This window comes from Notamacropus eugenii, chromosome 2 (assembly GCF_028372415.1).
Source record: "Notamacropus eugenii isolate mMacEug1 chromosome 2, mMacEug1.pri_v2, whole genome shotgun sequence".
NCBI lineage: Eukaryota > Metazoa > Chordata > Mammalia > Diprotodontia > Macropodidae > Notamacropus > Notamacropus eugenii.
This window is the reverse complement of record NC_092873.1, coordinates 181,899,317-182,043,495: the sequence shown is the minus strand read 5'-3', so window position 1 is coordinate 182,043,495 and position 144,179 is coordinate 181,899,317.

Genomic DNA, 144,179 nt, shown 5'->3' with positions numbered 1-144,179 from the left:
TAGCTTGCTTTACATATGAGGAAGCTGAGGCAAACAGTGTTAAGTGACTTGCCTAGGGTCACACAGATTGTAAGTGTCTAAGGCCATGTTGAAATTCAAGTCTTCATGATTCCAGGACTGGCTTTCTTTCTGCTGTGCCGCATAGCTGACCATTCACCCACTTGACTCACCAGTTTATTGTATCCCAGGCCACAACATCCATGATAGCATTCCCTAATATGGACACAGCTCTACCCATCCCTGACTAGCTTACAAAAGCCTGAAGTCTGAATTCATAGTACCTATTACTCATTCCCATCACTTGACTGCCTAGGGATCCAGAGAGAAGACAAATCAAATCTTGCCCACTTGATCACAAAGAACTTTTGATTTTCAGGTCCAGAGAAAGCTTGTGAAAACATACCTCTTCTCTTTATTTTCACATAGAGAGAAATAGAATATTATTACTTTATAGTGCCTCAAAAATTCATTTGTTTTCAGTTTTCAACTATCACATAAATTCCAAATTTTCTCTTCTCCCTCCTCAAAATGACATCCAGTCTTACATGGGCTGTACACATACCTTCCTATTAAATGTGTTTTCCCATTAAATGACTAAGGGCTACATAAAAATGAGATAAAATATTGTCTAGTTTACCATCATTTAATTTCTCATATGCTTCCTTAATGTGGGTCTTCAGACAGGACATTTTGTCTACCTGTGCCTAACTTTCCACTTCTATAGGCTGAGAAGTTGGAATCAATGTCTTTGAAATCCCAGTCCAATTCTAAGTTTGGGATGCTATAATCTTTTACAGTGTTAAAACACTTAGAACAAACATATTCACTCATAAGAGAGCAATCCAGGAAAACATTTTTTAAAAAGCTGCCAAAACCAAGATTTGAATGTGGAACAGTTATACACATAAATTTAGTGATAAATGATCTTTCAGTTCACCACACTCCCATTCCTACTCCACCCCACGTACATTTTCTCATCTAGTGAAAGTGCTCTCTGATCAATGGTGAAAATACTTGTCCTTCAAGAACTAGGTAAATAATAGACAAAATTATATTACCATTTATTCAAATCATTCCTACCAGATATCAGATGAATTTTTCAATATTCTATGGAAGAGAAAATGAATTAGGTTTTATAACGTAAAATATGCACTATTATATGTGTTAGTATATCAAAAATAGAATCACATATATATGTGGATTATTAATTTAATTGGCAAATAAACGTATACATATATATGTATATATGCATATATATATATACATATATATACATATATATGTATAAACCCAGTAATTTTCAATCAGTGTATCCTTTTAGTAATACTTGGAAAGCAAGTAGATATATTTTGATATTTTTGTTTACTTTGTCTTTTTCAATCATAACCTAAAAAATCAATATACAAATTCTGTGATTTATATTTTTAAGTGGGAACCATTGAAGTTTATCCAGTATAATCCATATCTGTATTTGCTTTTTTGTCCTTGTGAGGAATTTTTACTATTTTCTTTTGAACCTTTTCTTATACTTTTTCTATAACCTTTTGCAATAAAACAAAGAACATTAGCCAAAGAAATGACATTCTATAAAAAAGATAAAATCAAATCAACAGCCTACACTTTTAATTTAGTTTGTGTCTACACAGATTTCTATCTGCTATCACTTTTTTCTTATCGGGATGATGAAATAGCATTTGTGCAGAGGATATATAGAAAACTCTGGAAATAGTTATCTGTCATAGTCAGAAAATTTCCTATCTATCATCAGTGGAGAATTTATTACTTTTTAAATATTTCCTTTGCATGAAGATCCTCAACACCTCTTATCCCATATGTATATGTGTGGATATATTTATGCATATTTGAATAATATGAAATTTATTTATATATACTTATTACACACATCTTAAGGTTCAAAGTTCATTGTATTACACTTCAGGGGTAGTATGAGTAGTTCTTCCACAGGTACAGATTTCAACTATTACATGTCTTACAAGTAGGCATACATGAAAAATTCATAATTTTACAGCCAAATTTTTGTTGATGCACTTATCCAACCTTATCTAAATAAATCCTCAGTAAAACACATTCCTTCATGGAATCCTTGCTCAAATCTTTTGCATTTATTAGGAGTTGAAGTTTATGCTCCACTGGCTTTTGAGAGCTGAATTTCAAGGGTATATGACATTGAGATACTATGTGACTGAAGACATCCCAGAGGTCATCTAATCTACCTACCTTACTCTACCTATGAGACAAATGAAAGGCCAGAGAGGTTAAGTAATCATCTAATGTCAAACAAGTGGTAGCACAAGAAAAGTAGGGATTGAAACCAATTCTATTATTTCAAAATCAGTGCCCTTCCCATTTTACCATGCTGCCTTAACATCACTAGGGACATTGGCACAGAATTCTGGTGAAGAAGATTTTTATGCAATTTTATTATGTATCTAACAAAGTATAAATTTTTTATGGCATATGTTTGAAAATCTTTTTAAATTTCTACCAGTCTTTCATGTAAGTTCTATAATTTATGTTAAAAATGTAACATTAGTTGCTGAATGAAAATGGTTGTTTTGTTGAAGTTTAAATTCAGTTCAAGGCAGGTATATGGTTTATTTACTCAATAGATGACTGAACCTGTCTTCAAGAGTATCTGAGCTTAAATTCATCCTCATATACATTATTTTCTTGATCTGGTTAAGCTTCAGAGAGTGCAACTCCGATGGAATGGCCACATTGTTTGAATGCAAAACCTACACTTGTAAAAACGACTAATTTATGGAGAATTTACACAGAGCAGGCAATCACACTGTGGTCAGAAGAAGGAATATAAGATCACTCTCAAGGTGTCTCTCAAGAACTCTGGAATTGGTTGTGTAACATGGGAGATGCTGACACAGGATCACTCAGCATGGTGTGCCCACATCAGAGAAAGTGCTGTACTCTTTGAGCAAAGCAGAATTGAAATAAGTCAAAGGAAACGCAGGATATGCAAATTTAGAGTATCCACCCCAAATGTTCACATAGACTGTTTGAACCCCATCTGTAATAAAGCATTCCAAGCTTATATTGACCTGATTAGCCACAGTAAGAAACGCTGAAACTTGATTTTATCATAGTAATGTCATTTTGGTCCTCTTTGAGAATGAAGGACAACATACAACCAAGCCATTTAACCTCTGCCTACCTCATTTTAGCTGGAAATTTTGAGCATCTTCCCCTTGCAGAGTGATATTTCTGTGATGGTAAATTAGGTCATCTTTTGTTCCAGTTCTTACCTAGTCCTTTGTCATTGAATGGAGGTTGTCTTAGGTAAACTGAGAACTGGGAAATAACTTGATTTTTAAAAGCTACAGTCACCCATTGCATCACAGGCCATTGCCATCATCTTGACTTTTGTCTTACCACTGTACTTAGATGACTGTGGAGGAGGGAGTGATGGTGAGGATGTTGCTCAGCTCTGCCTCACTTAAATCTAACTCTTGGGCAAATCAAGACATCACGCACATGATGTCGCTTTCCTTCTTTGAGAATAAAAGACCAACAGTAAGAACAACCATGAGGATTAGAATGGCAACTTCCCCAGAATTATTGAGGGACAGTATTAATAAATCCATTTACAAACCCCAAAGTACTCTCTAAATGCTAACCATTATTTTTGTGTTTTACTGATTTCTGTGTTGACAATCAGATCCTTGAAATATGCTGTTCAATTTATTATCAATTAGTAATCTATCACTTTTAAGAGAAAATTGTAGGTCGTTTTCTTCTGTAATGCATTTTAAAACAGTTTTAGTCATTCTGTTTTTATAAGATGTCATTTTTGTCAATATTTTTTGTGCCTCTTTTACCAACTCATTAATATTTTTCAGTTTTCCTGAATCACTCTCATTTCTTTCCCCAATTTGTCCTCTATTGCACTTGTCTATTTCTTCAACTCTTCCAGGAATTCTTGCTGCATTAGTGCAATTAGCATTTTCTTTGAGAATTTTATAGCTGTTTTCACATTGTTTTCTTCTTTTGAGTTTATGTCTTGTCCTTGTCACCACAGTAGCTTTTAAGCTCAAATTCTTCTGGTGGTGTTGTTTCCTCATTTTTCCAGACTATTCTTTCACTGTTCAAGTTAAATTCAAGTTGGTTTCTGCTTACTTATGGGTGGGAAAGTACTGTGCCAAGCAGGCTTGTTCATTTTTCCGTTTGCATATCTAGTTCTGGAAGTCTTCCAAGGTAGTGTGACAGGTTCTGGTACTGCTTTCCTATTCTGGACTCCAATCTTTACCAAGGAAGTGTCCTGGTCCCATGTAGCCACCATCACTATCACTTTTAAAAAATTTATACATAAATATATGTATACATGTATATATTTGTATATATGTGTGTATGTGTATATATACACATACACACGTATATACATATATAATATATATATAGAGTGTGCAAACTGTTATAGTCTATACATGTATAAACATATTAAACATATTTCCACATTACTCATGTTGTAAAAAAGAATTAGAACAACAGAGAAAAAACCATGAGAAAAGAGGAATGTGTGTGTGTGTGTGTGTGTGTGTGAGAGAGAGAGAGAGAGAGAGAGAGAGAGAGAGAGAGAGAGAGAGAGAGAGAGAGAGAGAGAGAGAGAGAGAGACAATATGCATCTATCTGCATTCAGACTCCAAAGTTCTTGCTCTGGATGTGGATAACATTTTCAATCACAAGTCTTTTGGAATTTCCTTAGATAGTTGCATTGCTAAGAGTCTATCAAAGTTGATCATTGCACAATGCAACTGCTACTACATACAGTCTTCTCCTGGCCCTGTTCACTTCACTCAGCATTAGTTTATTCTAGTCTTTCCAGGTTTTTATGAAGTGTGCCTCATTGTTATGGAACAATAGTATTCCATTACATTCATATATCACCACTTGTTTAGTCATTCCCCAACTGACGGGCATACCTTTAATTTCTAATTCTTGGTCACTACAAAAAAGTGGTACTATAAATATTTTTGTATATATGGTTCCTTTTCCCATTTTTATGATTTTTTTTTTTTTGGATACAGACCTAGAAGTGGTATTGCTTAGTTAAAGGGTATGCACAGTTTTATAGCCCTTTGGGCATAGTGCCAAATTGCCCTCTAGAAAGATTACATCAGATCGCAACTCCACCAACAAGGCATTAGTGTTCCAATTTTCTCACATCTTCTCCAATATTTATCCTTTTCCTTTTTTGTCATGTTAACTGATCTGATTGCCATGTGATTTACCCCAGAGTTGTGTAAATTTTCATTTTTCTAAAGAATAGTGATTTAGAGCTTTATTAATATGACTATAGATAGCTGAAATTTCTTCATTTGAAAATTGCCTGTTCATGTCTTTTTTATCATTCAACAGTTAGGAAATGGTTTGTATTCTTATAATTTTAACTCAATTCACTATGTATTTTAGAAATGAAGCCTTAATCAGAAGCAATGACTATAAAAATTGTTTTTCCTGCTTGTGCTCCCTTTCTAATCTTGGTTGGATTGACTTTGTTCATGCAAAAGCTTTTTGATTTAATATAGTCAAAATGCATTTACCATATCATAATGTTCTCTGTCTTTTGTTTGGTCATCAGTTCTTGCCTTCTCCAGAGATCTGACAGGTAAACTATTCCTTGCTCTCCACTAATTTGTTTGAACTTTCAACCCTTATGTTGTACAAAATCATGTACCTATTTTGACCTTATCTTGGTATACAGTGCAAGATGTTCATCTATGCCTAGCTTCTGCCATTCATTTTTTCTCCTGTTTCCCCAGAAGTTTTTGTGAAATTGTCAGTTCTTATCCCAGAAGCTGGAGTCTTTGAGTTTATCAAACAGTAGATTACTATTATCATTGGCTACAATGTCTTGTGTATCTAACTAATTCAATTGAGCCATCACTCCCTTCCTTAGCCAGTAGCAAGTAGTTTTGATGATTGTTGTTTCATAATACACTTCTATATTTGGCACAGGTAGGCCACATTCCCCTGCATTTCTTTTCATTAATTCCTTTGATATTCTAGCCTTTTGTGCTTTCAGATTAATTTTGTTATTATTTTTTCTAACACAAAATATTTTTGGTAATTTTGGTATGCAACTGAATATGTAAATTAATTTTGATGAAATTGTCATTTTTATTCTATTACCTGGACCTATCCATGAGCAACTGATATTTTTATAGTTATTTAAACCTGACTATTTGTGTGAAAATTGTTTTGAAATTGTATATCTATAGTTCTGTGTTTGCCTTGATAGGAAGAGTCCCAAATATTCTATATGGTAAACAGCTATTTAAATTAAATGTTTATTTATAGCTCTTGCTCCTGAGGCATTGCTAGTAGTATACAGAAATGTCAATGATGTAGGTGGGTTTATTTTATATCCTAAAACTTTGCTAAATTTATTCATTTTTGAGTATTTTTTTTTGTTGTTTCTTTAGTATTCTCTAAGTATACTGTTATATCATCTTCAAAGAGTGATAGCTTTGTTTCATCATTATTTATTCTAATTCATTCAATTTATTTTTCTTTCTCCTTGAATGATAAATCTGGAATTTGGTTATGATATTCCTTGAAGTTGTCATTTTGGGATCTCTTTCAGGAGGTGATCAAGGAATTCTTTCAATGACTATCTTACCATCTGGTTCGAGGGTGTCAAAGCAGTTTTTTTTTTAATTTCTTGAAAGATACAGTGCATGCTATTTCTTTTATCATGGCTTCCACTATACACAATGATGTAGTGCTAGAGTTAAAAAAGAAACCACTTTTGGACAAATAATCTTGTCACTGAGCAATTACACAGCAAAGATTGAATGGATGCTTATTATTTCACCTGAGAAGCAGAATATAAGATGAGGAAGGGGAAATGGGTCACTGGTAATGTCTAAATAACTTGGTTAATTTTCTTTTCTTTTTAAATAAAATTATTGATGCTCTTTGTCTTTATACCCAGTATATTTCCCAGTACAACACTCTTCCCATTTATTTTCAGAGATCCTTTTCCTCCAAAAAGATTGTTCTGTTATCGCCATTTTAACACTCAACATCAATATCTCCTTGTCTATTTGATCATTCTCTACTGCCTACAGAAATGTCCATGTCTCCTCCATTCTAAAATCCTTCCCATGATCTTCATGATTTCATTATTATCCCAACATGATCTTTTATTTGGGGTAAAAGTCATTGAGAAGACTATCTACAAAAGTAGCCTTGATTTCTTTTCTTCTTGCTTTCTGCTAAAACACATATAATCCAAATATTTGTCATTCTACCAAAATTCCCTTTCTGAATATCACCAATGATCTAATTTTAAAAATATAATGACCTTTTCTCAATTCTTGTTTTGGACCTCTCTGTAGACCTCTACACAATCCTGTGTAACTTGATATTCTCATCACTCTGGTTTTTCACTACCTTCTTCTCTTATTTCTCTTCTTTCAATCTATTCACTCCTTCTGAGTCTCTTTTGCTGGACCCTTATTCAGGTCATTCCCAATAACTGTGAGTGATAAATAGGGTTCTGTTCTGCTGCCTCTTTTCTTCTTTGCGTATATTACTTCAGCTGGTATTTTTTCTACCACTTCTGGATTTAATTATCATTCCCACACTGATGATTCTCAAATTTAACTGTGCATCTCTTATGACTTCAAATCTTTCACCTCTAATTGTCTTTCAGTCATCTCAAACTGGATTCCAATTTACATACTAAACTCAACATGTCCAAACTTGAGTTCATTATCTTTCCACTTAAAATTCCCTTCCCTTCTAAACTGCCTCTTTACTGTCCATGATTCCACTATCCTACCATTACCCATGAATTGCAACCTAGGTGTCAACCTCAAGTGCTCACTATCTCTCATCACTCATCTTTAGTTTGTTACCAAGGCCTGTCCTGTCTGTTTCATCTTTCTATATATTTCATATATGTTCCCTTATCTCCTCAGATACTGCTACCACCCTGGTATAAGTGCTCATCACCTTACAGATGGACCATTTCAATAGCATGCTATTTGGTCCACCTGCACAAGTCTCTCTCCTCTCCAGTCCATCCTCTAATTAACCATAAAGTTATTTTTATTAAATTGTAGATATGACCTTATTACTCCTCCCCAATAAATAAAATCTAGTGGCTCAGTACCATCCCCATGACCAAGTACAAAATCCTCTGAGATTCGAAAATCAACAAAATTTATGCCATCCACATATATTTCCTGTGATTTTTATGCTTTATGACTCACTTCTCTTCCACCTTCATGCCACAGCTAATTTGCTATTCAGTGACACTAGCATGTTTTCTGGCATTTTTCTGACTCTTCCCTACATCTGGAATGTCTCTTGTACTTTTTCACTTCCTGATTTCCCTGGCACCCTTGAAGTCTTAATTAAAATCTTACCCCCTTCAAGAAACCTTCTTAATTTTAGTACCTTTGCTTCATTTCTGTTTATTTCCTATTTTCCTGGACATAGTTTTTTTTTTTTTAAACAAAAATCTGCTTTTGGTATTCCCCCAATAGACTATAAGCTCTTTGAGTTCAGGGAATGACTTTTACTTCTCTCTTCTCTCTCTCTCTCTCTCTCTCTCTCTCTCTCTCTCTCTCTCTCTCTCTGTCTCTGTCTCTGTCTGTCTCTCTGTCTCTCTGTCTCTCTCTCTCTCTGTCTCTCTCTCTCTCTCTCTCTCTCTCTCTCTCTCTCTCTCTCTCTCTCTCTCTCTCTCTCTATATATATATATATATATATATATATATATATATATATATATATTAATTTCTAGCACTTAGCATAGATCCTGGAACATGATAGCTATCTCATAAATAATTATTGACACTAACTTTATTGAATGCTTCTTAATCATAGAAAACTTAATTGTGGAATGGCAAATATTACAAATTGCAGAGTGCTTTCAAGAGAAGTTGCATTGTTTGGGGACCAATAAGATGAAAATGACAGATTTACTTTTGGAAAAATACTTGGTACAAAAAGAAAATTTAGAGGTAAGATAGTATTTGTGGGAAAATTTGCAGTCTTTCTTAACTAATCCTTAAATGACTTAAGGGTAAGCACTCTAAGTTCTATTAAAATTATTTTGGAAGCTGAAGACAGACATGATAGAATAAGATAGTAGTGCTCAAAATGGTTTCTTTTGTTGGTAAGCTCTTGGCTTCATAGTACAGGAATTGAAAACTTTTGTCATAATTCTTTCCATGGCACATGACAGAGGTGATAGAGTACAAATGCTCTTATCTGATAAGCAGACTTCCAGCAAACTGAAAAATTTAGGATATTGATATAAATTGAGCAGCAAGTGGATAAAAATCATATCTAAGGTGTCTAAATAGTTGTTTCAAAGTTTTCACAATTTATAAGAGAGATCTTGAGGTGCTTATTGAGAAACTTTATTTACATTTATTTGGTATACAATTACAATAACTTCATGTGTCAATTTCTTATAATTTATTTTAACATAAAAATATGGCTATTTAGTGACTACAATGTGCCAGGCTCTGTATTTGTCTGCAAATGGTGAACCAAAAAATGACATATTCTCTATCCTTAAGAAGTATATAATAATGATAATAATAATAATAATAAAACTACAATAATAATAAACAATAGCAACAATAACTACTTGTGTAATAGTTAACTTTTACATAGTGCTTAGTGTGTGCCAGGTACTATGCTAAACATTTTACAGTTATTTTATCATTTAACCCACTCAATAACCCCTGGAACATAGGTGCTGTTATAATCCCCATTGTAAAGATGGCAAAAATGAGGCATAAAGAGGGAAAATAACTTATTTATGGTCACACATCTTTTCAGTGTCTGAGGCCAGATATGAACTCAACTCATTCTGACTCCAGGGCCATGCTCTATCCACTGCAGTACCTGGTTACTCACATATTCCATTGAATAGCGTGTGTGTGTGTGTTTGTGTGTGTGTGTGTGTGTGTGTATAAGGGTGTCACATGTTTAGATGTACGGGGATATTTACAGATAAGTTTGATATAAAGTAGAATGTGATGGGAGGGGCAGAAGATATGATGAAACTCAGTGTTCTAGAAAAAAAACATGAGGAGGAGGAATCCCTGCAGGATGATCACAGATCAGGCAATGTTCATTGGAGTAAATAACAACTGAGCTGAACCTTAAAGTTGTATAAAAATTATTTTGTTAATTGATTTATTTTATTTGTTTTCAGGGTTCAACAATCACTTCCATATATCTTAGATTTTTTCCACTCCCTTTCCCTTATTCCCCCCTCCCTCTCTGCTCCCCCCCTGAAATGGTGTACAATCATATTACAGGTTCTACATGTACATTCCTATTAAATGCATGTTACAAGGAAAAATTAAAATGAATGGGTGAAACCATAAAAGAAAATATAACATAATGCAAAAGAAAATGGTCTGTTTCTGTCTGCGATACAATTCCATAGTTCCTTCTCTGGACACAGAAGGCATTTTGCCTCAAGAGTCTATTGGAAATTTTTTAAGTCCATGCATTTCAATGAAGCACTAAGTCGACCAGAAAAATTCCTCACATGCTGTGGTTGTTGCTGTGTACAACGTTCTCTGGGTTCTGCTCCTTTCACTCAGCATAAATTCACATAATTCTTTCCAGACTTCTCTGAAGTCTTCATGTTCATCATTTCTCATAGCATAATAGTATACCACTACATTCATATACCACAACTTGTTCAGCCATTTCCCAATTGATGTGCACGCTCTGGATTTCCAGTTTTTGACCACCACAAAGAGAGCTTCTATAAATACTTTTGTACATGTAAGACCCTTTCCCATTTCCATGATCTCTTTGGGATGGAGTCCCAGAAGCGATATTGCTGGGTCAAAGAGTATGCACATTTTTGTAGCCCTTTGGGCATAGGTCCAAATTGCTTTCCAGAATGGTTGGATCAGCTCACAGCTCTCCCAAAAATGAATTAGTGTTCAAACTCTCCCACATCTTCTTCAACGTTTATCATCTTCCTCTTTTTTCATGTTTGCCAGTCTGACAGGTGTGATTGATACCTCACAGTTGTTTTGATTTGCACCTTTCTAATCAATAGTGATTTAGTGCATTTTTCATATGATTAGAGATAACTTTCATTTCTTCTGAAAATTCTCTGTTCAGATCCTCAAAACATTTATCACTTGAGGAATGACTTGTATTCTTTGATATTTGACTCAGTTTTGTATATATTTTAGAAATGAGGCCTTTATCACAGATGATATTTGCAGCAATTCTTTCCTAGTTTTCTGCTTCCCTTCTTATCTTGGTTGCATTGGGTTTGTTTGTGCAAAATCTTTCTGATTTATCCAGTTTGCACTTCATAATGTTTTTTAAATCTTGTTAGGTCATAAATTTCCCCATTCTCCATAAATCTGACAAACACAGTTACTTGCTGCCCTAATTTGTTTACAGCATAAATCTTTATACCTAGATCATTTATACATTTGGAGTTTATTCTTGTGTACAGTGCTAGGCATTGGTCTATGTCCAGTTTCCCCCACACTGTTATCCAGTTTTCCCAGCAATTTTTGTCAGTGAGTTCTTATGCCAGAAGCTGGAGTCCTTGGGTTTATCAAACAGTAGATTGCTGTATTAATTGACTACTATGTCTTGAATACCAAACCAATTCCACTGGTCTTCTCTTCTGTTTCTTAGCTGCTACCAAGTGGTTTTGTTGATTGCTGCTTTATAATACAATTTGAGATCTGATAGGGGTAAGCCATCTGCCCTAGCATTTCATTTCATCAGTCACATTGATATTCTGTACCTTTTGTTCTTTCAGATGAATTTTAATGTTATTTTTTTCTAGTTCTCAAAAATAATTTTCTGGTAGTTTCATTGGTAAGACACTGAATAAGTAAATGAATTTAGGTAGAATTGTCATTTTTATTAAATTAATTTAGTCTATCCATGAGTAACTGATGTTTACCCACTTATTAGAGCTGACTTCATTTGTGAAAATAGTGTTTTGTAACTGTGTTCATATAGTTCCTGGGTTTGTTTTGGCAAATTGACTCCCAGATTTTTTATAGTGTCTACCACACCTTTAAACGGAATTTGTGTCTATCTCTTGCTTTTGGGCTTTGTTGGTAATGTATAGAAATGGAGATGATTTATGTGGATTTATTTTGTAACCTGCAAGTTTGCTAAAGCAGTTTATTATTTCAAGTATCTTTTTACTTGATTCTCTGGGGTTCTCTAAGGACATCATCATATCATCTGCAAAGAGGGATAACGTAGTTTCTTCTATGACTATTCTATGTACTTCAATATCTTTTTCTCCTCTTATTGATACAGGTACCATTTCTAATATCATATTCAATAACAGTGGTGATAATGGACATACTTGTTCCACCCCTGATACTATTGGAAATACATCTAACTCATCCTCATTGCATATAATGCTTTTTTTAAAAGAATTTTATTTATTTATTTTTAGATTTCAACATTCATTTCCACAAAATATTGAGTTCCAAGTTTTCTCCCCATCTCTGCCCTCCCCCTACCCTATAACACCTTGCATTCTGATTACACCTTCCCTCAATGTGCCCTCCCTTCTATCACATCCCACCCTTCCCTTATCCCCATCTTCTCTCTTTTCTTGTAGGGCAAGATAAATTTCTATACTCCATTACCTGTATTTCTTATTTCCCAGTTATATGCAATAACAATGCTCAACATTCTTTTCTAATACTTTGAATTCCAACTTCTCTCGTTCCCAATTCAGTACAAGCTATATATGTGTCGTTTTGCAAAAGACTTCCATAATCATCATGTTGTGTAATACTAACTATATTGCCTTCTGTCCTACCCTGCCTCTCCCCTTTTCTTTATTCTATTTGACCTTGTTCCTTCCCAAAAGTGTTTACTTCTAGTTACTCCCTTCTTCCATTTGCCCTCCCTTCTATCATCACTCTCACCCCACTTGTCCCCTCTTCCTCTACTTTTCTGTAGTGTAAGATATATTTTCATACCAAATTTAGTGAACATGTTACTCCCTCCTTAAGCCCTATGTGAAGACAGTAAGCCTCACTTTTCTCCTCTCACCTTCTCCCTTTTCTCCTTCATTGAACATGATTTTTCTTATCTCTTTTATGAGGGATAATCTGCCCCATTCCATTTCTCCCTTTCTCCTCCCAGTATTTTCCTTTTTAAGATAATCATCTATCTCCTTTAGATTGTGGAATTTATGGGCATACCGTTGGCCAAAGTAATTTCTCATTATTGTTTCAGTTTTCTCCTCACTGGAGATTAGTTCACACTTTTCATTTTTGATGCTGATAATTTGGTTTTCTTCCTTTTTTAAAATCAAATTGACCAAAGGTGTATCAATTTTATTGGTTTTTTCATAAAACCAACTCTTAGTATTTATTAGTTCAATAATTTTCTTAATTACAGTTTTCTTAATCTCTCCTTTGGTTTTCATTATTTCTAATTTAGCATATACTTGGAAATTTTCAGGTTGTTCTTTCTCTAAAATTTTCAGCTGCATGCCCAATTCATTGATCTCCTCTTTTTCTCTTTTATTCATGTAGGCACTCAAAGATATAAAATTTCCCGTAAGTATCGCTTTTGCAGTATCCCATAATATTCGATAGATTGTCTCAAGTTCTTCATTCTCTTGAATGAAGTTGTTTTTTTCTATAATTTGTTGTTTGACCTACTCATTCTATAGGGTTAGATGTTTTAGTTTCCAATAATTTTTTAGTTTATATTTCCATGGTCTTTGATTACATATAAGTTTTATTGCATAGTGATCTTAGAAGCATGCATTGACTATCTCTGCCTTTCTGCACTGGATTATGAAGTTTTATGGCCTAGCGCATTGTCAAATTTTATATATGTGCCATGTACTGTTTAGAAAAAGGTATATTGCTTTCTATCTGCATTCAATTTTCTCCAGAGATCTATCATATCTACCTTATCCAGAGTTCTACGTACCTCCTTATCTTATTTCTTGTTTATTTTGGGGTTAAATTCATCAAGTTCAGAAAGGGGGGGGCTGAGGTCCCACACTAGTATAGTTTTGCTGTCTATTTCTTCCTGTAACTCCCTTAATTTCTCCTCTAAGAATTTGGATGCTGTACCACTTGGAGCATATATGTTTAGTAATGACATTGTTTTGTTGCCTATGGTGCCTTTTAGCTGGATGTAGTTTCCTTCCTTATCTCTTTTGATTGGATCTATTTCTGCTTTTGCTTTGTCTGAGATTAGGATTCCTACCTCTGCTTTTTTTTTTTACATCAACTGAAACACAATAAATTTTGATCCAACCTTTTACCTTTACCCTAGGTTTGTGCCCCCATCTTACATGTGTTTCCTGTATAAAATATAGTGCTGAATTATGGTTTTTAATCCATTCTGCTACCCTTCTCCATTTTATGGGAGAGTTCATCCCATTTACATTAACAGTTATGATTACTATTTGTGTCTTTGCTCCATTCCCTTTCCCCTTGTTTATGCTTTTAGTTCTCCCTTCTACCTTCCTCTCCACAATAGAGTTTTAATTTTTGACTACTGCCTCTCTCAGTCTTCCCTCCCTTCTTTCAGCCCCACCCTTTTAATCCTCTTTTGCCTTAGTACTTCTTCCCTCCCTTTTAGACTCACCTCCCTTTTCTTTCCCCCTTCCCCTCCTATTGCATATAAATCTAATTGTATTTCAATACTTAACTGGGTTTATTATATCCTCCTTGAACCCAATCAAATGAAAGTACCTCTCAGACAACAGTCATCTCCCTCCCCTCTTTCCCTCTACTGTAATATATTTTGTGCTTCTTCCTCAGATGGAATTTATTTTTTTCTTCCTTCTCCTTTTCACATCTCCCATTATAATTCCTTCACACCCTTAAATCATATTTGATATCATCACATCAATTAATTTATACCTACTCCTTCTCTCTATGTATATCCCTTTTACATTTCATCATAAATATGCAATTCTCAAGGTTAACAAGTATCATCTTCCCTTATAGGGATAGAAATGGTTTGTCCATATTGTGTAGTATTTTTTTTCCAATCGTTACCTTTTATGCCCGTTTTGAGACCCACATTTGAAAATCAAATTTTCTATTGGGTTCAGACCTTTTCATCATGACAATCTGGAAATCCTTTATTTCTTTGAATATCCATATCCTTGCCTAAAATATTATGCTCAGCTTTTCTGGGTAATTAATCCTTGGTTGTAGTCCCAGCTCCTTTGCCTTATGGAATATCATATTCCAATTCCTTCCATCTTTTAATGTAAAAGCTGCAAGATTCTGTGTGATCCTGACAGTTGCTTCTTGATATTTGAATTGTTTCTTTCTGGCTGCCTGCTTTTTTTTTCTCCTTCACTTCATAGTTCTGGAATTTTTCAATGAAATTACTTGGTATTTATAGTTTCTGGTTCTTTCAGAAGATGAACGGTGGATTTTTTCTGTGACTATTTTGCCCTCTGGGTCTAAGACTTCGGGGCAATTTTACTTGATGATTTCTTGGATGATATTGTTCATGCCCTTTTTTTCATCATGACTTTCTTGTAGAAAAATAATTCTTAGATTTTCTCTCCTGGATCTATTTTCTAGGTCAGTTGTTTCTCCAATTAGATATTTTACTTTTTTTTTCAGTCTTTTTATTCTTTAGATTGTGTTTGACTGATTCTTGATGTCTCATGGATTCATTAGCTTCTACTTTCCCAATTCTTTTTTTTTATCAAATTGTTTTCTTCAGTTAACATTTGCATCTCCTTTACTGTCTGTCCCATTGTTCCTTTTAAGGAGTTATTTTCACCAGTTAAGTTTTGTACTTTCTTTTCCATTTGTCTAATTGTCGTTTGAAATTCTTCTGTGATTTCTTTTTTCATACTTTTAAAGTAATTGGTCAATTTTTCTTCTGTTTCTCCAATTTTGGGTTTAAAATCCTTGCTGAGCTCTTCCAAGTAGGCTGTTTGTGCTTCAGACCAGTTCATATTCCCTTCTGAAGTTTCAGATGGGACTACAGTTTCAATGCTGACCTGTCTGGTATTTGTGTTTTGGTCCTTGTCCCCATGGCAAGATTCTGTGGTCTTTTCTTTTCTGCTGTGCTTTTTACTCATGATAATTACCCTTTTCCTGAGTTTTAAAGTAGATCTCTTCATGTGGGGTACAGGGAGCTCTGTCCCACAGTTCTTGTGCCTAAACTTTGAGACTTTATGTATTGTGGCCTCTGGTTCTTTTAGCTACAAGCTAAAATGCTGTGGCTTACATGGTGCTCAGCTGGCTGGTGTTGGAAAGCTGAGGCCAGGTGTGGTCTTTTTGGGTTTCCCCGAAGTTACCCTGGAGCTAACTCAGTAAACATGGGAGAGGTGTGGTATGGACATAAGAGACCTCCTCTGCTGAGCTAGAGGATAGGCAAGCTCAGTGGTTGGTTATTCCTTCTGATCTAGTGTCTTCCTGATTCCCCTGATGTGCTGAGGTATGCCAGGGGGCCTGGTGCTAGCATTTTCTGACTTCAACCCCCTGTGCTCAGGATCTTTTACCAGTTTGTTGAGTTATGTCTGTCTGAGCCAGCTCCATTCCTGCATTTGTTTCCTTTAGCCACAGGAAGAGGAACCCTCCTTAGCAATCTTCCTTTTCTCATAGGCTAAGAGTCTTTTTACCCCTTCTGCTGTTCCTACTCTTCCAGGTTTTTCCCAGAGAGATATTCTCTGGGCTTGTCATGGTCATTAAGAGCAGGGCGATAGCAATTATTGATCACTCTGCCATCTTGGTTCCCAGAATCGGAAATTCAAAAATTCCCAATAGAGAAGAGGAATGGAAGAACGAATTAGTTCATGAGAATGCCCAAGGTAGGGAGATAGCATGTTCAAAAATGAGGAAGATGAGGTGAGTAGACTAATTTGGCTAGCATGTCACCTGAATGTATGAGGAATCAAATAAGAATATAAAAAAAAAATGAGAGTAAGGACAATTTTGGGGACTGTTTTAATTCTAAATTAAGGAATTTATGTTTTAAGCAAAAAAGCAGCAGGGATCACTGATAGTTTTTGAAGTGTACATTGAGATTATTAGAGTTTATAGTGAGGAATCGTATGAGATTATGCTAAAAATGGAACAAATTCAGATTATAATGGAATATAATTATTAAACAAAGGAATTTGGACAATAAGTTCTCAAAGTATTTAGATGGGGAATGGGTAACATATCTCTTTGGAACAGAGACCTTTTAGTTATGTTGCTGGGCCAAAAGGTATCACAGTTTCACAGGCCTTTCAGTATAATTCCAACTTAGTCTCCAGAATGGTCATATAAGTTTATTTGCCTCCAGTATTTTACATTTCTGATAGGTATGAAGTGGTACATTAGAGTTGTTGCAATTTGCATTTTCTAATCAATAATTTTCTAGAGCATTTTTATATGACTACATATAGCTTTGATTTCCTCTTCTGAAAACTGTCTGTATCCTTGACCATTTATCATTCAAGGAATGTCTTTTATTTTTATAAATTTAACTTAGTTCCTTAAAAATTTGAGTAAAGAGGCTTTTATAAGAGAAACTTGCTATTAAAATTATATCACTGCAATGTCTATGATAAGTATATCAAGATGTAGTTAGCCTGATTATGTCTTTTAATTAGGTCTGGTTTTATTTTGTCTGAGATCACGATTGCTACTCATTCCTTTTACTTCAGCTGAATCATAATAAAATCTCTTCCTGACATATATTTAACTCTGTGTGTGTCTATCTCTTTTAAATATGTCTCTTGTAAATAACACATAGTTAAATTCTGGTTTCTAATCGGTTTTGTTATCTATGTCCAGTTTGTGGGTGAGATCAAAGTTTTTAAATGATAAATTCATAATTATGTGTATTCTTGCAAACATAATCTACAAAACTTCAAAGCAGGTACAGAAGTAATTTTCCACATAATTCTGCCAATTCTGATACCATAGTAAATTACTATGTGAAAAGGTATTGAAGACTTTGTCAATAATTAACAAAGAATTTTTTTTAATTCATTTATTTATCTTTTAACATTCATTTCCACAAAATTTTGGGTTCCAAATTTTCTCCCCATTTGTCCCCTCCTCCCACCCCAAAACACCGAGCATTCTAATTGTCCCTATCACCAATATGCCCTCTCTTCTATCATCCCTCCCTTCCCTTGTCCCCATCTTCTCTTTTGTCCTGTAGGGCAAGATAACTTTCTATGCCTCATTACCTGTATTTCTTATTTCCCATTAGCAAGAACAGTACTCGACAGTTGTTCCTAAAACTTTGAGTTCCAACTTCTATGCATCCCTCCCTCCCCACCCATTCCCTTTGGGAAGGCAAGCAATTCAATATAGGCCATATCTGTGTAGTTTCACAAATGACTTCCATAATAGTCATGTTGTGTAAGACTAACTATATTTTCCTCCATCCTATCCTACCCCCCATTGCATCTATTCTCTCTTTTGATCTTGTCCCTCCCCAAGAGTGTTGACTTCAGATTGCTCCCTCCTCCCATTGCCCTTCTTTCCATCATTCCCCCCACCCTGCTTATCCCCTTCTCCCCCACTTTCCTGTATTGTAAGATAGGTTTTCATACCAAAATGAGTGTGCATTTTATTCCTTCCTTTAGTGGAATGTGATGAGAATAAATTTCATGTTTTTCTCTCACCTCCCCACCTTTTCCCTGCACTAAAAAGTTTTTTGCTTGCCTCTTTTATGAGAGATAATTTGCCCCATTCCATTTCTCTCTTTCTCCTCCCAATATATTTCTCTCTCATTGCTTAATTACGTTTTTTTAAGATATCTTCCCATCCTATTCAATTCACTCTGTGCTTTGTGTGTGTGTGTGTGTGTGTGTGTGTGTGTGTGTGTGTGTGTGTGTAATCCCACCAACTACACAGATACTGAAAAAAAGTTTCAAGAGTTACAAATATTGTCTTTCCATGTAGGAATGTAAACAGTTCAGCTTTAGTAAAGTCCCTTATGACTTCTCTTTGCTGTTTACCTTTTCATGCTTCTCTTCATTCTTGTGTTTGAAAGTCAAATTTTCTTTTCAGCTCTGTTCTTTTCATCAAGAATGCTTGAAAGTCCTTGATTTCATTGAAAGACTATTTTTCCCCTGAAATATTATACTCAGTTTTTCTGGGTAGGTGATTCTTGGTTTTAGTCCTAGTTCCTTTGACTTCTTGAATACCATATTCCACACCCTTTAATGTAGAAGCTGCTAGATCTTATGTTATCCTGATTGTATTTCCACAATACTCTAATTGTTTCTTTCTAGCTGCTTGCAATATTTTCTCCTTGACCAGGGAACTGTGGAATTTGGCCACAATGTTCCTAGGAGTTTCTCTTTTTGGATCTCTTCCAGGAGGTGATTGGTGGATACTTTCAATATTTATTTTACCCTCTGGTTCTACACTATCAGGGCAGTTTTTCTTGGTAATTTCATGAAAGATGATGTCTAGGCTCTTTTTTTGATCATGGCTTTCAGGTAGTCCCATAATTTTTAAATTGTCTCTCCTGAGTCTATTTTCCAGGTCAGTTGTTTTTCTAATGAGATGTTTCACATTATCTTCCATTTTTTCATTCTTTTGGTTTTGTTTTGTGATTTCTTGGTTTCTCATAAAGTCATTAGCCTCCATCTATTCCATTCTAATTTTGAAAGAACTATTTTCTTCAGTGAGCTTTTGAACCTCCTTTTGCATTTGACTGATTCTGCTTTTTAAGGCATTCTTCTCCTCATTGGCTTTTTGAACCTCTTTTGCCAATTGAGTTAGCCTATTTTTCAAGGTGTTATTTTCTTATGCATTTTTTGGGGTCTCCTTTAGCAAGGTGTTGACCTGCTTTTCATGCTTTTCTTGCATCTCTCTCATTTCTCTTCCCAGTTTTTCCTCCACCTCTCTAACTTGATTTTCAAAATCCTTTTTGAGTTCTTCTGTAGCCTGAGCCCATTGAATATCTATTTTGGGTTTTTGGAGTACAGAAGCCTTGATTTCTATGTTTTCCCCTGATGGTAAGCATTGTTCTTCCTTATTTGAAAGGATGGGAGGAGATATCTATTCACCAAGAAAGAAAGCTTCTATGGTCTTATTTTTCCCCCTTTTCTGAGCATTTTCCCAGCCAGCTACTGACCTCTCAGTTTTCTCTCCACACCCACCTTGCTTCCAGTTCAGCCCATCTAGTGCTTAAGGTCTGAGATTCAAATGCTGCTTCCCAGCCTCAGGGCTTTCAGTGGGGCAGGGCTGCTATTCAGTGTGAGATTAAGTTCAGGTGCTCAGGTGAGGGCAGGGCCGCCACATGGGGCTCAGTTCCCTCAGGGGGGATCATTCAACAATGGATCCGAGCTCCTGCCTGCTTTGGGAGCCCTTGTCTGCTGCTGCTTCTGCTGCTGCCTCCCGAGGAGGCCTGAGTTATGGGGACACCCAACACCCCTCTTGGCCAGCCAAAGACCCTCTCACTGACATTTGGTGTGTGTGGGTGGAGAGACCTGTGCTGCTGCTGGAGATTCTGCCTCTGCAGCCTGCTCAGATCTGCTCCTCTCAGTGCCACGTGGCCAAGGCAGGGCTGGGCTCTGCTCTGGGTCTGGTGTGTGACGGACCTTTTGTGTCAGTTTTCATGTCTCTTTGGAACAGATATCTCCTCTGCTCCGTTGTTCTGTGGCTTCTGCTGCTCCAGAATTTGTTGAGAATTCTTCTTTACAGGTATTTTGTGCACTGTGGGTTAGGAGCTAGAATATGTGTATCTTTCTACTCCGCCATCTTGGCTCCTCCCCCAATAAAGAATTTAATAACAACAGAAAAACAATATTGCAAGGGAGTATTAATAATTTATGGAAGATGACATCCAATAAGTGATCCTATTTACTTGAGTCCTTTCTTCGTGTCCCCATTGCTATGGTGACGGCATAGCATACCAAGAGGAACAAGTCTTAGGCCTGACCAGCAAGCTGCTTGTCCTCCTGTAGAGGTTGCAAGTAAAAGAATGAGGTAGGAGAGCGGGTCATGAAGCAACTCTGATTTATTCAAGCAAGCATTCTGAGTATATAGTCTCTGCCAGGCAGCCCAGTGAACCATGGTAACACACACAAACAAACCTGAAACTATAGTAATGAACACAAGCTGGGACTATAGTAACAAACACCAACTAGGGCTGGGGCCATCCCTTCCAGTGCCATCTTGTTCACCCTTCCCTGCACTCAGTTTACCTGATGTCCGTCAGTGTGGCATCCCGGATGGTGTGGTGGTCAGCGCCCCTTACAACTCCCCCTTTTTGTTTTAGACCTGATGACCTTCACGGGTTTGTACATCTCTCAACTTGAATTGATTTTCAGTAAGCATCTTCATTGTATCTTTTAGAGTTCATAGGGCATATTTGAGACATGTTTGTATAAGACATATAACAATCAAGAGAACAATACCTCCTGACAATAATGGATCTAGCCATTTAAACAGTGTGGTGGAATGACCAAACAATTGTATCATGTCCCAAACAAAATTTTCAGATATTTTTTGTCCCTTGAGTATTTATATCCAATGCCAATTTTTCCAACAGTTTCATTTCACTTGAAACTTTGGTGAGTGTTAAACCATGCAACTGAGCTCTTATTTCTTCCCAATTAAATTCAGTATCATTATATAATTTGTTCATCATGCAAAAATGATGATATCTGTAATCACATCTTAAAGCCAATTGTGTTTCTGTGGTCTGCAGTTCATCTCCAATAGCTATTGCATCATTTTATAAGATTAAATTGGTCTGATAGAATTCGTGATCCATCCTCAATTGTTCCCTAAATCCTACTGATACATATTTGTACAAACACCAAGGATAGCCCTTCACCCAGTCCTGTAAAGTTGAAATGTCTACTAATGTCCAAAGGTCCAATACTGGTCCTTGGCCTGGCTCACTGTTAGAAGTAGTAAGATGCAGCTAACTAATTTCATGGGTCAGGCGTTGTAGTTTCTTCTTCTTTCTCTGGCAGAATCCCTGTGATTTCTTCCTGGTGCTGTATGATCCGTAGTCTTTTCACTGGTACCCAGATCTCCTTGTTTCCTGTAAAGACACAAGCATAACCCTTGCCCCAAGTTAGTATGGTATGTATTCTAGTGGTCAGTCTGAGCTGACCATGTATTACATGGCAGATGTAAGACTGTACTCATCAAATTTTAAAAATTGATTGAGTAACGTGCTAACTGCAATAGATTAAAAAATTAAATGTGTATAGTGCCAGTGCGAATTTCCAAAAATTGATTGTGTGCCGTGAACCTGCGATTGTGTGCAGTGGATCTGGGTCCCGAAACTCCCCCTTTTTGTTTTTGGACATATTGTTTTATGGTGTGGTTTGCACATTCTACTATGGCTTGTCCTGTGGGCTTATAGGGGATCCCAGTCACATGACAGATTCCAAATTCTGAAAGGAATTTTTAGAAGGCCTAAGCAGTGTATGCTGGCCCTTCTGTCTTTAATAGTCATGGAATGCCATGGGCAGCAAAACATTGAAGCATATGCCTACACACAATCTTAACTGCCTCTCCAGTATGTAGCGTACTTCCTATATTTTGGGCACAGGCAGTTGATCTCCTTCTAAAAGCTAGTCTATTTCCGTGGACCTGAAATCTCTTTCTCTCCTCTGTGTTGATTCTACAATCCCTCTTGTGATGTCCTATTTGTTCACATGGAAAGTATCTCACCTTTGGTCTCGCCAGTTTCAACCTTAAGCTTGGCAATATGCTCCTTCAGGGTTCTATTCATCCTTTCTACCTGGCCTGAATTCTGGGGTCCAAGTACATGTACTCAAGCACTCCACCCTGTCTCCCTTTAAGCAGACGTGACCCAACATATTTTGGGATAAAGGATCAAGTTCTTGGCTTCTAAAACTGCTTCCTGCTGACACCGGATGTAGAGCTGACCCTGCCTCACAGGGTCCCAACATTGGAACGGTTTAGTTCTTTAACTAATATAAGGAACTTGATGATTCAGAGGGTGATAGGTGATATTACAGTTCTTGAGAAAGGTGGAGGGAGGCAACATACAAAAACTGAAGCACAATTTTTATACCCTAATGCAGAGAATCTAACTTAATTGCTCATGTGGCTTTAGAAAAGAGAGGAGATTTGAGTAACTTTTGGGTATCTTCCAAGTTTCAGCTACAGCCCACAGCACTTTCACAAAGAAAGCTGGTAGCTGGTAAGTGGGGGGGGGAGGGGGGCGGGAACCAGCTGACTGTGCACAAGCCCTGGATACTGCAGGTATCCAAGAAGAGAGACCTTATGGAAAAGAAATTTTATTTAGGCACTGTGCAAGTACTCTGCAAAGTACCATAAATCTTCTCACAAATGAATAGATGATAACAAACCAGATTCTTAGGTATTAAAGAATTCCTAAATATAAAACACCTTTGACTCTGTTTGAATTCAGATAGGAGTGAAATTTTCCAATCATAAAGCATCTGTATTATAGCCATACTCAGGAACAGTCAGGTGGGAAACATTCCTTTATAAAAGGACACAGTGGGGAAACTGACCAGGAGGATCCCATCCTAGATTGAGTCTAGAATTGTCCCCTCGGTGTTTCCTCTCCAGATACAAATTTCACCTGATAACAGTACAGGATGAAGGATCACAGTCTCTCTGAGTAACTTCTGGCACATTCTTTCAGATACTGATTTAATGCAGACAACTATACCCAAATTCAAACTTAAACAAAATTGGGGCGGAGCCAAGATGGCGGAGTGAAAGCAACGACTCACCTAAGCTCCTGGAAAAACTCTTCTGGATATATCTGGGGGGAGAGTCTGACCAGACTTTGGAGGTGTAGAATCCAGTGGGAGACGGGCTTTGACAGATTCGGAGCCCAGGCTGGACTGGAAGGTCCACGGGAGGGATCTGTTCCGCGGGGGTAAGACCCCAGCGCACAGTGCAGCGCGGTCGGCGCGGCAGGGTGGAGGCGACCCGAGGGGCCCGAGAGTGGCGGGCGAGACCAGCGGAGCAGGAGATAAGCCAGGCCGAGCCAACGATATCAGCGCAACAGCCTTTGAAATCTTCAGCCTAAAGACGGGACTTCAGTGGGTCACTACTTGAACATCCAGGAGCTGGGATGCCGGAGTGATCAGTAAGTGCTCTCCCCTCCCCCCCGATGACCGTGAGGGAGCCATAAAATTCTTCCCCAGATTGATCCTGGATCAGTGGGAGCAGCAGAAGGGGGCGGGTGGTCTCATAACACCAGAGGCTGGAGAGGTGGCAAAGGGGGATTCTTCCTACCGTGGTGGAGGCTATCTGGAGGGACAGACGACCCAGGGCAGAGAAAAATTCGCACTGAGACCCAAGCAAGCCGCAGCCCGGGAGACGAGCACCAGGAGGGGCGGGAACACGCATTAGCCTCTAGGCGTGCCCCAGCCCTCCAGGGGAAAAGGGAAGACAATAGGGAAGCTGGTATCACCATCCCCCGGACCTTGCCTTTGCCTCAGGCCAGCTGAGGAGATATCCTGAGACCAGACCACACCTCCCACACACCTATCAAGCTAAACCCAGGGTTGATCTGGGAAACAACAACAACAAAAAAAAGCCTGCTTTTAGCCTAGACAAACATCAACTCAACTTAAAAGATCTGTATCTTCTGACTGAAAGAACCAAAAGCTACAACACTCAGCCAACATCATGAATCGGAAAAAGCAGACGAAAAGTGAAAAAACCATAGAATCTTTCTATGGGGATAAGGACCAAAACACAAACACCAAAGAGGTCAGAGCTGAGACTGTACTTCCATCTGAAACCTCAGATGGGACTATGAATTTCTCGCAAGCACAACTAGATTACCTGGAACGTCTGAAGAAGGATATAAAAGAAAAACTGGCCAATGATTTTAAAACCATAAAAAAAGAATTCACTGATGAGAACATCAATCTGAAAAAGAAAATTGAAGAAATGGAAAAGGAAGTTCAAAAATTAACTGGAGAGAATAATTCCCTAAAAGGAAGAGTTAATCAAACGGAAAAGGAAACTCAAAACCTAATAGGGAAAATTGATCAGATGGAAAAGGAAACCCAAAACCTAACTGGGAAAATTGGTCGAATGGAAAAAGAAGTACAAAAATTAAATGGAGAAAATAGCTCCTTAAAGGGAAAAATTGGCCAGATGGAAAAGGAGATGAGAAAGCTAACTGAAGAAAACAATACGATCAAGATTAGAATTGGGCAAGTAGAAACTAATGACTCAATGAGGCAACAAGAATCAGTCAAACAAAATCTAAAGAATGAAAAGATAGAAGAAAATCTAAAATATTTAATTGGAAAAACAACTTACCTGGAAAATAGATCCAGGAGAGAAAATCTAAGAATTATTGGCCTGCCAGAAACCCATGATGAAGAAAAGAGTCTGGACAATATCTTCCAGGAAATCATCAAGGAAAACTGCCCAGAAGTACTAGACTCAGAGGGCAAAATAGTCATCGAAAGAATCCACCGTTCCCCACCGGAAAGGGATCCCAAACTCAAAACCCCAAGAAATATAGTTGCCAAATTCCAGAGCTATCAAGTGAAGGAGAAAATACTACAAGCAGCCAGAAAGAAACAATTTAAATATCAAGGTCACACAGTCAGGATCACACAGGACCTTGCAGCTTCTACATTAAAAGATCAAAAGAATTGGAACCCAATATTCCGTAAGGCAAAGGAGTTGGGACTCCAACCGAGGATCAACTACCCAGCAAAGTTCAGCATAACATTTCAGGCAAGGAGAAAGTCATTCAACGAAATAAGGGATTTCCAGAGCTTCCTGACCAAAACACCAGAACTCAATAGACAATTTGATCTTCAAATGCAGGTCTCCAGAGAATGGTAAAAAGGTAAACAGAGGGGAAAAAACAAAAACAAAAACTTGCAACTCAATTAGGGCAATCTGTTTACCTCCCTGTAAGGGAAGATGATACCTGTTAATCTTGAGAACTGTGCAGCTATTATGATAAAAGGGATATATGTAGAGGGAACGGGCATAAAGTAAATGATGTCATGGCAAAAATATGATTTAAGTATGAGAAGGGAATGTAATAGGAGGTGTGGAAAGGGGGAAGCAGAAAATGGCAAATTATATCACAGGAAGAAGTACAAAACCATAGTAGAGGGAAGGAGGGGAGAGAGATGAGCATTGTTTGAGAGGTACTCTCATCTGATTTGTTCAAAGGAGGGAACAATAACCTTAAGCAGACAATCCTAACTAGCTCTATAGGTAGTAGGAGGGGAAGGGGGAAGAAAGGGGAGGGTGGCTAAAAGGGAGGAAAGAAGCAATAAGAGTAAAGGGGACTAAAAGGGAGGGGGGCTAAAAGAAGGAGGGGAAGGCTGCAGGAGGAGGGGGAGAAAAGTGAATACTATTGAGGAGGGGAAGGGAGACGGGAGAGTTAAAAGCACAAATGGTGGGAAAGAGGGTGGAGGGAAATACACAGATTGTAATTATAACTGTGAATGTGAATGGGATGAACTCTCCCATAAAACGGAGACGGATAGCAGAATGGATTAAAAGCCATAATCCAACAATATGCTGCTTACAAGAAACACATTTGAAACGGGGGGATACACATAGGATAAAGGTCAAAGGATGGAGCAGAATATATTGTGCTTCAGCTCATGTAAGAAAGGCAGGAGTAGCAATCCTAATCTCAGACAAAGCAAAAGCAGAAATAGATCTAATCAAAAGGGATAAGGATGGAAACTATATCCTACTAAAGGGCACCATAGACAATGAAGCAATATCATTACTAAACATGTATGCTCCAAGTGGTATAGCATCCAGATTCTTAGAGGAGAGGTTGGGGGAGTTGAAGGAAGAAATTGATAGCAAAACTATACTAGTGGGGGACCTCAACCTCCCCCTCTCTGAACTCGATAAATCCAACCTTAAAATAAACAAGAAAGAGGTTAAGGAGGTAAATAAAACTCTGGATAAGGTAGATATGATAGATCTTTGGAGAAAATTAAATGGGAACAGAAAGGAATATACCTTTTTCTCAGCGGTACATGGAACATTTACAAAAATTGACCATGTACTAGGACATAAAAATCTCACAATCCAGTGCAGAAAGGTAGAGATAATCAATGCATCCTTTTCAGATCATAATGCATTAAAAATTACATGTAATAAAAGGCCATGGAAAGAGAAACCAAAAATCAATTGGAAACTAAATAATCTAATTCTAAAGAAGGATTGGGTTAAAGAAGAAATCATAGAAACAATCAACAACTTCATTCAAGAGAATGACAATAGTGAGACAACGTACCAAAACTTATGGGACACTGCAAAAGCAGTTATTAGGGGAAGTTTTATATCTCTGAATGCTTACATAAATAAAATAGAGAAAGAAGAGATCAATGACTTAGGCTTGCAGTTGAAAAAGCTAGAAAAAGAACAAATTGAAAATCCCCAAGTAAATACCAAATTAGAAATACTGAAAACCAAAGGAGAGATTAATAAAATTGAAATAAAGAAAACTATTGAATTAATAAATAAAACCAATAGTTGGTTTTATGAAAAAACTAATAAAATTGATAAACCTTTGGTTAATCTGATCAAAAAAAAGAAAGAAGAAAACCAAATTACTAACATTAAAAATGAAAGGGGTGAACTCACCTCCAATGAGGAGGAAATTAAAACAATAATTAGAAACTACTTTGCCCAACTTTATGCCCACAAATTCGACAATCTAAACGAGATGGATGAATATTTTAAAAAATACAAATTGCCCAGATTAACAGAAGAGGAAGTTGAATACTTAAACAACCCCATCTCAGAAAAAGAAATTGAACAAGCCATCAATGAACTCCCTAGGAAAAAATCTCCAGGGCCAGATGGATTCACAAGTGAATTCTATCAAACATTTAAAGAACAGTTAATTCCAATACTACATACACTATTCTTGAAAATTGGGGAAGAAGGAGTCCTCCCAAATTCTTTCTATGATACAAATATGGTTTTGATACCCAAACCAGGAAGAGACAAAACAGAGAAAGAAAATTATAGACCAATTTCCCTAATGAATATAGATGCAAAAATTTTAAATAAGATTTTAGCAAAACGAATACAGCATCTTATCACGAGATTAATACATTATGAGCAGGTAGGATTCATACCAGGACTACAGGGCTGGTTCAATATTAGGAAAACTATTAGCATTATCGACCACATCAACAACAAAGCTAACAAAAACCACATGATTATCTCAATAGATGCAGAAAAAGCTTTTGACAAAATACAACATCCATTCCTACTAAAAACATTGGAGAATGTAGGAATAAAGGGAACTTTCCATAAAATAATAAGCAGTATCTATCTAAAACTTTCAGCAAGCATTATATGCAATGGGGATAAGCTAGATGCATTCCCATTAAGATCAGGGGTGAAACAAGGTTGTCCATTATCAGCACTATTATTCAATATGGTACTAGAAATGTTAGCTGTAGCAATTAGACAAGATAAAGATATTCAAGGAATTAGAATAGCCAAAGAAGAAACTAAGTTATCACTCTTTGCAGATGATATGATGATTTACCTAGAGAATCCCAGAGATTCAAGTAAAAAATTACTTGAATTAATAAACAACTTTGGCAAAGTTGCAGGGTACAAAATAAACCCACACAAATCCTCTGCATTCCTATATATTAGCAACAAAGTTCAACAGCAAGAGATAGAAAGAGAAATCCCTTTTAAAGTTAGGGTAGACAGTATAAAATACTTAGGAGTCTACCTGCCAAAACAAACCCAGGGACTATATGAACACAATTACAAGACACTTTTTGCACAAATAAACTCAGATTTAAGTAAGTGGAAAAACATTAGTTGCTCATGGGTAGGCCGTGCTAATATAATAAAAATGACAATTCTACCCAAATTAATATACTTATTTAGTGCCATACCAATTAAACTATCAGACAATTACTTTCTAGAGCTGGATAAAATAATATCAAAATTCATTTGGAAAAACAAAAGGTCCAGAATATCAAAGGGACTAATGAAAAGAAATGCTTGGGAAGGTGGCCTAGCGCTACCAGACCTCAAACTGTACTATAAAGCAGCAATTATCAAAACCACTTGGTATTGGCTAAGAAACAGAGAGGTAGACAAGTGGAATAGACTTGGCACTCAAGATGCAGTAGGCAAGGAATATAGCAACCTTCTGTTTGATAAACCCAAGGACCCCAGCTTCTGGGATAAGAACCCATTGTTTGACAAAAATTGCTGGGAAAACTGGATAACAGTGTGGCGGAAATTAGGCATAGACCCATACCTGACACCGTACACAAGAATAAAGTCCAAATGGGTACATGATTTAGGTATAAAGATTGATACCATGAACAAACTGGAGAAGCAAGGAATAGTGTATTTATCAGATCTATGGAGAAGGGAAGAATTCTTTACTAAAGGAGAGATAGAATGCATTATGAAATGCAAAATGGATAACTTTGATTACATTAAACTGAGAAGGTTTTGCACAACCAAACCCAATGCAACCAAAATTCGGAGGGATGTAGTAAATTGGGAAAAAATTTTTACAGCTAAGCTCGGGGATAAAGGCCTCATTTCTAGAATATATAGAGAACTGACCCAAATGTATAATCATACAAGTCATTCCCCAATTGATAAATGGTCAAAGGATATGAACAGGCAATTTTCAGAGGAAGAAATTAAAGCTATCTATAATCATATGAAAAAATGCTCTAAATCACTATTGGTTAGAGAGATGCAAATCAAAACAACTCTGAGGTACCACATCACACCTATAAGATTGGCAAACATGACAGAACAAGAAAATGATAAATGCTGGAGAGGATGTGGGAGAGTTGGAACACTAATTCATTGTTGGTGGAGCTGTGAGCGCATCCAACCATTCTGGAGAGCAATTTGGAACTATGCCCAAAGGGCTACAAAAATGTGCATACCCTTTGACCCAGCAATATCGCTACTAGGACTATATCCCCAAGAGATCATAAAAATGGGAAAGGGTCCCACATGTACAAAAATATTTATAGCAGCACTCTATGTAGTTGCCAAAAACTGGAAGTCAAGGGGATGTCCATCAATTGGGGAATGGCTGAATAAATTATGGTATATGAATGTAATGGAGTACTATTGTGCCATAAGAAATGATGAACAAGAAGACTTCAGAGAGGCCTGGAAGGACTTATATGACCTGATGCTGAGTGAAAGGAGCAGAACCAGGAGAACTTTATGCACAGCAACAACCACAGTGTGTGAGAGTTTTTTCTGGTAGACTTAGATTTTTGTAATAACACAAGAACTTCTGAAAAAAAAAAAATCCCAATGATGGACCTCAAGGCAAAATGCCTTCCACACTCAGAGAGAGAAATATGGAAGTCACTCACATAATGTAGCAGATCATGTTTGTGTATGTGTATCTGTTTGTGTATCATGTTCTGATTTGTTATACGGATTCTTTCATTTATCTTAGTCTGACTACATAGCATGACTATAGTGAAAATATACTCAATAGGAAAGTATATGTAGAATCTATACAGAATTGTATACAGTCGTGGGGAGGGAGGGAGGTAGTGGGGGGTGGGTGGGGAGGGATAAATTCGCAATTGTATGGCAGTGATTGTTAAACATTAAAAAAATAAAAAAATTAATAAAAAAAAAAAAACTTAAACAAAATTATTTATGGTCCCAAATGCTTTTACCTCAAACAGCAAATTTCACTAATCCCAACTTAAAGCCAAATACAGTTATTTGTATTCCCATGGAGTTGAAATAAGCAATGAAGATTAACAGGACTCACATACATAAGAGATTTCATTTAAGATCCTTCCTTCTCAAGTTTAAAACTTGTCCTGATATAAAAACCAATTGTTAAAAATCCTTTCTATATATTACAACTTTTGAGCAAGTCGCATTCATTATTTATGAATTATACAAGCCAAACAATTTTCTTAGGACTGATGACCGTGTCCACATGAAAGGAGCCTTGGCAGTTTAACAAAATAAAGGGAATTGGCATGGATCCCATGTCTGCCAACCCCAAACATATAGGAGGACTGTTCTAAAGGAGCAGAACCAGTCTAAATAAATTGTTACTCCATTCATTTCTTTCCACACATAGTAATCAACTAACAATTTTAGGTTTAGCATTAAAACAGCAGCTTTTTAGCTGTAACTTTTTTAACAGGCAAAGGTGAAAATGCCTAGTTTTCAAAATAACATAACTTTTCCAACATCTTTTAGTTTCAACAAAATTCAGATTACAAATTGCTTTCTCTAACACCATTTCTGGATTATAGAGTTAAATAAAAATCTTTATGGTTCTAACTTTTACTCAAGAAAATTTCGCATCTGTGTCCACTCCTTAAAAATGTTTTTGAAAGAAAAAGTTGTGAAACTGCAAGTGGAAGCGAGAGAGATTCTGCTGCCTAGTCTCCTCCTTTCCACCTGGGAGTTTCAAAGCTTTATCTCTGAGGTGTCTTTTTTCTTTCTTCAGTAGGTTTCTCAATTTATCAGTTAGTTCTTTAACACTGTCCTGCAAATCCTGCACCATCTGTCTGTTCTTCCATCTCTCTTCTAAGTTTAGATATATGGGTGGTGGCTGCCTTTCTGGGCTATTGTCCCTTGTACTACTCTCTGACTCTGACAGGGCTGTCTGTGAGGATGTGATGAATGTTCTCATTTGCACTGCCTTGCCACTGTCTTCCTCTATGAACACATTCTTCAGCATGTTATATAGAAAGAATGTGTACTGATCCTGACTCAACTTTTGTGAGCTTTGCCCCATTTCAATTTTGCTCACAGTTACACCTCGTCTCACTCGAGCTGAATGTACATGTTTTCTCCTGCATCCACTTCTCAGATCCGCTTCCCAGAGGAACTCCGTGAGGCAGACAGGCTACGGTTTCCTGTCGCGCTCAGGTATCTGCTTTTGACCCTGTCCTGATAGCTCCTGTACACTGTCTAGGCTTCTGGAGAGCCTGACTCACTCAGGGGGTTACTTAGGGACCTGACTTCCCTCGGCTGAGTTTCTTAAGGGACCTGACTTCCCTCAGCTGAGTTTCTTAAGGGACCTGACTTCCCTTGTCTGAGCTTCCTGCTCCTTCCCCCTGCTTGTGGCCCCAGTTTGGGCATCACGTTGCTATTGGCCCCAGTTTGGGAGCCAAGTTGCTATGGTGATGGCATAGCATACCAAGAGGAACAAGTCTTATGCCTGACCAGCAGGCTGCTCGTCCTCCTGTGGAGCTCATGAGTAAAAGAATGAGGTGGGAGAGCGGGTCATGAAGCAACTCTGATTTATTTAAGCAAGCATTCTGAGTATATAGTCTCTGCCAGCCAGCCCAGTAAACCATGGTAACACACACAAACAAACCTGAAACTATAGTAATGAACACAAGCTGGAACTATAGTAACAAACACAAACCAGGGGTGGGGCTGTCCCTTTCAGCATCATCTTGTTCACCCTTCCCTGCACAGAACTCAGTTTACCTGATGTCCGTCAGTGTGGCATCCCAGATGGTGTGGCAGTCAGCGCCCCTTACACCCCATAATTTGGTACAGTTTTGTTTTGCTACCAAATAAATACTTTATAAAAATAACCACAAGCCCCTATGCACAAATCCCAAAGGTAATAATTAAACAGAAATAAGATACTACGGATTACATAACATAAATTGTAAAATTGCTTTAATTTCACCAAACTTTTCTCACTTGGAATGGCTATTTTTATACATCAATAGTTTATCAATATTTGTGTAAATCTTTGAGTCATAGGAACCCATTTTATCCAAAGATTTAGAAATGAACATCACAGAATGAACAATTCAGAGGTATAAATTGAGTAGAAATAGGCTGAATTGTATAACATCTAAGAAACTTGGAAGCACAGGGGTGAGAGGCAACCTCAAACCTGTGCATAATTGCAAAAAAAGAAGACTTGGTCATATGACAAAGACAAAAGGTCACATGTACACAGTCAAAGGGCTAAACTGATGTCCTTATTGTGATAGGAGAAAGCAAGGAAAATCTTTCAACACAGTGATGCACTTATTTAAAGATAAGTAGAAGAGTGATATTGTACATGTAGACATAAATAAAATGTGATCCATATCATTGGAATTTATGTTTGTATTAATCAATTAATAAACATTAAACATTTATTATGAGGTTGGTAGGTGGCACAATGGATAGATCATCAGTTCTGAAATCAAAAAGACTTATCTTCTGCATTTTTAAATCTGGCTTCAGACACTTACTATTTGGGTGACCTTGGACAAGTCACTTAACGCTGTTCACCTCAGTCCCACATCTGCAAAATGAGCTGGAGAAGGAAATGGCAAACCAGTCCTGTATCTTTGCAAGAAAATCCCAAATCAGTTCATGAAAACTTGGACATGACTGAAACAAATGAACAACAAACATGTAATAAGCACGTATTATTTGCCAGGTATTGTGCTGTGCAAGACAGGTAGTGCAAAAAATAAAACAAATCCCTATGAGTAATTGAACTCAATACATATTAAGTACCTTTTATGTGCCAGGCATTGAGCAAAGACTTCAAACCCTAATTAGTTTCCAGATTCAGTTCATTATTTGATTTAACTTTGATATTCATGTCAGATGTATTTGAAACTGTTTTGCTAAATGATAGGATCTGTAGGAGAAAGCTAGGCATTATTAATATGTCTCTTTGGCAGTCTAGTGAAGTCTATAGACCTTTTCAGGATATAGTTTTTAAATGCATAAGGTAAAATACATAGTAGTAAAGAATTAAAATAATTATATTGAAATATATCTGCCATTTTTAAGTTTATGGACATATCATTAATAGTTCCCAAACCTATTTTCTTAAAGAAAAACAAGACATTCTCTTTAGCTTTTCCAGCAGTCTTTGTTAAATAGGGAATTTTCCCACTAAAAGTTTACCTCCAACAGATTAATTATCCCCAAAGAAGGATACAAGTATATTTTATAATTTAAATAACATAGAATTCAATATAAATGGAGAGTAAATAAAGAAAATTATCTGAAGTTCTTTTACTCTATTATTAAAGAACTCCACCAAAATGATGATTGCTTCTAACGTCATAGACTCTGTCCTTCCCTATACCGTATAATTGTGATATTTCCTTTTAATCAGACACTTCTAAGAAGCTCTCAACCTATTTGGAAAACTGGCATTACTTTCTACCCCAACATCTTTTCAACGAAAATATATAAGTAGTATCTTTCAACCTTAGTACGTTTGCACTCTTCATCTAAGCCAAATAGATCCTGTCTTTATTTTAAATACGTAAGCTAAGAATATTCATAGTTACCCTATTCCTATAGCCTAGTTACATACTTCCTAGTTAGCCCTTTGTAGGTAATTTACCTCTCCAGATATGAAAGTAGAGTTTGTTGTTGTTGAGTAGTTTCAGTCATGTCCAGCTCTTTATGGGCCCACGTGAGATTTTCTTGGAAAAGATACTTAAGTAGTTTGCCAATTCCTTCTCCAATTTATTTTGTAGATGAAAAACTGAAGCAAATAGGGTTAAGTGACTTGCTCAGGATCCCACAGGAAGTAAATGTCTGAGGCTGGATTTGAACTCAGGAAGATGTGTCTTCCTGATTCACAGGCCAGTGTGCTCTCCAATCCACCTAACTCTCCATGATCTAAAATAATTTCTGTTTAATTTGGAGGAATTAAAACATGAACTATCTTTAAAAAAATATCGATTTCAAAGGACATCTTTAACAATTGACTCAATTAAGAAACATTCACCCTTAAAATAATATATTTTAATGGAATTTATTAAAATAAATAGAAAGGATAATTCATCAGTTTCATTTGTCTGCAAACCTACACAGAAAAATGGGTTTCAATTTTCATAACAGGACAATTTATATTGTAAGTGAATTCTCTTTACAACTCATTCTTACTATGACCACCTGCTTAGTTCTTCTTGTGTTGTGCCTAAATACCATCAAACCATGGTACTAAAACATTTCTTGAAGTATCTGAAATGTCATCTATTGAAAAATAAAGATTTTAAACCTGAAATAGGTTAATTTTCTGCTTTCTCTCAGATCCTAATCTTTTTTCTTTTAATTTACTTTATGTGAGAAAACCAAATGATCTTGAATTATTCACCACATTTCCTTCCAATGTTAACTACTTTTATTGTAATTAGACTTTTGCATTTTGTTAATGCTTTTTACTAAGAAGCAGGTTAATTGCATCATCTCTTTTCAATTAGGTCTAAAAGAATTACTATATAGCTGTAGAATCTATTTTGTGTGTCCTCATGGCAATGAAGAAATGGAGTAAAAGTTATTATTTTGTTGCTCTGATAAATTAGGCTGCATATTATGTTAGATTAACCAAATGCATGACTAATGTTCCATATAAACATGAGCTGTGGAAATGTTATTGACTGTTAATAACTTTGAATGATGACTGAATTCCTGTAGTTTTATCATAATGAATGCAAATTTTACATCCTCATCCCTATTTCTATATTTTCTTTTTCTTCTAAATGAATCCTAAAAAATAATCTCAGAGCCCCCTCAACAAACATACCAATGATTTTGGTTCTATTGAGAATATAAATAATATTTATGAAATGCCACAGCCACAATATGGACCTTTGCAACTATTCAATCAAGTTGTAGAAAGCCATTGCATGAAATACACTGCAGTCACATCTATGACCAACTTCGGCAACTGCTATTGTTTCAGTCACCAAAAAAATAATTTATCTGTCATTCACCATCAGCTTACTTAAATTCAGAGAAGCACTTTACCTGAAAACTTACTTCTAGGGGTTAAAATTTTGTCCACCAGCAATTCTTGAAGATCAACTACTAAGGAAGAGAGAGTTTGTGACCTTCATAATTATGTCAGTAATTACATTGATTCCATTCCAAATATTCCATTATTTACTTCAGTTAGTGAAGAAATGAGCTATTTAGAGACCTTTTACATTATTCATAGAACAAAAATAACTGCAACTTTTTTAAAACAAATATTTCTTATCATGAAGAAAAGGTGATCCCTCAGAATTTTTCTCTAAAAATTACCATTCCAGATATTCTTGTAGAAATATGCCATGAATACGTAACACATATTATAAAAGCAGCTGGATTGTATCAAATTTTCATGAAGGACATCTGTGCTAGAGGCTACATGCCTATATAGATTTTAAGGAATTTTTGAATAATGTTTCTGAAGGAGGTGAATAAAAACTACGTGTAAAAATCTCACACTTTATTAAAACCAAGATAAAAACTAAGCCACTAAAACTAAAACCGAAAACATATGACAGAATATCACATCTAGATTATTTCCTTTTCTATATGACATATTTATGAGGATCATCTACACTTACATTTGGGGTATCTTCAATTAGAATATTAGTAAGAATCAGGTAGACTTCACAAAGTAATATTTTACACTGAAATTCATACACATTTAAATTCAAGTTGTAGGGAGTAAAAGATACAACCTTGTTTACTCTTTGATGACTATGAAAAAAACAAAACAAAAAAAATTTCATTTGATTTTCTGCCTGCAAATATCTCTTCAATCAAATTTTCTATTATTCATACATGAAGATGATTCAAGATGTTTTGAAACATAATACAAATAATCTCATTCAACACACTTTTGATAATAAATATCCAATAAGGAAACAAGCAGGAAGATGAATGTTCACAAAAACTCTTCAAGATAGTTATAAATGAAATCTGGTAGAGTCCAAATTAAAGAATAATCTTCTGTAGATAAAGAGCTGCTTCAGTTGCTCTTGTTTCTCAGTCTGTCACTCAATAAATATTCATAAAGAACCTATCATGTGCCAGCCACTGTGCTAAGTTCTGGGCATATAAATGAAAAAAAAAAAAAGAAACATAGTGCCTCACCTTACGAAAGCTACAATCACATGGATAACACAAAATATAAAGATGAGAAGGTGAGAGAATGGGGGAGAGAGTCATCAGTGGAAGATCATGCTGGAGAAGCCAAATAAGTTCATAATTACTGCTGTTGCAAAAGTCAAAGTAAACTGGCATGTGTAATGAAATAATTTTTACCTCTCTTTTTATCCCCAACATTAAAAAAAATGGCTGGCACATATTCACTGGTTAATGAGTATTTATTGACTTGACTCCAGAACATTTTGTGAACACTCCCTAAGGTGAATATATCGAAAGATATTAACATTTAACAAGATAGCCCATTTGGGTTGTATTGGGATCTGTATCAAAGGAATTAACATCTACACTTAGAAGATCATAGATCTATTTGAGTATTTGAACTTCTAAATAATTCTGTGATAAAATTAATTGAGATTTGAGAAACAATGAAATACAAATGTATTAAATTATAATAGACACTTTACTCACTCTATGGTTAAGTTTAATTTTTTCTTTCTTGTGGAAATGAATGGGATTTGGAGAGGGATAAGAAGGGTTTTATATTATGGAAAGTATGAACACTAAACATTTGGCATACTACATGATTAACATTTAGAATACTTCAGCAATCTAGTATCAATCCCTTACAAAACTGCATTTTGGGAACAGAAGAACATAATTTGACCAAGAATAACATGAAAAAATGTACATTTAATTTTTATGTTTTTAAGCTATCAAAGACACCATGTTCTGGGGGTAAGCACTGTATTTAGAAGCACAAGATTAGAAAAAGATTGGAGCACATTTTAGGGTGAGAGATAACTTAGATTAGCCACTTAAAAATACCTGATGTCATTTTTCTCATATGTAATATAATGAAGTTGGACTGGAAAATTTTAGATTCCTTCTAGCTCCAAGTATACATTTTGATAATCTGAGTCTGAATGCTGATTTTTCATTTTAGTACTATGTGAATCTGGACAATTCACTTCATTTTGATGTCTCCATTTTTTTAAAATGAGGAAATTATATTTCCTTATAAGAATTCTACTCTTTGTTCTACCTATTAATCTATGATCTTATGATTCAAAATTAAATATGATGGATATAATACAAAATGGATTAAATGGACAACTGAGTAACATTTTTCTTCTAGGATCTATATCTTCTGCAAATTACATGAAATATTACTATAGATACTTATCATGTGATTCAAAAAAAAAAAGATGATAAAATAATTCCATTTGGTGATTTTGAGGAACCAAAAAACCTCAGGGAAAAATGAATTATGTACAAGTTATAGAATATCTGAAGTGGAATACACAAAGTAGAAGAGATACTACACTAAGAAAAAAACTCATAAAATTACATCAAGCTATTTCAATATTATCATTTCCATTCAACATGCTTTACTCCTAGTCTTTTGTAAAAAAAAAAAAAAGATTTTTGACACTATGCACAGTGATTGCAAGCAAACATACAAGACTGGGATTTGGGGTTATTCTATGAGGATAATTATCCACTCTGCCATTTGTAGTGACTTAACAAGAACCTCAGATCAATCACAAAGTGGTAGGAGATACAGATTCTGCCAAACCACACAAAAGAATAGAAGGAGGAGAAATGAAAGAACTATTTTTTGTTGACATATCAACAAAAAATGGAGAAGAGCAACATTTCTTGAAACAAAAGTTAATGGAAAGAAACAAGGATCTTTTCGAACTTTAGGTACCTCAGGGCAGAGAACTAAACCAGAATGTCTTGAACACTGTCCCTCACTTCTTCCCTCAGTGCAAGGCAGTAAAGAAAAAAATCATTTTCAGGAGTCTATATAGCAATGAAAGGAAGAGAGGCCAAAGAGGTGGGATGAAAAACTAGAAGTAGCACTGTGTCTCACATACAATTGATATTTAACAAATGTTTACTGACGAACTGACTCACTGGGAATACAAAGGAAGCCTATCAGGGACAAGTTAAAGAAAGAATGTTTGAATAGCAATTTAGTACATAGATAAAATTAGTAGAGAGTTACATAAAAAAAAAAGGAAAAATGGCTAAAATCCCATTGATTCCAAAGCATTATGAGTAGTTATATTATGGACATTTATTTTAAAATATTAGTTAATGCATGATATTTAAATGATTATATCAGTATATCAAAAATATTTCTAGGTTGGAATTATATTTGAAATGAGTGGTTGATTCAGTATTGACATTTATCTACTTAAGTGGTAATATTGAAAAAAAGCTCCTAAAGCCAAATAAATTCATTAATAACACCAAAAAATCCTTAACTAAATTCAGCTTATAATCCTGAAAAGGTATCAAAACTATGTTGCAAGAAGCCGTTTTAAAATGATTAAAAATACCTAATCCAAAATACAGCATTATTTACAATAGGAACATACTAGAAATTTCGTTCTTTGTTAGAATTTATCTATTTAAGTTTTCAACATTCATTTCCACAACATTTTGGGTTCCAAATTTTCTCCCTATTTCTCCCTTCCTCCCACCCCAAAACACTGAGCATTCTAATTACCCCTATCACCAATCTACCCTCTCTTGTATCATCCCTCCCTTCCCTTATTCCCATCTTCTCTTTTGTCCTGTAGGGCAAGATAACTTTCTATTTCCCATTACCTGTATTTCTTATTCCTTAGTTGCGAGAATGATACTCAACAGCTGTTCCTAAAACTTTGAGTTTCAACTTCTCTTCATCCCTCCCTCCCCACCCATTCCCTTTGAGAAGGCAAGCAATTCAATATAGGCCATATCTGTGAAGTTTTGCAAATGACTTCCATAATAGTCATGTTGTGTAAGACTAACTATATTTCCCTCCATCCCATCCTGCCCCCATTTCTTGTATTCTTTCTTTTTATCCTGTTCCTCCCTAAGAGTGTTGACTTCTAATTACTCCCTCCTCCCACCGCCCTCCCTTCCATCATACCCCCCACCCTGCTTAACCCCTTCTCCCCCACTTTCTTGTATTGGAAGACAGGTTTTCATATCAAAATGAGTGTATATTTTGTTCCGTCCTTTAGTCAGATGTGATGAGAGTAAGCTTCATGTTTTTTCTCTCACCTCCCCACTTTTTCCCTCCACTGAAAAGACATTTACTTGCCTCTTTTATGAGAGATAATTTGCCCTCTTCCATTTCTCCTTTTCTCCTCCCAATATATTTCTCTCACCACTTAATTTCATTTTTTTAATATATGATCCCATGCTATTCAATTCACCCTGTGCTCGCTCTCTCTCTCTCTCTCTCTCTCTCTCTCTCTCTCTCTCTCTCTGTGTGTGTGTGTGTGTGTGTGTGTGTGTGTGTGTGTGTGTAATCCCACCAACTACACAGATACTGAAAAAAGTTTCAAGAGTTACAAATATTGTCTTTCCACGTAGAAATGTAAACAGTTCAACTTATGATTTTTCTTTGCTATTTACCTTTTCATGCTTCTCTTCATTCTTGTGTTTGAAAGTCAAATTTTCTTTTCAGCTCTGGTCTTTTCATCAAGAATACTTGAAAGTCCTCTATTTCATTGAAAGACCATTTTGCCCCAAAGTGTTATACTCAGTTTTGCTGGGTAGGTGATTCTTGGTTTTATTCCTAGTTCCTTTGACTTCTGGAATATCATATTCCATGCCCTTCAATCCCTTAATGTAGAAGCTTCCATATCTGATTGTATTTCCACAATACTGAAGTTGTTTCTTTCTAGCTGTTTGCAATATCTTCTCCTTGACCAGGGAAGTCTGGAATTTGGCCACAATGTTTCTAGGAGTTTTTCTTTTTGGATCTCTTTCAGAAGTTGAGCAGTGGACTCTTTCAATATTTATTTTTCCTCCTGGTTCTAGAATATCAGGGCAGTTTTCCTTCATAATTTCATGAAATATGATGTCTAGACTCTTTTTGATCAAGGCATTCAGGTATTCCCATAATTTTTAAATTGTCTTTCCTGGATCTATTTTCCAGTTGTTTTTCTGAAGAGATATTTCATATTATCTTCCAAGTTTTCATTCTTTTCGTTTTCTTTTGTGATTTCTTGGTTTCTCATAAAGTCATTAGCCTCCATCTGTTCCATTTTAATTTTTAAAGAACTATTTTCTTCAGTGAGCTTTTGAACCTCCTTTTCCATTTGGCTAATTCTGCTTTTCAAAGAATTCTTCTCGTCATTGGCTTATTGAACCTCTTTTGCCAATTGAGTTAGCCTATTTTTAAAGGTGTTATTTTCTTCAGCATTTTTTTGGGTCTCCTTTAGACAGGTGTTGACCTGCTTTTCATGCTTTTCTTGCATCTCTCATATTTCTCTTCCCAATTTTTCCTCCATGTCTCTTACTTGATTTTCAAAATCCTTTTTGAGCTCTTCCATGGCCTGAACCCATTGAATATTTATTTTGGATGTTTGGTATACAGAAGCCTCGACCTTTATGTCTTTCCCTGATGGTAAGCATTGTTCTTCCTCATTGAAAGGATAGAAGAAGATATTTGTTCACCAAGAAAGTAACCTTCTATAGTCTTATTTTTTTCCCCTTTTTTGGGCATTTTCCCAACCAGTTACTTGACTTTTGGGTCCTTTCTCAAGAGTAGGGTATACTTTGAAAATCTGTAAGATCTCAGTTCCTACTAGGTGGCACAATCAAGCATGTGCCCTGATCTGGGAGCAGGGAGAGATTTTTGAATCTTAGCATTTATCTCCCCACAGTCTCCAGTGCCACCAAGTCAGCACTGGGCACTTCCATTCAGTGTGAGATAAAGTTCAGTTCCCTCAGTGCCTCTACACAGGGCTGAAGTAAAATTCAGCTCCTCAGTGCCCCCAGGGGTTTTTATGCTCCAACAATGAATGTGAGCAGCTGTGTAGGCTGCTGTGGGAACTGCTGCCACCTACCCATTGTAGCCTCTGTGGCTGCTGCCTAAGGCTGGCGCTATGGGAAGGCCCTTCTCTCTTGCTAGCCAGCTGAATAACCCTATCACTGACCTCTGGCGCCTTTGGGTTGAGGGATCTGTGGACCACTGCTGCTGGGACTGGGGATTTGCTGTTACTGTGACTGGAAATTCCACCCCAGAGGTGTCCTCCTGCCAAAGTCACACCACACCACATGGCCAAGGCTGGGCTGGGTTCCACTCCAGGTCTGGTACAACCGACATTTCCTGTGGGCCTTTCAGGTTGCCCTGGGCTGGAAATCTCCACTCTGTTGTTCTCCACTTCTGCTGCTCCAAAATTTGTTGAGAGTCCCTTTCTACAGGTATTTTATTGGCTGTGTGGGGAGAGCCTGTGTATGTATGCCATTCTACTTTGCCATCTTGCTTCTGCCCCTAGACATTTCTCAATAAATAAGTATGTAAGGAGAGGCAGAAAATTTCGTGTCTAGAGAGCTGACCTAAGAGTTAGGAAAGCTGAGTTCAAATCCTATCACACATATTAACTATGTAAATATGGTTAAGGTATGCAATTTCTTAATCCATTACGTAAGACTTTAAGCCAAGGAGAAGAATTCTCACCATACAAGACCTTTCTATATCAATTGCAGATATTATCCATTGAAGTAACAATAACAGTGTTGGCCCCTTTATTGATTGTTGAGTGAGATTTATAGAACTGCTCATGAAACAATAAAGCAAGGGGAAAAAATAAAGTATTAACATTGGAATAGAAGAGACAATATTTCTCTATTACATTGATAGTATGATGGTTTATGTAAATACTAAGGGGGAATCTGCAAAAAACTTCCAAAAATTAATAGCATTAATAAATTGAAAACAAAATATATTTTCAACATTTCCATTGTTTTCTAATAATATCTAATAATATCAAATAATATCTAAAAATATCAAATATCTAATAATATCTAATAATATCAAAAGAATAGAGAAAATAAAATAATGGAAAATCAAAGTAAAATGACTATCGAATTGAAAATAAAACAAACTAATATAGCATAGCACTCACTAATTATAACGCTCTTACAAAACAAAATAAAAATAAAAATTCTTGCTGTGAAATCATTGTCCATGTTTAGATTACAATAATATAGTAAATTCAGGTTGCTGCATAAACACTTCATCTTTCAGTGCTTTACAATTAAAATACTAATACTATTCCTTATGAAAATGATAAATACTTTGAAAAAATAAATTTGAAGGATGAGAAAAGCTAAAATCAAGAAATGAAAAGGATGAAAAATATTTCCATACTTAAAACATTCTTATTAAATATTCACAATCAAAACTATTTAGTAATTGCAAAAAAAAAGAAAAAAATGATAAAGGAGATGATGAGAAGGTTGAGGAGGAGAAGGAGAAAAGGAATAAAGAGGAGGAGAGGAAGGAGAAGGAAGAAGAGGAGGAGCAATGGAATAGAGCAGATAAGGGAAAATTTTTAACAATTTTCTCTAATAACAGAATATTCAATAAATATGTGAGTATAGATCACCTAGGCTAACTTTTGCTTGAATATTGATAATGTTCAATGTCTTTTAAAATTGTTTCTATGATTTCCTATTTTACTTTTATTTAAGAAATTTGATGTTTCTCTTTGAAACTACATATCATATCACTATTATTTAATATGTTTTGAACAGTTGTATTGTCATTCTTGACATTGTTGTTAATATAGATAATACTACAAGTTCTCTGTCAAAAATTCACCATAATGTGATGTCAGTCTTTTTCCACTTGACATTCTATATATTTAACCCCCCCTTTTTAGTAAAATTATATTTTTCCCAAAAGTTTTCTATTCAGGTAAATCAAAATTATTTTTTCCAGTCCATAACTTTATTTATTTTACTAAACATTTCCTAATTGCATTTAATATTTTATAGTATTCGTTTGTCCAAATTTTGAGTTTCAAATTCTCTCCCTCATTCCCAACCCTCCCACGATGTTGAGAAGGTACATCATTTGCTATCAATTATACATGTGAGACCATGTAAAGTATGTTTCTATATTAGCCATGTTGAAGAAGAAAACACATACAAAAAAGTAAAAGATATATTTCAGTCTATATTCAGAGTTCATTATCTCTCTCTCTCTCTCTCTCTCTCTCTCTCTCTCTCTCAGTGGGCAGTGTTTGAATGTTTCTTCCTTTTTCTTTTTAAAGAATTAATTTTATTTTTCTCAGTTATGTGTAAAAACAAATTTCAATATTTGTTTCTATAATTTTTAGTAACAAATTTCCTCCCCCCCTTCCTGTCCTTAAGAAGGCAACGACTTTGATATAGATTATAATGTGCAATCATGCAAAACATACTTCCATATCAACCATGTTGAAAAATAGAATAGAGATCAACAATAACAATAATATAACTGGAAAAAGTAAAGCAAATGTAAAAAGCATATATGTGGCCAAAATTACAGAGCAAGTCAGAAACTTCCCTAAGCTCTCACAAATCTTCCTGCAAATGACTTCAAAACGTGTCTCAGAATGAATTCTGGAGTAGCAGAATCAATAAAAGAATGGGATGAAATACTTTTTCAGTCCAGGAAATCTTAGATGTTTAAGAGGAAAAGTATGTTTCATTGAGGTGAGAGTGGAATACAGTCCAGCCCAGGTGGCCTAGGCAACCCAGCAAAAAGACCCCATACCCTGGTGTGAGCTAGCTGTACGGCCCCTCATCCAAAACACGCCAGCAGAGTCCCTACTCCAGCAAGCCAATGTAGGTCATAGAGGGGAACTGAATTAGCACCAGTGACTTCCAGAGCTCTTAGCTAATAGGTGGTAAAATAGACAAGATAACTGGTCAGAAGAGGAACTTTCCTGGCACTGGGTTCAAGATTATGTTGCCTTGCTCAAACAAAAGTTCAGGTCACAGTCTTAGAGTGATGAAGAACACTAGCACACTACATTGTGTGGTCACAGAGGTATGGGGATTCTGGTCACAAGTACAGGGTAGAAAAAGAGTGTTTCTTATCATTTACAGATCAGAGCACAGGCCAAGAGGGTAGTATCCACATCTCCTTAAATCATGCCACCTTGGAGGAACAATATCTAGCAGGTTCGCAGAATTAGCTCTGACAACAGTAGTGTGAAATGACAACAACAAAAACAAAATAAAACACCTGAAGCTTGATCCAGGAGCAGAGTTCAACTTTAACCTGAAGTTAAAAGTCAAGTAATAGGCTGGAAAATTAGTGATAAACAAAAGAGGAACCTGACCATAGAAAGATGCTATGGTGACTAGAAAGATCAAAGCACAAAATCATAAGAAGACAAAAATGTTAAAGTGGCTATATAAGAAGCTTCAAAGAAAAGTGTGAATTGTGTCAGAACCAAAACAACTACTGGAATAGCTGAAAAGCACTCTAAAAATAAAATACTAGGTGAATAAAAATTGGGGAAATAAATGAGAGAGATGCAAGAGAATCATGAACAAAGAACCAGCAGTTTAGAAAAAGCACAAAAAATTAAAAAAAATAAATATATGAAGAAAACAATTCCTTAAACGATAGAATTGGCCAAATGGAAATGGGGGTAAAAACCTCCCTTAAAAAAATTTGAAAAAGTAGATCTGGGCAAGTGGAAGTTAATGTCTCCATGAGACATCAGAAAACAAACAAAATCAAAAGAAACAAAAAACTAAAAAACATAATGCCTTTCACTGGAAAAATAAACTGAATTGGAAAATAAATTAAAAGCAGATAATTTATATATATATATATATATATATATATATATATATATATATATATATATATGTATGTATGTATGTATATATGTATGTATGTATGTATGTATGTATGTATGTATTGGATTACCTGAAAGCAATGGGGTAAGAAGAAATGAGAGAACAGATTTTAAGAAATTATATAGAAACACTACTCTGATATCCTAGAATCATAAAGTAAAATAGATATTGAAAAAATCCACTGACCACTTCCTGAAAGAAATCCCAAAATGAGAACTCTGAAAAATAGTATAACCAAATTCCAGAGCTCCCAGGTCAAGAAGAAAATATTACAAGGAGTCAGAAGGAAATAATTAAAATATTGTGGAGTCACAGGATTACATATCATTTGACAGCTTCTATGTTAAAGTATCAGAGGTATTGGCTTATGATATTCTGGAAGGCAAAAGAGTTGAGATAAAAATCAGCAATCATCTACCCAACAAAACAGGGTATAATCCTCCAGAGGATAAATGTAGATAATAAAATGGAAGAATTCCAAGCATTTCTAAAGAAAAGAAAAGAAGCTATCAGAAACTTTGATTTTCAAATACATAAATATAAGAAGGCAAACATTAAAAAAGAGATTCAGTAAGGATAAGCTACATTATTACATGCAAAGATGACACTTGTAACTTTAAGAACTATATCACTATTGGGACAGTTAAGAGAAATGTAGAAAGATAGATAAAAAGATATAGAAAGATAGATAGATAGATAGATAGATAGATAGATAGATAGATAGATAGATAGATAGATAGATAGATAGATAGATAGAAAGATAGAAAGAAAGGTAGGGTTGTGAATTGAATTTATGGGATGAAATCCCCCCAACAAACAGGAAACAAAATAAAGGAATGGGAAATACAAATGCATTGGGAAAGTGTATAAGAGAGAAGTAGAATGGAGTAAATAATTCCACAAAAAAGAAGTTTTAAAGAACTATTGCACTGAAGAGGAAGATAGGAGGGTGGCAGGCAATGGTTGAATCTTCCACTAGAAGACTCAGAAAGAAAATGACCATACACACTCCTTTGGGTATAGAAATCTAACTTACCCCTTAGGGAAGTTGGGGGAGGGAAGAGAGATTACAGAAAAGAAGGTGATATAATGGAGGGTAGATTGGGGGAAGTAATTGTAAGGAATAAAACAATTTTGAGGAGGGACTTGGTGAAATGGGAGAGACAAGAGTGAAGAGGTGGGAAATATGATCATGGGAAATGAAAAGTTGGTAATTATAACTGTGAATGTGAATGGGATAAAATCACCAATAAAATGGAAGTAGATAGAACAGATTAAAAAACAGAATCCTCCAATATGTTATTGATAAGAAGCACATTTGAAACACAGAGACAAACAGTGTAAAGGTAAGAGGCTTTAGCAGAATCTATTACGTTTCAGCAAAATTTTAAAAAAGCAGGGGTAGCAATCGTGAATTCAAACAAAACAAAAGCAAAAAGATAGGTCTAATTAAAGAAGGCTAAAGGTAACCACATCTTCCTAATAGGTAGCTGACACAATGAAGAAACATCATTACCAAAAATATATGTACCTAAAGGTATTAAAGCATCCAAATTTCAAAGAAGAAGTCAAAAAATAAAGGAAGAAATAATAAAACCCTTTAAGTCGAGCAACCTCTACATTTCCTGATCAGAGCTAGGTAAATTTGACCAAAAAATAAACAAAGAAGAGTCTAGGAGGTGAATATAATTTTAGAAAGGTTGAGAAGTACTTATGGAGATAACTAAATGGTGATAGAATATCTCCGTTTTTCATGGCACCACCATCACCACCACCACCAACAACAACAACAAAGACTGTATGCTAGGACATAAAACTTCACAACCAAGTGCAGAAATATCAAACGCACTATTTAAAGATCATAATGCAATTAAAATTTCATTCAATGGAAATGATCAAGGAAATATTGATGGAAATATACATGGAAAAATTGATTGGAAATAGTCAAATCCTCAAGAATGAGTGTGTCAGAGACAGTCATAGAAACAATCAATGATCTAATTAAAAAGATTGACAAAAATGAGGCAATATGCTAACATATATGGGATGCAGACAAAGCAGTATTCATGTGAAAACATATCTCTAGATACTTTCAATAAAATAGAGAAATGACAGATAAATACATTTGGTGTGCAACTGTATTATGCATATGGATATGCATATACACATGCATGTGTGTGTCTGTATACACACATATATACATATGTGGGTGTGGTTATATATGCATATGTATATATAGACATAAATACATATACATACACACATTTTCATCTATATTCATATGTATGTATACATGCATACATACACAAATATAGGTTTTAAAAAACAAAAAATCTTCCCTACTTAATCTATACTGAAATGAGGATTTAGTAATAAACCTCTAACTCTACCAATCTTCCTTTACAAATCAAGTGTTCTATCCATTGTTTCATGACAATGGCAATTTCTTATAATTTTGTTTGCCATAACACAGTTTTCCTCCATGACCAATGTGAATATCAAAAATCATGCTAAATATCATTAGCTAGTTTATTTTCCCCCCAAAAAAACCCTATACTTTTGTTTGAATTTGAAAAATACATGATGTATTTTAAATTTATATTTTCTTACCTTACAAATATGCCCCTTCCCTCTTGCTATATTAAAGTCATCAACTTGTATAAAGAATAAGAAAGAAAAAAATGAATTTATAAAATGAATAAATTGAGTCAGATTTGTATCTAGTATTCCTACATTCATAGTTCCCTCCTTTTCTAAGAAGAGAACATCATGGATTTTCTATTCTCTGTGAAAAACAAAAGAGTAGAGGTCTATTGATTGATAAATCACTAAACAAATGTTTGTATATGAATTTAATGAAGCATTACTAAACTGGAATAATTTGTTAATATAATACATGCAAAAAAGCAAATAGAGAAAGCAAAGAAATCAATGTGTAAACAATGTATATAACAATATAAAATTAAAGGTAATTGAATTCTTGATTTTGATGACATTATCCATTGAGTTGAGCTTCACTGCAGTTCTGATGGAATACTATGTATTCGTTTTATCTACACAGTGCTTTTTATTTCTCATTCATTTAGGCTATTTTCTTTTGTGCTTTTATGGAAAATAATTATTCATAGTCTTTTTTAATTTACATTCTTCAGGAGATTAGTATTTCTCCAGTTATCTGATTTTCTTCTTTCAATTAGCTCAGTTGTTTAAGTCTGTATGAATGCTAAGCCTTTTACTTCTGTATGCTTAATTTTGCTCTTGTTGATGCTTCTACATTTTCAAATTTACCACTGGTTATGTTCCTTAAAGTATCACTTATTTTTTGAAATAATGTGGCTTAGTGACAAAATATGTAGGCTTATAGTCGGGAATACCTGGCTTGAAGTTCTGTCTTTGAAATGTTTAATGCTATGAAAATTAAGCCTTTTTTTGCTTCCTTTCATGATCTTACACGATTTTAAAGGCAGGTTTTATAGCTGCCAGATTATTGTTTACATTTTTTTTTATTTGTTACATGTAAAGTTAGTTTTCAAAACTCACTGTTTTGAGGTTATGAGTTCCACTTATTTCTCCCTCCCTCACTCCCCTCACCACTCACCCCTCCCCCACATAGCAAGCAATCTTATGTAGGTTCTACATGTTCAACCATATTAAGCATATTTCCACATTATTTATGTTGTGAAAAAAGAATTCAAACAAGGCGGAAAGACCAAGTGAAAGAGAACAGCAACAACACTAACAAAGATAATAGTGTGCTTTGATCTGCCTCCAGACTCACTTGTTCTTTCTCTTAATGTGGATACCATTTTCCACCATGAGTCCTTTGGAGTAGCCTTAGATCATTGTATTGCTGAGAAGACTTAAGTCTATCAAAGTTGGTGATCACACAACGTTGTTGTTACCGTGTACAGTGTTTTCCTGGTTCTGCTCATTTCATCCAGCAACAGTTCATGTAATTCTTTCCAAGTTTTTCTGAAATCTGCCTGCTTATGATTCTTATAGAACAATAGTATTCCTTTCCGTACTCATCAGTGTTTTGCTTCTGACCATCACTTCCCTCAATCTGCCCTTCCATCTATCAGCTGCTTCCTTTTTATTTCCCCTTTTTCTCCTGACTACCTATATGGTAAGATAGATTTCTATACCCAAATGAGTGTGTGTGTAATATCCTCTTTGAGACAAGTAAGATGAAGGAAAAGTTCAAGCAACACTCTCCTCCCTTTCCTGAAATAGGTCTTTGCTCCTCTTCATGTGATGTAATTCACCCCTTTCTGCCTCCTCCTTTCCTCTTCCGTTTTTCGCCTGTTAATTGATTATATTTTTTATTATTCCATCAAAGACTTTATACCCCTACGCTATATCATCTTCCCATGGAGGGATGTGAGGAGTTTAAACTTTTTGAATAACATATTTTGTTCTTCCCTATTTACCTTTTTATGTTTCTCTTGAGTCTTGTGTTTGAAGATTGAATTTTCTGTCCAGCTCTGGTTTTTGTTTTTTTTTTTTTTCCTTCAGGAAAGTTCAGAAGTCCCCATTTTATTGAATGTACATCTCCTCCCCTGAAAGATTATGCTCAGTCTTTCTGAATAATTGATTCTTGGTTGTAACCCAAGCTTGTTTATCTTTTGTAATATATTCTAAGACCACTAATGCTTTAATTAAAAGGCTACTAGTTACTGCATAATCCTCACTGTAGTTCCACAATATTTAGATTGTTTCTTTCTGGATGCTTGCAGTACTTCTCCTTTACTGGATAATTCTGGAAATTAGCTACAATATTCCTTGGAGTTTTTGTTTTGGAATCTAATTCAGGAAGTGATCTTATAAAGATTATTTATTTTGTCTTCTTTTTCTAGGATATCAGGGTAGTTTTCTTTGATAATTTCTTGAAAAATGCTGTCCAGGTTATTTTTTATTATGGCTTTCAGACTGACCAATAATTCTTAATTTATCTCTCCCAGATATATTTTCCAGATCAGTTTTTTTTTTCCAATGAGGTATTTTATGTTTCCTTCTATTTTTTTCATTCTATTGATTTTGTAATACCTTCCACTTGATCAATTCGAATTTTTAAGAAATTGTTTTCTTCAGTTAGCTTTGGTACATACTTTTCTACATGAGCAATTCTACTTTTTAAGTTGTTTTCTTCAGTGGTTTTGTTTTTCCCCTTTTGACCAATAGTATTTTTTAAGGAATTGTTTTCTTTAGTCAGTTTTTGTCCTTCCTTTTCCAAGTTGTTGACTCTGTCTTTCAGATATCTCATTTCTTTTCTCAATATTTTCTCTACCTCACTTATTTGACTTGTAAAATTCTTGATACATTCCCAGAAGTCTTTCTGTGCTTGTGACCCATTCATATTCGCCCTTGGGATTTCAGGTGTATGTATACTGACAACGTTGTCCTCTTCTGAGTTTGTGTTTTCATCTTCCCTGTCCCTGTAGAAACTCTATATGGTCAGTGTTGTTGTTGTTGTTGTTGTTTTTGTTTTTGTTTGTTTGTTTGTTTGTTTTTGCTTTTTACTCATCATTTACCTGTTTCTTGACTTTTAAAGTTGATCTACATTTCTGGTACAAAGAGGGCATTGTCTCAAGCTTCTTGCGCTGGCAGGTAGGAGCCTGGTCACTGGCTATATGAACTGGGACCTCAGGTGCTGGCAGCTGGAGGCTGTAGGTGTCTAGCAGGTTACCTGGTGCTGAATTAGGGTCCTAGTGATGGTGTTTGGCATGTGCTAAGGTCAGGTGTGGATTTTCTATATTTCCCCACAGCTACACTAAAGCATGCAAAATTCTGGCTCCCGGAGGATGCCCACCTACCTGGGGCTACACTGGAGCATGAGGAGGTCAGACTGGTGGAGGATACTTGTCTGCTTGTGGCTGCAACAGAACACAATGGTTTCTGACTTCTGGGATATGTCTACCCAACCAGAGCTGGCTGAAGTACATGGTGGTTTTCTAAACTGAAGTCTGATGGTCCCCCTGCCCGTGCTTGGACATGTGAATGGTTCTGGTGTTGGTACTTCCATGTTCCATCACACGTGAGCTCAGGATCTCCCACAGGTTTGCTGAGATGGGGCTTGCTGCTGGCTTTCTGGGATGCTTCCTGTCTTGGAATGTGCTCTCCTATTACTCGAGTGAGATAGACCTTTCTTGCCTATCCTCCAAGTTCCCCAGGCTAAAAGAAGTCTCCACTCTGTCTTTCTGCTGCCTCTGCTGTTTCAGGGTTTTTTTGTTTGTTTGTTTGTTTTGTTTTTTTGGGTTTTTTTTGTTTTTACTGGGGTGTTATTTTCTGTTTTGTCAGATGCTAATATGAGTGAGTGACAGTGATTTGTTGCTTATCCCACTATCTTGGCTTCCAGAATTCCCAACTATGCTTTTTAAGGTTTTTTTTTTTTTCTTCAGTGAATTATTGTGCCTCTTTTACCATTTGGCCTACTCTATTTTTTCAAGGTGTTACCTTTTTCAATATTTTATGTGTGTGTCTCCTTTACCAAGGCACTGAGTCATTTTCCTTATTGTTTTGCATCTCATTTCTCTTCCCAATTTTTCCTCTACCTCTCTTACTTGATTTTCACAATCCTTTTGGAGTTCCTCCATGACCTGAGACCAATTCATATTTTTCTTGCAGTCTTTGGATGTAAAAGTTTTGACTATATTTTCCTCTTCTAAGTATGCATTTTATCTTCTTTTTTTCAGTTGTTTACTCATTTTCTCAGCCTAATGCTTGGATTTTAACTCTTCTGTTAAAGTAAACTTTTGTATCCCTGGTGGAGGGTCAACTGTCCCAAACTTCAAGGGTTTGTGTAGCTGTTTTCAGAGATATGTCTAGGGACCTGCATGTTTGCAGGTCTTCCAAGTTGGTATAGTCTATGGAGAGGTATATACTACTCTCCTGTCCTGTGCACTGTTCTGTTAGCAGCCACAAGCACTCTTTTCTGATCTGGAACTGTGAAGAGGGTCCCCACTCTACTGTGGCCATAAGTTCTGTGGTGCTATTGCTCCTTAGTGCTGCCACCCAGAACTGTGACCTGGATCCAAGTATGTGCAACCAACAGAACTCTTCCTCAGTACTAGCAAAGAGAATCCTGTAATCTCCTTCTGACAAGCTATTTAACATCCTTACCATCTTTAGGCTGAGAGTTCCAGCAGCAGCTGCTGCCACAGCTGCTAATTCAGTGGCTCCAAAAGTCTGCTTCTGTTTTGCCATACTGGGTCTGTACTGACACCATCTGTTCTGGACTACACTTCTCTATTAGCCAGGTAGGACAGACATCTCCTGCTAACTATATACATTGTCTTTGGCTAGAAAATAATTTCATCCTGTCCTTTTGTGGGTCTTGCTTCTCCAGTAATTATTTTATAGCATTATTTAAAGGTCTTTGGAAGAGAGAGTTGCTATTTTTTCTCCGCGAACTTGATCCTGTCCACTTGCTAAACATTTTTTCTTTATGCAAACATAAGCATGAGTAGATATTGGTCTTTGGAAACTTTAAAGCATCATATGCATGATGTTGATAATAATGATATTTTATATAATAGAATAATGGCTCTATTACTCTTATTACCATAGTTGAAAGATAGTCATAGATGATATGTTGTCCCATATTCTCATTTTAAGATGAGCAGATTTTCCAGATATATGTAGAAGATAACTCAGAAAACAAGCTACCAAGCTGGCAATTCTATTTCTAATGAATAATTGTTTTTTATAGAATTATATGACTGCTTCAAGGATATCTGCTTGGATACAGCTCTTATTTTATTTAAAATTTTATTTTGCTATTTTGTGCCACATGAATATCATGTCCTTGTAGATTATACCAAAGGAAAACATAGTAATGTTGTCAAGAGAATAAAGATGATCAATGATGAAATTCATGATGACAATGATTATGATGATGATTATGATTGCATCAGACACCAATGTATCATGACAAAGTAAGTGAATATCAGTGAATCAGTGAAGGTTATGTAGAGAAGAGATCTGTTTTGGGGGTGGGACTAAGATGGTTGAGTGGAAGGATGGAACTGTAGAAGCTCTCTCCCCATAGCCCATAAAATACCTGCAAAAAATGACTCTAAGCAAATGCTAGAGTAGCAGAAGGCACAAAACAACAGAGTGAAATAGATTTCCAGTACAAGACAGACTGGAAGGTCGGCAGGAAAGATCTATCGCACCAGAGCACAGCACAGCCCAGTTTTGACAAAGTGGCTCAGCAGGGATAGGACTGAAGCAGGCTTCAGGGCACAGAATCATGAGCAGTAGCTGTGCTTCTCAGATTTCTCAACCCAAAAGCACTAAAGATAGCTTTAAATGTCAGTAAGAAAGTTCTCTCACTTGCGTGAAAAAGGAGCAGGTTCTGACATTACCTCTCCAGCCCAGAGTGGTGGCAGCCACTGCAGTGGCAGCAGAGTTCATTTTTAGAGTCCTTAGTCTAAAGACCCTGGGGGAATCGAGTACCTGATGTTGGTCTCAGTGGTAAGAGGTGACCCTGGGGTGAGGAGGAGCCCTGGGTTGGTGGAGCTGGTGATGGAGCTGATGGAGGCTCTGGCGAGGGAATTCTTCTCACAGATCCTGGACAGAAAAGCTTCTGGTTGCTCCCAGACCAGAGAGCAGGTGAGGAGAGAAGTAACAACTCTCCAATGATTGTGCCACCTTGGAGGAACTGAGAACTTGCAGGTCCCTAGAGCATATCTTCTACATGACAAAAGACTGAAAAGTCAAGTAACTGGCTGGGAAAATATCTCAAAAAGGGAAAAAAGTAAGACTATAGAAGATTTACTTTCTTGGTGAACAGGTATTTTCTTCCATCCTTTCAGATAAGGAAGAACAATGCATGTCATCACAGGAAGACATAAAATTCAAAGTTTCTGGATCCGAAACCTCGAAAAAAATTGTGCAATGGTCTCAGACCTTGGAGGAGCTCAAAAAGGATTTTGAAAATCAAGTAAGAGAGGTGGAGGAAAAATTGGGAAGAGAAATGACAGCAATGTAAGAAAATCATGAAAAATGAGTCAACAGCTTGCTAAATAAAACCCCTAAAATGCTGGAAAACTGACAACTTTAAAATTGACTGGCCCAAATGTCAAAAGTGGTCAAAAAAGCCAATGAGTAGAAGAATGCTTTAAAAACAAGAATTAACCAAATGCAAAAGGAGGTTCAAAAACTCATTGAAGAAAATAGTTCTTTAAAAATTGCAATGAAGCAGTTGGAAGCTAATGGCTTTATGAGAAACCAAGAAATTACAAAACAAAATCCAAAAAATGAAAAAAAATAGAAGACAATGTGAAAAAGTTCCCTAGAAAAACTCCTGACTTGGAAAATAGATCCAGGAGAGACAATTTAAAAATTATGAGACTCCCTGAAAGCCATGAGCAAAAAAAGAGCTTAGACATAATCTGCTATGAAATTATCAAGGACAGCTGCCCGGATATTCTAGGCCCAGAGGGTAAAATAAATATTAAAAGAATGCATCAATCACCTCCTGAAGAGGTCTAAAAAGAAAAACTCCTAGGAATATTGTAGCCAAATTTCAGAGTTCCCACATCAAGGAGAAAAAACTGCAAGCAGGCAGAAACAAACAATCGAGTATTGTGGAAATACAATCAGGATAACAGAAGATCTAGCAGCTTCTATAGTAATGGATCACAGGGTCTGAAATATGATAATCCAGAAGTCAAAGAAACTAGGATTAAAACCAAGAATCATTTACCCAGAAAAACCTAGTATAATACTTCAGGGGAAATATGGTCATTCAATGAAATAGAGGACTTTCAATCATTCTTGATGAAAAGATCAGAGCTGAATAGAAAATTTGACTTCCAAAAACAAGAATCAAGAGAAGTATGAAAAGGTAAACAAGAAAGAGAAATCATAAAGGACTTATTAAAGTTTAACTTTTACATTACTACATGGAAAGATGATATTTGTAACCCTTGAAAGTTCTCAGTATTTGGGGAGTTGGAGGGATTATATACTTATATACAAAAATAGGGCACAGGATGAATTGAAGAGGAGGTGATGATATCTAAAAAAGTAAAATTAAGGGGTGAGAGAAGAATATATTAGGAGGAGACAGGGAGAAGTGGAATGGGGCAAACTATGTCTCATAAAAAGAGACAAAAAATGCTTTTCCAATGGAGGGGAAAATGGGAGAGGTGAGAAGGGAAAAATGAAGTTTACTCTCATCACATTTGACTTAAGGAGACTCAATTTGGTCTGGAAATCTATCTTACACTACATGACAGTAGGAGAGAAGGGGATAAGAAGGGTGGAGTGATTAAAGAAGAGAGAGTAACTTGGAGGATGGAGTAATTAGAAGTACACACTTTAAGGGAAGTACAAGGTCAAAAGAGAAAAACAGAATAAATGAGAGGTAGGACAGGATTGAGGGAATTATAGTCTTTCACAACATGACTATTATGGAAGTCCTTTGCATAACTACACATGTATAGCCTACATTAAATTGCTTACCTTTTCAGTGGGGATAGGGAAGGGAGAGAAGTTGGAACTCAAAGCTTTAGGAAAGAATGCTGTGAATAGTTTTTGCATGCAACTGGGAAATAAGAAAGACAGGGTATAGAAATTTACCTTGCCCTAGAGAAAAGAGAGAAGATGGGGATAAGGGAAGGGAAAGGTGTGATAGAAGGGAGGGAAGATTGGGGAAACGAGTAATTAGAATGCATGGTGTCTTGGAGTGGAGGGAGGGGAGAGAGGAGTAGATAATTTGAAACTCAAAATCTTGTGGAAATGAATGTTGAAAACTAAAAATAAATAAATAAAAAATAAATACAAAAAAAAGATATCTGTTTTTGCCCTCCAAATATTTTGATAAATGGAGATGTCTCGAAGGCACTCTGAAATGTTTGCCAATTCACTTATGGAGAAATCACCAGGACAAATAATTGTGCAGTTTCAGCGGAATTGTTCTTATGACTCTAATGAATAGATTTGCAAAACATCTCTACCTGAGCTATAATTGTCAGTTTGACATAGATGATAGTTAGAGAGGCCGTTTCATGGTCTGATACAACAAGAAAATAAGATACATTTCCATAAATCAGAAATATCAATATTTTTCATTATGGAAATACTTTAGTACATATATCTGACCTATAATTTAGGCAATCCAAGGATTCACATTGAATTGACTTAAAATTTAATATTTTCATTATACACCAATATCATACCATAAAAAAAGTGAAAAAAGACATCTTTGGTTTTGTTCAAGTACTTCACAGGGTTTATTTATCAAGCACCAAGTCACAAAAAAAAATGTTGATGCCCTGTGACAAAAAAATCACAAAACAAATACCACAATAAAAATGCTTTTTTTTTAAAAAGTGAATTTAGATGAAATCAGATAGAAAATCAATCTGATCCTGAAATCTAAAGAAAAGAAAGATCTTTGCTTAGGACAAATTCTCAACATCATAGTTAATAGCAAGACAGGTGATAAAAATAAAAACAGAGTCTCAAATATACTTTAAATTTTTTGAAATATCTAGGCCAATGATCTAAATTGCCATATTAAAATTTGAGGACATAAATGCCCCATGTATGGCAATTATCCCAAAACAAAGTGATCAAAAACCTTTTCTTTGTTATGGTAATTGATAATGAATATCTCTTACAATGTTTGGCAGAAATTAGACTGATGAATAAGCTCCACAGGATGCAAAACTAAATGAATGTTAAAATCCACCCAACAGACATTCTTCAACCCTTTTCTTTCCTGTATTGTTACATAAATTATATTACTTTGAATGATATATTTAGCTCACTCTGAAATCCTGGAATTTTATATATTTAGCAAAATGTCACCAATATTTAAGAATATCTGGAAGTAAAACCATCCACCGGGAGCCACTCTGACTTAAACTTCACAATGGATCTTCTTTATCACAAAAGCCACTGTCTTTGCTGAGCATAGTTATCCCAGTTTTATTCCTCATTTTTTTTTTTAAACGACCAGGCTATAGAACAAGGGTATATCTTTTGTTACTTCTTTCAAGGAATCCGGAATGATACTAAATGAACTAAATAGTATAGTCCTAAAGAATTTATGCATCAAAGAATAAATAATGGAAACCATATATAATATAATAAAAGAAATTACTAATGAGGCAGCTTATAAATACTTATATGGTTCAGCCCAAATAGTACTTAGGGGGAAAATATAGATGCATCTAGATCACATGTCTAACAAGACAGAGAAAAAATACTTTCTCCTTCACCTATGAACTCTTACAGAAACTTGAAGAGAGCCTTTAAAGACCACAGAATTACAGCTTTCAAGAACTGGACTAGAAACCAAGAAGTCTAAAAAAAGTAAGCATTGTCAATGTGAAGATGATAGGAAACATCTTGTTTGCCAGAACCAAGGCCAAGCAGGCAAGTCCAGCAAACAAGCCATGCCTTGGACGTGCCATGACAACAATCTTTTGCACTTATTCACTGGATGATCTCACTCTGGCAAAATATATTGCTTTGTTTAACATCAGGAGTTTACTGAGGAAATTTAGATCTTCATATTAATCAAATACTATGTAGATTTGTTGGAGCTATTTCCCAGGAGATTCTGGCCTGAGAACTTGAGCTACAGTTGATATGCTATTGCAAAAAAAGAAAAAAAGAAAAAAAAGAAAAGAAAAGAATCACATCCCCTGTCACTCTGAATAATTCCTGTTCTTGTAAGTGCTAAGTGAACAGAATCAAGTGCTGCACTCCTCTTCCCACCATGCTTACTCTGGTTCTGTAGTCTGCTGAATGATTTCAAGGCTCAAAGACCCTTAAAATTTGAGACAATCAGGACAGGTGAGTAGCACAGTGAAGAGAGCACTAGGCCTAGAGTCAAAAGGATTTAAGGTAAAATTCAGCCTCAGACACTTGACACTCACTAGCTCTGAGGTCCTGGGCAAGTAATTTAACCCCAGTTCACACACACACACACACACACACACACACACACACACACACACACACATAAACAAACAAAGCAAAACAAAACACTTTGAGACAATCAACTTAGGAACTACTTGCACAGGACTCAAGAACACATCTGTTGTTCCCAAAATGCCTGCCTGCATGGGCTTGCAGTAGGAACTGTTTAATCAAGACCTAAGAATGACTATGTTGGATCTCCCCCTTTTGTGGTTTTCATGCTTAAAAAACATCCCCCAGCTACAAAGCTCAAACTTTGCTTCTCATGAAGACTTTGGTTTGCAAACCTGTTTTTCTTACTTTGAAAGCAACTTCTGTTTTATTCTGAACTGTACTCTCTGTAGCCTGCTTTGCTTGGCTCCAGCCACCCACAGGTTAGAGACCAGTTCTGGTCTGACTTACATTAGTTAACAGTGAAGAATATGTGAAGAATGTTTAACTCTAATAGGCTCATTTAAAACTTTTCCTTAACTTGAGTGATCTTTTGTCCTCTGAGACTTAGGAATTTCTCTACTACTACAATTTCTGCAGATGCCTGCCATTCCTTCCATGGCCCAATCATTCATTTGTAAGAAGTAATAGATTTTGGTTCTTCTCAGCTACACTGCAATGGCAAAGGATTGGGGGTGGTAGAGACGGTTCAGGAGAGCAGACTCAAGCTTGGTCTGAGTTTGTCCCTAATGTAGGGTAGTATGCTGAAGAAAAAAAAAAAAACAACTGATTCTAAATCCATATCAAGACTGAAGAAATCACTGACATAGCCCTAAGAGGGAAAAAATGTAGAGAAATAGAATAGTTGACAGTTGTAATAGTGTCACAGCCCCACTGATAGTTGCCACTTTCCTCTTTCGTCATATTTGCAGTCTGATAACTGAGGTAAACCTCAAAGGTGTTTATTGTGAATGTCTCATACTGTAAGCGATATAGACTAGGTTACATATCATTCTTGATATGGGCATCTTTCTTCAAAAACTCCTGGGTATGAGGAAAAATCATAGTCTTAAATTTGAATCAATTATGTATGTGTATATATATATATATATATATATATATATATATATATATATATATATATATATATATATATATATATATATATATATATATATATATATATATATATATATGTATATATATAAAACTTAGAAATGGAACCTGTATATGAGAAACTTGTTGCAAAGATTTTTTTCCACTTAAAATTTTCTTTCTAAATATTATTACATTTGATTTAGTTGTGTAAAATATTTTAAAATTTCATATTATAAGTTATTAATTTTCATAATTGTAATCCTCTCTAAAATTTATTTAGTAATGAACTCTTCCCCTATCACTGTATCAAAAAGTTAAAAATCCTGACTTGCTCCTCCACTATTTTAACGATGTGTTCTTGATATCTAGGTGACAAATCAATTTGAAACTTATATTAGTTTAATATATAAAGATTTGATGTAAATCTGTATTCTGTCAGAACGCTGTCAAGTTTTCCAAGAATTTTTTTTTGTTAAATAATGAGTCCTTCCCCCATGAACTCTGTCTTTGGGTTTTTCAAACAACATGCTACTGTTTCTGTTTGCTTGTGTATTTTGTGTATCTACTCTGTTCCATGGACTATTCTATATTTATTTAAAGGCTGTTTATATTTCATCTATTCAGGAAAAAAATAAACAAAACAAAACTCTGTACTTTGCCACTATTGATTGGCTGCTGGCTGTTTTAAGGTTTTTATAGGTATATTGAAAAGAATTTCCTTTAAACAAAACTAGCCTTGGTTCTATTATACTATAAAAATAATGTTGCCTTTGTGTTGATTTTATCATGCTATTATACTGGAGATAGTATGAAATTAGTTAATTTTCTGATTTTCTGTGGTCTATGTAAAAAATAATACAAAGAGATGTCTTTCTTTTCTGTTTATTTTTTGTTATATTTTTCTTTTGTTCTTAATATTACATGCATTTTGACACATGGCAAATAGTCTGGAAAAGATTCAATTTTACTGTTCTGTTTTTAGTGGAAAGCATGAATTCTTTCCCTAGTGTGTAAAATGCTACCATTTGGTTTGGGGTGAATAATTTTTATTACATTTTTAAAAGTCCTGTGTCTATGCTTTATAAGCTTTTTGGGGAGAGGGAGTAGTTATATGTGCATTTTTTCAGAGAGTAATATTGAGTGGATAGTGATTTTGTTTCAAAGTCAAGATAACCTGGATTCACTAACATCCTTTTATACGTATTGGTTTATCATGAAGGATAAGTATTTTAACATCATATTGCTCTATTTAGGGAAACCTCAGTGAGGAATTCCTTATGACAGTGTATTCAGAAATATAACCCTAAATATAAAAAAAAAGTCATTATGTACAAACTGGCATTCTACTTCTTTGATAATTTTGCAATGATATTATTTAAGAGATTTATATAAATATTCATGGATAATGTTGGTTTGTAGCTCTATTTCTCTTTCCATGTGCTTCTTTTCCTTATATGGTTTATATATCAATGATATTCCTTCATGTATTACAAGAAGTGTTTGACAGTCACTTTTTGATGTGCTGTATATTTGTAAGGGTATGTAGCATCCGTATTAATTATATGATCTTTAATTTTCAATGTTTCTCTACTCCTTTTGATCTGATGAATACAATCAAACAAGGTGATTGAATGAGCGAGTAGGACTAAAATAAATTCATATTAACCAGTTTAAAACAAATAAGGGCATCATATAAAATAAATGAATAGCAATGAAGGCAAGAAAATAATCCTTATAGTGAAAACTATAAGGAAAATCAAAGACTAAAGAAATTAGTAAGCAAAAATAGATTTCCAAAATAATTATCATCATAGAAAAGGAAGTACAGGTATATATGCAGATAGAAATAAGTGTATAATATCCATAATGGCTAATGCCCTTTAGAAAATTAATTCAATGGATCAATCTTCAAATTGCTTAAGATGTAAGTTAAATAAAAGTAAAATCAAGCAAGAATCTAATACTCAGCAAAATTGTGTATAATCAGAGAAGAAGATGGATATTCAATGAAACAGAAGACTTTCAATCATTTCTAATGAATAAACCTAGTTGAACAGAAAATTTGATCTTCAAATACAAACTCAAAAGAAGCACAAAAAAGTAAACAGGAAAGAGACAGAGTAGAGTAAATTACATCAAATAAATTTGTGCAATAACCTATAATAATAAAGGGAAAGAAAAGAGTTCAGCAAGCATTCTTTGAAACTTACTCTCATTGGATTTATCTCAAAGAGGGAATAACATGCACATTCTGTTGGGTATAGAAATCTACCAAACTCTATAGGGAAAGTAGGAGGATAAAGGTGAAAAAAAGGGGAGAAGGGTATATAGAAGGGAGGGCAGAACAGAAGGCAGAATTACTAGAGGAAACAGGAAAAAAAGGGAATGGAACTGACAAAAGAGAGGGTAAATTGAGAGAGGTGATGGTCAGAAGCAGAAGACTAATGAGGAGAGAAAGTGTGAAAGCTGAGGCAAAATTATGAACAAGAGGAGGGAGATAGGATAGAGAGAAAGACATAGTAATCATAACCATAAATACGAGACAAAATTATGAACAGGAGGAGGGAGATAGGATAGAGAGAAAGACATAGTAATCATAACCATAAATACGAATGAGATTAATTCTTTCATAATATGGAAAAGATTAGCAGAGTGGCAGTAAAACCAGAATTTTACAATACATTATTTAAAAGAAACATATTAAAGCTAAGAGATACATACAGAATAAAAGTAAAAGGCTGGAGCAGAATGTATTATGCTTCAGCTGAATTAAAAGAAAAAGAAGCAGGGGTAGCAATTGTGAGTTCAGACAAACAAAAGCAGAAATAGATCTAATTAAAAGAAATAAGGAAGGAAAGTTGACCCTCCTAAAAGGTGCCGTAGATAATGAAGTAATATTATTACTAAACATATATGCACCAAGTAGTATAGAATCTAAATCCTTAGCAGAGAAGATAAGTGACAAAACAAACCCAGAGAATATATGAAAACAATTACAAACCACTTTTCAAACAATTAAAGTCAGAATTGAGTAAGTGGAAAAATATTATTTGCTTGTGGGTGTGCAGAACCAATATAATAAAAAATGACAATTCTACCTATTAATCTCTTCAGTGCCATACCAATAAAAGTATCAGATAATTATTTTGTAGAGCTAGGAAAAATACCAAAATTCATCTGGAAGAACAAAAGTTCCAGAATATAAAGGGAACTAATGAAAAAAATGCTAGGGAAGGTGGCCTAGCTCTACCAGATCTCAAATTGTATTGTAAAGCAGCAATCATCACAACCACTTGGTACTGGCTAAGAATCAGAAAGGTAGACCAGTGGAATAATCTAGGTACCAAAGACACAATAGTCAAAGAATATAGCAATCTACAATTTGATGTACCCTAGGACCCCAGTTTCTGGGATAAGAACTCACTGTTCGACAAAAATTGCTGGGAAAACTGGATAACACTATGGTGGAAATTAGGCATAGACTGATGCCTGACACTGTACACAAGAATAAAGTCCAAATGGATACATGATCTAGATATAAAGATTGATAATATAAATAAATTGGTGGAGCAAGGAAGAGTGTATGCATCAGATTTATGGAGAAGGGAAGAATTTGTGACTAAAAGAGATAGAAAACATTATTAAATGGAAAATCGATAATTTTGATTACATTAAATTGAAAAGTTTTTGCACAACTGAACCCAATGAAAGCAAGATTAGGAGGGAAGCAGAAGAGTGGAAAAGAATTTTTGCAGCTAGTGTCCGTGATAAAGGCCTCATTTCTAAAATATGTGGAGAACTGAGTCAAATTTACAAGAATACAAATCATTCCCCAATTGATAAATGGTCAAAGGATATGAATAGGACATTTTCAGAGGAAGAAATTAAAGATATCTATAGTCATATGAAAAAATGCTCTAAATCGCTATTGATTAGAGACATGCAAATGAAAACAACTCTGAGATACCACATCACATCTATCAGATTGGCTAAAATGACAAAGCAGGATGATGATAAATGTTGGAGAAGATGTGGGAGAGTTGGAACAGTATTTCATTGTTGGTGGAGCTGTAAGCTGATCCAACCATTCTGGAGAGCAATTTGCAATTATGCCCAAAGGGCTACAAAAATGTACATATCCTCTGACCCAGCAATACTGCTTCTTGGACTATATTCCCAAGAGATCATAAAAATGAGAAAGGGTCTCACATGTACGAAAATATTTATAGCAGCTCTCTTTGTGGTGACCAAAAACTGGAAATCAAGGGAATGTCCATCAATTGGGGAATGGCTCAGTAAATTTTGGTATATGAATGTAATGGAATTCGATTGTCCTATAAGAAATGATGAACAGGAAGACTTCAGAGTAGACTGGAAAGACTTATATTATCTGATGCTGAAAGAAAGGAGTAGAACAATGAGAACTTTATACAGAGCAACAACCACATTGTGTGAGGATGTTTTTTGGTAGACTTAGAACTTCTTTGCAATGCAAGGACTTAAAAAATTCCCAGTGATCTGTTAAGGCAAAATGCCTGCCACCTTCAGAGAAAGAACTATTGAATTCAATCACAGAATGTAGCAGATCATTTTCTTTTGTATTCAGTTTTGGTTTATTTTCTGATTTCTTCCATTCATTTTAATTTTTCTATGCAACATGACTAAGGTGAAAATGTATGTAATGGAAATGTATGTATAGAACCTATAAATAATTGTATGTCTTCTTAAGGAGGGAAGGGAGAGGGAGAGGAGAAGTAGGAGGGAAGGAGGAGTAGGGAGGGGAAAAATCTGAGTCTAATAGCTGTGATTTTAGAACACTGAAAACAAATAAAATAATAATATCACAAAACTTAAATGAGTTACAGGAAGAAATAGACAGCAAAAGCATACCAGTGGGGGATCTCTAGCCACTTCCTGTCAAAGACAGGTAAATCTAATCACAAAATAAACAAAAGTAAATTAAGGAGATGAAAATAATTTTAGAAAAGTTTCATAGACTAAACCTCTGGAGAAAAATGAATGCAGTTAGGAATATGCAGTTTCATCATGGCTCATGGCTCCTATACAAAGATAAATGATCATGTACTAGGACATAAATACCTCACAATCCATTGCAGAGAGGCAGAAATATTAAATTCATTCTTTTCTATCGTGATACTATAAAGATGTGTAAAAAAAGGTCAGTGGAAGTTGTATAATTATAAAAAATTATATAGAAACTTAAAATCTAATCCTAAAGAATATGTGGGTAAAAGAAAAAATCACAGAAAAAATAAAAAAAAAAACTTTATATGAAGATGGTGCAGTAGAAAGATGCATATACTCTAGCACTTCCCCCACAGCCCACAAAATATCTGTGATAAATGACTCTCAAAAAGTTCTAGAGCAGCAGAAGCCACAGAACAATAGAGTGAGAGATATTTCCAGCCAAAGGTAACATGGAAGACCAACAGGAAAGATCCATCTCACTGCTGAGTGGAGCAGAGCCCAGCCCAGATGTGCGGCACTGGGAAGAACAGGACCTGAACAGATCCCTGGGGCAGAATTCCCACCGGGAAGGGTCCCAGATCCTTCAACCCACAAGTGACAAAAAAATTTTGAAAGGTCAGTGTGGGAGAGCTTTCCCAGCTGGGCAAGAGGGGAACAGCGTTCCCATAGCACTGACCCCAGGCAGCGGAAGCAGCAGCATCAGGTGGTGGGTAGTCACACAGAAGTAACCTGGGTCCATTGTCCAGGTAGCTCAGCTTAAAGCCTCTGGTGAAACTCAGCAGCTAATCCGAACCTCAGCCCTCAATGCTGGCCTCACCTCCACCCAAAGCCCCTGGGGTAGTTGAGCAGCTGATCTGAATTTTAGCCTTGAGCTCAGTACTGGGGAGAGGAGGAGCACTAGGACCTTCCTCTTGACAAAGGATTCAGAAGTCAAGTAATTGACTGGGAACATGCCCCAGATAGGAAAAAAATAAGACCATTGAAGGTTTCTTTCTTGGTGAACAGGTGTCTCCTTCCATCCTTTCAGAGGAAGAAGTACAAGGCATACTGTCAGAGGAAGTCAAGGCCTCTGCCTGCAGTACCTCCAAAAGGAGTATGAAATGGGCTCAGACCATAGAAGAACTTGAAAAGTCTGTCAGCAGCCTACTAAAGAAGAACCAAAAACATGCTGAGGAAAATAATACCTTTAAAAAGAGGCTAACCAAATTGTAAAAATAGGTCCAAAAAGCCAATGAGAGAAGAAGGCTTTAAAAAGCAGAATTAGCCAAATGAAAAAGAAAGTTCAAAATCTTACTGAACAAAATAATTCTTTAAAAGAGAAAATCTCGGGAGGACCCAAGATGGCAGAGTAGAAAGATACACATACGCTTAGCTCTTACCCCACAGCCCCTAAAATACCTGTTGTATTAAGAAAGTTCGGATTCGCTCCTGTAAATGACGCTCTCGGACTCAATCAAAACGAAAGTAAAAAAAAAAGCTTTAATTACACAAGGCATGGCACAGACAGTTTAGGACAGCAGAAGAAGCAGAAGGCAAATATAATGATTATTAATACAAGAGCTATAACTACGATAGGCAGTGGAAGAGAATACATCACCAATTCAAGGGAACCTCCAATAACTCAATCGGCTGGGAGCCCCGTTGCAGCCAGAACAACTTGAATTGTGTAAAGATGGTCCCGCGCGAAGCATCCTCCCACGGGTGAGCTCAACAGGACTTTGTAGTCCGAGCTTTTTATAGGGTTCGCAAACAAAGAAGGCTCTCAGCCAAGGCAGTTACATACAGAGTTTTAGCACACGTCCATAGCATGTGCAGCTTGTGTGACTGGATCTAATTCTGGCTTTTTAATTGCTGACATGTTCAAAAACCTTGAAGCTCAGCACATTTTATCACTGTCAAGTGTTCATGTTCAAGGAAGGGGCCACCTTCCCTTGAACATAAACAGTTCCAGGAATGGCGAGTTCCTGGTTTTTATTGCCAAGAACGTACAAGGTTCAAAGAACGGTCAAGTCCTGAGACTAAACGTTCAAAAGCTCAGGCCTATTAAATCTGAATGATATTACAATTTTAATAAGAAAATCTAATTTCTTATTCATTTGGCCTTAATATCATGAAAATAATAAGAGGACTGAGCTAATGGAGTAAACTTAGAATAGATCAATTTCATTTTTCAATACATATAGCAGTTACAAATACATAAGAGTAATAGGAACAATATTAATAGCAATACAGGAATAGCTAAACTATTAAAATATGCCTTAGCGCTAGTTGATTTAAAAAGAAAGTCATACCAATGATGATTAGTATCAGAGGTTACTAAATGAGAGGCCTCGATAAGTCGATCTGCAACTATGTGAGTCTGTATTCGATGTTCATTTAATGCGCTCTGATTAGACTCTAACAGTTTCTTCAGGATCACAGAATCATTTAGGATAGTTATCAAAGGTTGTAATGAAAGAGAAAGGTGAGGTAAAGGAAAAGGTTTGGGTACCCAAGTAAAATTCTCAGTAATATCTGTATCAGGTGAAAAGTAAAAATCATCTCCTTGCCAATGCAGGAAAGATACATTAGATATACAACCGGAAAAAGGAATGTAAGCAATCCCAACAGATATAAGATCAGCAAAGTTATTAGAGGATATACATATATGCTGAGCTGACACGTCATATATCATAGAAAAATTATTGACAGGGTACAAGGTTAAATCACACAAATTGGATGAATGTGAGAGAAGGCAGGGTTCCATCTGCCGGGTCATCATCCCACAAACAATCCCTCTATCAGTTGCAGTACAATCGGACAAAGTATGCGTAACATTATGATCATCAATGTAGTTCCCATAAATATGAGGTAAAGCGAAGTAGCTATGCAAGACAAAAGGGATTACATGAAATTGACACATTACAGACCATGCCTTAATTTGATAATAAACAATAGTTCCAGTACACCAAGAAGAAGTACATTTAGTATTCTCAGGTAACCGTTTCCAGGCTTCTGCCAAATTGAGATTTGGAATTTGTAAGTGGTCCCATATTTGGGAATCACCTTCCTGTAACAACCTCTGTGCATTCTTTCTGTATTAGGGTGTACATATTTTGTAAAGAACATTTGGTCCAATTAAACAATTGTGTCACATTGTTATTAAATGTTAGAGAACTTATGGCTGAACTGTTAAAAACTTGCAGGAATTGGCCTTAGTATGTTAAAGTCCGTTGGTGGGGCAGGATCGTTGTGGGTAACCAGTTAGCATTTACTGTTAAAGCTTGAGATGCGTCTTGCCCAGCACTGCGCAGTCTGCTGGCCAGCATCTCAAGATCAATAGAGTTTACTATACCCAAACCGGTTCCTGCGCCCCCAAGTAAAGTGTCGTACCAGGCTCTTCTTTTTCTATTACACTCTTCTAAAGGAGGGAAGGTAACATTATAATTAAATACTATTTTACGTTGGGAAATAGAAGTGTTTGTACAGGATTTTGGAATTCTTATTACGGAGGGGGAGTGTGACTTAGGTTTCTGAGATGGTAATAACAAAAGGTATTGGACCCAAGTGGTCCGATTGAGGGTCTGAGTAGCTTTAGTACAAAATAGGTACCAATGTCTATGCGTATTATTAATGTTAATACGCTGAGTTGCATTATCAATGTTCCAGGTGGTACAATTATTAGTCTTCAATTGATCCTCCATCACCTGAAAACATCTATCAGGAGTGGTGAAAGGAAGGTGAACAATACAGCAAGTAATATTGATGACTGAGGTAATATTTAAAGTGATGGGGGCTTCTCCTTGCAATACAGCAAAGATAGGAGACGGGGCCTTGAAGAATGAGGCATTTCTAGTAACTGTCCAATTGGCAATAACACAATTTTTATTAGGTGGGCAGGTGTAATTTCCTTGAGCTCGTGGTAGTGTAGAATTTCTCCACCGTAAGGTTATTTGAGAGCCACCAGCATGTAGTCATGCTCCTGGGGTCCAAATCCAGACGAAGCTCGCCCAAGTGCACACTAAAAAACACTTAATTTCGCAAAAACATCTGGGTCAGTGGAATATGATACCATTTATCATCTCCAGGGTACACTACTATGGCAGTATTAGTGTTTCCCTGGGCTATCAATTCAGCTGGCCTAGGTCTATCTGTGGGACATTTTTTCACCCATACTTCCAGGTATTATAGTCTCTGGAATCCGATGAATTTCATCAGAGCTTTCAAACCTAGAATTTCCCCTAATAGTATTGTCCAGAGAGGATTCCACCTTGGCCCATTGACCACTTAAGTAAGGTAATATCACTAGCTGACATATCCTTTCTCCTATTTTACATGAATATGTTTCTTGATCATGAGAATTATGTAGACATACTTTAATCTCTCCCCTGTAATCATTGTCAATGATGCCCCCTAAAACATGGACTCGATGCTCTAAGGCTATGCCTGATCTAGACAATAATTGGCCATAGTATCCAGGAGGCAACTTCATTCCAACACCAGTAGAACATAATTGTTGACTCAAAGGAGGAATTTCAACATCATGAATAACATACAAGTCGTACCCTGCCGAGCCTAAAGAGGCTCGCCAAGGTTGTCTAGCATTAGGATGCAATGTCCACCATTGTATAGTGGGTACTGATGACACCTTCCTAATATGTAGATTAGGCGTCATCATCCTAGACAGTGGAGTGCCACCTTCACTTGTCAATGGTCTATTATTTAATTGTTTCAGGGCCTCAAATAAATTTTCCTTCCATTTCTTTAAATCGTTATTATCACTTAACTTTCTTAGTCTCTCTTTGAGCAGTCCATTCATCCTCTCTATCAAGCCGGTGGCTTGTGGATAATAAGGTATATGATATATCCATTCAATATTGTTATGCCTACAATATTCATCAATTTCCTTTCCTTTAAAGTGGGTGCCATTATCACTTTGTATCTGTAAAGGAGTACCATAATAAAGCGAAATAATATCCAAAGTTTTACAGGTATTTTTCTGTGTAGCCCTTTTGTAAGGACAAGCAATTAACACTCCAGAGTAGGTATCCACACATGTGCAGGCGTATTGACATCCCTGACTAGTAGGCAATGGTCCAATATAATCTATTTGCCATATCTGCGCAGGCAGAGTGCCTCTAGCCAATTCTCCTGTTATTTTCTTAGGCATGGGCCTTTGTATAAATAATTGACATTGGGAACAATTTTGCATAATTTGTTTAAAAATGTCTAAAGGGATGTTGATACCCCTATCCAAGGCCCACCTGTATGAAGCCAGGGCGCCAAGATGTCCTGCAGTATGATGGACCCATTTCCCTAGCTGAGTGTCTTCTTCTCTGGAGGTTATTTCAAAGCCTTTCCTTGAAGTTTAGACAATTCATCAACACGAGCATTATACTCACGTTCCGTAGAGGTTGCTTTCACGTGGGCATCTACATGGAACACAGAAATGTTAGTATTCTGACACCAGTCCCATATTTGTTTCCACAAATCTTTTCCCCATACATCCTTATCCCGAATTTTCCACTCATGTTTTTTCCACATAGGCATCCAAACTACTAAGCCATTAGCAACTGCCCATGAGTCAGTGAATATATAACAATGACCCCCTTTTTCCTTCTGAATTGCTTGATGGACCGCTACCAATTCAGCCCATTGACTACTATGACCCTCACCCGTACTTTCTAGTAAGGTATTTTGTGCGGGATTATAAGATATAGCTTTCCAGTGTCTTTTAGATCCCAGGTATTTAACTGACCCATCTGTAAACCATGCATGTTTCTTTTGTTCATCAGAAAGGGAGTCGTATCCTTGATTCCATGAGATAGGTGATTGTTCATAACTCTTGGGAGTAGTGACCTCAATAAATTGATTAGGGAGCTCTAATACTTTTTTATGTAAGGCAGAAACTCCTTGTTTACCCGTTTTAACTCTATTCTGTAAATACCATTTCCATTTGATTACAGAAGATTCTTGAGCATGCCCTATCTTATGGGAGGCAGGGGTCCCTAATATCCAACCCATTATAGGTATAGCTGGCCTCAAGATAACCTCATGGTTCAATGTTAAATGTTCAGTTTCTACTAATGCCCAATATGCAGCTAATAATTGTTCGAAGGGAGTGTAATTTTGTCCAGCAGGAGGCAACTTTCTGGACCAGAATCCCAATGGGACATTTTTACTCTGCTGTTTTTGCCATAAACTCCAATCAGCATACCCATTTAATACGGAAACTTGAAGTTCCATAGGTCCTGCCTGTACGGGCCAAAGATCTAAAGCAGTTTGTATTGCCATTTTTGCCTCCTCAAAAGCTTTTGATTCCGCCTCCCCCCATTCAAATTCATATTTTTTCCTAGTTACTTTATATAGGGGTTGTAAAATTTGTCCTAAATGGGGAATGTGGTTTCTCTAAAATCCAAATAAGCCAATAAACTTCTGAGCTTCCTTCTTATTTCAAGGAGGCACAAAATCTAATATTTTTTGTCGGGCCTTGGGTAAGATTTCTCTGTGTCCCTTATTCCATATTATTCCCAAAAATTTCACACTCTGGGCTGGGCCTTGTATTTTACTGGGGTTGATCTCCCACCCCTTCTTCTGCATGTGTTCTATTAGCTGAGTTAGCCTCCTCTCCACTGTCTCTTTATTGTCGGCCTGAATCATGATATCATCTATGTAATGAGTTACTTTAACATCAGGCCATTTCAACTCATCCAAATGCTCCGCTACTATCCTATGACAAATAGTGGGGCTATGCATGTATCCCTGAGGAAGTCTGGTAAAAGTATATTGTCTTCCTTGCCAAGTAAAGGCAAACTGGTTCCATTGCTTTGGTTCTATGGGGATGGTAAAGAAGGCATTGGCTAGATCTATAACTGCATACCAGGAACCAGGAAAGGTTTGAACAGCTTCAATTAGAGTTATAGTATCAGGAACAGCGGCATAGAGAGGCGGAGTGACTTTATTTAGCTGTCTATAGTCAACGGTCATTCTCCACGAGCCATCTGATTTTCTTACAGGCCATACTGGGTTATTCCAAACAGTGGTAGTGGGTACTAACACTCCGGCTTGCACATATTCCTTAATAGTGTTAGTAATTTCGTCTGTGCCCCCAGGTATCCTATATTGTTTCAAACTCACTACCTGTGAGGGAGCAGGGACACACACTGGAGGCATTAATAGTTTTCCCACTACTACATGTACTTTCATAGTTCTGATAGCAAATCTATACTGACCATCTGGCAGATGTAAGGTCATGCCTTTTAAGATATCTATTCCAATGATATATTCTGGGATAGGAACTATAACTACTTTATATTCTTTCTTAGGGAAATTGCTTATCTTCAATTCCAACTGCACTTGTTTTGCCCTAACTTCATTACCCCCTAACCCAGAAATAGTGATAGGAATTCCTCTTTTGAATTTAGAAGGGTTTCCATAAATTAAAGTGGCCTCCGCCCCCGTGTCCACTAGGGCATTTGCTTTGGTGGTAGAGCCATTTTTCCAGAAAAATGTTATGGGAACATGCGGTCTATAGTCCGTATGCAAAACATGGACACGTAGGGTTTGACCGATATCCTATTCTCCTTTCAAGTGATCTAAAGAAGGATACAAAGTTGAGGGTTTCGGGGGAGCACTCGGGCCAGTATTCAAAGTGGACACTTGGCCCGTTTTTCCCATCTTTTTCTTATATAACTGTGCCAATTCGGGTGTAGGAATTCGGTCTATCTCACTTTTATCAACTCCAGCTCTCAGGAGAGCCATAAACAACTCTTTCCTAGTCATTCTGTTGTTAACAGAGCGTGGTCTCCCCCAGTCCTTGGAAGTGGCTTCCCCCATATCTTTTCCCATATCCTTAAATTCTCCTAAGTCTCCCAATTGGAATAACTTATCTATCACCTGTCCCAACGATTCTCCCGTAGCTGCCACCAACAGTGTTAGTATTAAATTTTTATAGGCAGGGGGAGCGCTCTTTACAATCGGAGCCCTATGTATTGCAATAACAGGAGCATCCGTATATGAGTCAGCTTCTCCCATTAAAACAGTAGTTTCATAACTTCCTCCTTCAATCTTTGTATCCCGTCCCTTAAAGTATACCAAGGGCGGAAAGCATTTGGCCACATAGACGAATCAGGATACTGATTTCTCAATCCTTGAGCAACCAATTCTAGGACGGAAGTATTGCTATTATTCTGCCCCAGACCAATCTGACTATGATCTCTTATTGCTTGTTGTACAAAAGGATTTGAGGTTAGGCTCAAGAATTTCAAACAATCCCTTGGATCCAACCAAACTCCACCAGCTCCTCCATCACTCAGCCTTACCAACCAGGTAATGGCTGGTTCCCTGGTTCCTTGTGAGAATGTACCAAGTAAATCAGTTATTTCCCTTTGAGAGAAGTCCTCTGTGACTTCTGTCACCCTCGGGGGATTATTCCCCTCTCTTTCTGCTTTTCTCCCCACAATTGGTCTAACTGCCTCATCTCTAACATCAGGGATATCCTCCTCTATAATCTCCTCCCACCTATCATCATCTTCATCCCATATATCACCATCCCAAACATCAGGATCCCAATTTATATTAGCGGCAGCTATGACCGCGTGTACCTTTTTTTAATTAACTTTCCCTTTCCTGTTCTTATATTTATATTGAGCTACTCGAACAGCAGCTTTCTTGGCCACAGCTTGGTAGTTTCTAGCCTGGTATCCCAATATGAAATTTTGGCATTGAAGCATGGACATTCGTCCTTGTAAATCAGCCATTTCTTTTTCCATCTGCACCTTCTCTTCCTCTTTTTTCTCTAGTTCTCGGCATACTGCCCTGTAAGCGGTTAACAAAGCCCATTCCCGTCTACACACCCCATTCATTTCTTTCCCTTTTTCTATCGGTATGTTATCTAAACAAGCCGTTAACTGTGGAGCCTTCCCATTTCTTACTCTACTCCCCCAATCCTCACTCGGTCCGGTATGTTGAGCCCAGACTTTTGCGAGCGATGAAAACGGGGGATCCTCCCAGCCCGGAACCTCCATCTGGGCTGGGGGTTCAACATTCTTCTTAAAGAGAGGCATTTACACAGCGAATCTGAACTTTCTTAATACACCTGTAAAGAAGAACTCTCAAGAAATTCTAGAGCAGCAGGAGCCACAGAACAATGGAGTGGAGGAGATTTCTATTCCACAGAGACCTGAAAAACCAAAGGGAAAGGTCTGTTGCACACCAGACGTGGAGCAAAGCCCAGCCCTGCCTTGGCCACACAGCACCAAAAGGAGCAGATCTGAGCAGGCTTCAGGGATGAAATCTCCAGTGGCAGTGCAGGTCCCTCAACCTACAAGCACCAAAGGTCAGTGAGAGAGTCTTTTTGGCTGGCCGAGAGGGAAGCAGGGTGTCCTCATAACTCAGGCTCCCTCAGGAGACAGCAGCAGAGGTGGTGGAGGACGGGGGCTTCTAAAGCAGGCAGTGGCCATCATCCATTGTTGAAGGGCTCCTGGTAAACCCCTGAGGGAACTAAACCCCATGTGGCAGCCTTGCCCTGACCTGAGCAGCTGAACTTAACCTCACACTGAACAGCAGCCCTACCCCCACCAAAAACCCCTAAAGCTTGGGAGCAGCATTTGATTTCAGCCCCCAAGCACTGGCTAGGCAGAACTGGAGGTGAGGTGGTTGTGGAGAGGAAACTCAGAAGTCAAGTAACTGGCTGGGAAAATGCCCAAAAAAGGGGAAAAAAATAAGACCATAGAAGGTTACTTTCTTGGGGAACAGATGTCTCCTCCCATCCTTTCCAATGAGGAAGAACAAGGCATACTGTCAGAGGAAGACAAGGCCTCTGCCCCCAAAGGGAATATAAACTAGGCTCGGGCAATAGAAGAGCTCAAAAAGCAAGTTAGCAGCTTACTAAAGGAGAACCAAAAAAAAAAAAAAAAAATGCTGAGGAAAATAACAGCTTTAAAAAGAGGCTAACTCAATTGGAAAAAGAGGTCCAAAAAGCCAATGAGGAGAAGGAGGTTTTAAAAAGCATAATTAGCTACATGGAGAAGGTTCAAAAGCTCACTGAACAAAATAATTCATTGAAAGAGATAATTGAGTTCAGGGAAACGAATGACTATGAGTTAAACCAAGAAGCTAGTAAATAAAACCAATAATTTGAAAAAATAGAAGATAAGGTGCAACAACTCATTGGAAAAACAACTGACCTGGAAAATAGATCAAGGAGAGACAATTTAAAAATTATGGGACTATGTGAAAGCCGTAATCAAAAATAAGAGCCTAGACATTATCTTTCATGAAATTATCAAGGAAAACTGCCTTGATATTCTAGAACCAGAGAGCAAAATAAATATTCAAAGAACCCACTGATCACCTCTTGAAAGAGAACTGAATAGAGAAACTCCTAGGAATATCATGGCCAAATTTCAGAGTTCCCAGGTCAAGGAGAAAATATTGCAAGCAGCTAGAAAGAAAACAATTTGAGCATTGTGGAAATACAACGAGGGTAACACAGAATCTGGCAGCTTCTACATTAAGGGTTCGAAGGGCTTGGAATAGGATATTCCAAAAGTCAAAGGAACTGGGATTAAAACCAAAAGTCACCTACCCAGTGAAACTGAGCCTAATAATTCAAGGAAAAAATGGTCATTCAATGATATAGAGAACTTTCAAGCATTCTTGATGAAAAGACCAGAACTGAATAGAAAATTTGACTTTCCAACACAAGAATCAAGGAAGCATGAAAAGGTAAGCAAGAAAGAGAAATCATAAAGGACTTTCTAAAGCTGATCTGTTTACATTCCTTCATGGAAAGATAATATCTGTAACTCTTTAGATTTTTCTCAGTATTTGGGTAGGAGGAGAGACTACACACACACACACACACACACACAGACACACACACATACTTGTGTATATATATGTATATATGTGTGTGTATGTACATATGTATGCATGTATGTATGTGTGTATGTATAGGCAGAGAGTACAGTTGAATCAGAAGAGATAATATCCATAAAAAATAAAATAAAAATTAAGGGGTGAGGGAGGTAAATACTGGGAGGAGATAGAGAGGAATGGAATGAGGCAGGCTATAACTCATAAAAGTGATAAGAAAAATATTGTTCAATGGAGGAGAAAAGAGAGAAGTGAGAGGGGAAAAGTGAAGCTTACTGTCTTTGCATAGGGCTTAAGGGGAGAATAACATGCTCACTAAATTTGGTATGAAAATATATCTTACACTACAGAAAAGTAGAGGAAGAGGGGACAAGTCGGGTGAGAGTGATGATAGAAGAGAGCACAATGGGAAGAAGGGAGTAACTAGAACTAAACACTTTTGGGAAGGTAGAAGGTCAAATAAGACAATAAAAAAAGGGGAGGCAGGCTAGGCTAGAGGGCAATACAGTTAATATTATGCAACATGACTATTACGGAAGTCTTTTGCAAAACGACACATATATAGCCTGTACTGAATTTCCTGCCGTCTCAGTGGGGATGAGGAGGGAGGGAGGGCGGGAGAGAAGTTGGAATTCAAAATGCTAGAAACGAATATTGAGAATTATTATTGCATATAATTGGGACATAAGAAACAAATGTAATGGGGTATAGAAATTTATTTTGCCCTACAAGAAAAGAGAGAGAATGGGGATAAGGGAAGGACGAGGTGTGTACCATCCTGTAGAGCAATTGGGAACTATGCCCAAAGGGCAGTAAAACCATGCATACCCTTTGACCTAGCAATACCATCATTAAATCTGTATTCCAAAAGAGATTTTTTAAAAAGGCAAAGGACCTTTATGTACAAAAATATTTATAACAACTTTTTTCTGGTATCAAAAAATTGAAACCTGAGGGGATGCCCTCATTAGGTAATGCCTTAACAAATTGTGCTATGTGATTATGGTGGAATACTATTGTGTTATAAGAAATGATGAGCAAATCTATAGTGAAATGAAAAAATGTTCTAAGATAATATTGAACAGAGAGATGCAAATCAAAATATCTTTAAGGAACCACTTCACACCTATCAGATTGACTAACATGACAAAACAGGAAAATGATAAATGTTGGAGAAAATGTGGGAGAGTTAGAACACAAATTCGTTGTTGGTGGAGCTGTGAGCAGATCCAAACATTCTGGGGAATAGTTTGGAACTATGCCCAAAGGGCTACAAAATTTGCATACCCTTTGACCCAGCAATACTGCTTCTAGGGCTGTATCCTTAAAAGACCATAAAAATGGGAAAAGAATGTACATATAAAAAATATTTGTAGCAGCTCTTTTTGTGGTGGCCAAGAACTGAAAATTGAGGAGATTCTCATCAATTGGAGAATGAATGATTGACCAAGTTTTGTATATAAATGTAATGGAATACTATTGTTCTGTAAGAAATGATGAAGAGGTAGAATTCAGAAGAATCCAGAAAGACTCATATAAACTGATGCTGAATGAAGCAAGCAGAATCAGGAGAACTTTATACATAGTAACAGTCACAGTGTGTGAGGAAAGATTTTGATAGACAGTCATCCACAGCAATATAAGGACCTAAAACATTTCCAAAAGACTCATGATGTGAAATGCCGTAAACACATACAGAGAACGAACTACAAAATTAAAATGCAAAATGAAATGGACTATTTCCTCTTTTTTTTTTTTTTTGCATGGCTTCTTCCATTTACTATAATTCTTTTATGCAACATGACTGTATAGCCAAGGCATCATGGGTGACTATGAATATTTCTAGATAGTTCTGAATCACAAAATGTAACAGACTCTAGGATCACAAAATGTAACAGACTATAGAAGGTAGAAGAAAAAAGATTAATTCAGATACCAGAAGGTCAAATTCTAACACCAGAAAGCCAGATCTGTTATAGTAACCAAGAATTCAATACACATTAACACTTCAGGGGACAAAGCTATTTCCAAGCCTTCCCCCACCATACACATCCTGAGGTGTTCCCAAAAAAGAACAAACACTCATAAGCTGACGTCTCGAATGGAACTTCTTGGGCCAGGGAAATCTCTATGTCCAATTTCAGCAGGTATTAACTATAGAAGAGATCTTTTCCCCTTACCTCAAGATTTTGGACCCCATTCATTCAAGAGGCAATGATGGGGTGCTTGTGCTCAAACCTCACCCTAATATATTGTTTTATGACTTTATTTTCAATGTTCCATGTTATATTGTTGCAAAGTTCTGTTGACAGAAATTGCCTAAGATATTGTTTTATATGCTTATTTTCTGTTATTCCTGTTACAATTCTGTTGACATATCACAGTTGTTACATGGAGTGACATCCAACTTAAGCAATTAGGCATCTACAGATGGAGGGTACTAAGCTTTCAGAAAACAAATCTAGCAAACAAGTTTAGCAGACAAAAAGCCAAAAAAGAAACAAGGAGACAATAAACAGAAGCAGGATAGTTAGGGTCAGCAATGCTTCTGGAGTCCATCAACCAACTATCATAGCTTCATTCATGGTAGAATGTATGAGTTAAGGGTTCAGTTTGGTCATCGTCCAATGAATAAACAAGTTTGCCATGTTATCTTTCCCGTGTTCCCACAGCCTTTGAAACATCACCTGATTTCCTTTTTAGCCATAATTTAAGTCCCAGTTTCATTCTATCAGTACAACCCATCCTTTCAGTTTTTCTGCTAGTTAGTTTTGAAGGAGGGTCAATTTTCATTAGGGTATTGTTTCACAAAGCATAATAATAACTTAAAATATTCTATCATTTTTACTAAACTGTATGGGTTCTTTACATAAACTTTGGAATGTCACAATAATTTCTCCTTGATAATCAGAATCTGTGACTCCATCCAATACATGTATCCCTCAAGCTGCTAATTCTGGCATAGGTTATATCTGTTCAAAATGACTTTTAATGATTCTCACACATATTATTCTCAACCAGATGTCCCTGGATACAGTGATGGACATCTGGTCTCACAGTTCAATACTCAATATTTAGGATCTTATATGTTTGTTGTTTTCTACCTTGTACATTTGGGGTGATCATTGTGGCTAGAGATGTACTTCCTCCCAAAGATCTATTATTCAAAATCAATAAAGCAATGAACAAATTATCTTTCTAAAATTAAGAAATTAACTTCCTTAACTTTTCTTTCAATAATCCATTCATCCTTTCAATTAACCCAGATGTTTGTAGATAATATGGAATATGACATATCCATCCTATATTGTTTAATATGCAGTATTTTTTCATTTCATTACCTTTGAAATGTGACCCACTGTCACTTCGAATTTGAGGTTCCATAAAATAGACTTATGATATGTAGAGTTTTATAGGTGTTTTTCTGGGTCACATTCTTGTAGCAACAAACCACTAGTACACCTAAATAAGCGTCAACACAAGTACATATAAATTTGCACCTTTTGTCTTGGGGTAGGGGTCCAATATATTTGGCAAATTTGGGCTGATACTTTTTCCGGTGCTGTCTTACCAGTTACTACCCAAGGAGCAGTTCATTCCTTTTCCAATGGACATATATAACATTCCTCTGCTACTTGTTTTAATAGAATGAGAGATACTAATACCTCAGTCTTGTGCCCCCTGGGGTGTGGCCTGAACCCCTAAGTCAATTAACTGTGAAATCCTGTCCAGCACTTCTGAAAGAAGATGCATTATTTCCCCAATTATTGGAGTCAAAATTAGGTATTTGTAAACAGGAGGAACTGTATTTACTATTATATTCCTATGGGAAACTGCTAAGGGGATATCATAGTATGCATCTGTATTTCCAGTCATTATGGCAGTCTTCATTATCTCCTTCTTTAGCTTTCTTGTACTGTCCCTAAGTGCATACCAGGGTCTATCTCCACTAGGTCTCATGCAGTCAGTAAGATATTGCTTATTTTATCCTTCTGCAGCCAAAGCTAACAGGTTAGTTATATTGTTACCTCTTTGCAAGTTGTAATCTCTATAAGTTTGCTGTACAAATTTAGATTCTGACATACCTAGAAATTTCAAGCCATCCATGTTTATAGACAGTCCTCTGGCCCCTTCATCACAGACTATCACCATTCGAGATATTAGCAAGTCTACTATTCTTTGGGTGAACTGACTCAAAATATTCATGACCTCCTGAGAATAAAATCCTCAATTATCTCCCTAAACACTGTGTTGGTCCTCTGGTTCTCCTGTTTCTGCCTTAGTATTGAGCATGCTTCTTCCTCTCACATTGTTTCATTTTCCAGCTCTGGATTTGTTGCAGTTTCCTCCCACACACCTGACAGTCATAGCCATGGCAACTAGGCTGAGTCTGTAAAAAGGTTGTATGCACACTTCTTTTGCCAGCTTTTCACTTCTGAGCTAAATGAACAGCCTTTTCTTCTACCTAAGACCCCCAGCTAACTCTTTTAAAGGAGAATCCAAATGCTGGGAATTCCCATGCAAAGTAGCTAACTCTTTTACCATTTGATTTTTTTCCTTTAGCAGCTCATCCTTTCTTTTACACATAGCATGGTAAGCTGTTAAGAAAATCCAGTCTCTCCTACACACCCCTGCCAGCTCTTTTCCTGGTTTTATTGGTGTTCCTTACAAACATCTTTCCAAATCTTTGGTTCCCTCTCCTTTAACTTCAGTTCCCAATTTGTACAGGGTCCAGTGCTTTTGGCCTATTCTCTTGCTAGGGAGGAATAAGATAAATCATCCTATCCTCTGATATCTGTTTCTTCCTCTAAAGTCTTTGCCTCTAAATAGAGATTTTATACCCTGTGATTCTGTTAATGATGCCAAATTATTACAAAAGCAATATTAGTTGCACTGATTGGAACTATAAATATACTGGAATACTTCTGAATCTCAAAGTATAACAGACTCTCTAGATAGAAGGCAGAAAACATTTATTCAGACACCACAAAGCCAAATCCCAACACTAGAAAGCCAAATCTTCCATAGAAAGCAATAAGGCAATATACATTAGCACTGTAGGTGACAAAGGCATTTCCAAGCCTTCCCTCTTCCTGGGGCCTTCCCACAAACAAACACTAATGAGCTAGCTGTCTGCCTGCCTGTGGACTCTCCTTCCCCCATTCTAATTGCTCTCACCAATCCTCTTAGTTCTTCTCCAACCGTCCTGTTCTACCTGTTCAGCAAGCTCTTCTCACCATCTGTGACTAAGCCTTCCATGTGATTTAAGCAGGTTACATGGGCCTATTAATGAATGGGAAGATCTTCTCATTTAAATTATCATTACAATGACTAATGTAATAATGTGTTCAGTGGGAATGTATGAGCAGAGCTCATATAAGATTGCATGGCATCTAGGGGAGGGAAAGGGAAAAAATTTGAAATTTAGGGAAGTTAATGTTGAAAACTGAAAATAAATTAATAAATTTGGGTAAAAAAGAAATGATGATCAAGATGCTTTCATAAAAACCTGTAAAGACTTACATGCATTGATACAAAGTGAAATATATCATGTACAAAGTAACAGCAATACTGTAAAATGATCAGCTATGAATGACAGCTGTTCTCAGCAATATAATGACCAAGACAACTCTGAAGGACTTATCACTCAAAATGCTATCCATCCCCAGAGCTAATGGTTTTTGAATACAGTTTGAAGCATACATTTTTTAAATTTTATTTTTCTTGAATTTTTTTTTGGGGGGCGTCTAGGTTTTCTTTTACCACACGACTAATATGGAAATGTTTTGCAGTACTACACATGTATAACCTGTATCAAATTGCTTGCCTTCTCAATAAGGGAGTGTGGAGAGATAGGAAAGGAGGGAATTTGGAATTTAAAGTCTTAAAAATGAATGTTAAAATTGTTTTTACATGTGACTTGGGGAAATAATAAATAAAAAAAATTCTTAAGTATTACAAAAGAGAAGATAACTTTTAATTTCACTTACACTGATGTATATACACAAATATATAATAAGGATGTTCTTGTATACTTATTTTGGTTTCACAACAACACTATGAAGTAGTGACTGTCATTATTCCCATTTTACATATGAGAAAACAGACTATTATATCGGTAGTTGCAAGTTTAGTTACTTAGTCTCTATAAAGAGGAAGTAATTGTCTGAAGAAAGATTTACATTAGTCTTCCTGAAACCATTTGAAAATCTATACAATGTACCATTTTCACTGTAATATTTTCTTTCAAATCCATGCTGAATCCTCTTTTTTTCATCTTTTGATTTTGGGAGCAACTTATCAAAATTAGTATAAGTATAAATGAATGGATGAATGAGTTAATTAACAATAGAAACAAAAAATAAACTTTTATTATGTACAAAGAAACATTCTATGCTCTGACAATTCAAATCAAAATCTACCATAGTCCCTGCTATAAAAAAGCTCACATTTTAATGAGGAGACAACATACACAGGAATTTTCAGCTGCAAGTCAGATTGAAAGATTCCTTTGACTTACACTAAAGCAGATTGCAGCTTTTCTATGACTTAGTATATACTTTTCAAGAGTTGATAAGGTTGAAATTTTCATTGCCTATAGCAAGACTGTGTATGAGCTCTTTTGAACTTACCTAGATTTGCCTTCAGAGTACAGAAATGGTATCCATTACCAATGCATACGCAAAACTTTTCTAGTAGGGTAGAAATAAAAGGAGAGTTTACTCTCCATTGCCTTCAAGAATTCTACATCACCATTACACAATGATGAAGCATATGATTTTAGTGGGATATATTTTAAAGTTGTGGGTGGGGTAAAAGAAATGAGAAATCTTGAAATTTCTCATTTCTATTATACCCCAATTTTAAAATTCCTATTGTCCTTAGAATAGTCAAAGATTAGCTTAAATGGTAGTTTCTCCACTAATCTTTTTATGACAATCCAAGCTTCCTGAGAATTGGTATCATACTATAAATTCATGTATATAGTAGCCTATATATGTATATATATATATAAATATATGTATATATACATACATACATATATACATACATACATGTATATTTCTTGCATTAAGTAGTCAATTATATGTGTTTGTTTAAAAGGATAGTTAAAATGCATAGATTTTTGAAATTTCTAAAGTCATGAAAATCTAGCTATACCATCTCATCAAAATATTTTCTTTTAAATAACTGGGTGTAAAATAAATTATCTTAAAAACTTCTCTTGCCAGAAGACAGATCAAAAAGTTATGACAAATAACTATCAAGGAGACAAAATGCCATTCATCTTTTTTTTTTTAATGTTACCATCAAAATTTCAGAGAATTAGTGCAAATCTTTGGAAAATATTTTGGAATAGATGACTTTATTCTTAGTTACAATGGAAAATTACATGATCTGAAAACATGTGGTTTTTATACCTTATTTTCACAATTTTTGATGGAATATATTTCCAGTCTGAAAAATGGAAGGTTTGGGTCTTAACATATCAGATTACGTTAAGATTCTATTAAATGAAACACAAATAATTTGAATTAACTCAAATGATCAACATGTCAGTTTAAAAGAAACATGTGCTTTAATTTTTTAAACTGCAATCTTTGGGGTATTAGAAGCATATTTTGACATAAACACTTTACAAATGTCAGGAAAAAATCCACACTCCATTTCTTCACATTGGTTTTGTGACAAAGTGTTTACTGATATTCAAAAAGGAATAAGTTAAGATTGATTTCTACTGTTGTTAATCTTTATTTGTTGTATTCTAGGAAATTAAAGGGTAGAAATGGACTTCTCCCCACCTCTATACAGCCAATCAATGATATGGCTATTCTCTGATAGGCAAAATTGAAAGCAACATGAATCTTACAGGTTAACAGGACGTTAAGAAATAACAACAGGTCTTCTAAACCTAACATTTTTAATAGAGTCAGTTAACTCAATTTGAGGATTCATTGTGCATGATTGGTAAAAGGTACTAGTGAAGGTTAAACTAAGATTAACTCAAAAAGAAGTATGAAACCCCTCTAAACACACTACTAGAATTTTATGAAAAGTAAATAAAATTTTGATCATGCTTAGAGTATATGTCAAATATTATTATTATATGTTGTAATCACCCATAAACACATATATGCATGCACATATATATGCAATTAAATATGCATAGAATAGATACAACGTAATATACAATATCATATAGATGGTACTTTGTATAAACATGCAATATAACATTCACAAGATATGTAAATATACATAAAATACAAAAGTGTATATACAAATTGTTCATACTACATATGCACACTATATATAGTAAACAGGCACAAAAATAGGCATATAGGGTATATATGTTGTACACCATATTTTTATAAAGTGTACATTATATATACACATACATATATAGTATGTACAGTATATATGGAATAAATATTATCTATATTCATCTAACTATACACACACTGTTCAGTATATGTGTTTTAGGTGTGTATTTGTGTTTCTGTATATGCCAAAAATTCAACAAACATTTATTATGTGCTTTATTATGTGAATTCAATGTGTGAAAAATTTTGTGTAATCGTCATGTTGTAACTCCTAGGTTACTTTTAGTAGGTAGATCCTCCCAAAATTTTAAATGGTCTAAAGTTATTTTAAGTAGAGTTTCTCTTTCAAGCTCTTGATGCTGCACTTTGTTGTTAATATGTAGAAATACTGATTATTTATGCTGGGTCATTTTATATCTTGAATCTTTGCTAAAGTTCCATTGGAAATAGTCAAAAATGAAAGGATAGATAAATACAATTAAAAATAAGAAAATCTTTAAAATAATAAATAAGACTAAGAACTGGTTCTATGGGGAAATAATAAGTATTTAGTTAATATGATTTTTAAAATGTAATTTTAAATTACCAGTATCAAAAATGAAAAGTGTTGATTCCCCACCAATGAAGAGGAAATTAAACCAATTATTTTGCCAAATTATATGCCAATCAATGTGAAATGGACTAACATTTACAAAGTATAAACTGTCTAGATTAACAGAAGAGGAATTAGAATGCTTAAATAAACCCATCATAGAAAAAGAAATTTTAAAAGTCATCAATAAACTCCCTAAGGAAAAATCCCCAAGGTCAGATGAATTAAGAAGTAATTTCTATCAAACATAAAAAAAAACAATAATTAAAATACTACATAATTTATTTGGGAAAATATGCAATAAAAGAGTCCTACAGAATTCCTTTTATGACACAAATATTGTGCTGATACCTAAACCAGGAAGAGTCAAGGCAGAAAAAAAGTTATAGACCAGTTTCCCTAATGCATAATGATGCAAAAATGTTTTAAAATATGCTTTCAAGATTAGAGAAATATATTGTAAGGACCATGCTTTATGCTTTTTATGGGATTCATACCAGTAACACAGGGCTTTTTAATTTTAGGAAAATTCTCTGAAAAAATTGACTGAACCAATAAAAAAACCAATTGAAATCATGATTATCCCAATTGATGCAGAAAAAAAATATTTTGGCAAATAAAACACATTCCTCATAAAAACTCTAGAGAACATAGGAATAATTGGAGATCTCCTTAAAATGATATGTAGTTTCTATGTAAAACAATCAGCAAGCATTTTCTGAAATGGGGATAAGATAGAAGCCTTCCAAATAAGACCTTGGGTGAAGCAAGGATGCCCCTTATCATCACTATTATTTAACAGTGTATTAGGATGTTAGTAATAGCAATAAGAGAAGAAATAGAAATGGAATGAATTAAAACAGGCAATGTGGAAATAAAATTATCATTCTTTGTAGATAACACGATGTTATATTTATAGTATCCTAGAGAATCACCTAAAATTATATGAAATTATGAACAACTTCAGCAACAGACATAAATCATCAGCCTTTCTCGATGTTACCAAAAAAAGTCCACCAGCAAAAGATAGAAAAAAATCCATTTCAGTAATATTTTACAACTTAAAATACTTGGGAATATATCTGCCAAGACAAACCCATGAAATGTATGAACACAATTATAAACCACATTTTATGGAAATAAAGTGAGATCTAAACAGTTGGAAAACTGTCATGAAGAGGCTTAATTAATATCATAAAAAATGAGAATTCTACCTAAATTAATTTACTTCTTCAGTTCCATTCTGGACTGTGGGAAAAAATAGTAACAAAGTTCATCTGGAAGAACAAAAGGCTAAAAATATTATTTTACATTAATTAATTTATTTTTGGTTTTCAACAGACACTTCACAACACATTGATTTCCAATTTTCTCCCCATTTCTCCCTCCACCCACCTCAAGACAGGATGCCTTCTGATTGCCACTTCCCCCATCTGCTTTCCCTTCTATCATACCCCTTACTTCTCTTATCTCCATTCCCTCTATTTTCTTGTAAGGCAAGATAGATTACTATACACCATTTCCTGTATATCTTATTTCCCAGTTGCATGTAAAAACAATTTTTAACATTTATTTTTAAAAGTTTGAGTTCCAACTACTCTCCTTTCTCTCTCCCCACCCATTCCTACTGAGAAGGCAGGCAATTCAATATAGGTTACACATGTGTAGTTATGTAAAACACTTTCATAGCAATCATATTGTGAAAGACTAACTATATTTCCCTCCATCCTATCCTGTCCCCCATTTATTCTATTCTCTCATTTGACCGTATCTCTCTGCAAAAGTGTTTACTTCTAATTACCTCCTCCATCCATTTGCCGTCCCTTCTATCATCCCCTGTGAGGCCTAGAAAAGTAGGATCTTTTGCTCTTTTTGTTTTAGTGTAATCAAGAAGTATAATGCCTCTATATGAATGTGATTAAAGATCGTCCCCAACCATTGATGGACCTGCTCATTGAAGAAAGCTTGATTAGGGGAGTTGTTTTGTAGGAGGGTCCCAAGTACCTTTTGTTTTTTTTCTATTGAGGCACTGAGACAGACAGTCATGACCTTTGGCTCTGAAAGGGGTATAAATACTCTGAGGGCGAGGTTACTGAATTGGAGGGAGTATTGGTGCATGATTTTCTGTTTGCAGATGATTGTGCACTCAATGCAGTCTCTGAAGCTGAGATGCAACAAAGTGTGGATCAATTCTCTGTTGCCTGTGCAAATGTTGGCCTAATAATCAACACCATGAAAACACAGGTGATCCATCAGTCACTACCACACCTTCCATAGTGGAACCATTGGTTACAATGAATGGAAAAGTTTTGAGTGTTGTGGATAAGGTCACTTACCTTGGTAGTGTACTTTCCAAAGTACTTACACATTGACAATGAGGTTGACACACAAATTGCTAGAGCTAGCTCAGTGTTTGGGAGGCTCCAAAAAAAAAGTTTGAGAGAGAAGAGGTATTAGACTGACTACCAGAATGAAGATCTGCAGAGTCATTGTGCTGACCTTATTGTTGTATGCCTGTGAAAGATGCCAGGAAACTGAATTGCTCCCATTTGAACTGTCTTAGGAAGATTCTGAAGATCACCTGGCAGGATAAGATACCATACACTGAATTCCTTCCTCCAGCTGAACTGCCAGGCATTCAAACTATGCTTCAGAGAGCCAACACTGATGGGCTGGCCATGTTGTTCGAATGCAAAATGTATGCTTGCAAACAGACTATTTTATGGAGAACTCGCATGGAACAGGCAATCACATAGTGGCCAGAATAAATGATACAAAGATATTCTCAAGATCTCTCTCAAGAACTTTGAATTTAATTGTGGGACATGGGATACACTGGCACAGGACCACTCAGCCTGCCATGCCCACATCAGAAAAGGTGTTGTGCTTTATGAGAAAAGCAGAACTGAAACAGCATTAAGGAAATGTAGCAAGCACATATTTGGAGTAATCACCCCAAAGGTTCACGTGGACTATCTGTTCCCAATCTGTGGTAGAGCATTGCAAGCTAGTATTGGTGTGATCAGCCACAGCCATATACACTGAAACTTCACTTTTATCATGGTGATTTCATTTTAGTCCTCTTCGAGAACAAAGGAAAACAACTAACCAACCAAGTGACCATTTTGGGGCTTAGTTTTTGGAAGAAAGTCTGTGTGTCAGATGAGATGCTATGAAGTTGCTAAGCAGACCTCAGTTTTGAAAATCCAAATGTTGGTGCTTCCCTCTCTGATAAAGATATATGTAAGTTTATGCTCAGCCAGTTTGGATGCACTGCCTGGTGTTTTTTGATTTCTCTGAAACTTTAATTTCAATTTTCTGTGATACCTGTGCTTGATTAAAGTGATTGTTAACCCCTCAAAAGTTACCTTTCCTTTTAGAGAAGCAGATCAAAGAATCTGTGATAGCAGACCTCCCCAACGTATGTTGTGGAGCTTACTGGCACATTTCTCACCCCCAGCTTATCTCCTGTCACCTACTTCCGTGTAGTGTAAGATAGATTTTCATACCAAATTGAGTATGCATGTTATTCCCTCTGTAATCAAAATGTGCTGAGAGCAAGATTCACTCTTTCCCTCTCATCTCCCTCATTCTTCCTCTTCATTGAAAAAGCTTTTTCTTGACTCTTTCAAATGAGACAGATTGTCCCATTCTATTTCTACTTTTATCCTCCCAATATATTCCTCTCTCACCCTTTAATTTTATTTTTTTCATATATAATCCCTAGCTATTCAACTCACCCTGTGCCCTCTGTCTATACATATATAATCCTTCCAACAGAAGGATCTCTTCCTACAGAGAAACATCTCAAGAGGTACAAATATTATCATTCCATGTAGGAATGTAAACAATTCAACTTCAGTAAATCCCTTATGGGTTCTCTTTCCTGTTTACCTTCTCATGCTTCTGTTGATTCTTTTTTTTTTGAAAGTCTTTTCAGTTCTGATCCTTTGAACAAGCTTGCTTGAAAGTCCTCTACTTCATTGAATGATCACTTTTTACACTGAAGTATTGCACTCAGTTTTTCTCAGTTGGTGATTCTTGCTTTTATTTCTAGCTCCTTTGACCTCTGGAATATCATATGCCAAGTCCTGCAATCACTTTTTTTTTTTTTATTAAACTTTTAATTTTGGGTTACAAATTTTCTCCCCTTTTTTCCCCCTCCACCCCCAGACCCAAGTTTTCTAATTGCCCCTGTGACCTATCTGCTCTCTCCTCTATCCTCCCTCCCTGCCCTTGTCTCTGTCTTCTCTTTTGTCCTGTAGGGCCGGATAGCTTTCTTGACCCCTTAACCTGTGTTTCTTGTTACCCAGTGGTAAGAACATTACATTTGGTCCTAACACTTTGAGTTCCAACTTCTTTAGCTCCCTCCCTCTCTACCCCTTCTCCTTGGAAGACAGGTAGTTCAATATAGGCCATATCTGTTTAGTTTTGCAAATGATTTCCATACTAGTTGTGTTGTATAAGACTAACTATATTTCCCTCCTTCCTGTCCTGTTCCCCATTACTTCTATTTTCTTATGGTCCTTTCCCTCCCCGTGAGTGTCGACCTCGTATTGCATTCTCCTCCCCATGCCCTCCCCTCTATCCTCCCCCCCTTCCTGCTTGTGCCCCTGTCCCCCACTCTCCTGTATTATGAGATACGTTTTCCTATCAGAATGAGTGTGCATTATATTCTTTCCTTTAGTGGAATGTGATGAGAGTAGACCTCATGTTTTTCTCTTGCCTCCCCTCTTTATCCCACCACTAATAAGTCTTTTGCTTGCCTCTTTTATGAGAGAAAATTTGCCCCATATAACTTCTCCCTTTCTCCTCCCAATATTTCTCTCTCACTGCTTGATTTCATTTTTTTTTTTTTTAGTATATGATCCCATCCTCTTCAATTCACTCTGTGCACTCTGTCTCTATGTATGTGTACGTGTGTGCATGTGTGTCTGTGTGTACTCCCCCCCAGTGCTCAGATACTGAAATGTTTCAAGAGTTATAAATATTGTCTTTCCATGTAGGAATGTAAACAGTTCAACTTTAGTAAGTCCTTTATGATTTCTCTCCATTTTTCGCCTTCCTGTGGTTCTCTTCATTCTTGTGTTAGAAAGTCAAATTTTCTTTCCAGCTCTGGTCTTTTCATCAGGAAAATTTGAAAGTCTTCTATTTCATTGAAAGACCATTTTTTCTCCTGAAGTGTTATACTCAGTTTTGCTGGGTAGGTGATTCTTGGCTTCAGTCCTAGTTCCTTTGACCTCTGGAATATCCTATTCCATTCCCTTCTATCCCTCAAGGTAGAAGGTGCCAGATCCTGTACTATCCTGATTGTATTTCCACAATACTTGAATTGTTTCTTTCTAGCTCCTTGCAATATCTTCTCCTTCACCTGGGAACTCTGTAATTTGGCCACAATGCTCCTAGGAGTTTCTCTTTTTGGATCTCTTTCATGCGGTGTTCTGCGGATTCCTTGAATATTTATTTTGCTTTCTGGTTCTAGAATCTCAGGGCAGTTTTCCTTGATAATTTCGTGGAGGATGATGTCTAGGCTCTTCTTTTGATCATGGTTTTCAGGTAGTCCCAGAATTTTTACATTGTCTCTCCTGATTCTATTTTCCAGGTCAGTTGCTTTTCCAATAAGATATTTCACATTATCTTCCATTTTTCGAATCTGCGCAGTATGTTCTGAGATATCTGTCTTTCTCGAAAAGTCCAAAGCTTCCATTTGTACCATTCCAGATTTGAGAGATCTATTTTCTTCAGTAAGCTTTTGAATCTCCTTTTCCATTTGGCTAATTCTGCTTTTGAAAGCATTCTTTGCCTCATTGGCCCCTTGCACCTCCCTTGCCAGCTGAGTTAGGCTAGTTCTCAAGGTGCCAATTTCTTCAAGATTGTTTTGGTTCTCCTTTAGCAGGGAGCTGATCTGTTTTTCATGCTTCTCCCTTATCCCTCTCATTTCCCTTCCCAGTCTTTCCTCCACCTCTCTAACTTGATTTTCAAAATTCCTCTTGAGCTCTTCCATGGCCCGAGCCCATTGGGTGGGCTGGGGCACAGAGTCCTCGATTTCTGTGTCTTTGCCTGATGGCAAGCATTGTTCCTCCTTATCAGAAAGGAAGGGAGGAAGTGATTTTTCTCCCATAAAGTACCCTTCAATAGTTTTATTTCTTTTCCCTTTTCTTGGCATTGTTTCCCCCTAGTGGCCTGACCTCTGAATGTTCTCCTCACATCCACCTCGCCTCCTGGTTCTCCCAGCCAGCGTTTGGGGACTGAGATTCAAATGCTGCTTCCCGCCTTAGGATTTTTGGCGGGGGCAGGGCTGTTATTCAGTGTTAAATTAGTCTCAGGTGCTGAGGTCAGGGGCAGGGCCGCCTCTCTGGCTCAATTCCCTCAGGGGGTTTATACACAGACCTTCCACAATGGATCCAGGCTCCCGCTCGTTTGGGGAGCCCCCGTCCGCAGCCACCTCTCAGCCCCCACCTCCCGGGGGGGCCCGAGCTATGGGGGCACCATGCTCCCCTCTCAACCCGACAAAGAGACTCTCTCACCTACCCCCGTCAGTCACCTGTTGGTGGGGGGCCCGTGCAGCTGCTGAAGATCCTGCCTCCGGATCCCTCTCAGAACTTTGTCTCTCGGAGCCGCGGCCGCCGTCGCCGCCACAGGTCCGGGCTAGGCACCGTGTCTGCAGCGCGACGGACCTTTTGCGAGAGGTTTGCAGGTCCTTCTGTGGGTAGGGGTACCCGCGTGGCCGCTGGATCTCTTTCCCACGGTGTCGCTGCCGCGGCAAGGCTGCTTTCCTCTTCCCGCCCCGGCGCCCAGTCCCCAGAGCGAAGGTCCCCCCGCGAGAGATTTGCAGGTGTCTCCGGAACAGAAATCCCCCTCGCTCCAATATTCCGTGGTCTCTGGGTGAAGAATTCGCCCTGGGTTAGTCCCCTCTGCCGTTCTGTGGTTTGTGGATTCGGAGCTATGTGTATGTGCGTCTTTCTACTTCGCCATCTTGGCTCCGCCCCTCCAATTACTTTTTTTTATAGAAGATGCTAGATCTTGTGTTATCCTGATTGTATTTCCACAGTACTCGAATTGTTTCTTTCTGGCTTCTTGAAATATTTTCTCCTTGACCTGGGAGCTCTAGAATTTTGCTACAATATTCATAGAAGTTTTCCTTGTGGGATCTCTTTCAGACGGTGATCAGTGGATTTATTCCATTTGTATTTTATCCTCTGGTTCTAGAGTATCTCTTTAGATGGAACCTCTTCCACATCTTGACTTCTAACCATAGATGTCCTTTGATACTCTGTTCTGGATTCTCTTCTTCTTCTATAATATTTGCTTAGTAAATTCATCAGCTGCAATGAACACAATTATCATATCTAACCTAAGCATTTTCAAATCTATCTATCATGTCGTAATGTCTCTGCTGACCATCATTCTTGCATCTCCAATCGTTTTAAGATATCTGGAAATAGATGTTAAATAGACATCTTTTTTTAATTGAATAATTTTTAGTTTTCAACATTCATGTCTAGAAGATTTTGAGTTCCAAATTTTCTCCCCATCTCCTTTCTCCCACCTCAAAACACCTTGCATTCTGATTGTCGCTTTCTACAATTTGCCCTCCCTTCTATCACACCCCTCCATTTCTGTATCCCCACCTTCTCTCTTTTCTTGTAGGGTAAGGTAGATTTCTATGCCCCATATCATGTATTTCTTATTTCCCAGTTGCTTGCAAAAACAATTCTCAGCATTCATTCCTTAAACTTTGAGGTCCAATTTGTTTCCCTTCCTCCCTCCCTACCCATCCCCACTGAGAAGGCAAGCAATCCAATATAGGCTATATATGTATAGTTTTGCTAAAAAGTTTCATAATAGTCATGTTATGAAAGACTACCATATGTCCCACCATCCTATCCTGCCTCCCATTTATTCTGTTCTCTCTATAGACCTTGTCCTTCCCCTAAAGGGATTACTTCTAATTACTCCCTCCTCCCAATTACTCTACCTTCCATCTTCCCCCCCACCCCATTTATACTCTTCTCCCCTACTTTGCTGTAGTGCAAGATAGATTTTCATATGAAATTGAGTGTGTATGTCATTACCTCCTTAAGCAAATGTGATGAGAGTAAGCTTCACTTTTTCCCTCTCACCTCCCCCCTTTTCCCCTCCATTGAAAAAGCTTTGTTTTGCTTCTTTTATGACAGATAATTTGCCCCATTCCATTTCTCTTTCTCCTCCCAATATATTCCTCTCTCACTCCTTAATTTTATTTTTTTATATATCATCACTTCCTATTCATCTCACCCTGTGCCCTCTGTCTATGTGTATATAATCCCTCCAATTACCCAAATACTGAGAAAAGTCTCAAAAGTTACAAGTATGATCTTTCCAAGTAAGAATGGAAAGAGTTCAACTTTAGTAATTCCTTTATGATTTCTCTTTCCTGTTTACCTTTTCATGCTGCTCTTAATTCTTGTGTTTGAAAGCCAGATATTCTATTCAGCTCTGGTCTTTTCATCAAGAATGCTTAAAAGTTATCTATTTCATTGAATAATCATTTTCCCCCCCTGAAATGTTATGCTCAGTCTTGCAAGGTAGGTGATTCTTGGTTTTAATCCTGGTTCCTTTTGGAATAATATATTCCAAGCCCTGTCTTCCCAAGCTGCTAGATCTTGTGCTGTCCTGATTATATTTCCACAATACTGAATTTTTTTCTTTCTAGCTGCTTGCAATAATTCCTGGTATCTCTGGAATTTGGCTACACTGTTCCTAGGGGTTTCTCTTTTTGGATCTCTTTTAGGAGGTGATTGGTGGATTCTTTCAGTATTTATTTTACCCTCTGGTTCTAGAATATCAGGGCAGTTTTCCTTGATAATTTCATGAAAGATGATGTTTAGGCTCTTATTTTGGTCATGGCTTTTGGTAATCCAATAACTTTTAAATTGTCTCCCCTGAATCTATTTTTCTGGTCAGGTGTTTTTCCAATGAGATATTTCACATTGTCTTCTACTTGTTCCTTGTTTTGGTTTTGTTTTATAATTTTTTGTTTTCTCATAAAGTCATTATCTTCTATCTGCTCCATTCTAATTTTTAAAGAACTTTTTTATTCAGAGAGCTTTAGAACCTCCTTTGCCATATGCTAATTCTGCTTTCTAAAGCATTCTTCTCCTCATTAACTTTTTGGAACTTTTTTACCCTTTGAGTTAGTCTACTTTTAAGGGTGTTATTTTCTTCAGCATTTTTTTGTGTGTCCTTTAGTAAGCTATTGACTCACTTTTCATGATTTTATTTCATTGCTCTCATTACTCTTCCCAATTTTCCTCTACCTCCCTTACTAGGTTTTCAAAGTCCTTTTTGAGCTCTTCCCTGACCTGAGACCACAGCATATTTATTTTGGAGGATTTGGATGCAGAAGCCTTGACTTTTATATCTTCCTAGTACACATTGTTCTTCCTCACCTGAAAGGATGGAAAAAAAATACCTATTCATCAAGAAAGTAACCTTCTATATTTTTATTTTTTCCCCTGTTTTGGGCATTTTCTGAGCCAATTTCTTGACTTTTGAGTCCTTTGTCAAGAGGAGGATACTTTGGGGACCTATAATTTTTCACTTCCTCCATGGGGGCACAATCAACACAGAGGAATTTATTCATCTCCTGGCCTGCACTCTGGTCTGTGAGCTACAAAAGCTTTTCTGCCCAGAATCTGCAAGTAGAATTCCCTCTCCAGAGCACCCACCAGCCCCACCATAGCAGTGCTCCTCCTAACCCAAGGGTAGCCACTCTGGGTTGAGATCCAGATCAGCAGCTCGATTCCCCCAAGGACTTTAGGCTGAGGGCTCAGAAAATTGAAACTGCTGCCACCTGTTTCTGCCTTGGGCCTGCTCCCTTCTCACTCAGGTGAAAGAGTTTTCTTACTGACCTTTGAAGTTCCCTCTGGCATTTATGGATTGAGGGATCTGGGAACTGCAGCTGCTGTTGATTGTGCCCTGAAGCCTCCTTTGCTCCTGTCCCTGTCACCTGGCCAAGATTAGGCTGTGCTCCAACCTGAGCCTAACGTGATAGGCCTTTCTTCTCAGCCTTCCAAACTTCCTTGGGCTAGAAATCTCTTTCACTCCATCGTTTTGTGCCTTCTGTTGCTCTAAAATTTTTTTAGAGTCATATTTTACATGTATTTTATAAGCTGTGGGGGGAGAGCTCCTATCATTCGTCTTTCTTCTCTGCCATCTTGGTTCCACCCCTCTCAGTAGACATCTTAAATTCAATATGTCCAAAATTTGCCTCATATTCTTTTCCCTTAGCCCTCTCCCCAGCACACACACAGCTAACTTCCTTGCTACTGTAGAGGTCAAACAAATTCCCCCTTATCTCAGCCTCTCAACCTCTGAGTAACCCTTTATTCTTCATTATCTCTTATCTCCCTTATCTTGTCTGTTGCCAAGGCCTAATTTCACATTTGCAACATTTCTTTTCTATGCCCACTTCTCTCCTCTGACACTGACACTGTTCTCATATAGGCCTCTGTCACTTCATGACTACACTATTATATTAGCCTGCTGCTGTGTCTGCCAGTCTCAAGTATCCTCATTCTAAAACATCTTCCAATCAACTACTAAAATAACTTTGCTAAAACACAGGACTGACAACATCATCCTACCCCTGTTCAATCAGCTGCAGTAACTTTTGTTTTTCACTTCTGGAATCAAATATAAAATGCTCTGTTTGACTATTAAAATCCTCCAAAAACTAGAGCACTCTCAAATTTCCTGTCTTCTTATACCTTATTTCCAGACACATACCCTTTGGTCCAGTGACATTGGACTCTTAGCTCTTCTATGATATTCCATGTTTTACCTTTGGGCATTTCCCTTGACTGTCCCCCATTCCTAGAATGTGTTCTCTCAGCACTTACTCCTGAATTCCCTAACTTCCTTTCTCTTCTATTTGAAATCTCATCTTTTACAGGAAGCCTTCCCTAACACCTCTTAATTCCAGTGCTTTCCCTCTGTTTTCACTTATTTTTCATGTATATAGCATATATAGCTTCATACATATATAATGCATATGCACACATACACACATATGTAACATGTAGTCTCTCTCATTATGGTGGTTGCAGGAATTGTCTTTTGTACCTTTTTTCCCTCAATCCCTGGGTTTCAGCATGATACCTGGCACAAAATAGGTACTTAAAATGTTAATAAATTGATTGAAAAAGAAGCTTGGATCACAAAGAGCCAGTATAGATTGTTCAAAAATATCATGCAAGACTACCTTAACTCTCTTTCACTGCACTATGTACTGTTATGAATTATCTTTTTTTTCGCATTTTTTTTTATTTGACATTCATTTTAACAAAATTTTGGGTTACAAATTTTCTCCCCTTTTGTCCCCTCCCCCCCCAAACACAGAGCATTCTAATTGCCCCTATCACCAATCTGCTCTCTCTTCTGTCATCCCTCTCTGTCCTTGTCTCCATCTTCTCTTTTGTCCTGTAGGGCCAGATAACTTTCTATACCCCTTTACCTGTATTTCTTATTTCCTAGTGGCAAGAACATTACTCAACAGTTGTTCCTAACACTTTGAGTTCCAACTTCTTTACCTCCCTCCCTCCCCACCCCTTCCCTTTGGAAGGCAAGCAATTCAATATAAGCCAAATCTGTGTAGTTTTGCAAATGACTTCCATAATAGTTGTGTTGTATAAGACTGACTATATTTCCCTCCATCCTATCCTGTCCCCCATTACTTCTATTCCCTTTTGATCCTGTCCCTCCCCATGAGTGTCTACCTCAAATTGCTCCCTCCTTCCCATACCCTCCCTTCCATCATCCCCCCCCCCACCCTGCTTATCCCTTTATCCCCCACTTTCCTGTGTTGTAAGATAGGTTTTCATACCAAAATGAGCATGCATTTTATTCCTTCCTTTAGTGGGATGTGATGAGAGTAAACTTCATGTTTTTCTCTCACCTCCCCTCTTTATCCCTCCACTAATAAGTCTTCGCTTGCCTCTTTTATGAGAGATAATTTGCCCAATTCCATTTCTCCCTTTCTCCTCCCAATTTATTTCTCTCTCACTGCTTGATTTCATTTTTTTAAAGATATGATCCCATCCTCTTCAATTCACTCTGTGCACTCTGTCTCCGTGTGTGTGTGTGTGTGTGTGTGTGTGTGTGTGCGTGTGTGTGTGTGTGTAATCCCACCCAGTACCCAGATACTGAAAAGTTTCAAGAGTTATAAATATTGTCTTTCCATGTAGGAATGTAAACAGTTCAACTTCAGTAAATCCTTTATGACTTCTCTTTGCTGTTCACCTTTTCATGCTTCTCTTCATTCTTGTGTTTGAAAGTCAAATTTTCTTTTCAGCTCTGGTCTTTTCATCAAGAATGCTTGAAAGTCCTCAATTTCATTGAAAGACCATTGTTTTCCCCTGAAGTACTATACTCAGTTTTGCTGGGTAGGAGATTCTTGGTTTTAGTCCCAGTTCCTTTGACTTCTGGAATATCCTATTCCATGCCCTTCGATCCCTTAATGTAGAAGCTGCTAGATCTTGCGTTATCCTGATTGTATTTCCATAATACTTGAATTGTTTCTTTGTAGCTGCTTGCAATGTTTTCTCCTTGACCTGGGAACTCTGGAATTTGGCCACAATGTTCCTAAGAGTTTCTCTTTTTGGATCTCTTTCAGGGGGTGTTCTGTGGATTACTTGAATATTTATTTTGCCCTCTGGTTCTACAATCTCAGGGCAGTTTTCCTTGATAATTTCATGAAAGATGATGTCTAGGCTCTTTTTTTGATCATGGCTTTCAGGTAGTCCCATAATTTTTAAATTGTCTCTCCTGGACCTATTTTCCAGGTCAGTTGTTTTTCCAATGAGATATTTCACATTCTCTTCCATTTTTTCATTCTTTTGGTTTTGTTTTGTGATTTCTTGGTTTCTCATAAAGTCATTAGCCTCCATTTGTTCCGTTCTAATTTTGAAAGAACTATTTTCTTCAGTAAGCTTTTGAATCTCCTTTTCCATTTGTCTCATTCTGCTTTTGAAAGCATTCTTCTCCTCATTGGCTTTTTGAACCTCCTTTGCCAATTGATTTAGCCTATTTTTCAAGGTGTTATTTTCTTCAGCATTTTTTTGGGTCTCCGTTAGCAGGGTGCTGACCTGCTGTTCATGCTTTGACTGCATATCTCTCATTTCTCTTCCCAGGTTTTCCTCCACCTCTCTAAGTTGATTTTCAAAATCCTTTTTGAGCTCTTCCATAGCCTGAGCCCACAGAATATTTAGTCTGGGTGTTTGGGATACAGAGGCCTTGACTTCTATGTCTTTGCCTGATGGTAAGCATTGTTCTTCCTCATCAGAAGGGAAGGGAGGAGATGCCTGTTCACCAAGAAAGTAACCTTCTATAGTCTTATTTCTTTTCCCTTTTCTGGGCATTTTCCCAGCCAGTTACTTGACCTCTGAATATTCTTCTCACACCCACCTCGCCTCCTGATCCTCCCAGCCAGACCTTGGGGTCTGAGATTCTAATGCTGCTTCCCAGTCTCAGGGCTTCCGCAGGGGTGAGGCTGCTATTCAGTGTGAGATTAAGTTCAGGTACTCAGGTCAGGGCAGGGCCGCCTCATGGGCTCAGTTCCCTCAGGGGTTTATGCAGAGACCTTCAACAATGGATCCAGGCTCCTGCCCGCTTGGGGAGCCCTGGTCTGCCGCTGCGTCAGCTACTGCCTCCCGAGGGGGCCTGAGTCATGGGGGCCACTCCCCTCTCGACCTGCCAAGAAGACCCTCTCACCAACCCCCATCACCTGTGTGTAGAGGGACCCGCATGGCCGCTGGAGATCCCGTCCCCGAAGCCCGTTCAGATCTGTTTCTCTCCGTGCCGCAGCCGCAGCAGGGCAGGGCTGGGCTGGGCTCCACGTCCGCAGCGCGATCGACCTTTTGTGAGAGGCTTGCAGGTCCCTCTGGAACAGAAATCTCATTTGCTCCACTGTGCTGTGGCCTCTACTACTCCAGAGCTCGCCGTGAGTTCCTTTTTATCGATATTCTATGGGTTGTGGGTTTGGAGCCATGTGTATGTGCGTCTTTCTACTCCGCCATCTTGGCTCTGCCCCATGAATTATCTTTACAAAAATTTTAGCAACGCATTTGACAAAATGTTTCACATTGTTTTTGTAGACAAGAAGGAGAGAGGTTTTCACAAAGATATGGGCTAGATAATATGACTGTTAGGGGATTCTGAATTAATTGAATGTCTCACAATTAGTTATTAGTGTATATCAGGTAGGGAGATTCCTTTACTTTGATATTCTAGGAATTTATTCTTAGATGTCTATTTCATAACATTTTAATTAATGATGTGAATAAAGGTGTACATGATATGTTTATCAGCTTTACAGAAACAAAAACAAAACTATAAAGAGGTAAATAATATATCACATAACATACTAAAATGGAAAATTTGCATTTAATAACATTATGATAAGGATAAGTATAAACTTGTACTTAAGTTAAAATTAAAATAGCAATATAATATATAACTCAATTTGAAAAAAAAATCAGGAGTTTTCTGTGAGCTATAAGATCAGTATGAGATATGTAATTGATATAACAGGAAGCAAACAAATGGGCAAATGAATAAAGTAGTGAATGAATGAACAAATAAATAAAAGAAGTCAATATAGCCTTATGTTGCATTAAAACATCTAGTTTCTGGGAAAAAAAAATAGATACTAATATTGCTATTATCTTCTACTATGCAGTTATTTATTATTATTTTTAGATCTATGTAACAAATTTTATGCTCAACATTGGTATTTGGAAAACACCCCAAAATGATTAGTATATTGATGGTTTCAAGATCTTGTAATATAAGAATCTATTTTAGTTTTTAGGGAATTTTAGCTTATAGAATAAGAGACAAGAGAGCTATGCAGATAATCAAGAATTGAAAATGCATTCTTCTCTTAGAGGAATTTCATTTTTTCACTGTAGTACCCATAATATAGTTGTTAGAAATTGTAAATGGGTGGGCTTATGATTTGTGAAAAGAAAAGCTTACTAAAATTAGGGCTATCTAAAAGTGAATATTCTATCTCTGTACATGGTATAGTCTTCTTCTTCAAAGATATGACCTTGTAGGCTAGGAATTATTACGGTTTAATAAGAATAAGAATAATAAAATTCCAGCAAAATAGTTGAACATACATGTGCAAATGGGCCCAGTGTAATTGACATTGTAGCTAAAGTTACCTCATAAATACTTTTATAAGGAATTGAGAAGGATACTTTATTTTTAGAGAAATTCTTCCGCAATTATGTGTTTCTTCTGAAAATTAATTTCATATTTTTCCTCAGACCTTTTGACAAATTTCCTTCCTAAGTAATACACAGAATTAATTATGTACTCTCTTTTTCAGTGTGTGTGGAACAAATATCCATTCAGAACTTGACATGATGGATGTGAAGAGATGTCAATTATTTTATTTGCTATAATAATATTTCTATTTTTTCCACCTTTGAAAAAACGAAAACAAAAATTTTAAGTGATCATATGTTATAACTGCTAAGTTTAGTTTTATTCCATTAAATTAGAAAAACAACAAAATAATCCATCTTTCTACTTAAGATTCTTTCATTATTACTTACTAGAATAATATTTAACTTTTTTTACAATTAAATATCAAGGTGAAATTTATATCGTTATAGAGTATCTGAAATTTCAAAATGAAAGAATTATTTAGGGAGGTGGAAATGTTAATGTTAAAAGTTATAGCTCTTACATTCATCTCAAAACAAGAAAAAATGATGTGGTGGTTTGTACTACTATTTTTTAGAAAGTATTGATCTACTGACAAAACAACCTAGATATGTACTTTCCAAGCTACATATTACCATTTTGCTTAATAGATATCAGTGATGTGATACTTCAAGTCTCTTGATTAAGCTTCTGTTGAACTTCAGAGTGCAAAAATCAGCAGCCTATACAATTTGAATTTCAGATTATTAAAGTCTTCAGAAGGAAAGACATAATATGAGATGATTATTGTAGTTGCTATAAAGAGGCTATTAAATCCAGTGGGAATGTTCATCAGTGCACTGTAATCAGCAGTAAGAGGGAATGCTTAATTACAGTTATTTAGGTGACATGATGTAGTAGTAGCAGTGTAGAAAGCAGAAAAAGATGCATGAATTAGCACTTCTATCCATGTGAGAGGATATTAAGATTCATCAATATCAATGTAGATGTCTAGTTATGTGGTTGTTTATATTAATTTGTTTAACTCTACAAATTACGACTACACAATTGTTTTCTTTTAATCTACCCTAAGATTCATTTTAAGTTTAATCTTAAAAGATGATAAAATCCTAGATGTTAAATTATTATGGAGGTTCTTTATGTTTCATACACACACACACACACACACACACACACACACACACACTACTTCAAAAACTATTTGACTATTGAAGTATTTACATTTCATTATTCCTATCAGATTATTCGTTTGCTATTTTTTCCTCTAAGCACTTAAATGGAACCTATTTAAAATTAAAGTCAGAATATCACCTTGAATTCTTCCTAAAAGACAGGTAGTTTCTTCATTGGAAAAACCAAATGGGTTAGAGAAAAAATATTTATTTGTGCTATTGATTAGCTTACAAAAGAGTACTTTGCTGTAATAATGCTGTTTCCTAAGAAGTTTGTAATTTTTTAAAAAATTCAAGTTCTATTAGAATACTTCAACACTTTTGTGGGAAATTATTTTCTCTTTTATCTGATTATTAAGTTAGGATTGTTTCTTTCTTTTTCCTTTTTATTTCCTCTTTAAAGAATTAGTCCTTGTAGGTCCAAAAGTATCTGAAAGACAGAGCTGATAATGAGATAGGCCTAATCATCCTGGGAACATTCTCCTCAATCTTGGGCAGGACTCCACCAAACTAGGAGACTTTACTTTTGATTGAAGTGTAAATAGAATCTAATCTAGGTGAATTCCAGCCCTAAAATATTAGGTTCATGCTCATGAAACCCCCTATTGTTCAGTGGGAGTAGTTTGGCTGGAAATGGATTCCTTTGTACAGATAGCAGGAGGCAGCTTGGTCTCATGATCAAGTTGCAATCTCAGTAGGTGGAACTGAAGAGTTATGTCTTTAAGGGTCACCTCCTTGTCCAAAACTATTTAAGCATTCAGGGATCTGTATGGTTTTGTTTTTGATTACCCAGAGAGACCAACAAACAAACATTAATTAAATAATTAAACAAGTTGCTGATGAACATTAATTAATTATATAATCAAATTAATTAAATAACTAAATAAGTATCCAATAAATATTAATTAATAAAATAAATATTAAATAATTAAATGGTAAATAATTGTCACCCATAAACATTAATTAATTAAATAAATTGCAGTTAAATTAATTAAATAATTAAGTAAGTTGCCAATTAATTACCAAGAAACTCTGTTGCTTGGGTTTTTCATTTGTCTCAGTTTGATATGATTATAATGCTAAAGGGATACTTTTTTCAACAATACAGATCTTAACCTATAACCATTATTCTCCCTGCTCTGTTTCTCTTCTCCATATCCTAATAATTCACAAGAAGGGACCCATACAATGCCCTGAGAGAGATTTTTCTTTGGATTTGATGCACTCTACCTGGTGTGAAAATTGTTAGTATGCTTTTGTTAAAAGGCTACTGCATTTATTTGTTAAACATAATATTAATCTACTCAACATGATTCATTTGTTAAACATAATACTAATCTATTCAACATGATAGAGTAGATGAAATATAAACCCAGTAGTCAATGCATTACAAAATGTTCACTCTAGCTCTCTAAACTACTCTGATATTATGCTTTCATTTTAATTTTAAGGTCTATCTACACTGAAAATAGTACTGTTATATTTCTTATAAAATCATCATAAAGCCTCAGATTTTTATGGAGATCACAGTCATAAAAAAACTATTTCATTGAGTCTTCAACATATCAGATATTCTGTTTCAATTGTAATCTACAGTTTCAAATCTATTTATTATTTTTAAAATTTCCTCTAACTTCATTTTTTCTACATTTGATTGTGTAGATTTGCTTTTATGCATTATGTTGCCTCCTTTGCTTTTCCATTAACACTTCAATGACATACATAGAAACACATGCAAGATTATGTAAGAAAAGACAGCCGAATAATGAATTCTGTTTATTGCTAACTCTTGGTAACAATGATTAGCTTTAATGCACTTCTAATGTCAAATATCTCTAACTTTATTAGGTGCTCAGATGAATCAGTGATCTCACTAACACCTAATGAATCAAAGATCTCATCCTTCATGGAAATTTTTAATCTATTTTTGCCAATCAGTCCTGTATAGGTATTCTCATGCTCTCCCATAAACTTACTACAATTAGTTCACTTGCCTTGGCAGGGCTCTTCCTTGCTTTCTAATGATATTTTGAGAATACCATTCAATGCATGGCCTGATTCTCTTACCACTCACAACATGATAAAGATCACCTTCTTTGATCATAAATTCCTCTGAATACATTTCTATACTATAATGCCTTCGTAATCCTCATTTCTTCTAAGGTGATATCAACTCATATCCACTATGCATCTCTCTTTTTATCTTTGGACTATCCTTCAGTGCAGATATTCAGAATATATAGTGTTCTATCATTTTGTCAAGCAATAAAACTATAAGTAATTTGGTATTTCAAAGATGTTCTCTCATTTGATGCAGATCCTTGGATTCACTCAAATTTATATGTTCATCATAATTTTTCATTGATGTCATTATAGAAATTTGTCACCAAGTTGAATTCATATGGATATTTCCTTTAGATGATGAGATACAACCATTAGTAGATGACCATGTTGATTTCAGCAAGTACTAGAACACTGTGGAGCATTTTAAATAAAATAATTAACAATTCAAAATATTTTGGCCTAGATATTCACTCATACACACAACTTATTGAGGAATGTGTATTGTCCATTGAATCAATAAACATTTATTTTTAGCTGCTTCATTTCAGGCACAATGTTGGGCTTTCAGAAACAAAACTTTCAATAATGTCTGTCCTCAAGGAGTTTACTTTCTATTAGGAGAGACATTGTGCAGATAAATAAATATATAGAGAATATATAAAAATAAATGCAATGCAAATATTTCTGGAGTAGATTGTAGGAAAGTGGAGTCATCAGGACAAACTCTTCTTAGAATCACAGAATCTGAAAGCTGGAATCACCTACAGTAGCCATCAATTGAATCCATACATACCAGGAATTGTCAGATGGAATTGGGAAGCACTGTATAAATAAATAGGAAGTGATTTAAAAAGTACATTTCCAGCCTCCACTGAACAACTAAATTTTTATTTTATTACATTTTTGTTAAGAAACCTAAATTGACTTCTTTTTAACTTAAATAGATTATACCTGATTCTATCCTTTGGTTCCTAAGAGAACACCTTTTAACCTTTACCAAATAACAATTATATTGCTGGAAGATAATTAACATTCCCATCCCAAATTATATTCATGGCTGAAACATTTTACAAATGAGATCACATTCTAAATGTATACTGTTCTGGATTGATATTTTTTTACTGTCAAATATTTCAAATCTATGTTGACTCTAGTAACTTTTAAGCCATATTGATTTACTTATGGCAAGTGATTCATGATGCAAAATTGTTATACTCTCTATGTCTTTACTGTCATTCATATGAAATTTTTCATCATCGACATTTAAATAAAGGTCGTGATGGAGGTGTTTGAGTGAAAATTTGTCATTATTATTCTTATTCCTATATTCCTTCTGATATTGATTATTGTCTTTCATTCTCCAAGACAACCACAGTGATATCACTTTATTGGGGTCAAGATACAGTGTCTGACTATAGCTGACTAGACCAACACAAGCATGGAAGGCTTTACAACAGATTGGGCACAAATAGTCCATATGGACAATTGGATTAGAAATTTGTGCCTCTCACATTTCTTTTGAGTTACTGCAATTCTACTTTGCTCATAGAGTACATCACATTCTTTGATGTGGATCTGTCATTGAAGAGTACTATGCCAGTGTCTCCAATGTTTATTAGTCAATTTCAAAGTTCTTCATAGAGACTTTGAGAGTGTGCTTATATTGCTTCTTCTGACCACTATGTGAGCACTTATGTGAGTTCTATGTATAATAGTGTTTTAGGTAAATACACTGTTGGCTTTACAACAATATGGCCAGCCCATCAAAGTTGTACTCTTTGCAATAGAGATTAAATGTTTAATCATTCAGCTCAAGAAAGAACTTCATTGTCTCAGACCTTATCTTTCCAGGAGATCTTCAGAATTTTCCTAAGACAGCTCAAATGGACACAATTCATTTCCCTGGCATGAAACTGATATATGCTCCAAGTTTCACAGGCATACAACAATGAGATCAGCAAAATGAGCTCTGAAGACTTTCAGCTTGGTAGGCAGTCTAATATCTTTTCTTTCCCATACTTTCTTTAAGAGTTCCTCAAACACAGATCTAACTCTGGCAATGCATGCATCAAACTCATTATCCATGTGTATGTCCCTGGAAAGTATACTACCCAGGTGAGTGAACTTATTCACAGCATTCAGATTTTCTACATTTGGAGTAGCTTATGTTTCTACATATGAATACTGTGGTGCTGGTTGATGGAGAATCTGCTGTGGTTTTATTGTGTTTTTTAATGATAGGTCAAAATTAGCATAAGCAACAGAGAATCTATGCATATTTTATTGCATCTCAGCCTCAGAGATTGCATTGGGTAACATGCAAACAAAAAGTTGCACAACAACTCTCCTTCAACTTTAGTTTTGGCTTGTATCCTTTTCTAGTTAAACAATGTACAATCTGTGTGGTGGCTGACCTGACTTATTTTTGTCCTCATTGATGATATCTAACAACAGCACAGAAATCCTCATTATAAAAACCATGGAAGCAAGCACACAGTCCTGCTTCACTACACTGGTAACTGATAAAGTGCAAGAGCACTTATCTAGACTCTGAACAAGCATGACATCATGAGACTGATGTACAAAACTGATGAACTTCCCCAGGCAACCAGATTTTGACATAATTTTCCACAAGTCCTTAAGAGTAACAGTATTGAAGACCTTTGTTAGACTGATGAATATTGTGTGCAGATGACCTCTGCTCTCCTGGAGTTGTCTACTCCTGGAGTTGTCAAACAGCAAACACCATATCAACCACTTTTCAGTACTTACTGAAGCTACCCTGGCCCTCAGGTAAATCATTATTCTCCAGGTGTAGAATCTGTGTATTAAGGAGGATTATAAGAAGAATCTTGATGATATTGACTGAGAGACCACCCTGCAATTGTCACAGGCCCACCTATTTTTCTTTCTTTGTAGAGATGGACCACAGAGGCAATCTTGAATTCTTAGGAGAATAGAATCAGGACAAGGCAATTTGCCACATGAGAGGAGCCTAATGGCATTCAAAACTTATTCCTTCATGAGTCTTTGGCTGTTAAATAACACTCAGAGCATCATAAAAGTGCTATGAATTGTTGCTATCAAATCTCATCTCAGACACTTGACACTCACTAGCTGTGTGACCTTGGGCAAGTCACTTGACCCCAGCTGCCTCATCCTGAGTAATCTCCAGTCATCCTGAAGCATATCTGGTCACCGAATTCAGATGGCTCTGGAGGAGAAGTGAAACTGGTGATCTGCACAGCCCTGTCTCCCTCAAAACAAAATCAAGTGCAAGTCATGTCATCATTTCTTTGATGGCATGGTCTTCTTTGGCAACGAAGGACAAACACACAGTCAATGTAAAACTGAATTTCATCTTCTTTTTACTGAGTCAAGAATCTTGCATCTGTTTAAGCTTTGCTTGCACTTTATTTATATGAGAGTCAAATGCTGCCACCTCAGAGATAAACCAGCTATCCTGCTAGTAAGCCCTGTGAACTTCTTATATTTCACCTACCGGCTTCTGAATTTCTCCCTCATTTTCATCAAATTGATCTTGGTTTTTGTGAATGCTCAGGTCTAGATAAGTAAATGTGGTGCTAAAGAACAAAACTCTGAAAGTTTTCCACTCCTTTTCTATTGACTCAGCTTTCCCTCCAAGTTAGGAAGAAAATGTTCATGATCAGAGAAGTACTCTTATTTGTTGATATTAAGTATTCCGGTAGTCTTCTTGCCTTGGGGCATATCTTTTTATTGGATGATTGCTTGACTTGGAGAGGATAAGTGTATGATCTGTTTAGAACTCTGGACTATACATTGCCATCAAGACTCTCACATCTTGTCCATTCTCTTTACAATGACAGACTATTAAATACAAAACTATTTTACTCTTTATGCTTTTTCTTTCATCTATATCCCATTTTTCAACACTGACAATTTTGTTTCCCAAGCATGATAAATTGATTAGTTAGTCTAACAGCAACCAACACATTGGTCAATGGCTTCTCTTGAGTCCCAAAGACCTCTGGTGGAGGCAGACAGGGTGTTTTATAACAATTACTAAAATGACAGAACAAAATCTCAATCAATATATGTGTGTCTTCTTGTTGTCTATCAATGACATAACTAGAATTATTACATCATTTGGACCTTCCTTTCTGAAACTCCCTTAAGCACAGCCAAGACATGTGATTCAAGACACAAGACAAAGGTTCTCAGGGGATGGAAGTTGCTACACTACTTGAAATTGATAAAATTTATTGTTGTTGTTGTTCAGTCATATCCTTTCAATATTTAATTTGCCCCCTGGTTCTAGAATATCAGGGAAATTTTCCTTGATAATTTCATGAAAGATGATGTCTAGGCTCTTTTTTGATCACAGCTTTCAGGTAGTCCCACAATTTTTAAATTTTCTCTCCTGGATCTGTTTTCCAGGTCAGTTGCTTTTCCAATGAGATATTTCACATTATCTTCTATTTTTTCATTCTTTTGGGTTTGTGTGTGTGTGTGTGTGTGTGTGTGTGTGTGTGTGTGTGTGTGTGTGTGATTTCTTGGTTTCTCATAAAGTCATTAGCCTCTGTCTGTTCCATTCTAATTTTTAAAGAACTATTTTCTTCAGTGAGTTTTGAACCTCCTTTTCTATTTGGCTAATTCTGCTTTTTAAAGCATTCTTCTCCTCATTGGCTTTTTTGGACCTCTTTTGTCAATTGAGTTAGCCTATTTTTGAAGGTGTATTTTTTTTCAGCATTCTTTTGGGTCTCCTATAGAAAGATGTTGACCTGCTTTTCATGCTTTTTTTTGCATCTCTCTCATTTCTCTTCCCAATTTTTCCTCCACCTCTTTTACTTGATTTTCAAAATCCTTTCTGACCTCTTCCCTGGCCTGAGACCGTTGAATACTTATTTTGGATGTTTAGGATACAGAAGCTTTGACTTTTATGTCTTTCCCTGATGGTAAGCATTGTTATTCCTCATCCAAAAGAATGGGAGAAGATATCTGTTCACCAAGAAAGCAACCTTCTATAGTCTTATTTTTTTTCCCTTTTTTGGGCATTTTCCCAACCAGTCACTTGACTTTTGGGTCCTTTGTCAAGAGTAGGATATACCCTGGAAATCTGTAAGATCTCAGTTCCTCCAAAGTGGCACAATCAAATGTGCCAACTCAACAATCAAATACAACTCAACAACAAAAAGCGGAGAAATGCAGATGATGTATGTGGGTTTATTTTGTAATCTGCAACTTTGCTAAAGTTGTTCATTGCTTCAAATCGTTTTTTGATTGATTCTCTAAGTTTCTCTAATTATATCATCATATCATCTGCAAAGGGTGATAACTTAGTTTCTTCTTTGCCTAGTCTACATCCTTCAATTTCTTTTTCTTCTCTTATTGCTACAGCTAAAATTTCTATTACCAAAATGAATAACAGTGGTAATAATGGACATCTGTGTTTCCCACACTGATCTTATTGGAAATATCTCTAGCTTATCTCTACTACATATAATGCTTGCTGATGGTTTTAGTTAGATACTGCTTATTATTTTATGGAAAATTCCATTTATTCCTATGCTCTTCACTGTTTTCAAGAGGGATGGGTGTTGGATTTTTGACAAAGATTTTTCTGCATCTATTGAGATAATCATGTGGTTTCTGTTTGTTTTGTTGTTTATAGGATCAACAATACTAATTGTTTTCCTAATATTGAAGCAGCCCTGCATTCCTGATATAAATCCTACCTGATAATAATGTGTTATTCTCATGATAAGTTGCTATATTCTTTTTGCTGATACCTTACTTAAAATTTTTGCATCTATATTCCTTAGAGAAATTGGACTATAATTTTCATTCTCAGTTTTGGTTCTTCCTGGTTTAGGTTTCTGAACCATGTTTGCATCACTAAAAGAATTTGGGAGGACTCTTTCCATTCTGGAGAGCAATTTGGAACTATGCCCAAAGGGCTACAAAAATGTGTTTATCCTTTGACCGAGCAATACTGCTTCCAGGGCTGTGTCCCCAAGAGATCATAAAAATGTGAAAGGGTCCCATATGTATAAAAGTATTTGTAGCAGCACTCTTTGTGGTGGCCAAAAAACTGAAAATCAAGGGAATGCCCTTCAATTGGGGAATTACTGAATAAATTATGGTATATAAATATAATGGAATACTATTGTGCTGTAAAAAATGATGAACAGGAAGACTTAAGAGAGATCTGGAAAGACTTATATGATCTGATGGTGAGTGAAAGGAGCAGAACCAAGAAAGCTTTGTACACAGCAACAACAACAGTGTGTGAGAATTTTTTCTGCTAGACTTAGAACTTCATTGCAATGTAAGGACCTAAAAAATTTCCAATGGTCTTTTAAGGCAAAATACCTTCCAAATCCAGAGAAAGAACTTTGGAATTCAATCACAGAATGTAGCAGATCACCGTCTTTGTGTTATGTTCTGGTTTGTTATATGACTTCTCCCATTCATTTTAAATCTTCCATGCAAAACTATGGTGAAAATGTATATTCCTTCCCATCACTATTCAGTTTTCTCCAGAGATCTATCATATCCACCTTATCCAAAATTTTATTCACTTCCTTTACTTCTTTCTTTTTTATTTTAACGTTAGATTTATCAAGTTCAGAGAGGGTGAGGTTGAGGTCCCCCACTAGTATAGTTTTGTTGTCTATTTGTTCCTGTAGCCACCTTAACTTCTCCTCTAAGAATTTGCATGCTATACCACTTGTAGCATGTATGTTCAATAATGAAATTGCTTCTTCACCTACGGTGCCTTTTAGAAGCATATAGTTTCCTTCCTTTTCTCTTTTGATTAGATCTACTTCTGCTTTTCTTTTTGTGAGACTAGTATTGGTACCCCTGCTTTTGTTTTTTTTACATCAGCTGAAGCATAATATATTCTACTCTAACATTTTACCCTTACCCTATATGTATCTCCCCATTTCAAATGTGTTTCTTGTAAACAACATATTGTTGGTTTATGGTTTTTAATCCCATATGCTGTCAGTTTCCATTTTATGGGAGAGTTCATCCCATTCACTTTCACAGTTGTGATTACTATCTGTGTCTTTCCCTCCATTGACTTTCCCCCAGTTTTAGTTTTTTGTTCTCCTTTCTCCCTTTCTTTTTGTGATAGATTTTTAATTTTTGACCTCCACCTCCCTCAGTCTTTCCTCCTTTCTTTCAGCCCCCATCCCCTTTTCTCCCCTTTTTTCCTTACTGCTTCTTCCCTTCCTTTTAGCCTCATCTTCCTTTTCTTTCCCCTTCCTCTTCTAAAGCTTATAGAGCTACTTATATTCCTGTAATTAACTGAGTTTGTTGTTCCCTCCTGGAACGAAATAAAATGAGAGTCAGTCTCAAACAATGCACTTCCTTCCCATTTCAGTCTACTGTAATATATTTTTGTGCCTCTTACTGATATGTCCTTTATCTCTTTATGCCTTCTTCTTTTCACATCTCCTCTTATAATCCCTTCACAACCTTAAATCACGTTTTTATCATCTTATCAATCACCTTATACTAACTCCCTGTAGCTTTGTTTATCCCTTCTATTTATCGTAACAACTATACAATTCTCAAGATTGACAAGTATCATCTTCTTTTATAGTAATGTCAACAGTTTGCTCATATTGCATAACCAGTATTTTCCCCCTGTTTATCTTCTTAAACTTCTCTTCAGACCTGTGTTTGAAGATTGAATTTTCTATTGAGGTCTGACCTTTTCATCAGGAAATTCTGGAAATCTCTTATTTCATTGAGTGTCCATCTCCTTGCATGAAATATTGTGCTCAAATTTATGGAGTAATTGATCCTTGCTTGTAGTCTCAACGTCTTTGCCTTACAGATTGTCTTATTCCAATCCCTTTGATGTTTTTAAGTACAAACTGCCATGTCCTCTATGTTTCTGAGTACAGCTCCTCAATATCTGAATTTTTTCTTTCTGACTGCTTCCTGTATTTTCTCCCTCATTTGACGGTTCTGGAATTTTGCAAAGATATTCTTTTGTCTTTTTAGTTTGAGATCCCTTTCAGGAAGTGAATGGTGGATGCTTTGATATCTAATTTGCCTTCTAGGTCTAGGATTTCTGGGCAGTTTTCTTTGACAAATTCTTGAAAGATATTGTCCATGGTCTTTATTTCATCATGGCTTCCTGACAGACCAATAATCCTTAGATCTTCTCTCCTGGATCTATTTTTCAGGTCAGTTGCATTTCCAATTAGATATCTTACATTTTCTTCTGTCTTTTCATTCTTTAGATTCTGTTTGACTAATTCTTCATGTCTTACATAGTCATTAGTTTCTCCTTGCCTGATTATAATTTATATCAAATTGCTTTCTTCAGTTAACTTTTACATCTCCTTTTCCATCTGTCCAATTGTTTTTTTGTTTTTTCTCCAGTTAGGTTTTTTACTTCCTTTTTCATTTGTCCAATTTTTCTTTGTAAGGGACTCTTGTCTTCAGTGAATCATTTTTTCGTAGATTTAAAATCATGGGACAGTTTTTCTTCTATTTCTCTAATTTGACTTTTAAAATCCTTTCTGAGTTGCTCCAAGAATGCTATTTTGTCTTGAGACCAGTTCATAATTCCTTCTGAAGGTTCAGATGGGATTACAGTCTCAGTGCTGACCTCTTTGATATTCATGTTTTGGTCCTTGTCCCCATAGAAAAATGCTATGGTCTTTTCTGCTTTGCTTCTTCCTCTTGCTGATCACCTTTTTCCTGGCTTCTAAAGTAGGTCTTTCCTTCTGGGTCACAAGGAACTCTGTATCACAGTTCTTGTGCCTTGAACTTGAGGTTTTGTATGTCGTAGCCTCTGGCTATTTCAGCTGGAACCTAAAATGCTGAAGCTTACTTGGTGCTGAGTTGCTCTGTGTTTGAAAGCAGAGGCCAGGTGAAGTCTTTCTTTTTTCCTCTGTGTTACCCTGGAGCTGACTGGGTAAATTGTGTGGTAGGGGTGGTCTGACCACAGGAGGTCTCTGCTGTGTTAGAGCATAGACAAACTCAGTGGTTTGTAATCCCATCTATGCTAGTGTCTTCCCAATTACAGTGGGGTGCTGAGGCATGCCTGGGGTCCTACTCTTGGCCATTGCAGGATCCAACCCTGTGTTGCTCAGGATCTTCTCCCGGTTTGCTGAGGTGGGATTGTCTGGGACAGCTCTGATCCTGCACTGTTACCCTTCAGGAGCATCAAAAGGGACCCAACTTAGCGATTTTCCTAGCCTCACAGGCGAAGACACTTTTTACCTCTTCTGCTTCTCCCAATGTTTCAGGATTGAAGAAATATTTTCTGAGCTCTTCAAGGTGAAGAAGGGGAGGGAGATAGCAATTACTGATCACTCTGCCATCTTGGCCCCAGGAAGGTCCTTCTCAATCTTTAGGATTAGATTATTTATTTCCCAATTAATTTTAATCTATGTTCCCATCCCCTTTATTGAATATAATTTTGTTTTATTATAGTCTGAAAAGGATATACTTAAAATTTGTTTTTCTTCCTTTTTCTGAGGTTTTATGCCTTAACACCTCATCCTTTTCCCCACCTCTAAAATGAGAGAAAAAGTACATTCCTTTCTATTCCCATTCAATTTTCTTTTGAGGTCTATTCTATCTAACTGTTTTTGAAAATTCCATGCATTCTTTACTTCTTGCTTGTTTATTTTTTGGTTTCATTTTTCTAAATCTGAGAAGGGAAATAGATTTGGCCAGTACTATAATTTTGCTATTTTCTCCTTTATTCATTGAACTTTTCCTTTAGGAGTGGGCATGCTCTATAGTTTGGTGCACAGATCTTTGGTAATGATATTAACTTCATTCTCTATGTTACCTTGCATTTTCTCTACTTACCTGTTTTAATCAGGTCAATTTTCTCTTTTCCTTTTTCTGAGATCATTATGGCTTCCCCCTACTTTTTTGCTTCTCATTAAGTGCAATATAGATTCTGCTCCAGTCCCTTGTTTGTAGTGTGTGTGTGTGTGTATGTGTGTGTGTGTGTACATGTTTCTCTGTTTCAAGTATTTTTCTTGAAAACTGGGCTATCCACTTTTGCCTATCATATAAGTATCCAGAATGGAATGAGATTTTTCTCATAATAAGTCAGACTCTGAGACCAGTTATCTCAGACAGTATTTATCTTCATAATTATCATCAATTTTATTAATTTGTCTATTAATAACTTAAATATAGCCAATATAATAAAAAGAAAATTCCACCTAAGATAACTAACTTATTCAGGGAAATGCCAATCAACTTGCACAGAGTTTCATAGACCTAGAAAAAAATAACAGAATTTATCAAGATGAATATTTAGGAAAATCACAATAAACAATGGAGAAGCAAAGCAGCCTAGCAAAAAAAAATTCACATTATATTCCAAAGTGACAATAATGACAACAAATCTAATACTGGCTAAGAAAAAATGATGAATTATTGGAACAGATTAGGTAGAAAATATAGAGTGGTTAAAGACTGTAATCTGAAGTTCAATAAACAAAATTATACATTTTCCTTCCATTGATCTTCTATCTTTTGTTTGGTCATAATTTCTTCCCTTATTCTTAGCTCTAACACATTTTTCTCTGGTCTGATAATTTACTTATGATATCACCTTTTATATTTAATTCATCTGTCCATTTTGCCCTTAACTTGATATATGATGTGAGGTATTGGTCAATGTTTAGTTTTTTCCCAACTGCTTTCCTGTTTTCTCATTAATTTTTGTCAAATGATGAGTTCTAAGTTTGGCTTGAATTTGGATGTTTATTTCATTCTTGATGAAAAAACCACAGCTAACAAATTCAATTGTCAAATACAAGACTCATAAGAAATATAAAGGGGATGGAACCAAGATGGCAGAGTACAAACACCCACTTTCTAAAGCACTGACCCCAAATCAAGACAAGTACCTGTAAAAATGGCTCTAAACAAATTTTGGATCTGCAGATACTGCAAAATGATGGAATGAAGGAAATCTCCAGTCCACCTAAAGTATCTCACCTAAAGTATCTATCACAGCACCATGGAGGCAGGGTACAGTCCAGTATGACCACACCAGCACAGACAGGACCTGAGCAGGCCTTGGGGAGACTGAATCTCTAACACTTGCCAAAATTTCCAGATTTTAGGACCCTAAAATGCCAAAGACAAATTGGAAGGTCAGTGGAAAAAATCTTGTGAGACCTGTGTGGGGAAATGGAGTGGTCTGGCCCCAGCTCCAGGGAAGTAGAGGGGGAAAGGTGCAAAGGAACCCTAAGCAGCAGAGGAAGCAACAGCAAATATTTCTGGAGTTCTAATCCTATGGATTGTGGGGGACTTGAGGGGCTGAAAGTACACCCGCCAACCCCACTGGAAACAGATCTACTTTGACAAAGAGCTCAAAAGTCAAATAAATGGCTGGGAAAATGAACAAAAACCGAAAAAAGAATCAGACTATAGAATCTTACTTTGGTGACAAGGAAGAACAAACATGCAAACAGGACAACAAAGTTAAAATTCCTCTATCCAAAGCATCAAAGGAAAAGTATGAATTAGTCTCAGGCTAAGGAAGAGCTCAAAAAGGATTTTGAAAATCAGTTAAGAAAAGTAGAGCAAAAATAGGGAAGAGAAATGAGAGTGATGAAAGGAATTTATGAAAAACGAGTCAACTGCTTGCTAAAGGAGATGCAAAAATGCTGAAGAAAATAAGTGTAAAAAGTAGACTAAGCCAAATGACAAAAGAAATCAAAAAAGCCAATGAAGAGAAGGATGCCCTAAAAAGCAGAACTGGTCAGATGGAAAGGAGGTTCAAAAACTCATGGAATAAAATAATTCCTTAAAGATTAGAATAGAGCAGATGTAAGTTAATGAAATTATGAAAAATCAAGGTATTAGAAAACAAAACCAAAGAAAAAAATAGCAGGTGATGTGAAATATCTCACTGGAAAAACAACCGACCTGGAAAATACATCCAGAAGAGACAATTTTAAAATTATGCGACTACCTGAATGCCAAGATAAAAAAAAAAAGAGCCTTGACATCATCTTTCATGAAATTATCAAGGAAAATGGCTCTGATATTCTAGAACCAGAGGGTAAAATAAATATTGAAATAGTCCACTGATAATCTCCTGAAAGAGATCCTAAAAGGAAAATTCCTAGGAATATTGTAGCCAAGTACCAGAGCTCCCAGTTCAAGGAGAAAATATTGCAAGCAGCCAGAAAGAAAGAGTTCGAGTATTGTGGAAATATAGTCAGGATAACACATGATCTATCAGCTTCTGCATTAAGGGATCACAGGGCTTGCAATATGATATTCCAGATGTCAAAAGAGATAGGATTAAAGCCAACAATCACCTACCAAGAAAAACAGTATAGTACGACAAAGAAAAATAGTCACTCAATAAAATAGAGAATTTTCAAGCATTCTTGATGTAAAAACCAGAGCTGAACAGAAAATTTAATTTTCAAACACAAGAATCAAGAGAAGCACAAAGAGGTAAACAGGAAAGAGAAATGATAAAGGACTTAGTAAAGTTGAAGTGTTTAAATTCCTACATGGAAAGATAATATTCATAACTCTTAGGACTTTTCTCAGTACTAGGGTAATTGGAGAGACTGTATACATATAGGCAGAGGGTATAGGGTGGGTTGAATAGGAAAGGATGAAATCTAAAAAAATAAAAGTAAGGGGTGAAAGACACATATATTGGGAGGAGAAAGGGAAAATAGAATGGGACAAAAGTTTCTCACCTAAAAGAAGCACAGCACAGCTTTTCCAATGGAAGGGAATAGAAGGGATGTGAGAGACGAAAAGTGAACCTTATTTCATCTCATTTGGCTTAAGCAGATAATAACATGCATACATGACTTACTATGAAACTCTATCTTATAATTCAGGATAGTAGGGAAGAAGGGGATAAGTGGGGGCAGGATATGATAGAAGGGAGGATTAATGGGAGGAAGTCATAGTTAGAAGTAAATATTTTTGAGGAGGGATAGGGTGAAAAGAGAGAATAGAATAAATACGATGGAGGATACAATGGAGGAAAATATAATTAGTCTTCCACAACATTACTTTTATTGAAGTCTTTTGCATAATTGCACATGTATAGCATATATCAAATTGCTTGCCTTTTCACTGGGGATGGGTGGAGAGAGAGGATTGGAAAAAGCTGGAGATAAAAGTTTTGAAAATAAATGTTAAAAATTATTTTTACATGCAATTGGGAAATAAGAAATACAGACAATGGGGCATAGAAATCTATCTTGTCCTTCAAGGTAATAGAGAGGATATGGATAAGAAAAGGGAGGGGAATGATAGTACGAGGGCAGATTGGGGGAAGGGGTAATTAGAGTGCATGCTGTCTTGGGTTCGTTGGAGGGGAGAAATGGAGAGAAAATTTGGAACTCAAAATCTTGTGGAAATGAATATTAAAACTACAAATAAATAAATAAACTACAATTTAAAAGAGAGAAGTTTAGAAGGTACATAGGAAAGAGAAATCCTAAGGGTCTTAATAAGTTGAAACTGTTTACATTTCTATATGGAAAGATGGTATTTGTGACTCTTAAGACATTTCTCACTGTTAGGGTAGTTAGAAGGAGCTTATATAGAAAGAAGGTACAGGTGTGAGATGAATATGAAAGGATGATATCAAAAACAATATTAAGGAGTATGAGAAGAATACACTAGGACAAAGAAAGGGGTAAATAAACTTACATAAAGAGGCAAGAAAAAGTACTTACAGTGGAGGTAAAGACAGTGGGGTGAGGGGGAGTGAGTGACCTGAAAGTTAAAATCATCGAAATTGGCTCAAAGAGGGAATAACATACACATAGTGTTGGGCATATAAATCTATTTTACCCTATAGGGAAGTAGGAGGGGAAGGGGAGAGAAGGAGGTGGGGTAATAGAAGGGAGGACAGATTGTGAGAGGAGATCAACAAAAGCAAAACACTTTTGAGGAGGGACAGGGTGAAAAGAGAAAGACAACAGAATAAATGGGGAGATAGGATGGAAAGGAACACAGTCTGCAATAGCAACTGTTTAAAAATTGAAGGTAGTTTCTCAGATAAAGGCCTCATTTCTCAAGCAAATAAAAAAAAAACTTTCAAATTTATAAAAAGTAAGAGCCATTCCCCAATTGACAAATGATCAAAGATATGAAAACTTTCCACGTGAAGTAATCAAAGCTGGCTATATCCATAAAAAAATTCTCTAACTCACTATTGATTGGAGAAATGCAAATAAAAACAATTCTGAAGGACTACATCATACCTGTTCTCATGTGTTCTTCCTTTGTTGCCAAAGAAGACCATGCCATCAGAGAAATAATGGCATGACTTGCACTGGGCTTTGTTTTGAGTGAGAGAGGGCTGTATAGGTCATCATCCTCACTTCTCCTCCAGAGCCATCTGAATCCAGTGACCAGATATTCATAAGGATGACTGGAGATGACCCAGGATGAGGCAATTGGGGTTAAGTGACCTGCCCAAGGTCACACAGCTAATGAGTGTCAAGTGGCTGAGGTGAGATTTAAACTCCAGTCTTCCTAACTCCTGCACTGATGCTCTATCCACTGCACCGCTTAGCTGCCCCCTACGTTGTACCTATTAGATTGGCTAATAGAACAGAAAAGGTAAATGGCAAATTTTGGAAGGAATGTGGGAAAAGTGAGAATTAATGTACTGTTGGTAGAATTGTGAACTGATTGAACAATTCTATAGAGCAATTTGGAACTATGTTGAAACAGGTATAAACCATGCATACCCTTTGACTTAGTAATGCCACTCCTAGGTCTGGATCACAAAAGAGACTAAATAAAGGAAAATGATCTATATGTACAAAAATATAGCAGCCAATTTCTGGGGACAAAAACGTAGAAATTTTTCTGATAACCAACAATTGAAGATTAACTGAAGAAGTTGTAATATGTAGTTATGATTGGATACTACTATAATATAAGTAATTATGAGCAAGTTGAACTCAGAAAAATATGAAAATACTTGCGTGAGCTGATGCAAAATGAAATGTACTGTATACAAAATCATAGCAATATTGTAAGATCATCAGCTGTGAATGACTTAGCTCTTCTCAGCAATAAAACACTCTAACACAACTTCGAAGGACTTATGAAAAAAATGGCATCCATTCCTAGAGAAAGAACTAATGGATCTGAATACAAGCCGAAATATACATACATACATGCATACATACATACATACATGCACACACACACACACACATATATATATGTATATAATAATTTCTTTGCTTATCTTGAGTTTTTTACCCATATTTCCTTTCACAGGATGACTATTATGGATGTGTTTTGCAGGGTTACATATGTATAACCAATATCCAACTACTTTTCTTCCAGATGAAGGGTGAGAATTTGGAATTCAGAGGTTTTTTATGTTTTATTATACATTTTTAGTTTTCAACATTCATTTCCACAAAATTTTGAGATTCAATCTTTTCCCCATGTCTCCCTGCCCCCCACCCCAGAACATCATGCTTTCTGATTACCCCTTCCCTCAATCTGCCAATCGTTCTTTCACACCCCTCCCTCTTTTCTCTTTTCTTGTAGGGCAAGATAGATTTCCACACCCCATTACCAGTTTTTCTTATTTCCCACTTGCATGCAAGAACAATTCTCAACATTCATTCCTTAAACTTTATGTTCTAACTTTTCTCTCTTCCTCCATCCCCACCCATCCCCATTGAGAAGGCAAGAAATTCAATATAGGCTATATATATATGTAGCTTTGCAAAAGACTGCCATAATAGTCAGGTTGTATAGGACTAGCTATATTTAACTTCATCCTACCTGCCCGCCATTAATTCTAATCTCTCTTTTGACCTTGTCCCTCACAAAATGTGTTTACTTGGAATTGCTCCCTCCTCCCATTTCCTCTCCATTCTATCATGTCCCCATCTACTTATCACCTTCTCCTCTACTTTCCTATAGTGTAAGATAGATTTTCATATGAAATTGAGTGTGCAGGTTATTCCCTCCTTAAACCAAATGTGATGAGCATATCACTTTTTGCCTCTCACCTCCCCTCTTTTCCCCACCATTGAAAAAAGCTTTTTCTTGCCTCTTTTATGAGAGATAGTTTGCCCCATTCCATTTCTCACTTTCTCTTCCCAATATATTCCTTCCTAACCCCTTAATTTTATTTTTTACATATAAACCCTTCCTATTCAACTCACCCTGTGTCCTCTGTCTATATCTATATCTATAGTTATGTGTGTGTGTGTGTGTGTGTGTGTGTGTGTGTATTCCCTCCAATTACCCAAGTACTGAGAAAACTTTCAAGAGTTACAAATATGATCTTTTCATGTAGGAATGTAAGCAGTTCAAATTTAATAAGTCTCTTAGGATTTATTTTTCCTGTTTACCTTTCCATTCTTCTCTTTACTCTTGTGTTTGAAAGTCAAATTTTCTATTCAGTTCTGGTCTTTTCATCAAGAATGCTTGCAAGTCCTCTATTTCATTGAATGGCCATTTTTCCTCTGAAGCATTAAGCTCAATTTTTCTGGGTAGGTGATTCTTGATTTTAATTCTAATTCCTTTGAGTTCTGGAATATCATATCCCAAGTCCTTCAATCCCTTAATATAGAAGGTGCTAGATCTTGTGTTATCATGATTGTATTTCCGCAATATAGGAGTTGTTTCTTTCTAGATGCTTGAGATATTTTCTCCTTGACCTGAGAACTCTGGAATTTGGCTACATTATTCCTAGGAGTTTTTGTTTTTTTTTTTTGGATCTCTTTCAGTTGGTGATCAGTGGATTCTTTCAATACTTATTTTACCCTCTGGTTCTAGAATATCAGGCCAATTTTATCTCATAATTTGATGAAAGATGCTGTCTAGGCTCTTTTTTTCTCATGGTTTCAGGTAGTCCCATAACTTTTAAATTGTCTGTCCCAGATCTATTTTCCAGGTCAGTTGTTTTTCCAGTGAGATATTTCACATTATCTTCTATTTTTTTCATTCTTTGGGTTTTATTTTGTAATTTCTTGGCTTCTCATGAAGTTATTGGCTTCCATACTCTTCATTCTAATTATTGAAGAGCTGTTTTCTTCAGTGAGCTTTTGAACCCCCTTTTCCATTTGGCCAATTCTGCTTTATAAAGCATTTTCCTCCTCATTGGCCTTGTGGACCTGTTTTGCCCTTTGAGTTAGTCTATTTTTAAGGGCATCATTTTCTTCAGTACCTTTTGGGTGTCCTTTAGCAAACTGTTGACTTGTTTTCATGATTTTATTGCTCACATTTGTCTTCCCAATTTTTCCTCTATCTCTCTTACTTGATTTTCAAAATCCTTTTTAAGCCCTTCCATGGCCTGAAACAATTGCACGTTTATTTTGTAGGTGTTGGATGCAGAAGCCTTGACTTCTAGGTCTTCCTCTAACGGGATGCATTGTTCTTCCTTACACAAAAGGATAGAACAAATACCTGTTCACCAAGAAAGTTATGTCCTATATTCCTATTTTTTCCCCTTTTGGGGGCATTTTCCCACCCAGTTACTTGACTTTTGAGTCCTTTTTCAAAAAGAGGGTATACTCTAGGGATCTCTAAGTTTTCCATTCCTCCAAGGTGCCAAAATGAAAGAAGAGGAGTTTACTCCTTTCCTGGCCTGCACTCTGGTCTGAGTACTACCACAAGATTTTCTGGCCAGGTTCTCTGAGTAGACTTGCCTGTCTAGAGCCTCCACCAACTCCACCATGTCAGCACCTTACTCGAGGGCCATCACTCAGGGCTGAGAATCAGATCAGTAGCTCAATTCCCCTAGAGCTTTTAGGCAGACCACTCTAAAAATGAATTCTACTGCTGCAGTGGTTCCTGCTGGCAGGGCCAGACCACGTTCCGTTGTCACGCAGATGAAAGAGCTTTCTCACTCACCTTTGAATCTATCTTTAGTGTTTGTTGGTTGAGCAATCTTGGATCCACAATTACTGCAGGGGATTCCTCTCTTTGAGGCCTGCCCTGCTGCTGTTTCTGCAGTGCCATATGATCAAGGCTTGATTGCACTCTGCTCTGTGCCTGCTGGGATATACCTTTCCTGTCAGACTTCCAGACTCTCTTGGGCTGGAAATCTCTTTCACTCTGTCATTTTGTGGCTTCTCCTGCTCTAGAATTTTAGAGTCATTTTTACAGGTATTTTATGGGCTATGGGGAAGAGCTTTTACAAGTCCTTCCTTCTACTCTGCCATCTTAGCTCTGCCCCTTTGAACCCAAAGTTAACATTCCTAAAATGAATGTTAAAAATGATTTTAACATTTAACTGTGAGCAAATAAAAAAAGAACAATCTCATTAAAAAAGAAAAGTGAAATTAAATAAAAAAAATAAAGAATAAATTACAGTAACAGTAAAAAAAAAATTCATCGAAGAAAATCACAGCAATAAAAATATACCAAAACTTAAAGAAAAACAAAACAAAGGAAGACAAAATTAGGATGAAAGCAAGAAACTGTGGGTAGATATTTTACAGAAAAAAAATTGCAGGTGTTTTACAGGTAAAGGTCTTATTTCTCTAGTATATACAAAATAGTGTCAATTAAAAAAAAATGGGCCATTCCAAATTGATAAGTAGTCAAGTTGTATGAAGAGACAGTTTTCAGAAGACAAAACCAAATCTATCAATGATCACATGAAAAATAATGCTCAAAAACTCTATCCATTAGGTCAATTCAAATTATAACAACTCTGAGATACTAAGTCCTACCTATCAGATAGGCTAATCTGAAATAAAAGTAATAAAAAATACTGGAGGTGATGTGGAATAATTTAGACCGTAATGTACTGTTGTTGGTGTAGTGATCTGGTCCTACCATTCTAAGGGTCTTTTACAATCTACACCTAATGGGGACACCAAATATAGAACAGTATTATGTGCTGGGAAATTGCCTGTAGGATACTTTCAATGCAAAAAAAAAACTACTTAAAAAAAAAAGAAAAACAAACAAAAAAACGACTTTGAAGACTTCTATAAACTGATGCAAAGTAAAGAAGTAGGAGAACATTGCACTCAGTGACAGTAATATTGTAAAGATCATCGTTTGTAAAAATCGAGCTGTCCATGTTAAGACAATAATTCAAGACAATCCAAACGATCTATCATGAAAAAATGCCATCAACTTTCAGAAACAGAACCGATCAACTCTGAGTACAAATTGAAGCACAAAGGATAATATTCCACCTAACCACCTCAACCCCAGTTTATTGTGAGGATAAAGTTAGATTAGGGATTACATTTGTAAAATGCTTTGCAATCCATTAGTGCCTCTCATCCTCTTCCCCCTTCTCCACCTCCACCTCGCCTTCTTCCTCTTTCTTCTTCTTTTTTGTTCTTCTTCTTCTTCTACCACTACCACTACTACTACAGCAACAACTACTATAACTACTACTGCTATTACTACTACTACTACTATTACTGCTGCTACTGTTACCATTAATAGCACTCTCTTGCTGCTGCTATCATTACTACAACTAAAACCTCACCATCTATAGGACTCCTTAAACTTAGATACTCGAATTTTCTTTATTATACTTGGAAGACATTTGGTGAACATGTGCTTTTCTGTATAAGCATTTTTAGTATATTATTTTTCTCTATTGATAATTAGAGGATGGTATCTTTCAAGGAAACTTGTTTAGTTTTGAAAAATGAATGAAAATCAGCATCTTGGATATGAGTATATAGGTTGGCATTTAGCTACACTGTGTCCAAAATATTTACAATCAATGAACAATAATCACATGGGGATTTTGCATTCTCTGCTTCTTTCCATCAATTTTATGATGGCAAATATATGACTTACTGTGTAATATTTGTTGTGAAACCTCCATGTCCTTCTGAATTCCTCCACTAAGTACACTCTTGATGCATGGACATTATTCTCATGAACGTTTTATATAAATGTTAAAAGGGAGGTAGCCTTATTCACTGATTTTAGTGTGAGAAATGCTAAGAAAATATAAATAAATAAGCAACTGATGAGACATGCTGGGTAAGAGAGTATAGTCAGGAATGGATAGAGTATGGAAATTATGAGGAGATGCATATTTAGGTGGAAAGCTGATCAGTTTATTTATAGTGTGAGTTGCTAAAGAAATATCAAGGTAAATCATTTACCTAATCTGGGTCTCTATTTTCTTATATGCAAAATGAAGGAGACATTTTTACTAAAGTTAATTTTTTTTATCACCACCTCTTGCAGTCTTCCTTTCCTTCTTACATCTTCCCTCCCTTTTACTCAACTTTACCCTTTCTGCATATTCCCTCCCTTTTAGCCTCCCCTCTCTTTTCCTTCCCTCTTCCACTACTACTGCCTATAGAGCTAGTTAGATTTATATACTTAATTAAGTTTGTTGTTCCGTCCTTGAACAAATCAGATGAGAGTACTTCTCAAACATTGCTCATCTCCCTCTCCTCTTTCCCTCAACTGTAATATAATTTTGTGCCTCTTCCTGTTATGAAATCCCTTATTTCATTGAATGACCATCTCCTTGCCTGAAATGTTATGCTGAACTTTGCTGGTTAGTTGATCCTTGGTTATAGTCCCAGCTCCATTGCCTTATGGAATATCGGATTCCAATTCCTTTGATCTTTTAATGTAGAAGCTGAAAGGTCCTGGGTGATCCTGACTGTAGCTCCTCGATATTTGAATGGTTTTTTTCTGGTTGCCTATAGTATTTTCTCCTTCACTTGATAGTTCTGGAATTAAGCAAAAAATATTTCTCGGTGTTTTTAGTGTGTGATGCCTTTTGGGAGGTGAACAGTGGAAACATTTGATGACTACTTTACCCTCTGGATCTAGGCTTTCTGCGCAGTTTTCCTTGATGATTTCCTAGAAGATATTGTCCAGGCTCCTTTTTTCATTATGACTTTCTGGTAGACCAATAATTAGATTTTCTGTCCTCGATCTATTTTCCAGGTCATTTGTTTTCCCAATTAGATATTTTACATTTTCTTCGATCTTTTCATTCTTTAGATTCTGTTTGATTGATTCTTGATGTCTCATAGAGTCCTTAGCTTCTACTTGTCCAATTCTAATTTTTATCAAATTGTTTTCTTCATTTAACTTTTGCATCTCCTTTTCCATCTGTCCAATTAATCCTTTTAAGGAAGTATTTTCTCCAGTTAGTTTTTGTACTTCCTTTTCCATTTGTCCAATTTTCCCAGGTAGATTTTGTGCTTCTTTTCCGATTTGTCCAATTTTCCTTTTTAAGGAGCTGATCCCTTCAGCGAATTGTTATTTCATACCTTTAAAATCATTGGCCAGTCTTTCTTCTCTTTCTCTAATTTGACTTTTAAAATCCTTCTGCAGCTTTTCCAAGAGTGCTCTTTGTTCTTGTGACCAGTTCATATTCCCTTCTGAAGTTTCAGATGGGAGTACAGTCTCAATGCTGACCTCTTTGGTATTCATCTTTTGGTCCTTGTCCCCATAGAAAGTGTCTATGGTCTTTTCTTTCCTGCTTTGCTTTTTACTCATGATGATGATGCTTTTTATGTTGTGGCTTCAGGTTCTTTCAGCTAGAAGCTAAAGAACTTGCTGCTGATCTTGCTGGTGTGAGAAAGCAGAGGCCAAGTGAAGTATTTTTGTGTTTCCCCAGATTTGCCCTAGCTTTTTAAGTGTGGGGGAGAGGTTGTCTGGCCAGGGGACTTCTCCTTTGCTGAGCTAGAGCAAAGGCAAGCTCAGTGGTTGGTAATCCCGACTGCCCTAGTATCTTCCCATCTCCCCTGGAGTATTGAGGCACCCCTGGGATCCTGGTGTTGGGGGTTGAAATTCTCCAACCCCTGGGGCTCCAGAATCCTCCTTAATGATTTTCCCAGCCTCACATGCTAGGAGACTGTTTACCCCTTCTGCTGTTCCCACCAATCCAGGGTTTTTCTGGGGAAATATTTTCTGATTCGCTCAAGGTTAACAAGGGGAGGGGGAGAGAGCATTTACTGATCGCTCTGCCATTCTTGCCCCTGGAAGTTCGAGTAATTGATTTACTGACATTTAATCTGTGGGCTGATAGTCTCAGGAGCAGCCACTGCAGACACCTGGGACTCCATGGCTCTCACTCGTTCAGTTCCCCTGGACTCCCATCTGGGGTTGTTATGCCCAAGATTCCACAGTTCTGCTGCTGCCTCAGATCTCCCTGGGGCTTTCCTGCTGGGTCCTGCCTCTGTGGGACCACTACACTGTGTGCTGTGTGCTTCTCCACCCTTGTGGAACAGATATTTCCCATTGACCTTCCAGCTTGTCTTAGGCTGTGAATCTGCCACAGTCTGTCTCCTATTGTATTCTGGACTTCCATATTTGGTCAGATTCTCTTTTTAGAAGTATCTGAAGGAGTTTGTCTAAGAGCTTGGGTGAGTAGTTGCTTCCACTCTGCCCTCTCTGCTCCATCCCCTACTAAGGTTTTTTTCTTTAATTTTAAATTTCTGCATTGTGAAAAATAATGCAAATATGTATGTTTGTAGGTATATCACTAAGTTCTATCCTTATACCTACCCATGCAACTTTAGTAAAATGACTAAGGAAGGTGATTCGGACCAAAGGAGAAAAAAACTGTTCAATTGGTCTGAACCTACAGAACTTACCAGAAGACTAAGAATAGCTGAATACAGAATCACTCTACTGATAATCAACCATACATAATCCAACAGGCAGAAAATTGAGTCAGGACCCTGCAGAGCTCAGAACAGCAAGGCAATGACCTCACTTCTCCCCACATCACACAACCTTCTGAGAACCATAAATATCAGACGTCAAGAAAACAGAAGTCATAAAAGGACAAAACACAGAAAATTTGTCACCAAAAAGTGAACCAAGCCCAAGACAAATGTCAAGAAGCAGATTAGAAGAATGAAGAAACAAAAAACAAAACAAAACAAATAAAATTAGAAAAGATACTACAGTGACAGAGAAGCTCAAGGCATATAGAAGAACATGATTGAAAAATATCAAAAGAAAATGTCAAAGAGAAATGCAAATTTGAAACAAGTCCTACAAGAATCCTTGGAAGAGTTAAATAAAGAGAAAAGAGAGCAAAATAAAATATTTTGAAAACCAAAGGAAAGTGAATGAGTAATGATGAGATTACCTCCAATTTATTGTATGCCAACTAGTTTAACTACTATCTGCTCTATTAGACTAAATTCCTTGAAAGGAGGGACTGTTTTTGTTTTTATTTGCATACCCATAACTTAAGACATTTCCTAGCACATAAGAATTATGTACTTAATAATTCTTTTTTGATTCATTCTGAGGCTATGAAGAAAGGAGATGGGATACTTAAAACCATATAGACATGAGAAAAAAGTTTACATTATTAAAATCTGAGAGGAAGTGCATTTAAACTTAGAGGAAAGAAAGACTTGTCATCTAACATATCTCTTATCTGAAATGAACACAGGAGAGTCATACAAACTAGTATAAAATACATCAAATTCAGCAGTGAAACAAGTAGTGATAAAAGATGGGACTGCTTAAGATAGGACAGAATTGAAGAGTGAATAAATATTTGCAACATAAATTTCCTGATCCTGAAGAGAGAGCGAATGAACGAGTATATTCAATGTGGTTAGAAATAAAAAGAACTGGAGTCTAAAGATGGACCTTATATTATCTCTTAAACAATTTCAAGAAGCATAAAGAAACTGTGATATATGAATATAATAAGATAGTATTGTGTCATAAGAATTGATGAGAATATTGGATTGTCTGAACTGATTCACAGTGAATCAATCAAAACCAGGGCAATTTATACAATAACAATAATATTGTGAAGACCAATAGAAATGTAAAATACCAGATTTTATCTAGACATGTCTCCAGAGGCCTGATAGTGAAGAATACCACTCTCCTATTGGCAGAGAGGTAATAATCACATGATTCAGGAAATAAGCTTTTTTTTTTTTTTAACATGGCCATTGAATTGATTTCTTTGGTTATTATTTGTTTATAACATATTTTAAAGGGGTTCTTCTTCAAGAAAAATTAAAATGCAGAGTGATGTAGACTATTTTCTCTTTTGTTTTGTTGTGTTTCATTTTGTTTTTCTCATGGTTTCTGACATTTGTTATATTTCTCCTATGCAACATGACTAATGTGAAAATGTGTTTAATAGGAATGTATGTGTAGAGTGAGGAGGAGAGAGGGGGACAAAATTTAAAACTTATGGAAGTAAACATGGAAAACTGAAAACAAATAAATTAATAAATTTTTGGGAAAAGAAAAATTAAAATGGTGAAAAGAATTAGTATAAACAGGAATACAATCAACAATAATATGAAAAAAATGTTTCATATTAAAAGAAAACTAATTTCGAATAAATCTGAGTTGCTCCTAATACTTATTAGACTGGTAAAGTTGGGAAAAGATGAAAAAACTATTTGAAGGAGTACTGTAAAAATAAAATACTTTTGGTGACACTTTTTCTTGGTCTAAACTTCTGGAAAACAAGTTTGAACTACATACAAAAAGTCACTAATCTGTGCAGTAATCGCACTATTATATATTATGTAAAAGATTCAATAATTGAGGTAAAATAATTATGCATTCAAAGTTTGTTATCACATCACAGTTTTCTTTCAGTAACAAAGAATTGGAAACCAGGGACTTGTCTATTAAATTAGGAATGGATTAATATATTTTGTTATATAAATGTGAAAAAAATTTTTTCTAAATGAATTTTTATGTCTATGTCTGTGTATATAATGTGTTATATAATAATGTAGAACATAGAAATCAATTCAGGGAAACTTTGCAAAGGTCTGTGTTAACAGGTACAGAGCAGAAAAAAACAATGACATATATACAATTTATGTAATAAGTTAAAGCAAAACAACTTTGGAAGTTTCATAATACTTATCCAGTTATTGATCAGTCATAATTTTGATTGTCTAATAATAAACTGCATTCCATCTTTTGACCAATAGATGATACATTTGGAGCAGAACAGCTGTAAATTAGACAGATAAAGCAATGTGATGAATTCTATGGGTCTGAATTAGTAGATAATAAGACAGATAAAAAAGAAAGAAAATAGCACTACAAACACATTAAGTATTTTGAAGTAATTTGGAGAGAGGAGACTCTTAATATCTCATTTTGTATTTGTAAGAGTTTGACTAATGTAGGTAAAAAAATGAATGGAAAGTCTGGGAGGGAAGTATGAGAAACAAGGTAGATGACAGAGACCTTTTTTTTTTTTTTACCTTGGTTAGATTTGTTTTGGGATTACACCACTGTTTTATGATTACTCTTCTTCCATCAATGATTAGGTGTAACAATTTCAATATTTTCTAGTTGTCTGAGTATCAGCAGTCAATACTGAAGTTAAAGTAAGAGATCAAGGATGTTTTCTTTAACTTTTGGAGGCTTCATTTGACTCAGTTGGACATGTGTGGATTCTTGAAAAAAGTGGAATGAACAAACAGGTTCCACTATGACATTAAGGTTTTCAAAGTGTCCATTAGTACTAGACAGAATTTTCAATTTCTAGATGATCTGGGTCAATATTCTTTGCTGATAACTCTGAATTTTATGCCTACATCATCACTTATGTCTTCCCAGACTCACCAGAAAGCTCTTTCCATTAGATTCAAGGAGAATCTATCTGTTACCTTAGCTTCTGCATTGTGGTAGATTTTAATTTAATCTCTCTGTAAGGTTGTCATACTCTGTGCAAGATCTCCTTTGATTCCTCTTGCCAGGTTGTCAGTCCCAGAATCTAAAATGCTCTATTTGACTTGAATCCTTTATAATACCATTTAAGCCCTGATTTCTATTTTAACATCCCATTGTCATTCCTCATGAAGCTATTCAATGTAATATTGACACTTTTCATTTCCATATTAAATGTTATATGCACTCTCTGCAGTTTTTTTTAATGTTGTGTAAGAAATATTTTCAAATAGACAGGCATAAGTTTTTCCAGATCATTATTATCAGTTTGAGCTTTCCATGACAAGGTATTAATTTGAAATTTTTTGCCCAATACAGTGATATACTGTCAGACATGAATTGGATCCATTGATTCAAAATTTATAAAGACAGAAATAGAACATCGTTATAGATATGTATCACTTTTCAATGCTGAAAATTTTAATAAAGGGGGGTGAATTTGTACCATGAGATGGGTCAAAGTAGAAGCATTTAAATAATGAAAACATGATAGTTCATATACTACACTTAATTATGAGTTAATTGGAAAGCTTTATAATGTTCATACCTGTCAAATGCATTACAAATGAACGCTTTAGAAATTTCCTCATTTTGATCTTAGCTGATTTCTAAGTGAGTGAAGGTATCACACTGCCAGATACTATAGGTGAGAGCTGTCATCACATGCACTATAAACAATTCATTTAATTTAAGAAATCTGATAACAAGAAGACCTTAAAAACACGTTTCTGAAAAGGAACCAAGTTGACAAACAACATATATGCAAATAAAATTGTAGAAACCAAATGATTAAACCTTAAAACCAACTACTTAAAAGGTAGAGGTACATGCCTTAATACTGAATATCCCATGGAAATGGAGAGTCATTAAAGGCTTTTAAGGAGGTGAGAGATACAATCAGATCTGAGATTTAGAATATTATTTTTAAAGTGACATGATGAATAAATTGGAAACTATTGGAAGTAAATTAAGACTTGGTAGACTATCCAAAAGTAATGCAGTGGAAAAATAATGAAAACTCAGAATAAGAGGCTGGCAGGTGGAAATGAGAGCTTAAAAAAAAAGAAAATAGACAGACAAATAAATAGACAGATCTTAGAATGTAATCTTACAAGATTATATTTTACATATTGTAAACTATCTTTTGATTATGTGTCAATCAAAACAACAGGAACATGTAATATCAAATAACATTGCTATTAAATATTATGAAGTTTATTAGAATGATGATTTATCATTGCTAGTGCTCAATAATCACTTTCATAAAGATTAGTTCTGGAAAAATGATATATTTAATAATTATTTAAAACTATAAACATTTGTATGATATAAAATATAACTCTTTATCTTAATAAGTAATTACTAACCAAACTATTCCTTCCAGGCATCTTCACATTAAGATAAATTGAATTAATTCAAATTTTAATATATGATATGTTGGTCCCATTCTACATCAGGTTCTTTAATTAGCAGATAAGTTCAATAATGTGCCATCATTTTTGAAGAAGTTAATTTAAGGGCTACGATTTCATTTTTAATAACCAATTAAATCTAAAGCAGATTTGCTTTACTGCAAATGTTCAATTTTACTGAAAATCATATGCAAGTCTGAAATTATTTTGTCATGGTTCTGCAATAGTGGGAGTATAGTATTAAATAAACAAATCTAGCAACTATACTACCAGTCATGAGCATCTTTCTAAAGAGAAAAAGGATGAGAAAATTGATCAAGAATCAATGGTCTGCTGACTTCCTTTTGTAACTGGTGTTTCACCAAAAAATACTTTTTAAATAATAAAACAAAAACAATATTTTGTCACTAATTTTTCTCAGTGTGAAATTCTTGAATATATGTGGGCTACATATGTAGCCTATATTATAAGCAGATTGACAGCATTTAAACAACTTAAAGTATGACACAATCACTTAAACTTTAAAATATAATTCTTAAATCAAATGATTACCTGCTTCCTGAAGAAAATTCAGGTTTTCCTGAATATGCTGATCTATCTCCAAGTGTCTAATATATACATTAAATGCTTAATTTTGTTTAATTTATTTAAATGAAAATATTGATTTTTTTTTACTGGGACCTAGGATATACGACACAAAAGCAATGAAGAAATACAACCAAAATATGGTATTTTTCATCTCAGTTGACCTCATTTTCTTCTCAGCATTTTATGACCATGTGATCATATAGTAAGAAAGACATTTAGCAAAATAAAAAAAAAACCAGCCTTACTCTGTCACCAAAGAAAGAAAAACTAAATTAACATACCAGACGGATGAAAGATATCAAAATTAGGTTAGCCCAACTTTAAGATACATTCATGGATTTCCTGTTCTGGGAGACAAGATGGCAGAGTGATCCATAATTGCTATCTCACTCCCCTTATTGATCTTGATGAGCACAGAGAATATCTCTCCAGGAACAACCCTGGAACAGTGGGAGCAGCAGAAGGGGTAAATAGACTCTCAGCCCATGAGGCTAGAAAGATTACTAAGGAGGGTTCCTCTTGCTGTGGCCAAAGGCAACCAGTGCAGAATCAGAGCTGTTCTAGACAGCCCCACATCAACAAACTCTGAGAAGAACTTGAGTGCCAAGGGGGTGAAGCCAGCAACTTCTCACACCAGGACCCCAGGCGTGTCTCAGCACCCCAGGGGAATAGGGAAGACACTCTCACAGACAGCTGAGCTTGCCTATGCTCTAGCTCAGCAGAGGAGACCTCTGGCGCCCAGACCACCCTGCCCCCACACTTAATGATGTAGCTCCAGGGTAGCTACAGGAAACCCCAAAAGACCTCACCTGATCTTTGTTTTCAAATACCAGCCATCTCAGCACCAGGTAAGCTGCAACATTTTAGCTTCTAGCTGAAAGAACCAGAGGCCACAACACAAAAAGCCTCAAGTTTAAGGCATAAAAACTGTGGGACAGAGCTCCCTGTGCCACAGACACAGAGATCTACTATAAAAGCTAGTAAAAGCATTATTATCATGAGTAAGAAGTAAAGCAGAAAAGACCATAGAATTTTTCTGTGGGAACAAGGACCAAAACACAAATACCAAAGAAGTCAACACTGAGACTATACTCCCATCTGAAATTTCAGAAGGGAATATGAACTGGACTGAAGCACAAAGAGCCTTCTTGGAAGAGCACAGGAAAGATTTTAAAGCCCAAATTAGACAAATAGAAGAAAAACTTTCCAATAATTTTAAAAACATGAAAAAAGAATTAACTGAATTCTTATTTAATAATTATGATAATTTAATAATAAATAATTATTTATTCTGATTTCACTGGTGAAAATAACTCCTTAAAAGTAACAATTGAACAGATGGAAAAGAAAATGCAAAAGTTAACTAAAGAAAACAATTTGATAAAAAACAGAATCAGGGAAGTATAAGCTCATGAATCTATGAGACATCAATAATCAGTCAAACAGAATCCCAAGAATGAAAAGATAGAAGAAAATGCAAAATATCTAATTGGAAAAACAGCTAGCCTGTGAAATAGATCCAGGAGAGGAGATCTAAGGATTGTTGGTCTACCAGAAAGCCATGATGAAAAAGAGCCTGAACAATATCATCCAAGAAATCATTAAGGAAAATTGTCCAGAAGTCCTAGATCCAGAGGGCAAAATAGTCATTGAAAGAAGCCACTGTTCACCTCCTGAAAGGGACCCCAAACTGAAAACACCAAGGAATATCGTTGTCAAATTCAGCAACTATGAAGTGAAGGAGAAAATACTTCAGGTAACCAGAAAGAAACAATTCAAATAATGAGGAGCTGAAGTCAGAATCACACAGGACTTTGCAGCTTCTACATTCAAAGATCAAAGGAATTGAAATATGATATTCTGTAAGGAAAAGGAGCTGGGACTACAATGAAGGATTAATTACTGAGCAAAACTGAGCATAGTATATCAGGCAAGGAGATGGACATTCAATGAAATAAGGGATTTCCAGACCTTCCTGATGAAAAAGTCATAATTCAATAGAAAATTTGACCTTCACACTCAGGTCTCAAGAGAGGCATAAAAAGGTAAACAGGGGAAGAAAAAACTTATTACACAATATGGGTAAATTGGTAAACCATAAGAGAAGAAGATGCTTGTTAATGTTGAGAAATGTATAGTCATTATGAAAGGTAATGGAGATATACAGAGAGGGAGTGGGTATAAATTAAATTATGTGATGATAACAAATGTGATTGAAGGGTGCAAAGAGATTGCAATGGGAGATGTGAATAGGAGGAAACAGCAAATAATAAATTCCATCATAGGAAGAGGCACAAAAATATATTATATTAGAGGGAAAGAAGGGAGGGAGATGAGCGTTGTCTGATAGGTACTCTCATCTGACTGAATTTAAGAAGGGTACAATGAACTCAGACAGGTAGAGAAATACAATTAGCTCTATAGACAGTAGAAGGGGAAAGAGTCAAAAAAAAGAAGGAAGGCTAAAATGGATGGAAGAAGCAGTAAGGGAAATGGAAATTAAAAGGGAGGGGGCTGAAAGAAGGGAGGGAAGACTGAGGGAGGCAGTGGTCAAAAATTAAAACTATTGTGGAGGGGAAGGGAGAAGGGAGAACATAAAGCATAAACAAAGAGAAAGAGGTTGGAGGGAAAGACACAAATAGTAATCATAACTGAATGTGAAAGGGATGAACATTCTCACAAAACAGAGACTGATATCAGAATGGATTAAAATCATAATCCAACAATATGTTGTTTACAAGAAACAGATTTGAAATGTGAGCATACACACATGGTAATGGCAAAAGGTTGGGGTAGAATATTTTGTGCTTCAGCTGATGTAAAAGAAGCAAGGGTAGCAATGGTAATCTCTGACAAAGCAAAAGCAGAAATAGATCTAATAGAAAGACTTAAGGAAAGAAACTGTACCCTGCTAAAAGGCCCCATAGACAATGAAGCAATTTCATTACTAAACATATATGCTCCAAGTGGCGTAGCATCCAAATTCTTAGAGAAGAAGCTAAGGGAGCTTCAGGAAGAAATAGACAACAAAACTATGCTAGTGAGGGACCTCAACCTCCCCCTCTCTGAACTTGATAAGTCTAACCTCAAAACAAACAAGAAGTTAAGTAAGTGACTAGATCTCTGGATAAGGTAGATATGATAGATCTCTGGAAAAACCTGAAAGGGAATACAAAGGAATATACATTTTTTTCAGCGGTACATGGCACATATATGAAATTTGACCATGTATGAGGCCATAAAAACCTTAAAATCCAGTGCAAGAAGGTAGAAATTCTCAATGAATCTTTCTCAGATAATAATGCAATAAAACTTATGTGTAATCAAAGGCCATGGAAATATAAACTAAAAATTATTGGAAACTAAACAACATAATCCTAAAGAATGAGTGTACTAAAGAAAAAAGTTATAAAAACAGTCAACAACTTCATTCAAGAGAATGACAATAATGAGACAACCTACCAAGTTTTATGGGATACTGCAAAAGCAGTTCTTAGGGGAAGTTTTATATCTTAGAATGCCTACATGAATAAAATAGAGAAAGAGGAAATCGATGAATTGGGCATGCAGCTGAGAAAGCTCAAAAAATCCACAAGTAAATACCAGATTAAAAATACTGAAAACCAAAAGAGAGATTAATAAAATTGAAATTAATAAAATTATTGAACTAATCAATTAAATTAAGAGTTGGTTTTATGAAACAAACAGTAAAAGTGATAAACCTTTGGACAATTTGTTTTAAAAAAAGAAAGAAGAAAACCAAATTACCAACATCAAAAGTGAAAAGAGTGAACTCACCTCCAATGAGGAGAAAATTAAAACAACAATATGAAATCAATTTGCACAACCGTATGTCCATAACTGCGAGAATATAAATGAGATGCATGATTATTTTAAAATACATAAATTGCCTGGATTAGCAGAAGAGCAAGTTGAATACTTAAATAACCCTTTCTCAGAAAAAGAAATTAAACATGCCATGAATGAACTCCCTAGGAAAAATTCTCCAAGGTCAGATGAATTCACAAGTGAAATCTCTCAAATATTTAAAGAACAGTTAATTCTAATACTATATAAAATATTTGGAAAAATTGTGGAAGACGGAGTCCTCCCAGATTATTTTTATGATACAAATATGGTTTTGATACTTAAACCAGGAACAGCCAAAACAGAGAAAAAAACTTATAGACCAATTTCTCTAATGAATATAGATCCAAAAATTTTAAATAAGATTTTAGCAAAAGGAATATAGTAACTTATCAAGAGGATAATACATTATGATCAGTTAGATTTTATACCACTAATGCAGGGCTAATTCAATATTAGGAAAACTATTAACATTATCAATCACGTCAGCAACTAAACTAACAGGAATCACATGATTTCCTCAATAGATGCAGAAAAAGCTTTTGACAAGTACAACACCCATTCCTATTGAAACTACTGGACAACACAGGAATAAGTGGAACTTTCTATAAAACAATAAGCAGTGTCTACTTAAAACCATCAGCAAGTGTTACATGCAATGGGGATTAGCTAGATGCATTTCGAATAACACTAGGGGTGAAACAAGAATATCCATTATCATCACTATTATTCAATATGGTACTAGAAATGTTAGCTGTAGTAATAAGAGAAGAACAAGTAATAGAAGGAATTAGAATAGGCAAAGAAGAAACTAAGTCATCACTCTTTGCAGATGATATGATTATATACTTAGAGAATCTCAGAGAATCAAATGAAAAAAAAAAACTACTTGAAATAGTAAGCATCTTTGGCAAAGTTGCAGGTTACAAAATAAACCCACACAAGTCTTCAGCCTTTCTATATATTACTAGCAAAGCCCACAACAAAAGACAGGAAGTGAAATCCCATTTAAAGTCATGGTAGACACTATAAAATATTTAGTACTTTACTTGCCAAAAGAAACCCAGGGACTATATTAACACAATGACAAAACACTTTTCACACAAATAAAGTCAAATCTAAGTAAGTGGACAAATACTGGTTGCTCCTGGGTGAGCAAAGTAAATATAACAAAAGTGACAATTCTACTTAAATTATTTACTTGCTCAGTGTCATACTATTCAAACTTTCAGATAATTTTGTAGAGCTGGAAAAAATAATATCAAAATTCATCTGGAAGAACAAAATGTCCACAATATCAATGGAACTAATGGAAAGCAATACTAGGGAAGGTGGCCTAGCTCTACTAGATGTCAAATTTTATCAAAACCACTTGGTACTAGCTAAGAAATACAAGAGTAGACCAATGGAATAGGTTAGGTACCCAAGACACAGTAGTCAGTCAATATAGCAAACTACTGTTTGATAGACCCAAGGACCCCAGCATCTGGGATAAGAACTCACTGTTCAACAAAAAATGCCAGAAAAACTGAATAACAATGTGACAGAAACCAGACTTAGACCAATACCTACCTTCGTATACAAGAAGAGTCCAAATGGGTACATGATTTAGGTATAAAGATTGATCCTATAAACAATTTAGTGGAGGGAGTAATAGTTTATTTATCAGATTTATGGAGAAGGGAAAAAATTTTTGACTAAACAAGAGACAGAAAATATTATGAAGTGCAAAATTGATAATTTTGATTACATTAAATTTAAAAGTTTTTGCACAAACAAACCCAATACAACCAAGATTAGGAGGGAAGCAGAAAACTGGGAAAATTTTTTGCAACTAGTGTTTGTGATAAAGTCCTCACTTCTAAAATATATACATAATTATATAAGAATTGTACAAGAATATGTCATTTTCCAATTGATAAATGATCAAAGGATATGAACAGGAAGTTTTCAGAGGAAGAAATTAAAGTTATCTATAGTCATATGAAAAAATGCTCTAAATCACTATTGATTACAGAGATGCAAATCAAAGCAACTCTGAGATATCTCATCACACCTCTCAAGATTGGCTAACATGACAAAACAGGATGATGACAAATGTTGAAGAAGATGTTGGGTAGTTGGGACATTAATTCATTCTTGGTGGAGCTGTGAGTTGATCCAAGCATTCTGGAGAGCAATTTGTGCTATGCCCAAAGGGCTGCAGAAATGTTCACACCCTGTGACTCAACAATACTGTTTCTAGAACTGTGTCCCCAAGAGATCGTAAAAATGGGAAAGGGTCCCACATGTACAAAAATATTTACAGCAGCACTATTTTTGGTGGCCAAAAACTGGAAATCATGTGAATGTCCATCAATTGAGCAGTGACTGAATAAATTGTGATATATGAATGTAATCGAATACTATTGTGCTATAAGAAATGATGAACAGGAAGACTTCAGAGAGGCCTGGAAAGACTTATATGAACTGATGCTGAGCAAAAGGAGCAGAACCACAGGAAGTTTGTACGCAACAACAACCACAGTGTGTGAGGATTTTTTTCTGGTAGACTTAGAACTTCATTGCAATGCAAGGACTTAAAATATTCCAAATTATCTCTTAAGGCAAAATGCCTTCCATATTCAGAGAAAGAACTATGCAATTCGATCTCAGAATGTAGCAAATCATTTTCTTTTGTATTATGCTTAGGTTTGTTTTCTGATTTCTCCCATTCACTTTAATTCTTCTATGCAATATGAGCAAAGTGAAAATGTATTTAATGGGAATGTATGGGAGAAATCTACTTAAAATTGTATGCCGTAATCAGGAACAGAGCGGGGAGATAGGGTGGAAGGTGGGAGAGGAAGGAGGGAAAATCTAAGTTATATGGAAGTGATTCCAGAACACTGAAAACAAATAAAATAATAAAAAAGACATATTCATGGCTATTTTTTCTTTTTACTCTTAGCATTTGTTTTCAATCGGCTTCTGACAAATATGGCAACACAAGTGAGTGACTGCTTTTAGACAATAATAATATTCATATTCCTGCACATCACTAATTACAAATCATTGGGCTGGAATTCTGGAAACAGGTAGCATATTAACCACAGAGATAGGCTTATATTCCAGTGCATGTATTCTTTTATCAAACACAAGGCAAAGTAAAATTGTTAGCAATAGAGAATTAGCTCAGATTAACATGACCAAAAAAAAGGCAATTGAAGTTGTTTATTCTCATCATGTTCAAGGAAACAACACAATTAAATATTTGTAGATTTAAATTAAAGGAATTATAATTGAACAGTAAAAAGAACAAAACATACAAAAAAAAACCCCAAAGAATAAAGCCATAGGGTATCCAATTCCCTTGAGGCACTCGTTTGGATATCTTAGTTTTCTGGATAGGTAAGAGTTTGTGTCAGAATCATGAAACCTTTACACTGAAATTTCTAAAATGCTCACATTTCCTCCCCTGTCTTCTTAAACAGAAAATGTTTATGATAATTTGAAATGTTCTTTGGATGGATACATATAGTTTTAAGCAATAAAACATCCCTCTCCAACAACTTCCTAATGTAAAATAAATTCTACAAAAACAGTTTTGTAGAACTACTACACAATACTGTGATTATGACTCATGCTATGCATCACTTCCACTTTTGTAGTTTCCCAGGTGTCAACAGAGAGAAGTAGGCCTGCTTCAAATTTTCAAAATGTTCTATCAATACTGCCTCACTTGACGTAACATCTGTGGTTCTTGATAGTATTTGTATTAGCATTATTGAATATTTTTCCACTATGCTTTATTCATTCTGCAAAATTTCATACAAATAGCCTTATTTTTTTCTGTGAATGTTTTATAGTCATCATTCTTTTGGTCTTAGTGATAGTCCATTGAATCTAAATGGCATTAGTCAGTGTTTTTTTTTCCCTCTCTCTCTCAATAAATTGCCAAATTATTTAAGATTTTTGTATCACAAATCATGTTTCCATGAATGTTAATATGTACATATATGTGTGTGTCTGTATATGTGTGTGTTCAGATGAAGAGAGGGAGAGAGAGAGAGAGAGAGAGAGAGAGAGAGAGAGAGAGAGAGAGAGAGAGAGAGAGAAGAGAAGAGAAAGCTTTTTAAGAAATTATAATACCATATTTGATACATGCTCCCAAATGAGGAGTTTGGGGTCAAAGGACTTTCCGTAAATAATCCCACAACATTTTGAAGAACGACTGAATGAGGAAGTTGAGATCCCTTGAGCAGCAACAAGGCATAAGTTTGCATACTATAAACATACAAATCAAAAATTATAAATTAGCAAACATATATTAATGTAGATGTATGACATACACATATTTCTGTGATAGAGTATTTAAAGTTGAATACAAGTAAAAGAGAAAAATTGAACCATTTACACACACAAAGATAAAAGAAGAAAACATGAGTTACCTACAGAGGAATTTGTTATTTAGAAGTCTCCTTTGGCATTCCTACACTGCACCAAATTAGGTTTCCCAATGCCAGGAACAAAGGTAAGCAGTGGAAATTACTCCTAAGCCATGTCGATGAAAGAACAGAAAGTTCCGAAACTAATTTTTTCAAGCTATGATAAAAAGCCTAGATTAAAGAAAGTTAGGAAATGTATGAAGACCTGTCACATGCTTGTCAACGCACAGCAACAGAATAGGAGGAACTTAAAATCAGATCTGATAGATAATTGGACACCCTATTATGTCCGAGGTTAGTCAAATACTCAGAACTCACTAACCCCCATATTCCTCAACATGAGGAGACTCAAGTTACCAAACAATCCAACTACAGGGACATATAAATTAGAGCAAAGGGGAAGTTAAAAATTTAGTGTCATCAATGATGTCTTAATTGTGAAATTTTGACCTTTTTCCATCCTCATACTTCTTCATATTTATCTAGTGTTTGACCTATTAACAATGTTCTCCAATACTTTCTTCCTCTTGACATCAATTATGCTTTCTTTTGTTTTTTGGTTCTCCTGACTTTTTGACAGCTTCTTCTCAATATCCTTTGCTAAATAATCATCCATAATCTAGTCACCAATGATGAGTATACCATAAGTCTGAATCCTGGTTCTTATTCTCTCTATATATACCCTCTCTTGCTAAGCTTATCAACACTATCACATTTACATTCACAGTTCTACATAGATAAAAGATACATAGCTAAAGTATTCAGTATTTATTTTGCAAATTCATCACCTGTCCAGACTTCCATGTTTCTTTTGAGAGTACCGCTCTTTTGCTAGTCATACAGGTATGCAACTTTTGAGTTTTTTTCTAAACTTTTCATTCTTCTTCAACTTATAACATAGATTCAATAACCAAAATACCTAGATTCTTAAGGTAAATAATTTAAAACTGAGAATTAAGAAGAAAAAGGAGGAAAAAAATTTCTACTACAAATCAGTACTTTGAAAATTGCTTCTTACTGTAAGACTGTAAGTATGTCAGGAGGACAGAAAAGATATGAAAGGATAGAAATATAAAATGAAAACATGAGGAGAAATAAAAATTAAACTAAAAATGCTTTGATAAATCAAATAATATAAATTATGTGGGTGGGCAGGAATTCTCTTGTTTTCACCAGATTTCCCTTCCCTTCCCTCAAGCTACTTTTTCCATTCCCTCCTTTCCTTTCTTTGCCAAAGCTTTTACTGACTGACAAATGAGCCTAATCAAAGACACTATCTATTTTACAAACAAATGTAAAATGCCCTCAAATTAGATAGCTAAGTATTTTGGTACATTGACTGAGAATTTAAATAATTAAGATCCTTTCTTCGATTCTAAACTAAAATTTTCAGTGTAGGAAGATGGGTAGACTTGCTCCTGCCTGAAGTCTCCAATCAAACATTACTTTTCTATTTTTTCCCAATTAACAGTCCTCTTTTCATCGGAATTTTGTTCATGTCACCTGGATGCCAGTACTGAAAGCCTAAAACAGCACTTGTTCCTGTGCATACACAGATTTAAGAATTCTGCTATTTCCATGGAACTCTAGTAATGTAGTAATTCTACAGTCATTGGAAAAATCAAGTCTTTTCTAGATAGAGCAACCTGGAAATTGTAGCATAGTAAAAGCAAACTTACGATATTAAAATAACTAAACAAAATATTGCTTTAGTTTAAATTATAGTGACTTTAGGTGCTTCCTCCTAGATAGAATGACTCAAGAGGTTCACTAATTCTTAGATTCTCTGATCTGAATTCTATTTCAATGCAACTTTGAAGTAGCATCAAAAAAAGTAGTAGTGACATCAAAGACCAGTAGCAAAATATATTCTGTCCCACAGCTGCTTCTGTGTGTCATTGTCTCATGTAAATTAAAATAAAATTTAGAATAATTCTTACTCTGCTTTTTCTCATGTAATTGAAAATTATCTACTGCAGACATACTAAGTAAGTTGCATTTCTTTAAAATGTATTAATGTATTCACAAAGCACCAATGAGATAATCTTTTCACTATCCTTCTGTGTATATCGGTTCACTGCTGTATTGTTCTTGATTGACTTTGGAACATTGTGTACTTTTCTTCCCCTCTGCTTTTCCTTTAGAGATCTCACTTAAAAACAAACTAAAAAATTGAAGTATATGTGTATATTTGTGTTTATATACACATGCATATGCATACACATATGAATGCACATATATTCATGCATGTGTGTATATATGATTATATGTGTGTATACATATTCAAGTGTTTAACAGAATACCTAGTAGAAGATATAGATATAAATGACATGGACATAGATGTATGTAGATGTGTTTATATAGATGTATATATCTATATATACATGTATAATAGCTATATATGTCTACATGCATATACACATGCTTGTCTATACATATGCACATTATATGTGTGTATAGATAAAATATATGTTATTTTACCACATAATCATCACCACTACATAATCATCATGTCCTCGTTATTATTCAGTCCAAATATTAGTTTATAACCTTTCATCATGTAATTGTCATATAATGTAATTATGTTTTTCCTCTTCTAAGGTAAACAGAGCTGCAATATATTCATCAGTGGCATGTACATGTGCATTTGTCTCTTGTGCAATGAGAGTCATGAGACTAGAAGTCTCAACTCACATGCATTCTCAGTAAATTTCAAAACACTAACTTGTGTGGTTTTGTTTAGAGTCCTAAAGGTACTGTCACTCAACCCAAGAAAGAGCCATTGGTGCAAAGGGGAGCAAACAGATAGGCAAACCTGCCAAGACTTGTATCTTCCCATGGTAACTAAACTGTACAGTTTGTCTGCCTGTGACACACGTTAGTAATAAATGAATTTTTAAAGTAGTATCAGCACAAGTTGTAAAACTCTATGTACTGGTCGCACCTCACATTGTTTTGCAAAAAAGATTTGGCATAACATCTGTAATGACCATAAGATGAAATATAGTGCCAAAATGATAGAACTTTGCAACACATACTACACATTTATGTGGATGTGTATTTCAAATTATTCTAGGTAAGAAGGAAATTTATGTGTTAATTTACTTGAGAAACTACTCGCTTGCTTTGTTTACTTGTTTACTTGTTGTTTACTTACATAAGTAAACAACAAAGAAGGATTTTCTTCTTCCTACTCTGACAGCACTTTTATTAAATGTATTCCTTCACTTTTCATTGAAACAGAAAATGCCCAAGGAAGAAGCTTTATTTATCAGGAAATATACAGAAGTGTTTTTTTTTTTTTCAATATTCCTGCTTAGAGTTTAAATCTTTAGTTACAGCTTGCTACAGGTCAAAAATAAATGTCTTTCCACTGTATAAAATATCATCAGAGTGATTCTGACATTTGATTGATAAGATTTGCACTAAAATATGTTCACCAAAATCCTGTTCCTCTGTCCAACCTTTATCAATTTCAAACATGCTTAGTTTCCTCATGCATAAACCTTACAGTTATGTTTGCCAAGAACAGTTATCCTAAATAGGAGGTAAAATAGTTAAAGAATATTAGAACTAATCAGTTCTCTGTAGAGCTGAAATGGAGTAAAGAATGTACAACAAGGTAATAAATCCTTGTTTTCCTCATCTATATTTATTTTTAAAGCAAATGTCTTATGCAAATGAATACCATTAGCATCATCTTCTTATATTCAGCAGTTCATATATTTTAGTATTTCCATTCGCTCCCTCATTTCCTAAACTTTTAAGTAACTATAAGAAATGTTCTTCCTTCTATTCGATAGTCTTTTTTCATTTGGTGAACTGTGCAAGTGCACATGAAGCGTTTTATTTTTCCATTTTCCAGTTCTCTTTTATCTGTCGTTTTGTAAACTGATCTATCTACTCTATTAAGTAAAAAAAAAAAATCATTACAGTGTGAAATTACACAGTCAAATTCATCAAACACAGGATAGTAGGTTTCAATGATTTTTTTTCAAATGTCTTCAAATATAATTGAGGATAAGAATTCATTCTTGTATTAAATTCACTACAAGTTTACCTTAGGTCTGTCACTTGCTTAACCTATGACCTTTAATATAGTTACTTAACTTTGCTGAGCCTCATTGTCCCCATATTTAAAATAAGAGGATTGTACTAGAAAACGACTGAAGTCTCTAGGAGCTTTAAACCTACTGTACTCTGTCTCTTTTTAAGGGTTGCAAAATGAAATAATAATTATAGATCAAAAGCCAGAATGGATTGTAGAGGCAATTTAGCTCAGCTTCTTTTACAAAGGATTAACTTAAGGTCCTCAGTGGTTAAATGGATTGTCCAAGGTCATTCAAATCATAAATAGCACAAAGAAGATTCAAACTCACTTTCTATGAATCTAAGTTAATCAATATTTCAGCTGGAATGTGTGTGTGTGTCTGTGTCTGTGTGTGTGTGTGTGTGTGTGTGTGTGTGTGTGTGTGTGTGTGTGTGTGTGTAGGATGCCTAGATTAATTTTTTTTACATTGTTATTTTTCTTGTAACAAAAATATGTAGGGTTTGTTGCTTGACTATTTTAAAAGTACTCCATGTAAGTTATCATGAGTTTTCAGTAGAAAAGAAAGTTAGATGTGTCGATAGAAAAAAAGCCTATATATTGAGTTCTTGTTTAAATAGTGTCTTGAAATATTAGATTGACAGAATCCTAGTTAGAGATGGATTGCACCTATCAAAGGATAGTAAGTTTACATTTGCTAGGTGGTTGGAAAACTATGCCAAAAAATTTAAAAACAAAACAGAAACATGGAGAAAAAAGAAAAGTACCTATGTACTTGTGCAAAACTAAATGTCATGGGGAATACCTACACTGAAGGGAAAATAATATAAATTGACAATCTCAGAAGTTCATAGAAGATACAGTCTGAGAATCAGTAACAAAATGCAATCATAAACACAGTTTAGACAACACACAACACTTACAACTTCAGTAGGAAACTAACATCTTAAGCATAACTGAAATTTGGTCAAAATCCAACTCAAGAGTAGAATACTTCTATTTAACTATCAGAACCACTGTAAGGCTTAAATATACATGCAACCTTTGCTCCTCCAATAGAAGGTCCCTCTCAGTGGATCCATGCACAAAGTCTCTATCAAGTTTAGTCCTGGGGGATTGTGTCCTCTAATGTTGAGAGAATAGGTCCCTTTTGTCACACTATTTGGATTATCATATTACCTCTCTCCTCCCTGGTGCACCAGAGGGATTATAAACTCAATCTTTAGTTCAGTTCATATTTTACTTACTTTCTAATGACTGTTTTTTAATAAAATTGGGTGCATCAATCTCAAGATTTCTATTTAGTCATCTGAAATGAGTCAAAGAACCACAAAGCTAATGAGGCAACTAGATTTCTGTGAACTACTCTCTCCCCAGTCAGGACTTGTGCTTTAACTGCTATGTGTTCATGGTTACTGTGGTAGGCAAAAGAGAAAATCCTCCTTTTTCCATCCCACACAGTGTGTGTGTTTGCGGGGAGGGGA